The sequence below is a fragment of the Quercus lobata genome, chromosome 6 (genome assembly GCF_001633185.2).
Source record: "Quercus lobata isolate SW786 chromosome 6, ValleyOak3.0 Primary Assembly, whole genome shotgun sequence".
Taxonomy (NCBI): Eukaryota; Viridiplantae; Streptophyta; class Magnoliopsida; order Fagales; family Fagaceae; genus Quercus; species Quercus lobata.
The window spans coordinates 51,387,366-51,531,544 of NC_044909.1; the positions used below are offsets into that span (position 1 = coordinate 51,387,366).

The following is a 144,179-nucleotide window of genomic DNA, read 5'->3' on the forward strand; positions in this document are numbered from 1 at the left end:
TCATGAGCAAATCTTTTAATGAGTCCAGTAAAAGATTATGCAGTTTGTTTCAATAGAAGTATTTATTTCAAATCTTCAAAGCTCCAATTCAGGGTTGGCTCTTCCATTTAGGCACTTCGGCAATTGCCTATAAAGATCCTCAAGTGGAAGAGAGGACCCGATAACTTTTGTCCTAAAGTAAAATATTATATTTATATAACAATCTCAAACAAACTGTTTGAGATTGTTATATAAAACAAAGGAAGACATCCATATACCTTTTTTTTGCTAATTTTGACTTTGAAATATCAACTTCTGTTATCCTAAGTTTTAAAATTCATTTTTATTCTAGTCATGGAAATTCCAACTAATAAAAACCATAATGAACCTAAAAAAAGGATAAAGGCCCAGTAAACTTAATCCTTGTTCATACATGGGCTGTTCTAGTACAATACAAGCCACTTTAAATAGGTTCATTGCTCTGGCAATTAAAGGGAGGGAATTTCCCTTTTTTATCTGTACCAAGAAACAATTACCTTTCCAATTATAGCCCCTCTGTAATTTTATGTTTTAGATAGCGCTTCTTTTATTTGTAAATATTTTTAATTATAAATGTTTAGTTGAACATATGATTGTGGATATGAAAAACATAAAAAGAGAGAGAGAGAGAGAGAGAGAGAGAGAGAGAGAGAGAGAGAGAACAGAAAAATTAGGTGAATCTCAAAAAATGATAAATTTGTTGTTGTTGTTGTTTTCCATTAGACAATGCAATTAATTAAAACATTTACACCCAGAGAAAAAAAATATACTCCTAAAAGAAAGCACCCAACTGCTATGCAAATAACAAGAATAAAAAATAGTGGTAGGGATTCTCCATAAAATACAAAAAGAGGACAAATAGCATGCATGACATTTTTACACCAAAACAACCTTTATTAGAATCATACACAATTCTATAACTATTCCCATATTGTTGCACAAGTGGCTCATCTTCATGCCAAGCAAAAATGCTCTCCCCATTCCCCACAATTAGCTTCAATCCTCTCATAAGGAGAATTTTCTTCCATCCCCATAAGCTCTCACAAGGAACAGAAGCCTCCCACAAGATATACCTCAAAGGAAATACACTTTGACCAACATTAGTGAAGAGATTTATTCCAATCATGGATTTTAAACAAACCCAAACCTCCTTCATACTTTGTCCACACAACCCCCCCCCCCTTTCCCCCCGGCCCTCTACTTTAGCCCATGCACTGCCAGTAGCAGGACCATTCCACAAATAGGAATTAAGCTTCTGTTCTACAAGCTTAACAGTGTTTAGGTAGGATGAATAGATTGGCCAAATAAACTTGAATGGTGTATAGCACATGTTTAATCAATTGGAGCATCCCAGCAAAGGTGAACTGCTTGGTGCACCAAGAATTTATCCTACTAGTAATTTGCTTTCCACTGCTGGCTTACAACCCAATATAGACAATTTACCTGAAACCAAAGGAACTCCAAATATTTATAGGCGGACTCTATTCCTTGAACTTAAATATATCAATAATTTGCTGCTTGAGCTTATACAATCGTACTCCACCCTAGAGAATAAAATCTTCACTCTTACTATCATTTGCTACAAGGTCTGACAAGATCTTAAATTCATCAAGAACCTCAAGCAATAGATCCTGCATTCCTTAGGCCTGCCAAAAAGATCAAAAATTGTCTACAAAACATTAACGAGAATGCTAGAGCTTAGCGCATGTTTAGGGTAAAACTCTCAATGGGTCTTTGCATCAATAATAGAAAAAAGATTCCATCACAATAACAAAGAGAGAGGGAGAAGTGGAGTCCCATTGCCTTAACCCCTTCTTGCTGTCAAAGTAACCCACTAATTCACTATTCATAAAAGGTCGTACCTAGTGCACAAAACCACCACTTTTGCAGGGCCTAAGAGACGTCATAGTATGAAATTTTACCCCCAATTTATTGGAGAGGCTGATTCCCTGAACTTTAACTCATGAACTGCTTTTGGTGGAAGGCACTTGCCATAGCACCAAACTGTAACCTAGGTCACAAACTTAGGAGAGGTCTTGCAAGCTCTATCCTAGGCCACAAACTTAGGAGGACAACCAATTTCAACCAGCACACCAAGCATGAATTCCCATCTAAAGAATTATTAAGCCTTCATGATGTCCACCTTGATAGTGCCCCTAGCTGGCTTGTTATCCCTATGATATTTCTTCACAAGCTCCTAAGCAAGGAAAACCATGTCAGCAATCTTCATGCTGGGATGAAGCTTGTTTGACAAAAGCTGACAAAGCCACTTGAGCAACCCTTCATGTTAGTCAATATCTTGAAAACACATTTGAACAAAGTGTTAGTCAATGTTAAAGCTTATTTGATTATGTACAGCTTTTTAAAACCCAATTTTTCTAGGTACAAATGTACATTTGGCCAGCTTCTTTTTTAATTAAAATAAGCTACATCAAACCAATTTATAGCCATCTGGACCAAGAACTTTATCTTTATTTAAAAAAAAAAAAGCACATCCTTAATCTCATCATTTGTAACTTCCTGTTGCAATAACAGCATTTGCACTTCAAGAATTTGAAGACAACTTCCCTACCAAGCCATCAGCAAGAGACTTATCAGAATGGCCAGCAGCTTCTGATAAAACCCCAAAACTAGATTCTTAATCTGATCCATTTCTTCCAACTTGATCCCCTCACTATCATAGAACCATTTCATTTGATTCCTTGTTGTCCTCACTTTCAATTATTTGTTAAAATAAGAACTATTCTGATCACCTAAATTGATCCAACACACCCTAGATTTTTGTCTCAACAAAGCTTCCTCAGGCTTCCCTAAAGACACATAATAATGGAATTTCTCCTTTCCCTTTTGAATGTACTCAATTTGACCTGCATGAGAGTAAATCTCTTTGAACTGCATCGAGATCCTTCTTAACCTTCTAGACCTTACTGACATTATTCTCAACTTATCTAATGAAGCACTTCAAGTCCATCTTAAGAAGCGTCAACTTCTTGCACACTCTAAACATAGGCACACCTGAAATATGTTTATTCCACTTTGATTGCACCAATTAAAAATAACCAGGCTGATCCACCTGGAGGTTAAAGCACTTAAAAGGTTTAGGAACTGAGTTTCATAGGATAATAACCAGAAATACCCAGGTTCATAAACTCAACAAGAGGCTGATAGAATTTCCCTAGGCAGCTATCATTGACCAACACCTTATTTAATTTTCTATCCACCAACCATGCTTTTGCCCTTAATTTGATGGCTCTAACATAATTTCCTCCTTGTCACCCTATAATTTGCACCATATACACAGGACAAAAATGAATCTACTTTCCCAGCCACAGAGCAAATATATCAATTCATCAATTGATCGGTTTCTGATAATGCATTCACATCCAAAACATTATCTTTCTAACACAACTAAGAATCTTGATAAATTTGTTACTAGCAATAAACAAAATATAATATAAAAAAACGTAATTAGTAATTTTACTTCTCAAAAAGCGAGAAGAGAATTTTAAATAAAAACTTTTATAATACGAAAAAAATAGATAAATTTTATTTATTGCTATTTAAATATAAGAAAAGACCTCACTTAAAGTTGTTGTCTTAGCCCTAAAATTACATCGAGCCTGCCCTGCTCAAATTATCATAAATTTAAACACAACCATTTCACCTGTCTTGTACCCTCGGAGAGATAGGGTTTCCGATCAGTGATTGGCAGAAGAAGATGCTTGAAATTAGTAAAGGCATCAGCAGCTAAATTGACCTCAGATTCTTGCGGCTTACTCTTAGCTGATAACAGTTAAACATTGTGTCAGCAGCAATTAACATGATAAAACTGACTGCAATTTCTGTAAGGAGCAACAAGATTACACAAGCACGGAATTCTTCATTTATATACTGTTTCTAATAACAATACAAAAGCAGAAAGTCGCAAGCAACGATGTAACATTGGGTTTCATTTTATGATGATGTGAAACTCATTCAAAGTGTTCACAGAATGGCAAGTTTTGCAGGTGCTCACTGTCTAATCTAAATTCTAATGTTTGTGAATGCTAGAAAGCCTTTAACAGATAGAGAAAAATAGTGGCATCATTTTTGGGACTACAATATCCAAATTTCATTTGATTTTAAACAAAATATTTAACCATAATGTATCCGGAAAATTCAAATCAAGGCTGACCAGTCCTGATGTTTTTCTACTCGCAAAAGCGAATTTCGTCAAACAATTCGTTGATATGACACTAGTATGAAGCACCCTAAATAAAGTGTCTGTGCTTTCTATAACTATAAATGAACAACGAATACATACATTAAATTTTATAATTTATACTATAATATACTCCATTAGACAATTAATAATAATAATTTTGGCCATAAGGCATTTGAATTTAAGCTCAATTCTGATTATCAGTCCTAATAATTTTGTAGCACGTAAAAAATGGGCAAAAAATTGAGGAGAGTAAACTACAGGCAGCAGAAATGAGAGATGAGGAAATTACCTTTATGTCCGATTTTACGAAAGGTGGGGAGGATGGAAAGGTAAGGAGATTTGGATCGGTGCGAAGAAGAAGCAAAACAGAGGGAGTGAGAGTGAGAAAAAGATGAGTTCAGCACAGAGATTTTGGGGTGGTTTGAGGACTCTACTGGAACGGCTAGCATATAGTGAGCGAAGGCCATGGTCTCAATTCTCAAAGCTTCAAAGTTTTAGCTCTCTCAGACCGTCTCTCTAGGTGAGGATTGAATTTGAGAAAATGGGTGGGTTTCGAGTTTCGAGAAAGCGCAAGAGAGAAATATTCAAAACAAGAAGCGGATAATGATTGCATGGGGGGTGCGACGTGTAAAGGTGCGTTTGCTATTTGTTTTTGGTTTGCACAAATGGCCCCACCCACCACCATTTACGGTGCATTGATTGATTAATTGTTGTAGTCCGTTTGATCTCATCTAATCTGGTAGAATCCTCTAGGCTCTATCCCATCTCAAGTCTTCCCGGTTCATGTTCATCACAAGTAACCAAGTTGTTGGCTTAAAAAAATAATTGTTTATGTTTAAATCTTAAGTTTAGGCTCGATTTGAGTCAAGTTTAAATGAATAAGCTCGTGAACATGAAGGCTCGATTTAACTATAAATAATATAATATAATATTTTTATATGTATATTTGTCTAAAAATATAATTATATGGATTTGAAATTAGATCGTAAAAGTTTATTCATGATATTAAGTGTTTGTTTGAGAACAATTTATTTAGCTGAAAGTACTGTAAATAAATATAGGGATAATTACACTTTACCCACTTGTGGTTTGCCTCTAATTTGACTTACTTACCTGTAGTTTCATTTTTGACACTTTGTCTTTACTTACCAGTGATTTGCTCTGTTACTACTTTATTACCCACCTCCAGTGTAGACGTTACTCTAACACATAAATTCATCAAAAACAAAACCTAAAACAGATCAAACACACTCTCACTCCAAAAACACACTCTCATCCAACGTGCTCCTCCTTCCTCGGTGCAATTTGATTTTTGATCGATGCACTTAATAGCTTAAGAATTAGTTGTTGATTTTATATTGCTGCCATTGTTATATGTTTGTTTATGTTGTGTGTGTGGGTGTTTTTTTATTTTTATTTTTTGGGTTTAGTCATTCATATTTTGCGTTGTAGGGGGCCTAGGGCCTGATGGGGTTGATTTGGAGATGAACATAAGTGAAAAAAATATGTACCTCTTTCTCGTTCTCCCTTACTTCTAACCCTTCACCTGCTCTACACTCCATCACCTGTGCCACACCTTTGCTTCCTCTCCCTGGAACACAATTTTCCCCTAAGCCAAAATCTTATCTTTAACTTACAACCGAACCTGCATATGTCACCTCAAGACAATGAACTCCAATGAAATCCACAATCAAATCCGCATGTCCTAACACAATCTAATGTTCCCCTTCCCTCAATCAAATTCGCAGCACTCCCATTTTACAACTCTAATCCCAATTTCTAATTACCATTAATGGAACCCTGAACTAATTATTGACCCACATTTAGAACCTTAAAAAGTTCTCCAATTTATTTCAGGCTCTCACTCTGTCACCACCCTACCTCCATCCCTTTGTTCCAATGTAAGCGTTGCATTTAAAGTGTAGATTTGGGCAGAACGGTCTCTAGCAAGGGCAAAGGGCTCTTTCCAACCTGCTCCTACAACAACTGAACAGATGGACATTGTGTCTCCTTCTTCCTCGGTTTGCTTGCACGATCAAAACTCAGGTGGTTCTCAGTCCATTATCTCAAGCACACTGCATTGTGATCTTAGTTGGATGAGAGTGTGTTTTTGGAGTGAGAGTGTGTTTGATTTGTTTTAGGTTCTGTTTTTGATGAGTTTATGTGTTAGAGTAATGTTTGCACTGGAGGTAGGTAACAGAGTAGCAATGGTAGGGAAACACAGATAGGTAAAGTATCAAAAATGAAATCATGGGTAGGTAAGTTAAATTAGAGGCAAACCACAGGTGGGTAAAGTGTAATTATCCCATAAATATAAAAGTTAGTTGAAATAGTATAATGAGACTTATCAGTAGTATCAAAAAATGCAGTAGTACCCATGAATAATAGCAAAAATAAATTGAATAATAACATAAGTTGGCAAAAATAATTAATTTCAAATGCACACTAAATTATTATTTGTAACCTATTGATGATATAATCATTTTCATAGTAAAAATACCTAGAATTTTGAAGAGCTAATATATTTTAGTTATAGTTTCACATAATATTAAAAAATAATAAATTATTCAAGTAGTTCGTGTACAGCCTGTTCTATATATATATATATATATGGATTTTACTAATGTGTGCCCTTAGGGCACACATTAAACCATCTAATTTTGGAAACATTTTCTCGAGAATTGAAAAAGTTGTCAATACTTTTTCAATTCTCAAAAAAATATTTCCAAATATAGGTGGTTTAGGGCACACATTAGTAAAATCCATATATATATATATATATATATAAAGAAAAAAAAGAAAAAGAAAAGAAAAGCCACGCTTGATCACAAAATAGTGAAGAGCGGGCTGTTTTGGAAACTAATGGGCCTGGGCCGAGCAAAACCACAAAAAATAATGGGCCACAGGCCTCGTGTAACGGTCTTGAGAGTAGAAACTGCAGTCCAAGAGAGCTGCTAGCTGTCCCTACCGGTCTGGCGAGTTCTGTTCTGGATATCGCCGTGTATCGGAGACGATATGGCGGGCAGTGACTCGGAAGAACCGGCCATTCCCAACATGACGACGACATCTCGGCATAATTTCGGTGATGATACTGCCGAACCGGTCTTCTCCATCTCCATCATCGAGGTTCCTCCATCTCTCTTTCTAATTCTTTAATAGCAATTTAGAAAGAAAAAACAACAAATCGAGTACTAGATGTGAAAATCGAAACCCTTATTTTATTTTATTATTTTTTGTTTCTCGAGTCAGAATATGAAAGAAGAGTACGGCCTATTTGTGTGGCCTTGCAGTATCGTTCTCGCCGAGTATGTTTGGCAACAGAGATTGCGCTTTTCCGGGTCTAGCGTCGTTGAGGTAAAAAAAATTTCATTAATCAATTTCATTAAATACTTACTGTGAGATCGAGTTACACTTTTTATTCGTTTTGTGGTTTATTATGTTAATCGGTAATTGTAAATTTTGGGTGTTTTAGCTTGGCGCCGGAACTTGCTTGCCTGGTTTGGTTGCTGCGAAAGTGGGTGCTGACGTCACTCTCACAGATGACGCCAATAGTACAGAGGTTATTGATTTTCAATGCAATCATCGGCACTATTCACGTTCAATTTTCAGTTTTCAGTTTTCACTCATCACACCCAACACCGACATTTGGGTCAAAATTTTTGTGGAAAAATGACATTCAAATGATGATAGAATTGAATTCTAATGTAATTGCCAATATGCATCAAGTTCATTGACTTAGTCTAATTCGAATCATTTTAGTAACAATGGGTGACAGTACTCTGCCTAAATAGTACACATAGGTAATAGATAAGAGAATACTAAAGAATTCAAGCCATAGAATTTCTTAATTCTGACACAAGGTACTTATTAGAATGTGACCAATCAACCAACCAACAGAACTACTTGTTACAAATAATATCTTGTTGTTGTTGTGTTAAGATTTGGAGAAGTCAGTTTAGGCCATAAGGGAGAGATTCCCATGATTTGGAAACAATTTGCGTTAATATGTACAAGAAAAACTTTCTACTTAAATAATGATTGCAATGCAGATGTGGATACGGGGAGCCAGTCAGTAAGGAACTTTCGAGATATGGGGTGTGCTACATGAATTTTCTTAGCGAGATGTTCTTTGATGCCCTGGCTAAGAAATAATTTTTTTCTTAATACATTCTGTTAATAATCTCTTATAGTCCTATTGTTTTTGATCCACAGGTGATAAACAACATGAGAAGAGTGTGTGACCTGAATAAACTCAAGTGTAATGTAATACTATCGCTGCTATTTTACATATTTATGTCAGCTCTCATAGTTCCTCTGTGTGAAAGGGAGAAATTTCCTCCAGTTGAAATGACAGACATTGTTTATGTTTTACTTTATTTTCTTGATCCCATGCTTAATCGCTCATCATCTACATGCATGATATTGACGTATATCTTACTTTAAAAAACATATTTGGCCTTTTGAGTCACTTTTCAGGAGATTGAGTACTACTTTGTAGGTACTCGGAATGACTTGGGGAGTTTGGGATGCATCTATATTCAGTTTACAACCTAAGATTATTCTTGGGGCAGATGTATTGTATGACTCAAGCGGTAGGATATTTGCTTTGCGTTATGTTTTAATCTGTTTTCTCTTGAACTGTGAACTGAAATATGGTTTCCATCTGTGTCGGTAAGCCTTTGATGACCTCTTTGCCACTGTGAAATTCCTGCTCCAAAATTCTCCTGGGTCAGTCTTCATAACATCATATCATAATCGAAGGTATTTTTGTATCTGCTTTGGGTTTGATTTAATTTCATTATGGATAACGTGCACGTGTGTGTATATTTAACTATTCATTTTCTTTTCATTTTTTTTTTTCCTTGTTATGTGCAGTGGGCATCATCTTATAGAATTCTTGATGGTGAAATGGGGGTTGAAGTGCATAAAGCTTCTTGATGGCTTTTCATTGATGCCATCTGACAAGGCTTCTGGTCTGAGTGGCAACATTCAATTGGCAGAGATTGTTCTGAACAATTTACAGCCTTAGGTACCCAATGGCATTAGCATAGGGAATTTTCTGATATGGTCATTTGGATTAAAATTCATGCTTCCCAGTGCAATACAAAACTTCCACCTTTGTGGCTTGATGATTATGGTTCATCTCACCCTTGGAATCTATTTTTATGGCTTTTGCTTCCACATTATGGTTGATGAGATTAACTGTGATTTCTGACACAAATGTTTGTTGGAGGAGTTGCAATCTGGCCATTTTGTTGTAGCCTAATGGAAGGGATAAATATTATTTCAAGTTCATTATTGCTTTTCACTGACTTGAGTGGAACATATGGGGGAATACCTGCCTGCAGAGGAAATCAATACATGAGTTGTAGCTTTGGTATTATTATTATTATTTTTTGGTTAAGTGTAGCTTTGGTATTAATTTGTCAATACTATGTCTTAATATACTGAGTGGAAAGCTTAAATTTTCTTGGAGTTTGATTTGAATCATTTGATTTACCTTTTAAAACAGCTGTTAGAAACATGAGCTCATCTGACAAGGAAATGTTTCTGATTTTATTATGGACCTCTTTTATGGATAGGGCGGTTCCCCTGCATATTAAGTTATTAACTAAGTTCAGAGTGCAAAGATGTAGGTGAGATCACTCCTCTTTACCCATGAATGGAAGATTTGTCTTTACTTCGCTTGAAAAAGACAGACAACAACAACAACAACAAAATCAGTGGCAGCTATTGATGAAAATGCTAATTGACAGATGTGCTCAATTTTGGATACGTTCATGTATGATACTAATATTCTTGAAATTTATTATTGCAAATTGCTACATAGTTGTGGTTTTCTCCGATTTGGAACATACAAAACAGAAAATAAGAGGGGGGGGGGGGGGGGTACTATTACTAAGCTATCATAGTTTAAAATAGACTAGGCTAAGAAACTATTAATTTACTACCCTACAATTCTTCCTAATCTCCTGTCCACCAGTGAGACTGCTCATCTTGATCATAGAATTCACAAAGGCCTTGCTAAAAGCTTCCCTTGAAGTGGCAAATTTTTTAACCAGGTTCTTCGTTTTCGGATTACTGAGCAGGGCTTGGTCCGAAGAGAACAGGGCCTTCTTTTGGAGGATCAACTTGAAGTACGTGTTATCAAAGGTTGTTGAAGAGGGATCCATGGTGGTACCGGCATTCTTTGACTTACCGTTTTTGGGACAAACACCCTTTAACTTTGCAGCAAAGGATGGATTTATCAAGGGGTCGACGTCATGCGTGGCATTGAAGTTGCGGATTCTGTTTTGGAAGGATGAACAGTGGGAAAATCCTAGAGTATGCCCTCCTACATATGGACCATGGTAGCTAGGCACTGTTACTTTCTGTTGAGGTTAGAGTAATATGTAATGAATATGATAATGCAGTGAGGGACGTTTATTTAAATTACCTGAAAGAGCAACTAGATCATCCAAGGACAAACCTCTTTGAGAGAAGCTTTGCTGCAGTTGAGATATGGTGAAGGTTGGAGCTGGCAATTTGATTGTTTCACTAGCCTTTGATGTTCTTCCATCTTTCCTTCCTTTTGGCACATCCCAACTTGGACCTCCAGACTATAAGTCAAATTCCAATATATCATCAGAACCCAAAAAAAAAAAAAAAAAGGTTTTATGAGTTATTCATAGTTAATTAATTAAAAATTCCTTACATTTACGTACTTGTATTAATCCATGTACAAGTTATTTAATAATGACGGTGTTTATTATATACATCTTATCACACAAAATTTTATACACCCATAAAATACACTGAAATCGTAATTTCAAGTCAAGACTTCAAAGTTTATTACACACATCCATAAAATACATGAAAATTATACATTTTATGGGTGTGTAAAAAGATGTGTATAGTAGTATTTAGGCTTTAATAATTTGCGTTATGTATCTTACTAGGGCAACAGCATCCCTGGCAGCAAGAGCCACAATATCAGCGCATGAGACCACGCCAGGGCACCAAGTCTCTAAGTCTTTTTTTGCACTGTCAATGACATAAAGTGCATGCAAGGAAAGATTAGGTGGCCCATCTTTTTCTGCTTTGTTGCTCCCATGTGAGTTTAGCAACACAGAAGCATCACAGCCCTATTGAAAAAGAAAAAAAAAAAAAAAACGATGAGTGAAAACATATAATCCAAAAACAAAATAAACAAGTTATAATATGTGGGTACGTAATTAAAAGCTTGTAATATTGAATATTGATACCCTGATAAAACAGTCATGGAAATGCAACCGGAGTAGTGCTGCTGGAACTGTTTTGTCTTTCGACGTTGCAGTCTTGACAGCATAAGCAATCATTGATTCAGCATGAGGGCATGTTTTTTGGTAGTAATTATAGCTAAGTGAATTCACTGGAGAAAACACTGAAAATATAAGAACTGAGCTCAAGAATAATGCAACAATGGGAGCCATGGTAGTATCAAGTATATATCTACTCTCTTAACTCTCTTTTATCTTCAAGAAGCATGGACATTTATAGCAAGGGAGAGAGAGAGATAGATACAGTAGTAAGAAGAAGGTTGTTATTGATAAACCAAAAAACAAAAAGTTGTGGCCCCAGACCAGACAATCAACAAGGCTTATCATGATGGTGTAGTAATAATAAAGCATCATGACTAGTCATGACTGCTAAGCCTAAAAGACAATTTGCTTCACGTGATCTCCTATGCTATAGTGTTGGTTGTTATTAATTAGTGCGTTGTATTTTACCGGTTGATGCGAGTCAAAGAAAACAATTGGCAAGGCCTTAATTAAGTCATAGTAATTCGTGGGAGGCATGTGAAAGTTGATGGTTACTTCGCAACCCCTTCTTTTAATTTTTTTTTTCTTTTTATTTATTTATTTATTTAAATTTGAAAATTTAGGGGTGTGTATGGATTGGGTTGAAGATTTTTTTCAACTCAACCCACCATAATGGGTTAAAAAAAATAATAAAAAAATCCAACCCAATCCATTACAGAGGTCCAATTCAATCCAATCCAACCCACGTAGATCAGGACCATCGGGTTAGACCCATGGATTGGACAATTTTTTTAATTATTATTATTAAATTGAGCATTAAAACGACAACACCACAAAAAATAAGAGCAAATTTTTAACTAAATAATTTTGAATATAACACCGAACCAACATAAACTATACGAGTAAAACTTAGAATTTTGATTTTATTTAGGAAAATGGCAAACAAGTAAATAAAAACAATTGTATAATATATTTTAAAATATATATTTTTAAAATTTTAAATATATATTAAATATAAGTGAGTTGGGTTGGGTTAGGCGGATTTGTGAATCTTATGACTGGAAACCAACTCGACCCATTGAAAAAAATTCACAATCCAACCCAACTCACCAACTCCTAAAAACCGACTCAACCTAGCGGGTTGGGGTTACATTGGAACGGTTTGGGTGGATTAGCTACACACCCCTATCTAAGATAAAATTTTACTATAACATAATCTAAATGTATGTGTGTGAAACCCTTTCTTGAAAACTTAAATTACAATAGCCCCCAAAAGAGCCACACCCTACAAACACTTATCTATCAAATATTGAGCAAATTTTGTGGAATTAGAGCAATTATAGTGTGACACATGTCAAAGAAATAAGAATTATTGCTAATATCCATGTATAAATAAGAAAAACACTCTCTCACACAAGACATGCACACTTATCTATCAAATAAGGAAAAAAAAAAAAAAAAAAAAAAAACCAGAAACATTGATTCTCTCATTCTCGGAATCCAGATGTTATTACTTCATGCTTATAAGTATGTCATTGCCTCGCATGAATTTTCTGCCTCGAGTAGTAGTGTTTAATTACTTCGAGCGGACATAAAATTGGTTTGTAAAATTGTACTCAAAAGCAACTGTGCAAAGGTAATTTTACCAAGAGCTTTTATCATGGGTACAAGGATCAGTCATGGTGGATCCCAATTGATCATGGGAATAGTTACTTGTCTATTGTGACAAATGAAGAGATCATCCCTCTACAAATGCATGAACTTCACATGATGGATCAAATAAAATTTTTTATTGCTACAAATGTGTCAAAACTAAATTATCCTCGTCACTTCAACTAAAGGGGCCGACAATACTCAATAGTAAGAAGGGAATGTATATGGTGGTTAGAATTGAGCCATCAAAGTCGTTATTCGCATGCAATATTATTGAAGATTGTTTTTCAAGTCTCTACTTTCTTAGTTGTTATGAGGGACCTATATATGCGACATAGATTTGGATAATTCTCTCAATCAAGAGCGGAACTCGTGGAAAATTGTCTCTGATTAACGACTGACAACTACTGTAATTTGTAACCGCTCTGTTGTTGCGTGCATTAGTTATTACTACTAGAGCATATCATTTCAGTCATGGTTACTGGATTCACATCCAAGTAATTACCAAACTACTAACGCTTCATTGAAAAGAATAGAAAAGATTAATGTAGTGTAAAACATGGTATAGAAGATCATTTAGGTAGAATGGTTCAACCAAATGTTTAAATTATTAGAAGGAATTTCAGTTAGGTTTGATTCGAAACGTACGTAAGCAAAACCTTTAACATTTACGGCAATTTTTCTGATAGTTTTCCGTCTTTTACAAAAGTGACACTTATTATTACCATTTTCCTTCTTGTGAACTTGAGATACATTAGGGTCATTAGGCTTATTAGACCTATGTGGTCCATTCTTTATGCCCTTTTTAGACTCCCTAATTCCTTTATGCTCCTTGACTTACTAGATGAACTGAATGATGTTCAAGTTGCTTAAGCCTTGCATTTTCTTGATTAAGCACACTGGTCAATTGATTAATATTTCATTTATAATGGCTCATACTAAAGAGGCAAGAATTCAATATAAAATGAACAAGAAAAAACTCATCCACATTCATCCTTAGAGTCTTTAATTGAGCGGTCAAATTTATCATTTCAAGGACATGCTCATGCATCTTGGCCACACTTACCATTAAATTTCATGGTGGTAAGTTTAGTCATTAGTGTCCCCACAAGGAACTTGTTAGCAGTTTTGAAATAATCTTTGGCATTAGTAAGGGTGAGTTTGGTTTATCTTTTTTGAAATTGGACTTTTTGAAAAAGTGAAGGTTTTAAAAAGTGTAGTATAAAATTGAGCTTTTTAAAAAAGTTGAGTATTTGGTAAAATTTGTTAAAAAGTACTTTTTGAAAAAAATTAAGTGTTTGGCTAGCATTAATAAAAGTGGCGGTTTGAGTTATAAATTATCAAAAAGGACAATGCATATATAAGAGACTTTATTTCATACTTAAATCAACTACTTAATAAGACTTACTCAAAAAAAAAAAACTTATTAATAATAGTAATAATAACAATAATAATTTATTGTTAACTAAAATTTGTTGTAAAAATATTGTTAACTAAAATTTGTTGTAAAAATATTTTTACAACAAATCATATGTGATAAGTTATTACTGATTTTAATTTGATCCCACCACTTAAATTATTTTTTTCACTAGTATTAGCTAGTAACAACGCACCACTTAAGATTTATTGTGAAAATATTATGAAATATTATATTAACATTTCTTATTTTTAATTTTTTATTCTTTATTTTATTTCTCTCTTTATATCTTTTTCTTTCATCCACACGTTTATTTATATTTTTTTTTCTCTTTTTTTTTTCCTCCACACACCTATTCTTTACCTTTTCCTTATCTTCACTTTTGACTTTTCCTTATGCTTTTCATCTTCACCATACTACCATTTCGTCCACTCCAAGATTCCAGAACATAAGAAAAGCTAAAAGCTCTCACTCTTTCTTTCTCTCATTCTCTCACACACAGCCACACACACACAAAGATCGCTGATGGATGACAAAGGCAAGAGAGACAACCTTTTAAATCGGGGTTCACGCATGCCTGTCGTAGTCATTGACTGAAGATTGGATAAGAGCAGAGCAAACTGTTAAGACATATGTGATTTAATGTTAGGAACATATGTCAAATTAGAATTGGCTAATCCACGAATGACAAAGGCAAGAGAGACAACCTTTTAAATCGGGGTTCACGCATGCCTGTTGCAGTCATTGACTGAAGATTGGATTAGAGCAAAGCAAATTGTTAGGACATATGTAATTTAATGTTAGGAACATATGTCAAATTAGAATTGGCTAATTCTTTGACAAAACGCACTGTACTTGTAATTGGGTAGATTTAGGATGTGTTTGATACTTCAAGAAACAAGGTTTCAAGATCAAGTGTTAAAATCATGTAAATCTGTCCAAGAAACAAGTAAAGAAGTGCTAGATTTTAAAACTCAAAAGCTAACTCGACAGCTAGTATCTATCGAGGTTTAAAGGTTGTTGAAACCCGATGCTTGACAACTAGTTCGACAGATAAGCTATCTATCGAGGTTTATGAAAAACAAATTTTCAGTTCTGATTTTCATTCAATCCGTGTGTATATGTTTGGGCTTTCTTTTCTCACAACCCTAAACATATATAAAGATTATTTTAAGGGTCGTCAAAGGATGCGCAAGTGTGAAGCAAAGTTATGTTCATGCAAATTGTGACTGGAAATAGAATTCGCCCTAATTCATCTTTCTCTTGAAGAAGTTACTGTGTTTGTACATCGTAGGGGTTTTGTAATCAACGAGTTTCGTGATCTTCATCATGTGATGAATTGAAGAACTTTGCAGCCAATATCTTTTTCAAGTTGGTGAGTAAGCCGCGTATTGGGATCCGCGCATCGAATTGGTTAGTCACGTACTGGGAGCCGTGCATTGAAAAGGAAAGATTGTCACTACAGAACAAGTCCAATTGGGTATTAGGATAAGGGTTTAGTTGTAAGTTGGTATAAGGTACTGAGATTCCTTTACTTGTAACCGCTTGTTGTGATAATAGTGAATTCTCGGGAGTAGTGACTTTAAAATCACCCAGTAAGGTTTTTGCTGTGTAGGTTTTCCTTATTCGTAAACAAATCACCGTGTTAATTTAATTTTCCCTGCATTTAATTAATTGGTAATTTCCACTGCATGTTGCATGCTAATTGAATTAAATAATTAACTTGGCTAATTAATTTGTTAATTCATCACAAGTGATCAATACATTCTTGGCCTATCACAAACGAAAGGGAGATATTGCATAAGGGAAGATTTCGCTATATTCTGATTTTTTTTGTTTTGCATTTTGAGGAATCCTGATTTGCAAGGGATTTTTTTTTCCTTAACTGATTTGGGAATTTGTTATGGGTTTTTTTATGTTTGGATTTGGAAATTTGTTATTGAATTGAACCTGGGCTAAACGCTATTTTTTTGTGGTCTTTGTAGCAATTAATTTATCAAAGGGTAAAATTGGGTTTTGAATAAAACATGTGGGCAATTTAGTACTTGATCTTCATATCCAATAGTAATATTGACAAAAGCACTTTTGCATTTGCAAAAGCTCCTCAAACTTGTCCGCACGTTTTGGCTCAATTCTTTACATTTCGAAACGAAGATTTTCGAAAAAGCATGTTTTGAAACATTACCAAATGCCTAATTTATTTTTTTGGTTTCAAAAAGCGCTTTTTGCAGTCTAAAAGTGCAAACAAACGGGCACTAAGTGATTCTTTAACAGTGTCAATCTTAGGAAGTGTAAACAATAATTTATGCTCACTACATTAGTGCTAAGAGTTATCATTCAAGGAACAATAAACCAAAATGAAACACATGTTTAAACAATGAATAGTATTATTGTGATCCACCTTTGGGTTATCCTTATGGTGAACTATTCAAAAATTATGGTCACTTAAAAGAACTAATCAATAAAATATTTATAATTAAGTTGGTCGTTACTTTTGAGCATCCATTCCAATCTCAACCATGAATACCCATAAATTATTCTATTCAATTAATTAATCACTTAGAAGTTGTGCACCTTTCGGCCAATTTAATATTCTCGTGATCATAGAATTGCAATTTGCAAAGTCAATAATTATTAACATTAGGGAATAGGTGTTAATCTCACTTATTTGACTTGTTATCTATATGTCATTCCAGTTATGTCACTTTGGTGACCAAGTGCCCGTTTGTTTAAGCTTTTAGGGGCTGAAATGCACGTTTTGAAGAAAGCTGGACATAAACGCACGTTTAGTTTAGCATAAACACAACTTTTGGGTAAAAGTTGCATTTTGGGCCAAGGCATAAAACGCGCAAGCCAATTATGGAGCTCTGGAGGTTCATAAACAAAAAGTCCATGCGCGTTCTGAAGCTATCCATTAGGCTCTTCCGGCAATTACCAAATTACCCTTGATTAAATCATCAGTTCTCACGCTGTCCCTCATTCCTCTTATCTCATCTCTCTGCTCTGCCGTCTCAATAACAAATTTCCAAATCCAAACACAAAAAAATCTATAACAAATTCCCAAATTAGCTAAGGAAAAAAAAAATCAATCAATCCCTTGCATGGGTGTTATAGACGATGTGCTAAGAGAAAAGGAAAAAAAAAAAAAAAAAAAGAGGAAGAAGGACTGAAGGAGAGCTCTGTGAGTCTGTGGAACGTTCTGGGAAAAACAAAGAGCAGAAAAAGAGTAAAGGAAAAAAAAGAAAAGAGTAAGGGTATATTTTTAGTAAAGGAAGAAAGGAAAAAAAAAAAAAAAGGAAGAGGAAGAAGGTATATTTTTAGTAAAGGAAGAAAGGAAAAAAAAAAAAAAAGGAAGAGGAAGAAGGAGAGCTGGAACGTTTTGGAGTTTGGAGGAAGTGGTAGGTTACAAAAGAGGAAAGAAGTAAAAAAGGAAAAGTGTAAGGGTACGTGTGTGGAGGAGAAAAAAAGGAAAAAAAGAAATGCGGTACGTGTGTGGAGGATAAAAAAAGAGGGAAAATAGGGAAAAAAAAAGGAAAAAAGAGGAAATTGTATCACAATATTTTCACAATACTTTCACAATAAATTTTAAGTGGTAGGTTATTATTAGCTAATATTGATGAGAAAAAAAAAAATTTTTTTAGAAAGAAAAAAAATAATTTTAATAGCACGTTAAAATTAAAATCAGTATCAATTTTTATCACAATATTTTAACAATACTTTCACAATAAGTGGTAGGTTATTATTAGCCAATATTGGTGAAAAAAAAAAATTTAGAAAGAGAAAAACATAATTTTAATAGCACGTTAAAATTAAAATCAGTATCAATTTTTATCACAATATTTTTACAATACTTTCACAACAAATCTTAAGTGGTAGGTTATTATTAGCTAATATTAGTGAGAAAAAAATAATTTTTTTAGAAAGAGAAAAATTGATTTAAGTATAATGAAGTAGTTGATTTAAGTATGAACCAAACTCACATAAAAAAAAAAAAAAAAAAAAAAATATGAAAAAAACTCCCTTATATATACATTGTCTTTTTTGGTAATTTATATCTAAAACTGCTACTTTTATAACTGTTAGCCAAACACTTAGCTTTTAAAAAAAACACTTTTTAACAGCTTTTATCAAACACTCAACTTTTTGAAAATGCACTTTTTCTTTATGCACTTTTTGAAAACTCTACTTTTTCATTATGCACTTTTAAAAAAAAACTGAACCAAACTCACCCTAACAAAAGTATCATAATATAGATTCGAAATTAAGATTAATGACCTGCACGTACATTTTATTTTTATTTTTTTTTAGATGAGAAATACGTGAGTTTTATTAATAATGAGAAAATAACAAAACATTCTGAATCACTGCAGATTCAATAAAAGATAAGAGTTTCTCCTATCCAAGTTACAAAGTTATCGAGTCCTTTGTCATGGCGTACCAAGTTGTGAGCTGGTGTGTTTCCTTGTCGCTTGACATGCAGCATTTGGTGTTGCCTGAAGTGTTGTAGCTTGTTATGGATACCTGTGACAATATTTTCAGTACTGATGGGTACTTTTAATGTGTCTGAGAGAGCTCCAATGAGAACTGAACAATCTGACTCGAACGTGACTTCCTGTAAGCCGATGTCCTTCGCGAAAGAGATGGCCACGTCCATTGCTTTGCCTTCAGCTTCAAGTGGACCCAGTGGCAGCCGAAGTTGTGTGCTCAAAGCAGCGAGCACGGCACCCGCATGGTCACTTACAATGACACCAATACCAACGGACTTGAAGACCGCAGAATCCATATTGACCTTATACCATGGCTTCTTCTGCTGCGCTGGGTTGGCAGTACCGAAAGTGTGCAAGGTGGAAGTCTTCTGCTAGCATGGATCGGGCTTTCATTATGATGTCATGACTGGATTGTCGAGGAGAGCCAAGTCTGGTTTTGTTTCTATTATAGAACATGCACCAGGAAATCGTAATAACCAGCTCAAGCATGTCCTTGCCTACGAGTTGAATGAAGATAAGGTGCCAGAGAAGGTCCACAAATTCCCTGAATCGCACGCCTCTGGTGTCTAGTGGTAAACCTCGCACGTACATTAGTCAACATAGTATATTCATAATAATATAGACAATTATAGGCATGCCATTCAAATGTTTTAAGAGTTATAAATGCTAAGGGATTTAAATAATATAAAACAATTTAACTGATAGTTGAAACTTGAAACCAATTTCATGTCAAACGCAGTAATTTGACCAAGCATGTCTTTATGCCTCTTAAACAACTATCAAAAGATTTAAGAGATGAAAGAAATCGACTGTACCTCATATATGCCAAAATAAAATACCTTTTGACTATTTAATCACAATCATTGATCATACGGATTTTATCACAACACATGTTTATACATCCTTGGATGGAAAAACATGATAATTCTAAAACTCAAGAGCATTCTATCACAAGATTCACAACACATGTTTATACATTTTTTAATGGAAAAATATGATAATTCTAAAACACAGGCTCTAATAACACGTGTAAATATTCTTGAAGTAACAATTACAATTACATTAGTTTTAAGATCTACAACTACCATGAATTTTATGCAATTCTCTAAGGATCAAGTGAGTAAATAGTAATTCTATGTAGGATTGGTTTCTCTCTCTTGAACCTTATGTTTAGTTCAGTTAGATTCAGTCTATGTGATGGAATAAACACTTTATATGTAGAGAGATGACCAATTTTCAAATTCACTTTAATCTCTACTTGCCCATCAAAACATGACTCATGTTAGGAAACCACTTCTCTAATTGACTAATCAGATCAAACACTAAAGAATATGCAATCATAGATCCATATCCCAATTAAACCTGTATAACTTATCAAATATGCCTCGGGCCACCAATTTGATTATCAAAAAAAAAAAAAAAAAAAAAAAAATTTGTCTTACATAAATTGCCTCATATAATGCTTTCAATTTCTTCAAAGGGCCAAGACGATGCCATTTTGGGTTTAATGATACACATCAATAAATGGATTGGCAACAGATAAGAGTACCATCTTCGGCCAACCATATCGACCTATTCTTGGAGCCGATGTTACGAAACAGATAGCAGAAGCGATATTGTCTTTGTCTTGAGACAATCTTCAGCCCATTTACCTGATTCCGAAGTGTCAAAATGCAGTTTTGGGCCAACCTTTTAGTCACTAAATTGGTCCTAAATATTTCTCTTCTTGTCGTATCATCTTGGTCCAATTGCTTCCGCTAATGGGTCAAAGATTGTTCTTATTGAGGGCCAACCATATTGTCATTAACCCACGTTGTACTCAATATGTCCTCTTCAGGCCATAGTTTTAAGCTTGATATTTTTTTTGGGGCAAGTTTTACCTCGATACCTGCTTGGTCCAATTCTTGACGTTGATGTTATGTTTCAAGATTAAAAGGCCTCTCCTATCAAATAATAATAATAATAATAATGATAATAAAAGATTAAAAGGCCTCATATATTGCTCCCACTTTCTTCAAAGGGCCAACATGGTGCTATTTTGGGTCAATGCTTACCAAAATGGGCCGAAAATGGAGCTGATTGAGGGCCAACCAATGTTGTCACCAATCCATGATGTACTAAACATGTCCTTTTTCAAGCAATCGCTTTGCCACGATACTTGTTTTAGTCCAAATTCGTAGGTCGACCTTTGTGGAATAAAAAATGGGTAGGGGACAATTTAAGTTAGCGTTTTTCATTTAGGTATGATCATAATTACATCTTATTCATTGGGTTCAGACTGATGAGAGTAAGAGGACACTAGTGAGTATGAGTCAAGAGTATAGAGTTTTAATCTTAAGCGCTTCCCATTATGGAATTAACACAAGTCATTTATTTGACCATGAAGAACTTCATCAATTGTAGTAATTGGATTATCTCTATTTGGTAAAATAAAACTTAGAGAGCAAAACGGTAAACTACAAACGGCAGTGTTTGGGCTAACTGTTAATTTTTGCCCAATGAAATGAAGGCCAAGCCCAATGAATTTGAACCCAATCTTGTCCTAACCCGAGCTTTAAACATGGGTCAGGTCACATCGCCACACTGCTCATAAATCATAAAAAATAGGGTAAATTCCACAAACCACCCCTGAGGTTTGTGATAATATCCAACTACATTTTAAAACCTAAAAACATTTTAAAACCTACATTTTAAAACATTTTAAAGTCTAAAACATTTTAAAACCTACCAATTTCATCCTAAAAATACAATTTTGTCCCTAAAGACATTTTAATCCCTAACCCCGTTAGCATTTGTTAGTCATTTGAAATAGGTTTGCTCTCTCTCTACCTCTTTTGTTCTTCTTTCCTAGGGTGGATTTGCAGTGAGGTGGTTGTGGGTTATGAAGTGGTGATTGGAATTTTTGGATTTGGGTTTTATTGATGTGGGTTTGGTTGGGTTTTGTTGCCGGTGGTGGTCACTGGGTTTTGTGGCCAGAGATGGTTGCTGGGTTTAGTGGCTGGTGATGGTGGTGGTGGGTTCCAATATGGAATGAATTTACAATGGGGTGGTTTTGGGTTTTGATGTGGTGGTGAGTTTTCTATGTGTTGGAGAATTTGGATATTGTTGGAGCAAATTTGATTGGGTTTTGGTATGGGTAGTAAAATTGTGTTGTGGCTCTTGTCGTAGTTAATCTGAGTGGTTGTGGCTAATCTGAGGATTGGTTATGGCTGATCTGAGGAGAGAGAGTGAGGGAGGAAGGAAGAGTAATAGAGAGGGACAGAGAGAAGAGAGAGAAACTAACGGAGGTTAACATTGTTTAGGGACAAAATAGTCTTTACGAACTAAATTGGTCAATTTTGGAATATCTTAGACCTAATTGGTAGTAACTCAAACATCGGGTTGGTTTGTGGAATTTACCCTAAAATATAAGAGAATGCAAATCTGTTAAACCCTAAAGCTTAACCCCACAACACCAACGCAACTGGATCCTCGCTCTCACGCTAAATTGAAAAATGACCTCCAAAAAGAAGAACAACAAGAACAAGCTGAAGCCGAACAAGGACTCGGACCCTTCACCGACGGCGCAAGATAGCAACAATGGAGGCGACAAGAAGATCATCACGGACGCTCGATTCGCGTCCGTGCACTCCGACCCTCGCTTCCAGAACGTTCCGAGGCACAAATCGAAGGTCGCCATCGACTCGCGATTCGACCGCATGTTCAAGGACAAGAGCTTCGCGTCTTCCTCGGCTCCGCTAGATAAGCGTGGAAAGCGTAAGAAGCCAAACCAGGAAAGTCATCTGCGCCATTACTACAAAATCGAAGAAGAAGAAAAGGAAAAGGAGGAGGAGGAGGAGGAAAAGAAAGAGATTAGTAGCAGCAGCGACGAAGAAGAAGAAGAAGAAGAAGATGAGAAAGTTGTGGAAGATGGCAGATTTGGGAAACTCGAGTCGGAGACTGACTCGGAGGAATCTGAATCGGAGGAAGACTCGGAGAATGGTGAATTGGAGGAGTCTACTACCGATACAGATGATACAGACGAAGACGACGAGGCGGTTTATGAGGAGGAAGCGGAAGAAGATCTTTTGATGCAGGTATAGTTTGAGCTGGAATTAGAATGAGAATTGAGAATTTGAGAACCTTAATTCTTTGATTGGTTGCTGAGAAAATGAAAGAAAAAAGAATATATAGTAATGCTCAAAGCTTGAATTTTGAGTTTGGACATTTTTAATGCCGGTTGATAACTTGTTTTAGTTAAATGTAAAGAGATAGAGTTTTGAATTTTGAACAAACTTTCTGTTAGTAACATTGTTTTGGTTGCCAAATAGTGCCCAGCTTTATGATTTCTTCTATGTTTGATTGGGTTCTTATGTTTGCTTTATATGGACAGGAAAATATACCAGAAATTGAAAAAGAAACTCACAGGCTCGCTGTTGTTAATATGGACTGGAAGTATGTTAAGGTAATGTTACTCTGGTTTGGAACTGAGTTCAATTAAATTTGGGTTTTAAGTGAACGGAACTGCTGTGTCAAATCAGATAGCGCTTTTCAATTATTGAATAGAATTGGATTATGTTTGAAGTTTGAAGTTTGAACTTGCATAGTACTAAAGGTCAATGCTGTTATTTTTACTACTGCCTCCGTTCGGTTGATACTGTTGAGTTGGTGGCATGCTGGAGAAGTAAAGTTTGATTTGATCTCTTTAAAATTGGCAACGATGTGTTTTGTGCATTTTGTGATTATATGCTATCATTTTGAGATCCTAGGTGCATGTTATTGCACAAAAGTTAACACCCATATAAAATTTTTAATTCGTCTATCTTACTGTTTTACTTGTCAAATTATGTCTACGTGAAATTCTATATCATCTTTTATGAGAATCATATTATAAGCCAATAAAAATGGCAAGAAGAGTGCTCTGATTCGTGAAATTCTATATAATCTTTTATGAGAATCATGTTATAAGCCAATAAAAATGGCAAGAAGAGTGCTTCTGATTCATTAGTCAATGCTGAATCCAAAGCCCAGAATTAATAAATGATGGAGGTTAAATAATAAAATAAAAAAGGATAATATAGGTCTTATTTAATTTAATTATGATATAATTTTGTTAAGTTACTTCTTTTTGTCTTTTCTTTGTCTTCTGCACTTTCCAAGGATACATTCATTACCAAAAGTTTTTCATTTTATGTAGGCCGTTGACTTGTATGTTGTTTTGAGTTCATTTCTCCCAAAAGGTGGACAGATTTTGTCAGTGGCTGTCTATCCATCGGAGTTTGGACTTCAGCGTATGAAAGAGGAAGCAGTTCGTGGTCCTCTTGGCTTCCTTAAAGATGAAAATGAGAAAAATGAAGATCAAGACGACGATAAGTTAGACTCTGAGGACGATGATGAGATAGACTATGAGAAATTGCGTGCTTATGAGATAAGCAGGCTAAGGTAATTGACTGCAATGCGGTTTGTGCATTTCTTCTTGTCAGAATCTTTAATTTTGCCTTCTGATGCTACTATGGTATCTGCATTATTTTTGGTCATTATGTTTATAATATGCTCAAAATTATGAGTGAAAACTTACCTTTAATGTCTATACATTTAATTTCATTTGAAACAATGCTTGTAGGAGTGAAACATTTACGCACACACAAGATTAGGAGTTCCCCTAGATTACTTAATACATGGTTCTGGCGGGTGAGGTTGTGTATCCATGGTTTAGGTGGGTCCAAAGGGCCTTTCCTTGGTGAGGTTCAACATTATCAAATATATATATATATACACACACATATACATATACATATTGTGGCAAAACTTAGGTAAAATTTCTACCTATCAAAAAAATAAAAAACTTAGGCACAATTTCTATTGTGTTGTTGTACCTTAAGTTTCCCAATTAAATTCAATCATGTGGTTGGAATGACTAATGAATCAGGTTGAATTTATTGTCCTGGACAATGATAAAATGGATCATGTTGCTTTGGTCCATACAACCACGTGGTTGAATATAATTGAAGAACCTAAAGCACAATTCCTAAAGAATTGTATCTAAGTTTTACCCATATGGATATGTTGGAGTGTTGTTTTGGAGTTCCTGTCCTTCATTGTTAATCATATCCAAAAATTTATTAATTAGTGTGATACTGTAAGTGATCCAGATAATGGTGGATTTATCTTAGCTACTCAGTTCATTACATAGTTTTGAACCTATAGGAGCACGTTACTCACAATTATGTGATTTTGAAATATTATCTGGGTTGAATTTCATCTTCTCAATATCTAGATGCCAAATAAAATTTGAATAGACTGCCTTGAATGTGTATTGTTTAAATGTATAGTTACTTCTTAAAGCTTGTTTTCTAGACTATTTTTCCCCTGTAATAAGCCTTTATTTTGGGTCAATTATCACTCAAGAAATCAACTTATATATATTCACACACATGCACATACACGTACACATGTGTGCATGCACATGCATATGTATTATTTTACATATCTTTTGGGTGTGCTTATCTTCCTTCCACAGGTACTACTATGCTGTGGTAGAATGTGATTCGAGTGCCACAGCAGATTACCTTTACAAATCTTGTGATGGAACTGAATTTGAAAGGTCTTCCAATAAGCTTGATCTGAGATTTATTCCTGACTCTATGGAATTTAAACACCCACCTAGAGACGTTGCTAATGAGGTATGATTTTTAACCTTACAATGGTACTATGGGGTTTTGGTGCTTCATTTATTGAAAGTTTACACAACAGTCTTATGTGAGGGTTTTATATATATATATATATCAAATGTTCTATTTTAGTGAATAATCCTGTCAAAAATTTTCCAGGGAAAATGACTTGTAGACTAATGGAATTTATTGGTTTTTCGATGGAAACATCCAAGGTTCAAATCCCACTCCCCTAATTAAAATGTATAAAAAAAAATCCTGGTCTCTCAAGTAGCAAACACACAGCACCATATTAGGAGAAGATAACCCTGATCCAAGAAGTAATGGTCTCTATTTGCTGCCTGTGTGCCAGAAGTTGTGATAACTTGTTGATGTAATTTAAAAAATGAATCTATCTGAGATTCTTAGAAAATGAAGTTCTCAATGCTACCCTTTGTAAAATGGAAGTTGCATTCAGAGTGAAAGTTATGCAAGTTCACCTAATACATGGCAAGCTGTGTGGCCATTATCCATCTCTCCTACATGATATAAAAATTCAGCTTCACATGGATGATTAAATTTATAACTAGGATAGCTTTGGGCCTTGGTTGACTAGGGTTTGAAATCCAACTCAGCACCGCATAAATCCTTGCTTGAGCCAATACCTAGCCCATTCTGCATCAAACTTTGGATTAAATTAACAGATAAGGGTAGCATGGAAGGATGCAACTTTATGATATTGTTTTTATTTTTTGTAATGGATTTACTCTACCCATCTTAATTGAGGGAAAAAAAAAAAAACAGATTTACTCTACCCATACTACACAGCAATGTTCACTTATGTAAATGTGTGCAAATTTTGTTGTCATTACCCCACCTAATACACCTAATTCGGAAATATTTTCAATTTTTTTCTCAGGTGCCTGCAGACTATGAAGGTTTAGATTTTCAAACTAAAGCCCTGCAGCAGAGTAGGGTTCAGCTTTCTTGGGATGAGGATGAACCGGATCGTGTAAAGACCTTGAAACGTAAATTTAATGCTGATCAGGTTGGTGTGCTTGATCTGAATCTGAAACATAGTACTTTATGCCTTTTTATTTATATTTTAAAAATTTTAAAAAATCTGATCCATATTAAATTCTTTCTACTTCAAAGCTCATATCTTTAATTGCATTTTGGCTAAGAGTCTTGTAGTTCAATTGGCACCTCCTAGTGTCTCCAAATGAGACATCTAGGGTTCAAATATCCTGTCCCCCAACTATCGAATTCAAAAATTGCGTTCTTATTGACAATATTAAATAAACATTCAGTTGTCTTCTTTTTCTTCTTCTTCTTCTTCCTTTTTACCCCTTTGATGTATCGATTATTGAGCATGAATTGATTGTATTAATTCTATTTGTTGTCATAAATAAGATGGCTAATTCTTGCTTCAGCTTCATTTCTGCTGGGGCACCATTTTTCTTCTTCTTTTTTTTTTTTTTTTTTTTTTTTTTTTTTTTTTGTGGTGGGCACCCGCGCCGGGGGGGGGAGGGATTCATTATTTTGTGAAATGATCCAATAGTTAGTTTACTGTGGCCTATAAATTCTCTGAATCTGAAGTGAATGAGGCCATTTTCCAAATACACAGAAAGAAATGTTTGCTAATTAAGAGGGGCACCATTTTGCTGTCATCTTTTTTTGAGCGGCTGCCAGGTGGGGTTTGGATCATTATTTTGTGAATTAATCTAATAGTTTGCTGTGGCCCGTACATTCCCCAAATCTGAAGTTAATGAGCCACGAGGGCCTTTTTTTGTGCCTCATGAATATGGATTTACTTCAATTTAATTGAAAGTTCTGGCCACATAGCAATAGGAACATATCACTATACAGTTTTTACTTTTTATTTTAAAATTTACTTATATATGAATGCATCCATTCATGCCAAGATTAACATGCTTATGTTTTTTTGTTTTGTTTTGTTTTTTTTTTTTTTAAAAAGAAAAAAATCTAAATGCACATCATAATAGTACTTATCAAAACAAATCCACATATACACACATTAGAGGCTTGACAGCTTTCTGCAGCTATGGTTGTTTCACTATATTTTCAAAAGAAAGTAGACAGTAAAAGCAGAGAGAACAATCAAGGAGCATAAAATACTACTCCTAGTTCAATCAGTATTAGCTTCAAATTTGTACAAAATTGTTACTGACTTTGTTTCTTCTAGCTAGCTCAATTGGAGTTGAAGGAGTTCTTGGCTTCTGATGAGGGAGAAAGCGATGATGGTGATGGTGAAAACGATGATGATGATAAGAAGGATAAAAAACGAGATATGTACCGTGCTTTAGTCCAGTCTGGTGATGGTTCAGATGGAGATGGAGATGGAGAGGATGATGGCCAGGATATGGAGGTCACTTTCAATACTGGCTTGGAGGATATTAGCAAGCGTATTTTGGAGAAGAAAGATAAGAATTCAGAAACCGTGTGGGAGGCCTATCTTAGAAAAAGAAGAGAGAAAAAGCAGGCTAGGAAAAATAAGTCTAAGTATTCATCAGATGATGACAGTAGTGATAGTGATACTGATCAAAATGCGCCTGAACAACCAGATGACTTCTTTGTTGAAGAGCCTTCAGTTAAAAGAAGTAAAAAAGAGGCTGGAGGTAAAAGTGATAAAGAAAGGCTGAATCAAAATATGGATAAGGAAGCAGAAGCAAGCCAAGCAGAGCTTGAGTTATTACTTGCTGATGATAAGGGGACAGAAACTGGTCTTAAGGGATATAGTTTGAAACCTAAGAAGGCCAAGGGGAAAAAGGGAAAAGAAGTTCCAGATGAGGATAAATTACCATCTGTTAATTATGATGATCCACGGTTTTCAGCGCTCTTCACTTCACCTCTATATGCTCTGGATCCAACAGATCCTCACTTCAAAAGGTATTTTCTGTGCAGTACATATTTTTCTTGTGATTATTGTTTCCATTTTTTTTTAATAGGAAGATTATTGTTTCCATTATTATCTGAAAGAAGCAGAAAATTAGAGGAGCACTTAGTTAGTATATGGCCTAATATGCGTATGGTAACTTGTACGTACCTTGAATATATGTGACATGCAGGATGATTAACCTGTGTGACATGATATAATTGTACCTGAGTATTCTAAAGGCCTAATTTGATGATCTTGATATTCCAAATTATGAACTAATTTAAGAATCTATTTGGCATTGTTTGTTCCATTCTTCCAAAATATTGCAAATTCTTTCTCTATATGCTGCTTGCTTTATAACTAAGTTGGCTTTAGTTTGGTGCTAAAAGTTATAAAAAAAAAAAAGAAAGAAAGAAAGAAAGAAAGAAAGAAAGAAAGAAGCTAAAATTTGGAGTTTTGGTGTTGCAGGAGTGTAGCTTATGCTAGGCAGGTGGCGCAGAGGCAGCAGAACAAGCAAGAATTGGTGGAAAATGAGCATTTGAAGTTACCTACAACATCACACTTGCCATCTGATGAGCCACCAAAGAAAGAGAAACATGAGTTATCATCATTAGTCAAATCAATTAAGATGAAGTCCAAGCCATTTCAATTGCCCTCTGATGGTAAGATGTCAAAAAAAAGTGGAAAATTGCAATCTGCAGTTATGGTAGAAAAGGAGTTACAACATGATCTCTCAACGTTAGTTCGATCAGTTAAAAAGAAGTCAAAAAATCTCAAAAAATGAATCCCAAGATGAGATAAAAAAAACCGCTTTCTGTTTCCAGAACATCATGCAGAAGAATAGATTGTGGTGGTTGTAAGCTGCAATTAAGCAAGTCAGATTGGGACAAGTCGCAAAGACTGAAGGTTTTTGGTAGATTATACTTTGACATACAATTTATTTATTTATTTGGATGGTAGTGGTTTGATTGGGATTTTTGTGATCCTCTAGTGTATGACAGTTTGGGATTTCATTGTGGTCACAGGGTTTAGTTCGCATTTGGGATCTTTGGATGATATTTATAGCCACTGCCAAAGGCCCATGGCAAATTTTGATATTAGGGAACATTCTGCAAGTGGAATATCAGAATAAAGAGATAACATTGCAGTAATTGTAAAAGGTTCGTACAGTTGATATGCCATATTGTATGGCAGTAAGTAATTTTTTTAGCTGTTTTATCGTATGGCAGTAAGTACTTTTTATTTTTTACTCTTGTGCCAGTAGCGTATATTCAATACTAAAAGAATGATTATATATATTGATTAAGTTATTTCTTTTATTATATTCCAATTTGGTAGCATATTTATGTTATCTTCTTAATATAATTTATTATAAAATATTATAATCAACTAATTAATCATTTAAAATATTTAGAATATATTTACCCCAAGTGACATCTGAAAAAAAATTCCCAAGTGACATCTGAAGTGGTATAATTTTTTCCCCTTTCGACATTTTCTACCCATAAATCAATGGCATAAACTATTTTAACATAATATCAAAATGTTAGAGACTAAATTAACATATTTGAAACATTCGACATCAAAAAGATAATTTACCCTATATTCTTTCATTTACTTAACCCAAAAAAAAAAGCAGCAAAATAATAACAGTATTTATTGTCTCATATAACTGTTTAAAATGATTTTACATTTTTTAATCCCCGCTACTCCCCTCTCCCTCCAAACTTCAGAATATATCATGCGTGTGTGTGTTGGGAGCACATATTTTTTAGTATTCTACTAGCTATTTCTCTGCCTAATGACCATCGTTTAACAAAGAATGGCCCTGCACCGCTGAAATTTCTGATTGTTTTGGCCCAAACAAATGGAATAAATTGCATTGCTGAAAATTCTCAAAATTTAAACATGAAATATAGAAACTCTATACCAATGGTTTCTGCTTATAAATAAATAAAAATTATTTACAAACCTCATGTTCAAACTAATGCTACTAACACCAACAAAAATAGGAAGCCAATAAGTTTCCAATCTGTTCTGTAATGACCAGAAATACAATGCATATCCGTATAAAAGATTCAAAGACCAAGAAAGGCTCAGCACTTAAAAAAGAATAATCAAACAATGGCAAGAAATGAAAGAAGAAGCATCGCAAGTGTGTAATGAAAAGGCTTCAACTTGGGTGAATAACTGGATGGTGGTGACACAGTTGGATCAGAATTGGTTCCACTATTTTCTGTGGCTTCTGGATTGACAGCAGCAGGGGAGTGAGCTGGAGAGTGTGATGGGCTGATAGGTAGAGTGCTCAAATTCTCTTCATCATAACCTGGTGACACCAAGTTTTTATTATAGCCACTTAATGAATTCACCAAGAGAAGAAAAGATTGTACATTGAAATTCAATCTAAAGAAAAAGATCAAACTATACTCACAGTTAGATGCCTTCCAACCCAATACATTCTTCTCGCGATCAAAAACTATGTTATAACCAGTCATGAAGTTCTCTGGATGAAAATAAAGAAATTCATATTGTAAGTTGCAATTCCTCAGTTCAAACATGTTTGGATGCATAATTGCTTTGATTGATATGAGGAGACAAAAAACTCAAGGTGATGATTTTCCCAAAATCTCACTAGGCAAGACTGGCTTGTTCGATGACGCAGTGATTAAATGGAGGCTGTGTATGTTGTTTCTCATGCAAATTTTAATATCTGATTTAAAAGGTAAAGTGCAGCCAACCATGACCAGCTTCCTATTATTTGAACTCCTCCTTGATAATTTGATACAGTACAAACTTTATAATCTCCAAATTAGAGATTACTGAACTGGCTTCTAGCATAACGAGTTTTAGGTAAAAACATAGGCACAATGCAATAGGTTCCCGATTAAAAATCAAATACATAGTTGCATTAAATTTGTCCTTGGAAAAGAAAACATCGTTTATGCTTCATTGGTCAATACAACCATGTGTTTGAATTTATTTGGGGAACCTAATGTACAACAACTACGCAAGTGTACCTAAATTTTGAATAAAATTCTAGTTTGTTAAGTTATAATTGTACACACATTGACTGAAAATTGAATATCTGATCTATTCACCCCAAAAGCTGCAATTACCCCTTCCTCTTCCCCCATCCCAAGAGACCACTTCCATCAATCCAGACATTATGTAATCTTTTTCTCCAAAAGAGGCAAATAAATATTTAAGCAAAACTGCATAGTTTTTTTTTTTTTTTGATAGTCTCCTTAGAAAGGAATGAACACACAAAGTGAAAATTTGAAAGCGGCAAACATGAAAATGCTACTTCATCAATATGAACAGGTTTTAAAATAAGGATAGTTAATTATAAATAAATACTCACGTCCTATGATGTTTATATCTTCACTTTTGAGAAGAGCCAGACAATACATGTATCCACCCTGCAGACCGCATCATCAAATTATTTAGTTTACTCAAGCAGGAATAGGATAGTAAAGAAGTATAGAGTTAGACCATACCTGAGTAGTTTGTATCACTGCTGTTGGATCAGTGAGAGAATATTGGTCTCCACCCTTCATTGTCAGATTTATATCAGGGATTACATAACTGGTTTGATTTACACTGCATATAAAGTGGAAGTCAGTACTTCATAGTTGAAAGGAGAAAACTAATACAAAACAGGAATGGGTTTTTCTCCAGATGTAGATGACCTGAAGTCATAACAGTATTCAAAAGGAATCTGGGAATCAGATGGATGCCGCCTTTCTGGGACCTGGGAGTTCAACTGCAAAATAACATAAATCATATAAACTTGTAAATTATAAAATGGAATCCCAGTAGTATCAGGAAACACAACATTTAAATTACTTACACTCTCTGAAATAAATGTATAAGCTGGGTCTTTTAGGCTTGTAAATGATGTTCCTGAGTCAAAGATTGCACTGAACTCCAGTGCAGAAACATTTTTTCCCACAGTTGTTTTAGTAATGCTGATGTTGTAAGTTGGACTGGTAACAAGTTCCAAGGCAGAATCAGTGTAAGTAGCATGAGATTCAGGTCAAAGATAGTTTCTTGCTAAACTAAATTACTTTGCCATCAGCTTTTGCAATATTGAGAAGTGACAACTTACTGTGTTGACCTAATATTGAATGGCGTTTTTCTTTGGTCTGATCTGCCATTATCTCCGAACTTTATTCTCCCAATCCCATCAGGTCCAAAACACATGGAAAAAGAATTTGAAGCTAGCCCTAATCTTGCTAAGGTGCTAGGAACAGATATATTGTCCATACCGAGCCCAAAAAGACCATTTGGTGCTGCACCCTCCAAAAAAGTACCAGTTTGAAGTTGACCACAACTGCAACAAAATTACAAGCTTAGTTCGGAAGTCACACAAATAAACAAAAATTTGCTGAATGGATCTGACCAACAAGCAAAAACACCAAGAAGCAACTTTAATGAATAAGAGAGTATGTTAGCTCATCAGTGACACAGAAAATTACTTACTCCTCTAATAGTTTCTGATATCATGATACCTCATAAATAATTAATCCTACTTGAGGAGGAAAAAGCCATACCAAACAGCAGATTCATTACCAAGTGATGTACATTTGCCAAAATATCAGCAATTCCAAAATTTTCACTTTAACAAACAATTTTTAATTTTCATCCAGGTCTATAGAAATTGATATCACTTGAAACTTAACATAAATATAATGTTCGCTAGAAAATATTATTTCTACCAAAGTTTTTGGTAGCAAAGCAATAAAAAATAACCTACCCAAAAGTAATCTTAGCATCAACAGCTTGTGATTGATCATCATCTCTAATTAAGTGCAAAAGATCCTCCACAAAGATCCCAGTAGATGAAGTGTTATTAGAAAGATACGCGACTTTATAACCACAATTTGCACTTGCTGAAGAGCATTGACTTTGTTTGCAGAAGGTGCTGTTGCAAGGAATTACTCCACTTGTCGATGAATTATTAGGACTGTAGATGTTAAGGTTTACTACCTGCTTGATAAAAAGGATTAAGTAAGTAATTGTCAAGGAATTCAGGACTTGAACAAAGCTTCTTTCACCACCGCTCAACAAACAATCATATACACGGACAACATAAGTCCAATCTAAAATTCCGATCCTGTAAATCAGATTATAATTTCAGCCAATAAATATACCTTTCCTTATCTCATATAGCCCTGACAACGGTAAAATATTTTCTGGGTGTGGTAAATAAAATGATGGGCGCTACCACCAGGAGCCCATGCCACATTTTTAGTTACTAATCAATTGGACATTTAATTTCATTTCCCCTTTATCTAAAAACTCTCATTTTAGTTGTATATCACTTGGAAAATTTAGATGAAAGTTGTAAGGGTGGAAGCGCTGATACCAAATTGTTCTAATTGAGGAAGTTCTATTACCAATTTTGTTGTAGGAAAGGGCCTTTAGATAGTATTCACACACAAGATTGATTGTGGAGTATGGATTTAGAAAGATCTTCAAAGCAAATTATTGGAAACAGAGAGAACTAGAAAGAAAAATAGACCCAAACACACAAGAGAGAACACTAAGGGGACATGGTTTGGCTTTTGGCCTATGTCCATGGACAGTGACAAGAAGAAATTTCACTAATAAATTTAGAGAATACAAAATAGTGTAAAAGAACTATCACAAAACCAAAACCCCAATACACCCAAATTACTTTCTCATACAAATACAAAGTTTTCTCTCTCAAATACAAAGCTAGGGGCTGCACCTAAAACAAAGAGAAATTTTCTCTTCTCTGGAATTGCTGCACAACCTTCCCCACACAGCCCCCTTCAAAGAGGTCTCTTACTATCACATTTTGCTGCTCTACTCCTCACATAACGAACTGCATTTAATATATATACTATATCAAGAGGAAAACAAAGTTGGCAATATTGAGAAACTGTATACACCACGTAGAGAAGACAGGCATGATATTCAAAGAACTAAAGTCACGCTTGCTTGACAATGTATGCAAAAAGACATGCATTTGATGCAAGCGTGAATAACCAAGTCAACATGTCAACCATCAAATACCTTCCTTGCTTATAGTACTTTTTCAAGTAGAAATCCTTAGTCAAAATAAGAAGGCTACAATCCAAGTCGACTGAGAAAGGTTTCCTTGCCGTATAAGACAAAGTGATCTCTAATTTGGATTATATCCCTGTGTTATGCCAATATATGCGCACTTGCAAGCCATTTTCTAGCAAATCTCCATCCTGACTTGAGTTGTATCAAGCTTCACAAATGAAACTCCTCCATCACCTCCATCAAAATCCTAAGGGGCTATCTCAAATTGCAAACCCAAATCAAGTCAAAACAAATCCCCACCTTAATATGAATCAACATCTAACAAATCCCCACTTTAACTTAAATTCCACCTACTCTTTGAAACCATGTCAAAATTAGGAATTTCTCCTAAATCCAAATAAGAATAATCACAAATTGCATCAAGCTCTACATCAATTCTCCACGTTGGAGAGATTTGCAAACCACCAAATTTAATCAAATTCCTCTTCACCTTGCAGAGACTTCTCTTAAGTCACAAATGCCTAAGCCCAACCAAAATACCAAAGTGTAAATCACCTCAAACCACTTCCAAATATGCCAACAGGCTCCAAATCCACCCAAAGATGGTGACAAACATTAGCATCCGGGATTGTAAAACTTTGGAAATGCTATTTTACCCAAACGACAAAAAACATGCTACATCCGGGTTGCTATACATAAAACGATTTACAATCTTGCTAAAATCTTATGTGGGGCCAGAGAACTTACGACCCGGCCCACTTTCCACTAGGGCCCAGGGCCCGTGCCGAGGAGGGTAGTTGCCGAGGACGAGTAGGGAAAGACCGAATGGTCTAAAGACACAGCTGAGGATGACCCTATCCTCGGCATCCCAAGACTTCAAAGGGAAGAGCGACATGTCATCAAAGGCAGCCTCCAAAAGGCCCCAAAAAAAGAAACGAGTAGAATGGGCCCCACATGGGGGTACAGAATGGAGGTGGTTCAAGGTAAATACGTCTCTTCTGCATTGAATGCGCCCACAAACGTCTTAGCCATATTAATGAGAAAAGACGCCTGAACAGTGTGGTTTTGGTTAGCGCAACTAACAAAAAGCAGGGGGAGGCGGCTGATGGGACATGTAGTTGAATAGGGACCTGCCGGATCAACAAGTGGAAGGTCAAGATCAACCGAGAGGGGCTATATAACGTGAAGACCTATGCACCAAAAAAAGCGGGGCTCCTAGACGATGGAGTCCTAAACAGGAGAGAATAATAAGAACAAAAAGCTCCTTGGATGAGGTCTAAGGACCGGAGCCACTCATGACATACCGGAATAGATTCTTATTAAACACGTCAGGTTCATCCTTGTGCAAATCACTATGGAAACCATGACCAACTACCGTTCGGTGACCAAGGCCTAGCCTTTCAAACCCACGCTCTACAAATTATATTGTTTGAGTCTTTTTACGTGCGAACCCAATACCATTTTGGGGTTGCTACAAATCGAGTCCTTACATCTTACTTGTAGAGTTTACTGTAGCAACATCTATTTATTTATTTATTTTTTTAATTTCTAATTTTTTTTTTATTGGTCTCTCTCTTGGATTTGGCTTGGAGATCTGCGTTTGTGGTGTAAATATTTTTAGTTCATGCACAATTTTGGTTTGTCAAACTTAAAAATCACCCAAATTTGACTGTGTAAAGTTATGTATCTATGCTTCGTTTTTCACTTTAACTAAAGTAATCATATAAATTTACATAGTTATTGTAGCTGTGTATTTTCATTTTTCATTCATTCTTTGTGTTTCTTGAAAATGAATGAAGAGAATGGATAGTAGTTGTGATGTGTGAAGAGAGAAACATAATTAAAAAATCAAAAAATTGAAATTTTAGGAATAGAAAATTTGATGCAGCATATATATATATATATATATAAAAGTAGGTTCTTAGGCTAAATTACACACAAAAATTTGCATGGGAATTCACTTATCTTAGAGAGCTAAAGTAACGCTTTCTTGACAATATTCGCAAAAAGGACATGCATATTTAATGCTAGAGTAAATAACAATTCAACCAGTCAAACATCAAATATCAGACTTGTTTTCATAAAAAAAAAAAAAAAAAAAAAAAAAAAAAAAAAAAGTTATACCTGCCTTGCCTTACTCATTCATATGAGTACAATTCTATTTGCCTATACTTTTTCAAGTTGAATTCCATAGTTAAAAAAGAAAAAGAAAAAAAAAAAGGCTACAATCCAAGTTGACTTCCTAGCCATATAAGACAGATTCATCTTTTAATAAGTTGGGTTATATTCCTATTTGATGCCAAATCTATGTGCAATTGATGCACTCGATTCAAGCCAATTTTCTAACTAGTTTTTAAGCATATATGACTGCAATAGCAAAGGAAGAAAAAGGAACCCATATAGCCGTATCAAATGGAAGTAATAAAACTAATAACAAAGAAACCAAAAATTCAAAGTAAAAGAAAGTAACATACCACTCCAGATGATGACTGTAAGGCCTTTACGCAACCATTTTTCTGACAATCACATGGTATCCAGAACAAATCACTGCCTGTGTCTAACGCCACCAAGAATGATAAACTTGGATTCCCCAAAGAAACATTAGCATAATGCAAACTGAAACATCAACAAACATAGAAAAAAAAAAAAAAACCAAATAAAATAATAAAGTCAGTACACCTAACCTAATTGATACCAAACAGTTTGGCACCAAGAAAAGTTTAAAATAATAATAATAAATATTTCTCATTTGGGGGGGGTCTCTTTGGATAGGCTGGGAGACCAGTCTTTTCCAGCCTAATGATGAATAAGAAAGAATTGCCAGAGTTTAGCTGTAAAACATAGGATTATATATATATAAATATAATCACAAAAAAAGTTTATAACTTTTACTACAGTTGGCCACTAAAATACAGAAACCAAATAATATCTCCCATCAGAAAATAAAAAGAAACCAAAAAATATCCAATCATTATCAAAGCTCACAAAAAAAAAACACCAAAGATATATACAGTAAAAACATTTATAAAAAAAAAATCATATATATATATATATATATATATAGACACGCATTAAAAACATATATTTGAATGATTATTTGAGGAGTAGAATATGGATCATACAATCCCAAGGAATTAATGAGGACAGTGTCGTTTCCACCGGAGAAAGCGAGAGGCGACTGGTCGTTGATGGAGGCGAGGTGGCGGCCACGGATGATGCGATCTCTGTGGGCCATAGCGACATAGTAATCTGCGCTACCTTTCTCTGGAAGCTCATCAACACCCAGAATTCCCTTCACTGGATCCGAAAACCTGTGGTGGAGTCCGTACCCGAATGTTCCCAACCCGTCACAGCTCCTCCACGAGCTCAACAAAACCATTAGTAGTATTATGATACAATAATAATATGTACAACAAGTCATAGTTGTCGTGGTAGTCCAAGCCCGAGCCATGGTTAGTGGGGACTTAGGAGCTTTTGCAGAGAGAAAATAAACTTGACTTGTGTACAAAGGTTTACGCATCAAAATGAACGAATGAGAGGATTATTGTCAAAGAGTTTCAGTTGATTAAGCAAAACAGAGAGAGAGAGAGAGAGAGAGAGAGAGAGAGATTGGACTTAGGAGGTCGGTTGAACCTCTTAGACGAAAGTCAAATACGCTGCCCATCATTGCGAAAAGTCAAATACGCTGCCCATCTTGGTGAGTGTGAATCCCTTTCATTTTTGCACAAAGTTTAGATAGCTACAAAGACTACGAACTTTTTTTTTTTTTTTTTTTTGATACGAAGACTACGAACTTAATCAATAGAAAAAACATTGTTATATATTTTAATTAGATTAAATTTTGAAAGTCAAATTTTAGATCAATAAAATATTATTTACCGCATGATTTATAAGATTATATTTTATACATAATTTTAAACTACAAAAATTTACAATTTAAAAATTATATTTTATACATAATTTTAAATTACAAAAATTTACAATTTAAGTAATTTATTAATAATATAGTTATTGATTTTTAAATTTCTAAAAATTTAAAAAGTATAAAGAATATAAGAAGAAAATGTATTCTAATGATGAATTTATCAAAATTCACTTCTAGTAAAAAGATATTGAGTAAAATTGTAATCTAGACTATGACAAATTTTTTAACTAAATTTTGTCCTTACTTTTTTTACTTTCATATATATTCAGCATCTAGGGTTGTCTTGACAATTTATAGGTCTAAAATGTCCCACAATTTCTTTTTGAGAATATATGAATTATGTTTTCATTTAATGAATTATATAAAAAAAAAAAAAAATCTCAATCAGGTTGTTTAAAGCACTAATTACTACCATCTTTAATTTTTTTTGTTTTTATTTTTTTACTTTATTTTAAAAAATCAATGATAAGGTCTACATCATTTTTGAAACCAATGCCTTCTAGTTAAATGTGTGGGGACCGGCCCAGAACAATAGGTTGGCTGGGCCCTAGGCCTGTCCTAGGACCAGTCCATCCGAGGAGACATCGTGGCCTAGAATCCTTACTTAGGCCCACTGGGGTAAAGAGAACATGTCCGAAGAGTAATTCCTCTTCGGACATTCCAAAATCCGGGTCAAAGGTACATCCCAGCTACTGTAGTCCTCCCTCCAAGTACGTAAAAAGAAAGGAAATCCAAAATATCTCAGCAAAGGCTGTCACCACTACATTAAATGCACCACAACTATTCTCCTGGCCGCATTAATAAAGAGAAGACCCTTGAACAGTGCTACCTTGACCACTGCAACTCACAAAGAACTGATAAGGGTGTCTGATGGGACAGGTGCTCAAGTAGGGGTTTGGATGATCAACAAGTGTAAAGCCCAGATGATAGGAGAGGGTCTATATAATATGTAAAAGTCCCCCAAGAGAAGGGGACGAAAAAAGGGAAAAAAGGGGAGGAGAGAACACGGTAGAGAAATTTTATTTGCATGAATCTGTGCCCATTAATCAAGTTTGAGACCTTATCATTTGAGAAGGATCTCTCTTCACTGCTATCTCCTTTTGTTCTTGTTTCTATATCCTCTGGGCCCATGCAACAAACCGTTTAAGCTAATTGAAACCAAGTTCTTTAGTCCATACTTTACAAAAATTCATTGTGTGGGACCTTTTGGACCAAGACTTGACCAACGAGGATTGGGCCACTAAAATCGTGTCCCTACATTAAACATCCAAGAAGTCCTACCAATCCCTTAGAAAGTTTGGACTGTTTTAAACACATTCCTTAATTTCCTGTAAGGTATATATTTAAATTCTGCTGCTTTTAAATACCGCTATTACAAACCGTGTCTAAGTCATATATATAAATATATATATATATATATATATATATATATGGCTATGTTGTCAATGTTAGATATTTGATTGATTGACATTAATATATCCTTTTTGTCACAAGTAGTGGAAGTAATGATGAAAGAGGGAAGTTCCATACATTGTATAATCTAAAAATGATGAATAAAAAAAAATTCAAATTATAAAAAGCAAAATAAATCAAGCTTGAGAACCCAAACTTGATTTATATCGCATGTGAAATTGGGACATGGTTATAGAAGGCATATTTGGCAGTTTAGACCAAACTGAAATTATATGAAAAAACAAGAGCATAAAGAAGAGAATCAAGAAGAAAAAAAGAAGTAAAGGGCATGAAAAACGTTTAAGACAAAGTCATATATATCCATAGCAACAAAAACAACGGACATATGAATGCAAAAAATTTCAAATCGATGACCAAAGAGTCGTTGGATGCACCAAAAAAAAAAGCCGTTGAAATAAGAATAATTTTAGGTACCAATCGCTGTAACAAAATCAGATAGGGTCAGAAATCGAGCCACGTGTGATGTGTCAAGACGTTAGAAGCTTCTGATGAGAAAAACGATCTTAACTACGACAATACTTTCATTGAATGAGTTCATTAAAATTTTGATCTTCAATGTCAATCTCGGTGTCATTAATTTTCGAGGGGCCAAGGCAATCTTATCTGAGAGCTAATCCTGGAGATAGCTACTACTAATAATGACTGCTCACATTAATGGCGTGTATGGTTCACACTTTTTTTGCGTGTGAAATGGGACATTTTCTTTTGCTTAAAGTTTTATTAGTATTTGCCTGAAGTTTTAACTTGGACTTCGAAGTTTGAACGCTTGATAACGAAAGTTGTTGCTGGAAATTAAACTACCGGATTGACTTAAATTTACAAGCACTCGATCAAGCACTCCTCTCAGGGTCTCTGTGACTCTTCTTTGTTAGGTAGAATTCAATAATTGTGTACACAAATTCTTTTTTCTAATAACTCTTTATGTTTTATATTCGCTTTACGCGTGTAAAGGTGACTTATATTTATATACATGAAAAGCATGATCTTGATATTCCAAATTACGAACTAATTTAAGAATCTATTTGGCATTATTTGTTCCAATATTCTTCCAAAATATTGCAAATTTTTTTCCCTATATGCTGCTTGTTTCATAACTAGGTTGGCTTTAGTTTGGCGCTAAAGTTATAAAAATAAAGAAAGAAGCTAAAATTTGGAGTTTTGGTGTTGCAGGAGTGTAGCTTATGCTCGGCAGGTGAAACAGAGGCAGCAGAACAAGCAATAGATTGTGGGGGTTGGAAGCTGCAATTAAGGAAGTCAGATTGGGACAAGTCGCAAAGACTGAAGGTTTTTGGTAGATTATACTTTGACATACAATTTATATTTATTTATTTATTTGGATGGTGGTGGTGTGATTGGGATTTTTGTGATCCTCTAGTGTATGACAGTTATGGGATTTAATTGTGGTCGTAGGGTTTAGTTCGCATTTGGGACCTTTGGATGATATTTATAGCCAATGCCACAGGCCCATGGCAAATTTTGATATTAGTGAGTATTTTGCGAGTGGAATATCAGAGAATAAAGAGAGAACAATGCAGTAATTGTAAAAGGTTCGTACGGTTGATATGCCATATTGGTAATTTGGTATTGCCTTGTTTTTAGCTGTTTTATTGTATGGCAGTAAGTACTTTTTACTCTTGTGCTAGTAGCGTATATTCAATACTAAAAGAATGGTTATATATATTAAGTTACTTCTTTTATTATATTCCAATTTGGTAGCATATTTATGTTATCTTCTTAATACAATTTATAAAATATTATAATAAACTAATTGTAGGAACAAAGACCCAAAATTACACAATAGGCCTTGGCCCCATATAGAGAGATCAACCATGTCCGAGGAGAGGACATGGGTGCCAAAAGGGCTCCCAACCCAGTTCTCGTGGGCCAGAAGACGTCTAAAGGGCAGTCCGAGGAGAAATGTCTCCTCAGAAGTGACAAGTATAACTCAAACATGCACTTCGCCTACCAAAAGGACCCCCCCAATGGACATTAGCAACAAGGATGAGCTCTACAAACCCGTGGCAAAGAAGGAAACGTAAGATGTCCAAAGAGAGGCAGCAGCTGCCACATTAAATGCATTACAGTTACTTTTCTGGCCGCATTAATGTGGAGAAGACCTGTGAACACTGCCACCTTGGCTACCACAACTCACAGAAAGATGGATGTGGTGTCCGATGGGACAAGCACTCAAGTAAGGGTCTAGATAATTGACAAGTGTAAGGCCAAGATGGCTTCAAGGAGACTATATAAGAAAGGGAGCCCTCATAAGGAAGGGGGACGAAAAAAAGGAAGAAAAACAGAAAAAGAACTAAAGACTAAGAGTAAGAACAAGTAAATATCCATCTCATTTCCTCGGACTGAGAATACATGGACATTAACAGAAGTTACTTGTGTCTAGCTATTGCGTAGCCCAACCTTAACAACTGTCCATTTTGCTAAGTCCCAGTTCTGTAACCCACTCTCTACAAATTCATTGTTTTTGGGCCTCTTTGGACCAAGACCTCATACTTCTTGGGTTTGGGCCCCAAATCGTGACCCTACACTAATTAAGCATTTAAAATATTTAGTATATATTTACCCCAATTTTAGCCATGTTTGTTGGGTAAATTACTTTTTGGTCCATGATGTTTATTTTATGTGTCAATTTGATTTAAACATTTTAAATGTGTTAGTTTAGTCTTAAACTTTTTTTTTTTTTTGATGTGAAAGTCTTAAACATTTTGGTATTGTGTCAAAATAGTTTGTGAGCGTTTGGGAACTGAGTTTGCGTCTAGCGTTTCTGCATTTCACGTTTTCCATTTTTTTTTTTCCTTGCGCGTGAACAGTAACCTCACATGGGTTCACTGTGCAGGGGACAAAAATCACTGTTTACGCACTGTTTATTACTGTTCACAGCACTGTTCACGTACTAAAAAATATTAAAAATGGGTCTCACGGTACTATTCACACATTCAAAAATTATTTTGCTACAGTGTTTTCAGTTTTCAGTTTTCAGTTTCAGCAACAATAAGTTCAATCCAAACGGACCATTTATGTCGATAAGTGATGAATGAAAAATGTTAATATGACAAACGGTTAAAATAAAAAATGATTTTAATGCCACTTAGGATGTATGTAGTGCTACATGGATTAATGAAAAAAAAAAACGATCTGCATTAACCAACACATTTGGGATCTCAAAATCCCTAAAATCATCTTGTTTTTCTCAATAACAGAGTCTACTACCTAGTACCTACCAATATGTTGTCCGAAGAACCATGGTAATATATGAGATGAAATATAGAATATTTATGCGTTTTACTCGGTTCAATTTTTTATATTTTTTTAGAATTTTTTTTAAACGTGACATAAAAATGGAATGAAAAAAGAGAGAAAGAAATACGGTTATATACGTTAAGTTATTTATTTTTTATTATATTTCAATTTATTAGCATATTTATGTTATCTTAATATAATTTTTTAAAATATTATAAATAATAAACTAATTATGCATTTAAAATAATAATAATAATAATTGTAGGGACTGGGTTTAAGCACTTCTTTTGTTAGATGAGTGGACTCAGGCCCAACTTGCCCAGTACAATAAATTTATAGAGAATGAGTTTAAGAACTAGGCCTTAATGAGGGTTACAACAACTAGACATGGTTATGAGTGGGTTGAATTACAAGGACGTAGGCTAAAGTATGCAATTCTGTCCTCCGGCATTTCTTCTGAGGAAATTATTGTTCTTATTCTTTTTTCAGTGCTTGGTTACAAAGGTTTCCAAGATCATGCAAATTGCTACTGTGTTCTCCTTCTAATTCCCGATCCCTTTTTCTGGAGGAATTCTCACATTATATATCCCCTTCCAGTCAATCTTGGCCCTCCATCTGTTGATCATGCAGGTCACTACTCGAGTGCTTGTCTCTTCAGCCACCTTCCCAAACCTTCTATGAGTTGTAGCAACCAAGATCGTACTGTTCATTGGGTTATTTTCTCATTAATGCGGTTAGAACGTTAGTTGTGTGCATTTAATGAAGATGTGACATCTTCTCCTTGAACTATTCCTACACCATGCTCCTATGGTACTTGTCCTTTTTCTTAGGACGCTCTAAGAGGCTGCCGTTGATGGCGTGCCGTTCTTCCCTTCTAGGATCTGGGTTAGCTGAGAACAGGATTGTCCTCGGCGATGTTTCTGGGCCATTTAGGCTTTCTTCATTCGTCCTCGGCCATTTCTTCCTCCTCGATGTGGGCCTTGGGCTTAGTATAAAGTGCGCTAGGGTTGTCAAATTCTTTGACCCCATAATAATAATAATAATAATAAGCAAAAAACAAAAATGCTTTAGGTAAATTACCTTTTTATGTTTACATTGTTAATTTGATTATAACGATTCAAATGTGTATGTTTAGTCTTTTAACTTTTTAGTATTGAATCAAAATAGTCTATGTCATTAAAGTGATAAATGAAAAATGTTAATATGGCTAAGGATCAAAATAAAAAATAATTTTTATGCCACATAATTAAATTTAAAAAAAAAAAAAAAACCAATCCACGTTAACCAACACTTTCGGTATCTCAAAATCCCTAAAATCACAAATTGTCCTGTTTTAGATTTCTGGTGGAGAATAGAGAGGCTTTTTTTTTTTTTTTTTAATTATTAAATTTATAATTTTTAGTTTTCTTGTTTTCCTACTGGGAGATGTAGAGAGTATTATAGACTCAGCTTTTATGGATTTACTCCTCTATAAAAAGGCAAAAATATCATTATGGTTTCTACATTTTGGAGTTCCTATCAATTTAATGGCAGTCAATTTAGTCCATGTTATGTTCAACTTGTAGTAATTTGGTTCCTATCATCAACTTATTAAAGAAAATTGACAGTAAGTTAAAAATAACATAAACCAAATTAACAATAATCTAGAAACGTAAAGACCCAAATGATATTTTTGCCTGCATAAAACAACTGAAAGCCAAACATTACAGGCTCGATAATTCACCCCCCAAAAAAAAAACCAAGTACAAGACTTGTGGCTTTCTGAGGGTCGGGATCACTGTTAAGTGTTAACCTTTAAGCAATTTATCTGGCATTGGATCAATTGATACATAGAGCGAGAGCTGCGGTCTTAAGCTCAAACTGGGACTCTTTGAGTTTGGGTGCATTGGCATCAATGTAATTTACAAAACTCTAATAAAGCCCAAACTTGTTGCTCACTTCCATAGTACCCCTCTAGCTTTGCTTAAATGAAAAAAACTGATAGGTTGGAAAAAAAAAGATTCCCAAGTGATATCTAAAGTGGTAGAATTTTTTTCCCCTTTCAACATTTTCTATCAATTAATTAACAGCATAAACTATTTTAACGCAATATCAAAATGTTAGAGACTAAATTAATATATTTGAAACATTCGACACCAAATGAATAATTTACCCTATATTCTTTCATTTACTTAAACCAAAAGAGAGCAACAAAATAATAACTGTATTTATTGTCTCATATAACTACTATTTAAAGTGATTTTATTTTATTTTTTACCTTTTTTATGGGGATTTTATTTTTGTTTTATTTAAAATCTAATTTACTGTAAAGTGTGTAGATTCTACACAAATTTTATTTAAAATAGTTATAATATGCTGTTAACCCCGTAACTTGAATCATTTCCCCCCTACACACATACATATTATATATGAATTTAAAATCTAATCATTTAAATTAGATAACAATCTTAATTGATAAAAAAATTTAAGATATAAAAAAATGAAAATTTTAATGTTTAATATAAATAATAAATATGAAACAAAAAATTATTTTTTGTATAACTTTGTGTGTGTGTGTGTATGTGTGTGTTGGAGTACATATTTTTTAGTATTTTACCGGTTATTTCTCTGCCTAACGACCATCGTTTTATCAAAGAATGACCTTGCATTGCTGAGAATTTCCGATTGCTTTGGCCCAAAAAAATGGAATGAATTGCTTTGCTGAAAATTCTCAAAATTTAAACATAAAATATAGAAACTCTATACCAATGGTTTCTGCTTATAAATTTAAAAAATATATATTATTTACAAACCTCATGTTCAAACTAATGCTACTAACACCTACAAAAATAGGAAGCCAATAAGCTTCCAATCTGTTCTGTAATGACCAGAAATACAATGCATATCCGTATAAATGATTCAAAGACCAAGAAAGGCTCAGCACTTAAAAAAGAATAATCAAACAATGGCAAGAAATGAAAGAAGAAGCATCGCAAGTGTGTAATGAAAGGGCTTCAACTTGGGTGAATAACTGGATGGTGGTGACACAGGTGGATCAGAATTGGTTCCACTATTTGATGTGGCTTCTGGATTGACAGCAGCAGGGGAGACAGCAGGGGAGTGAGCAGGAGAGTGAGCAGGGGAGTGAGCAGGAGAGTGTGATGGGCTGATAGGTAGAGTGCTGAAATTCTCATCATCAGAACCTGGTGACAAAGTTTTTATTATAGTCACTTAATGAATTCACCAATAGAAGGAAAGATTGTACATTGAAATTCAATCTAAAGAAAAAGTTTAAACTATACTCACAGTTAGATGTCTTCCAACCCAATACAACCTTCTCGCGATCAAAAACTATGTTATAACCAGTCATGAAGTTCTCTGGATGAAAATAAAGAAATTCATATTGTAAGTTGCAATTTCTCAGTTCAAACATGTTTGGATGCATAATTGCTTTGATTGATATGAGGAGACAAAAAACTCAAGGTGATGATTTTCCCAAAATCTCACTAGGCAAGACTGGATTGTTCAATGACGCAGTGATTAAATGGAGGTTGTGTATGTTGTTTCTCATGCAAATTTTAATATCTGATTTAAAAGGTAGAGTGCAGCCAACCATGACCAGCTTCCTATTATTTGAACTCCTCCTTGATAATGTCATACAGTACAAACTTTATAATCTCCAAATTAGAGACTACTGAACAGGCTTCTTGGCAAAATGAGTTTTGGGTAAAAACATAGGTACAATGCAATAGGTTCCCAATTAAAAATCAAATACATAGTTGCATTAAATTTGTCCTTGGAAAAGAAAATATTGTTTATGCTTCATTGGTCAATTCAACCATGTGTTTGAATTTATTTGGAGAACCTAATGTACAACAACTACGCAATTGTACCTAAGTTTTGATTAAAATTCTAGTTTGTTAAGTTATAATTGTACAAACATTGACTGAAAATTGAATATCTGATCTATTCACCCCAAAAGCTGCAATTACCCCTTCCTCTTCCCCCATCCCAAGAAACCACTTCCATCAATCCAGACATTATGTAATCTTTTTCTCCAAAAGAGGCAAATAAATATTTAAACAAAACTGCATAGTTTTTTCTGATAGTCTCCTTAGAAAGGAATGAGTGCACAAAGTGAAAATTTGAAAGCAAAAAACATGAAATTGCAACTTCATCAATATGAACAGGTTTTAAAATAAGGGTAGTTAATTATATATAAATACTCACGTCCTATGATGTTTATATCTTCACTTTTGAGAAGAGCCAGACAATACATGTATCCACCCTGAAGACCACATCATCAAATTATTTAGTTTAACTCAAGCAGGAATAGGATAGTAAGGAAGTATAGAGTTAGACCACACCTGAGCAGTTTGTATCACTGCGGTTGGATCAGTGAGAGAATATTGGTCTCCACCCTTCATTGTCAGATTTATATCAGGGATTACATAACTGGTTTGATTTACACTGCATATAAAGTGGAAGTCAGTACTTCATAGTTGAAAGGAGAAAACTAATACAAAACAGGAATGGGTTTTTCTCCAGATATAGATGACCTTAAGTCATAACAGTATTCAAAAGGAATCTGGGAATCAGATGGATGCCGCCTTTCTGGGACCTGGGAGTTCAACTGCAAAATAACATAAATCATATAAACTTGTACATTATAAAATGGAATCCCAATAGTATCAGGAAACACAACATTTAAATCACTTACACTCTCAGAAATAAATGTATAAGCTGGGTCTTTTAGGCTTGTAAATGATGTTCCTGAGTCAAAGATTGCACTGAACTCCAGTGCAGAAACATTTTTTCCCACAGTTGTTTGAGTGATGCTGATGTTGTAAGTTGGACTGGTAACAAGTTCCAAGGGCAAAATCAGTGTAAGTAGCATGAGATTCAGGTCAAAGATAGTTTCTTGCCAAACTAAATTACTTTGCCATCAGCTTTTGCAATATTGAGAAGTGACAACTTACTGTGTTGACATAATATTGAATGGCGTTTTTCTTTGGTCTGAGCTGCCATTATCTCCAAACTTTATTCTCCCAATCCCACCAGGTCCAAAACACATGGAAAAAGAATTTGAAGCTAGCCCTAATCTTGCTAAGGTGCTAGGAACAGATATATTATTCATACCGAGCCCAAAAAGACCATTTGGTGCTGCACCCTCCAAAAAAGTACCAGTCTGAAGTTGACCACAACTGCAACAAAATTACAAGCTTAGTTCAGAAGTCACATCAATAAACAAAAATTTGCTGAATGGGTCTGACCAAAAAGCAACTTCAATGAATAAGAAAGTATGTTATAGCCCATCAGTGACACAAAATTACTTACTCCTCTAATAGTTTCTGATATCAGATACCTCATAAATAATTAATCCTACTTGAGGAGGAAAAAGCCATACCAAACTGCAGATTCATTACCAAGTGATGTACATTTGCCAAAATATCAGCAATTCCAAAATTTTCACTTTAACAAACAATTTTTAATTTTCATCCAGGTCTATAGAAATTGATATCCCTTGAAACTTAACATAAGTTTAATGGTCACTAGAAAATATTATTTCTCCCAAAGTTTTTGGTAGCAAAGCAATAAAAAATAACCTACCCAAAAGTAATATTAGCATCAACAGCTTTTGATTGATCATCATCTCGAATTAAGTGCAAAAGATCCTCCACTAAGATCCCAGTAGACGAAGTGTTACTAGAAAGATACTCGACTTTGTAAGGACAATTAGGACTTGCTGAAGAGCAGTGACTTTTTTTGCAGGAAGTGCTGTTGCAAGGAATTATTCCACTTGTCGATGATTTATTAGGACTGTAGATGTTAAGGTTTATTACCTGCTTGATAAAAAGGATTAAGTAAGTAATTGTCAACGAATTCAGGACTTGAACAAAGCTTCTTTCAACACCTCTCAACAAACAACCAAATACACAGACAACATAAGTCCAATCTAAAATTATGATCCTGTAAATCAGATTATAATTTCAGTCAATATATATACATTTCCTTATCTCATATAGCCCTTACAACGGTAAAATATTTTCTGGGTGTGGTAAATAAAATGATGGGCACTACCACCAGGAGGCCATGCCACAACTTGAGACATTTTTGGTTACTAATTAATTGGACATTTCAATTCATTTCCCCTTTACCTACAAACTCTCATTTTAGTTGTAAATCATTTGGAAAATCTAGATGAAAGTTGTAAGGGCGGAAGTGCTGATACCAAATTGTTCCAATTGAGGAAGTTCTATTACCAATTTTGTTGTACGAAAGGGCCTTTAGATAGTATTCACGCACAAGATTGATTGTGGAGTATGGATTTAGAAAGATCTTCAAACCAAATTATAGGAAACAAAGAGAACTAGAAAGAAAAATTAACCCCAACACACGAGATAACACTAAGGAGACGTGGTTTGGCTTTTGGCCTATGTCCATGGACAGTGACAAGAAGAAATTTCACTAATAAAATTAGAGAATACAAAATAGTGTAAAAAAACTATCACAAAACCAAAACCCCAATACACCCAAATTACTTTCTCATAACGAAGCTAGGGGCTGCACCTAAAACAAAGAGAAATTTTCTCTTCTCTGGAATTGCTGCACAACCTTCCTCACACAGCCCCCTTCAAAGAGGTCTCTTACTATCACATTTTGCTGCTCTACACCTCACATAACAAACTGCATTTAATATATATACTATATCAAGAGGAAACCAAAGTTGGCAATATTGAGAAACTGTATACACCACGTAGAGAAGACAGGCATGATATTCAAAGAACTAAAGTCACGCTTACTTGACAATGCATGCAAAAAGACATGCATTTGATGCAAGCGTGTATAACCAAGTCAACATGTCAACCATCAAATACCTGCCTTGCTTACTCTTCCCTGCCTATAGAATTCATATATAAGTACTATTTGGCTTATAGTACTTTTTCAAGTAGAAATCCACAGTCAAAATAAGTAGGCTACAATCCAAGTTGGCTGAGAAAGGTTTCTTTGCCGTATAAGACAAAGTCATCTCTAATTTGGATTATATCCCTCTGTTATGCCAATCTATGCGCACTTGCAAGCCATATTCTAGCAAATCTCCATGCTGACAATTGTATCAAGCTTCACAAACGAAACTCCTCCATCACCTCCATCAAAGTCCTAAGGGGCTATCTCAAATTGCAACCCCAAATCAAGTCAAAATAGGAATATGAGTCAACATCTAACAAATCCCCACCTTAACTTAAATTCCACCAAACAATCTTCCAAACCAAGTCAAAATTAGGAATTTCTCCTAAATCCAAATAAGAATAATCACAAATTGAGTCAAGCTCTACAAAAATTCTCCACGTTGAAGAGATTTATAAACCACCAAATTTAATCAAATTCCTCTTCATCTTGGAGAGACTATCTTAAGCCACAAATGCTTCAAGGGCCAACTCAAACACTAAGCCCAACCAAAATGCCAAAGTGTAAATCACCTCAAACTACTTCCAAGTACGCCAATGGGCTCCAAATCCACCCAAAGATAGTGACAAATTGAATTATAGCCCAACCAAATGTACAAAATGCATATAACTCCAATCAAACTCCAAATACGCCAACAAGAGCTAAATGCACCCAAAAACGCTCAAACACAATGCATTATGCATATTAATCAAGTCCAATCAATATTAAAACTTGATCAAACACAAACGGATGGTGCTACGAGCTTGTCTATTTATCTTTACCCAATCCTTCTTTGACATCTTCTCCCTAGTACTTAGATCCACAAACCAATCAACAAAATCTCCAAGAGAAAAAATTCAAATGCCTAGGTAGTGAACCTTGACTTTGAAGAACAAATCCAAATACCTAGGCAATGAACTTTGACTCTGAAGAACAAATATATATGCATAGGTAGTGAACCTTGGATTTGAAGAAAAAATTCAACTGCCTAGGTAATGAAGCTTGGGTCTGATATCAATTTGTTGTAAAAGTAGAAGCGTTGTTACCAATTTGTTGTAGCAGTGGAATCTCTATTACCAATTTGTTGTAAGAAAGGATTTTTAGATAACATTCCCACACAAGGTTGATAGTGGAATGTAGGCTTTAGAAATATATCCAAGACAAATAATAGGAAACAAAGAGGACTAGAAAGAAAACTAGACACAAACACAAAACAAGAAAAAACACTTGGGATTTACATGGTTTGACTTTTGTCCTACATCCATAGACGGCAACAAGAAAAAATTTTATTAACAAATTTAGAGAATTCAAAATGGTGTAGAGGCATTATCACAAAACTCAAACCATAATACACCCAAATTACTCTCACACAAATACAAAGTTCTCTCTCTTAAATACAAAGTTTGGGGCTGCACCTAAAACAAAGAGAAGTTTTCTCTTCTCTTGAATTGCTGCACAGCCTCCTCCACATAGCCCGTATCAAGTAATTTTCTCACTCTCACATTTTGCCACTCTACACCTCACATAACAAAGCTGCTTCTAATATATATACTAGATTAAGAGGAAACCAAAGTTGGCAATATTGAGAAACTGTTTACGCCATGTAGAGAAAATAGGTGTGTTATTAGAGCATTAGCATCCAGGTTTGTAAAACTCCAGAAATTCTATTTTACCCAAACAACAAAAAAATGCTATATCCGGTTTGCTATACCTAAAACAATTTACAATCTTGCTAAACTCTTACCGGTAGAGGTTATTGTAGCAACTTCTACTTCTTTGTTTATTGGTCTCTCTCTCTCTCTCTCTCTCTGTGGATTGGCTTGGAGATCGGTATTTGTGGTGTAAATTTTCTTAGTTCATGCAAAATTTTGGCTTGTCAACCTTAAAAATCACCTAGATCTGTCTGTGTAAAGCTATGCATCTGTGCTCCATTTTCCATTTTAACTAAAATAACTGTGTAAATTTACACTGTTGCGTTGTATTTGTATTTTTCTTTCATTCTTTGCATTTCTTGAGAAGGAAGGAAGAGAATGGATGATGGATATATGAAGAGAGAAACATAATTAAATTTTTTTTTAAAAAAAATTAATATTTTAAGAATAAAAAATTTGATGCGGTATTTTTTGAAAAATGATTATATATATATATATATATATATAAAAAGTAGGTTCTTAGGTTAAATTACACAAAATTTGAGGACGAGCTAAAGACACGCTTTCTTGACAATGTTAGCAAAGAGGACATGCATATTTAATGCTAGCGTGGATAGCAGTTCAACTTGTCAAACATCAAATACCTCCCATGCTTTACTCATTCATATGAGTACTATTCTATTTGCCTATAGTACCTTTCAAGTAGAATTCCATAGTTAGAAAAAGAAAAGAAAAAAAAGTCTACAATCCAAGTTGACTGAGACTTTCCTAGCCATATAAGACAGATTCATCTTTTAATAAGTTGGGTTATATTCCTATATGATGCCAAATTTATGTGCAATTGATGCACTCGATTCAAGCCAATTTTCTAACTAGTTTTTAAGCATATATGACTGCAATAGCAAAGGAAGAAAAAGGAACCCATATGCCAAATTTATTTTTACTTTTTTTTTTTATATATTTTTTTTGTCCTCTTTTGTAACTTTTTGCAGGTTTATACTATTTTTTACACATTTTCATTTTTATAACTTTTTGCAGCTTTTTAAATAAAAAGTACATCCTTAACCAGCACCACACCCCCACCCCCACCCCCACCCGTGCTGGTTAACATTTGCTTAAAAAGAATAACAAAGAAACCAAAAATTCAAAGTAAAAAAAGTAACTTACCGTTCTATTTGATGTCTGTAAAGCCTTTACGCAACCATTTTCTTGACAATCACATGGTAACCAGAACAAATCACTGCCTGTGTCTAACGCCACCAAGAATGATAAACTCGGATTCCCCAAAGAAACATTAGCATAATGCAAACTGAAACATCAACAAACATAGAAAAAAAAAATTAAACCAAATAAAATAATAAATTCAGTACACCTGACCTAATTGAAACGAAACAGATTGGTCACCAAGAAAATTTTAAAATAATAATAAAAAATATATATTTCTCATTTGGGGTCTCTTTGGATAGGCCGGGAGACCTATTTTTTCCAGTCTAATGATTAAGAAAGAAATGCCAGAAAATACACGTTTAGCTGTAAAACATGGGATTATAATGTTTGATGATCTTTTTTTATCATATCATTGATATCAAAGCTAAAAAAAAGAAAAAAAGAAAAGAAGAGAGAGAGAGAGAGAAAGAAGACCACAAAAAAGTTATAACTTTTACTTACAATAATACAATTGGCCACTAAAAAACAACTCTCTCTCTTTATCAGAAACCAAAAAATATCTCCCATAAAAAAATAAAATAGAAACCAAAAAATATCATATCAAAAGCTCACTAAATATCAAAAGCTCACTAAAACACACACAAAAAAAAATTTATATATATATATTAACTAAAAACATATATTTGAATGATTATTTGAGGAATGGAATAAGGATCATACAATCCCAAAAGATCAAGGCGGTAAGTGTCGTTTCCACCGGAGAAAGCGAGAGGCGACTGGTCGTTGATGGAGGCGAGGTGGCGGCCACGGATGATGCGATCTCTGTGGGCCATAGCGACATAGTAATCTACGCTACCTTTCTCTGGAAGCCCATCAACACCCAGAATTCCCTTCACTGGATCCGAAAACCTGTGGTGGAGTCCGTACCCGAATGTTCCCAACCCGTCACAACAACTCCACGAACTCAACAAAACCATTAGTAGTACTATGCTATAACAATATGTACAACAAGTCATTGTTGTTGTGGGAGTCCAAGCCCCAGCCATGGTTAGTGGGGGGCTTAGAAGAAGCTTTTGCAGATAAGAGAAATAAACTGAATTGTGTACAAAGGTTTACGCATAGAAATGAGCGACTGAGGATTATTGTGAAAGAGTTTCAGCTGATAAAGCAAAACACAGAGAGAGAGAGAGAGAGAGAGGACTTTGGAGGTCGGTTGAACTGTTAGGCGAAAGTCAAATAAGGTGCCCATCATGGTGAGTGCCAGATTGAAACGCGGGTGTAGTTGGGTCCCATTTTTTACTTTTCTCGTTGCAGAAAAATATTTTTTTTATATTTCAAGTTTTAAAGACTAATAATAATAAGTAAGACATTTTAGTGTGAAACCCTTTACTTTTTTTTTTACGTTCATATGTATATTCAACAGCTGTGGTGGTCCCGAAGATTTTATGGGTCTATAGCTAAAATGTCCCACAATTTCTTTTCGAGAATATGATCATTATGTTTTCATTTAATGAATTATAAAATAATAAAAAAAAAAATATCTCGATCGTTGTTTAAAGCGCCATCCACTACCACCTTTAATTTTTTTTTTTTTTTGTTTTTGTTTTTGTTTTTGTTTTTATTTTTAAAAATCAATGATAAGCTATACGTCATTTTTGAAACCAATCCTTTCTAGTTAGACGTCCAAGAAGTCCTATCAATGCCGTAGAAACTAGAAAGTTGAGACTCGTTCAACAAATTAAATTGTATTTGGACTGTTTTAACTTTTAACTCACGGTATATATTTATAGGAAAATGCTAAGGGCACTCGTTAATAATCTATTTAAAAAATATTTTTATGAAAAATGAAAAAAAAGTAATTAATACTTTGACAGTTTTTTTCATTTTCTATAAAAGTGGTATCAAAACTTTTTTAAAATGAATTATTAATGAGTGCCCTAAGGACACTCGTTAGCATGATCCATATTTATATTCTGTCGCTTTTATATACAGCTAATACAAACAATTTCAAAGTCATATATATTAATATACGTAATTAGGTTGTCAATTTTAGATATTTGATTGACATTAATGTATCCTTTTTGTCACAAGTGGTAGTAACGATGAAAGAGGAAAATTCCCTACATTGTATAATCTAAAAATGATGAATAAAAAAAAGAAATTCAAATTATAAAAAGCAAAATAAATCAAGCTTAAGAGCCCAAACTTGATTTATATTGCATATGAAATTGCAATATGATTAGAAACTATATTTGATAATTAGGTTTGACTTACTATAAATATTTTTAAAATTGAATATCTCTTTTGTTTTAAATATACAATGATAAGTGGTAGCGAGTTTAATCTTTACATTTTATTTAGTTAGTGGGTGATGTGACAATTTTTCATTAAAATAAAATGAGATTCTAGTTAAAAAAGTATTGGATGTAAGCTAAATCTTTGATAATTTAGGCCAAATTCTAAAATTATATGAAAAAAAGAACATAGAGAAAAGTATCAAGAAGAAAAAAAGAAAAGAAAAAGTAAAGGGCATGAAAAACGTTTAAAACAAAGACATATATCCATAGCTACAAAAACAGCGGACATATGAATGCAAAAAATTGCAAATTGATGACCAAAAAGTCGTTGGATGCACCCAAAAAAAAGCCGTTGAAATAAGAACAATTTTAGGTTCCAACTTCCAATCGCTGTAAAAAATCAGATAGAGTCAGAAATCGAGCCACGTGTGATGTTTCAAGACGTTAGAAACTTCTGAGAAAAACGGTCTTACTTAACTAACACAACCTTCATTGAATGAGTTCACTAAAATTTTGATCTTCAACGTCAATCCCGGTGTTTTTATCTGAGAGCTATTCATGGAGATAGCTGCTACTAATAATGACTGCCGAGATTAACGGCGTCTATGGTTCACACTTTTTTTGCGTGTGAAATGGGAGTGTGTGTTTAGATAAAGTTTATTTTATTAAGAACTGAAAACCGAAAATTGAAAGCACCATAATAAAATATTTTTTAAATGTGTGAATAATACTGTGTGACCTATTTTTAATATTTTTTTTGAATAAAGTAGTTGTTAGCTCTCGTCAACAGTGCGTAAATAGTACGCTTTGTCTCCTAAAAGTTGAAATGCGTGCATCAAAAAAAAAAAAAAATACAAAACACCATATGCAGGAAAATAATTCCTATCCAAACGTATACTTAAGGTCTGTTTAGATACTAATTATTATTGAAAATTAAAAACTGAAAACACAGTAGCAAAATAATTTTTAAATGTTTAAATAGTGCCATAAGACCTAATTTTAACTTAAAATTTAAAATTTGCTAAGTTCCGTGGATCTTGTGAATAGTGCACAAAATTCCCAAAAAAAGGCCAAATGCTAGTCATGGAAAAACGCAAACTCTAAAGGTTCGTTTGGATAGAACTTATTTTGCTGAAACTGAAAACTGAAGATACTGTAATAAAATAATTTTTAAATATGTGAATAATACCATAAGATCCATTTTTAATAAAAAAATTGATAAAAAGTGAAGTTTGTTAGACCATGTACTGTTTATTGTTGAAAAGTCAAAACATGCTGTTTAAAAAAGAGACGCAAACGTGTATCCGCAAATGGATACTAAAAAGTTTTAACTTGGACTTTGAAAACGCATACTCTAAAGTTTTAACTTGGACTTTGAAAGTTTGAATGCTTACAACGCAAGTCGCTGGAAACTACTGGATTGACTAATATTTACAAGCACTCGATCGAGCACTACTCTCAAAGTCTCTGTGACTCATCTCTTTGTTAGGTAGAGTTCAATTAGTGTGTACACAAATTCTTTTTTCTAATAACTCTTTATGTTTTATATTCGCTTTACGTGTCTGTAAGGTGACTTATTATATACATGAAAAGCATGACCAATTTGACTTGAAATTTAGGTTTCTACAATTTATACTATCATGTGAATGCGATACGAACTATATTTTATGCCACTTGGTGCTAAAACCAGCAAATCGTAGTCCAAGCTTCTAGAACTGCATTGGAGCTGCACGCGAAGGTCCCCAATTGCGGTACTTACTTCTACCATGTAATGATTGTACTTTACCTGGAAAAACGTTAAGATTAGAAGAAACTGGTGCCTATATTTTGGAGATTTCAATTTTTGTCTAATAAGTTTGATGACAATCTCAGGCAGATAGCCATGAATTAGGGAGCAAATCGTTCTCTCTCTCTCTCTCTCTCTTCCACCGGGTCCTAAAGTAATGATGAAATGAGAGACAAAATTGGAAAAACCAAAAAGAAAAAAAGGAAAAAACAAGAAGAAGAGAAGAATGGTTAAACTTCTCGGAACATCCAAATGAACCTAATAGGAACCAGACAATGAGATAAAAGTCAGCAACCGGAAAAATGATGCTTTAGACCGAAAATAGAAGGCCACTGAAAAATATGCAGCTGCGTCTATTCTATGAGAATTTCATACACAACAATGAAGTAGACATGTCCTGTATTAGATGATTAAAGCCAAAAAACTAATAATATAATGAGGAGAATACTACAAATGGTCTATCACATTGTGTTAGTGCATAATATTTACACTCCACAGTCAGGATGGAGATATTGTAGCATTCCGTGAGACAAAAATTGTAACGCGAACTCGAAACCAAAAGTGGAGTTAAATGGGACTGCAGGACTGGTAAAGGCATATTTATATCTACACATGATACAAGGATTTGACCTAATACTAATGTGTGGAAATCAAAATTGGCCTGAAAAACAATTGACTCGAGAAATGCTACAATAATAGAAACAATATGATGAGGAATCTGAAGCAAGCCAAAGGAAAAGGATGATTATAGAAAGCTGGCCATGCAACTGAACTTTGGGAACTATTCCCGGTCTCTTTTGTTGATTTTGGAGTAGAGTAGTTACCTATTCCGACAGCAACAGCAGGAGGCACAGTGGTAGCATGTGGTTTTACTGTGAAAGTATTTTGATCCTCAATGTCATAACCTGCATGGGCGAAAGGCTGGTTAAAAAGATTATAGATGAAAACATGGAAGAACAGTATGTGCATAAATGAGAGCAAAACTTACAATCAAACTTCTTCCAGCCCAAGACAAGCTTTTCTCGGTCAAATACAACACGGTAGCCAGTCATAAAGTTTTCTGTATAAAGAGCAATTGCTGAGTTATAAGCAAGCAGAGTTCATGGAGAAATAGCTAAACAAAAGCATGGACATTGATGTATCATCTTGAACAAAAGGAAGCACACTACTGATCTAAGATTGAGGTCAAGGAAACAATTGTAGCTAGTTTCATTGAGCATGCCTAATTGGCCTATCATCATTTTATCTTGACCATGGAGTAATAGGAATTAAAGAAGCCTGGTATATGAGTGTCATTTGGTCAGTTGAATTTTGAGTAATGTAAGGACTGCTAGATATAATTTTGCCTGGGTTTGAACTTGATTACATCACAGATACTAAACACAGCATATGCATCCATGAAATTGTGACTATTTATTAAATGCAATGTACAAGACTTACGTCCAATTATATTCAGTTCTGTGCCCTTGACAATAGCCAGGCAATAAACAAGTTCACTCTGCATATCATTAGGCAGAAAGGTATTTAGTATAGCTTGCTACTAAACAACAAAAATAGTACTGAACAGGAACCAGGAACTAAACATTACCGGCGTAGAGATGACAATTATGGGATCATAGACAGTGAACTGGCTTTCACCTTTCATAGTTAAACTCATGCTAGGTATCAGACTAGCATTAGCATTAGGACTGCAAATCATAAAGATCATGTTTTAGATATGGAGCATAAAAACTAAGGTCTCGTTTGGGAGGAAAGAATTGAATGAAATGGAAAGGAATGAAAAAAATAATTTTAGAGTATTCTTCCCTTTCCTTGTTTGGGAGTTTTAATGGAGGGAATGAAATGCTCATTCCCTTGTTTGAGAGTTTAAGTGGGAAGGAATGGAATGGCTAAGAGAGAACACTCATTCCTCTCTATTCCCTTATTAAAACCTTAAATTTTCATTCCTCCCGAAATTGGGAAGAATGGGAGGGAATGAAATTAATTTTAATGATTTTTTTACTAATACTCCCAAAATACCCCTATATATTCAACCCTTTATTTTAAAATAGGGGTCTAATAGTAATATTGTCATAAAATAATTCCATTCTATTCCATTCCCTCCAGGTTGCTCCCAAACAAGATTACTTACATTACATTCCTTTCTATTCATTTATTTTAAAACATCCAATCAAGGTTACTTAATTCCATTCCATTCTTTTCGTTTCCATTCATTTCTCTTACTTAAATACATTCCATTCCCTTATGATCATTCCATTCCATTCCCTTATGAACTCCCAAACGGAACCTAAAACTTAAATATGGATAAGACTAAGTATGCAACCTCATATCATAACAATATTCAAAAGGGATCTTTGGATCAGATTGTCGCCGCCTATCTTGAGTCTGTTCATGGAACTGAAAAGAACATGAAATTGCTAAAATCCAACACTCCATATATATATATATATATATATATATATAATAAAAAGAACCAAGTAAAATTATTTCATCATTTTATGTGCTCACACTCTCTACAAGTCTGGTGTAGGTTGGCTCAACCAAGTATGTAAAAGAGGTCCCAGAATCAAAAAGTGCACTGAAATCCACATCAATTAGAGTTGTGCCAACTTGAATTTGAGTAACAGTGATGTTATAAGTTGGGCTGCAGGAAATGTTAAGACATAAGAGACAAAAGTAACTAGATTAATCCTTCCATTAGAGAAAAATTTATCAACATAGATTCACAAAAGCAACCATATTTAGGGCTAAGGCTTTGTTGTTGTATAGATTCACAAGCAATTGGCATCAATAAACAGAAATTACCACTTACTGCGATGGGTTCAAATTAAGAGGTGTCTCTTCTTGATCAGAACTACCCTTGTCTCCAAAACTGATCCTTCCAACCCCATCATGTCCAAAGCACATGGAGAATGAATCTGCTGTAAAACCCTTGCTGGATAAAATGCTAGGAACTGATAACTTCTCCATACCTAGCCCAAGCAAACCATTGGGAGCTGCAACGTCCAGAAATGAACCACTTTGAACCTGTCCACAGCTGTACAATTCATACTGCATCTTAATCTCTAGACATGATTAAATGTAACGGGGGAACAGAGTTAAAAAAAAAAAAAAAAACCAATAAACCAAAAACACTCTCATCAAAAGAATGGTCCTGGAGTCAGGCACAATGTTCAAATAAGTTAAAGCTAATCATATAACTTACCCAAATGTGATATATGCCTCAACAAGTTCCTGATGACTATCTTCTGTTGTTAAGTGGAGAACATCCTCTACCAATATCCCAGAAGTAGATGTTTCAGCAGAGACATAAGAGACCATGTAAGGGCAATCACTGAATGCTCCAAAGCATTGATTACGGTGTGCACAAAGACTGCTGTTGCAAGTTACCTTTTTGCTTGTTGATGACCCTTTAGGGTTGTATATATTAAGCTCAAAATCCTGCAGAATTATTAATTTCATTGAATGCAATGGAAGGGAAGAAAAAAGCAGTTGAAGGAAAAAAAAAACCAGATGAAATTTTATAAACAAACAACCAATTTATTTATTTAATTTTTTTTTTTATAAGTAAGAATTTTATTAGAAAAGGAAACAGGAAAGACACAAAGGATGTGTACTAGACCTTTTCAAAGAATCCAACTTGAAAGGAAATGATATCAATAAAATAAACAAAAAGTCATATAGGGGATGCTGCCAAGAGCATGCATCCAATCAAACAACATTTGCAAAATACACTCTTTGATGACATAAGCAGGATGTTCTAAGACATCAAAGACCCATCTATATATTTCTTTCCAAGGAAAGATTCCAAATGACGCACAAGGGCATGGCTTGCCACACCTTGGTTCCTCTATTTTGCTGAAACCAACCTTGCCAACATTCTAACAGTTCAATCACAGATTTGGGTGTCACCCAAGCTAACGGCTAATCCAACCAAGTAAAGATAAAGGACCATATATCAATAGATTCCCCAGTACATTAACACATACAGCACCAATAAAATATTAAAATTTGACACTTGCGAAGGTTATCAATTGCTAGAGATCTCCCAAGGGACGGCTCCAAATGCTCTTCTAAGGGAGGAAGATTATCATAGAACAAGGACCCCAAGAAAAGTATCAACAGTGCTTGATGAACTGATGACTCCAATGCTGGCCTCACCCTCTGATGGGCCAGCCAGATATGAAGACACTAAGGCTTCCTTGTTCACTGCTAAGTGAAACAAATCCTTGAGGGGGCTGTCACCACACCAAATATTGGTCCAAAACCTCACCTTGGACTCTTCTCGAGGATCAAACCGTAAGAAATTAGAAAAAGAATCCCATCCAGTGTGTATGCCCTTCCACAAGCTAATCCCATGTGTATCCTAAATTTACTCTGCTGTCCAACCTCCCCACCTTTCCCCATATTTGGCATAAATTACTCTCCTCCACAAATGGTCCCTTTCCATTATGAATCTCCAGAGCCACTTCCCTATGAGGGCTTGGTTAAAAGAATTGAGTTTTCTGATACCCAAACCGTCCTCTTTAATAGGGGGGCAAACCACTCTCCAATCCACCAAATGGAATTTGTTAGTGTCATCAATGCCTCTCCATAGGAATTCTCTTTGAAGTTTCTCCAATTATTGGCCACACGAGTAGGCAATGTAAAGTGTGACATAAATTGGTAGGGATAGAGGACAACGTACTCTTGATCAAGGTCATCATTCATGCAAACTTTTCATGTTTAACTCAAGCTCAACGTGGTATCATACTTGGTTTGCTAAACTTAATTCAATGTGTCTCAGCAGTCTTTTGATGCCAAAAAGGTAGAAGATGCCTGATCTAGTAAAACCCCTCAATCTCTTTTCCCCAACACAAACACAAACCGAGGGTAAATATTTATTACATCAAAAACCCCCATTAACAGAATGGCAATCAACAAAAAGAAATAATTTTTAAGCGTCCACAATCAAAGGAACAGATCTCAACTATATCCATTACATGGTAAAAAAAAAAACTATTGACACACCCATTTTCACACCTAACTTGCTTGTGTGACTCTGAGTAATCAACCAAAAGTGGTGGATCCATATAAACAAGAGTGAGCAGAAAGTGTCTACTACAATCTCACATATCAACATGTTGTGAAATTGGGCATATACCTAGAATTATTTTTTTTTTTTTTAAAAAAACGCTTTAAGTTTAGAAAACAAAAATGAGTTGAGTGCTACCATAAATAAACACACCAAATACCATAAATCTCTCTGACTTGATTTCAGCCAAACAAATCCCCCAAATCACACACGTGTATACTTAAATTAGACTAGAGTAAAATTCTTATATTGTATAAAAATTATTTAAAAAAAAGAAAAAAAGAAGCCCACCCCAATTCAGTTTAGCATCTACTTTCTCGCAAAACACACACACACACACATAATAAGCTAATTTTTTTTTTTTAAAAAAAAGAATTGATATTGAGAGGACATAGAATTAGAAATGAGAAGAGAGCATACAGAAGTATAAACAGTGCCCTCAGTAGAAGCACATTTACTGCATTCACATGGCACCCAAAACAGGTCACTCCCAGTGTCCAGTGCTACCATAAACTTCACTCCTGGCGTCCCTAATTGCACCGTCGTGTAATGCAAACTGTACCAAATCTCCAAAACAAGAAAACATTTCAGTTGTGACCCAAATTTGGAAACTTTAATCATATATACATATAAATATATATATAAAGAAACGTACAATCCGAGGGAGCTAATGCGGAAGGTGGAGTTGCCGTTGGCGAAAGCGAGGGATGCGTCGGAATCGGAGAGCTTGCGGCCGCGGAGGAGGAGGAGGCGATCGCGGTCGGCGAGGTCGGAGTAGTACTCTACGGTGCCCTTTTCCGGTGCCGGAGAGAGCATTCCGGTGGAGTTGGACCATTTCTTGACGGGGTCGGAGAAGCGGTGGTGCATCTTGAAGGTGAAGATGCTGCGTGCATTGCAGGTGCGCAGCGAGAGGAAGATGAGAAAGAAGAAGAAGAAGAAGAAGAAGAAGAGTTTAGAGGAATGGAAAGAAGGCATGTTAGCTTGTTGTTGAAGGAAGGAGTGGATATTCTGGAAAGAAAGATTTGCATTTAGATGAGAAATCTTCTTCTTCTTTCTTCTTCTATCAAAAGCATTTGGGTTTTTGGGTTTGGTGATTTCTCAGAGAGAGAGAGAGAGAGAGAGAGTTGTTATGTGATCTTGAACTGTTTGTGTCTGTGAGTGTAAAGTGTTAAATTTTAGGCATGTGTTGCGGATCCCACCTTTTTGCTTTTTGCTTTTTGTTTTGACAGTTGAGGAGGTTGTTAGGAGAAAGGGTGCATTCACAATTTTTTTTTTTGACTATAGAGAGCGGGAAATTGGGAAATCATTGTTTCTTTTCTTTCCTTATTGATTTCTTTCGGTTGTAACAACACCTCAAGATCCCTCTTTATTTCTTATTTCAAAATGGTTGGTTTTTGATTTGACAAAAGGCAAGATGGTCATAGTTTCATTCTATTTGTTATAAACCATTCATTGGAGAAGGATACTCTAAATGAAAGAATAGGTACCCGTTTGGATTGCACTTAATTTGACGTTTTGCGTTTACGTTTTCAGTTCCTTTTTTTTTTTTTTTTTTTTTTTTTTTTGAACAGTAAAATCACATGAATTTATTGTGTAGGAAACAAAAAAACACTGTTCATGCACTTTTCAAGGGTCTTATAATACTATTCACACATTTAAAAATTATTTTACTACAATATTTTCAGTTTTTAGTTTTCAGTTTCAGTAAAAATAAGTTCAATCCAAACGGACTCTAGATATAGAAATGCACACTATTTCATAGCTTTTTACTACAACTTTGATGTGATAGGTTATAAGTGGTTGTCTATTAGTTCTATATGAACCTACCATTTTTTTCCCATTACTCCTACTTTTCCAAATCACAATTATGGCAAAGAAGTTGTGGTACTAGATCCTCTCTAAAAGGAAAGAAAATTGGAGCGGGAGATACTACATGAGTGGAAAACTAATATTTAAGGTACAAAGTGTAATTAAGAGTATAATTTAAGGTGGTAAAATGTATTTTTTTCATTTGTTTTTAAGAGATATAGAAGAGGGGTAATTATGTCTTTTTATGTTATGCCATCCAAGATAATGGTAGAATTGATGGCATGGTGCAAACTGTAACATGAGTTATAGTTTAGGTGCTAATCATGTATTTTGAAAGTTTAGAATGCAAACTATAATTTTGGATATAGTGTAGGGTGAAAATATGTAATTTTTCCTAATTTAAATTGAGGAATCATATTAACCAAGAATTCCAAACCATGCAGGGCAGCAAACAAGTTGAAATTCAGCAAGGTAAAACTTGCATGGATTGAACAACATACTTTTAGACTTCAAACAAACCGGTGGAGTTGATCAGAGGCATTTCAAAGGTTAAGTTAATGGAAAGAAAAATATTAGAATAATGGAATTTAGAGTGCATTCCTTCATTTATGATTTAGATGGATATTTATAGGATTCTTTGAGTTATAGATTGTGATCAATGCCTTGTTTCTTTTAAAGGAACTTTGTTTAAGGTTAGGGATTCTCTACTACTAAGTTCAACACATTGCTGACCAAGGTCAGGGACCTTGCCCTTTGGGTGTTTGACAACATCGGTTTAAACTTTAAACTTTAAACAGATTGAGATATCGTGCAACACTAGTTTTCAATGGCTGAGATTAAGAGTTGAAAAAAAAAATTTCATTCTCAACAATTAAATAAAAAATGTTTAAAAAGTTAAAAGTGAAAATTTTTGTGAGAGGAATGAGAATAATTGCATTGAATCCTAATCCTGATTTGATCGTTCTTGTTCGGATACTAATCAGTGCTCTTAGTGTGTTTCCTGGTAGGGTGAAGTCGGGTCACCACATGGACCTGGTTTTGGGCCAAACCTACCAGGGCTGGATCTGGAAATGCTTATCTAACAACTCTCAATTAACAAAACCAAAAAAAAAAAAAAACTTATACGGACACACTCAAAATTTTGTACATGTACATAAAAATTATTATTGAAAATTATAGTTTTTTCAAACATTTAGTCCAAATGGATTCAAGTGGCAAGAAAATTAGCAAGCTATCAATGCTTCCAATTTCTTTTAAATTAACTTTAAATTAAGTACAAATAATGATACAAGGGTCAAGAAAGTCTAGCCAAATAAGAAGAAAATTAAACAATGGCAAAGAATGAAACTAGAAGCATCACGAGTGCGTAAGTCAAAGCCTTCAACTTGGGTGAATGACTAGATGGTGCTGTGGTTTTTGGATTGACAGCAAGAGCAGGAGATTGTGATTGGTTGGTAGGTGAAGTTTGCGAATTCGAATCATTGTAACCTGCGGGCACCAGGTCTCTTTATTGTCACATTAAGAATTCACTAGGAGAAGGAAAAATTGAATTGTATATTAAAATTCAATATAAAGAAAAAGATGAACTAACTCACAGTTAGATGCCTTCCAACCCAAAACCATCTTATCATGGTTGAAAACTATGCGATAACCAGTCATGAAGTTTTCTGGATGAAAATAAATTGATTCAAATTAGAAATGAAAAATTTTCAACTCAAACATGTTAAGATGCATAATGACTAAAAAAATAAATGGCACCAAGAAAGTCCAAGTAACGATTTTCTCAAAATGAAATTTGGTAATTCTAGCTTCTTCAATAAGGCCATGATTAAATGGAAACCATGTTTGTTATTTATTTTGCACTGCACATATATATCAATATATGATTTGAAATAACACAACCAACCATGACTAGCCTCCTGCTAAATAGGTTTTTTGGCATACTGTGTTTTAACCATACTGTGAAAAAATTGGTTTAGCTAGGAAGTGATCACTAAATTCTAAGGGTGAATATAGTAATGAATTTAAAATTTTAATTTCCCACATTTAACATACTTGTACACAAGATGATCCAAATTTGTAGATCTAACCTATATATATTCACCCAAAAGCTGCAATCACTCAAAATTTTGAAATGATTGAAAAACAGAAAGTTGAAACTTCCATCAATAGTATAAACTGGTTTTAAAATAAGGATAGTCATTGACTATATATATATACACACACTTACGTCCTATGATGTTTATGCCTTCACTTTTGAGAAGACCCAAGCAATAAAAATATCCAGCCTGCAGACCATAACATCAATTTCAGCATAACTCAACTACAAACAATTAATATGTTAAAGCACTAATAAGTGATACCACACCTGAGTAGAGAACAATACTGTTGGATCAGTGACAAAATATTGGTCTCCACCTTTCATTGTAAGATTCACTGTAGGTGTCGTATTTGCACTAAAAATAAAGTGGATCTAATTAGTGCTTTAGAGTTGTAAGGAGAAAACTAATACACAATAAGAATAAATTTTCTTCAAATACCTTAAATAATAACAGTATTCAAAGGGGATTTGGGAATTTGATGGATATCGTTTTTCTGTGACTTGAGAATTGAACTGCAAAGAAAAATAGATCATATACATTCATTTTTCATAAGATGAAGTTTCAGTGATGTATAAAACCTATCATTAAAATCACTTACACTCTCAGAAATAAATGTATAAGTTGGGTCGCTTAGATATGTATACGATGTACCAGAGTCAAATATTGCATTGAACTCCATCTGAGAAACATTCCCTCCTCCGATATTTATTTGAGTGATAGTTATGTTATAAGTAGGACTGGTAACAAGTTTCAAAGTGCAATTATGAGGTTCTGGTCAAAGATAATCTTATTGATAAACTAAATATTAAATAACCTTGTCATCAACATTTAAAATACTGAGAAGTTACAACTTACAATGATGGTTCAACAGTGAATGGTGTTGCTTTTTGGTCTGAGGTGCCATTATCTCCAAAATTTATTCTCCCAATTACATCAGATCCAAAACACATGGAAAAAGAATTTGGACCTAGCCCATTTCTTGCTAAGGTGCTCGGAACAGAAATGTTATTAAGACCAAGCCCAATTAGACCGTTTGGTGCTGCTCCCTCTAGAAAAATACCAGTCTCATTTGTACCACAACTGAAGCAAAATAAAAGGGTTGGATTACATGGGGTTAGCAAGAAGCAAATTCAATGAACTAGAAAAGATCTTACCAAGAGGCATTAACAAGAAGCAATTTTAACGAATTAGAAAGTAATGCTTGCCCACCAATGATGAGTTAAAAAAATTGATGACCATATTAAAGACATTAATTTTTTCTAGTGATCTCTCTGAACCCTCAAAAGTTGTTGATAGCATGAAAATTCCAAGCATAACTTGCCTTCATTATGGGAATTTTTAAAATTTTTTACATTAATTAATTCTATTTTCGCACAAAAGAGACTTTTATTGAATTAGTCAGCTCAAGGCCATAAAACACCTTTTTTTTTTTTTTTTTTTTTTTTTTTTTTTATATATATATATATATTTATATATATGTGAGTACACAACTCGCCATTAAGCAGTTTTTGTCCGCTTTGGGGAGCCAGTCCCTCACGGTTTTGTCCTCGGCCCCGAGTGTGGTCTTTTGGGATTTTCACCTTCTTTGAGGCTTGACACCCTTAGTCCCACATCGGTTGGAGAACCCTCCCACTCATGGTTTATAAGCTTCTGGAGCAACCATGAGTGTACCACTACTACACTACCACTACTACACTTTTTTTTTTTTTTTTTAAAGAAACAGGCCATAAAACACCTTGATAACCCTTACAAATCATTATACTTACTTGAGGGATTCTAAAAAAAAAAATACTTACTTGAGGAGGAAAAGAGCCTATACCAAACTCCAAATTTATCATCCAAATGATCTAATATATTTACCGAAATATCAACTGTACCATAAATTTTTGTCATTTTTAACTAACAATTATTTAATATCCAGTTTTTAAAAAAATTGATATTGGATATGATATAAAATCAATATGATTTTCACTTGAAAGAATATTTCTTCCAAAGATTTTGGTAGGAAAGCAATGAAAAATGACCTACCCAAGAGTAACTTGAGCATCAACAGCTTTTGATTGATCATCATCTGTAATTAAGTGCAAAAAATCCTCTACCAAAATTCCAGAAGTTGAAGTGTCATTTGAAACATAGGGATAACTATAAGCACAATCACTACTATTAGCTGAGAGACACTGATTTGGACTGCACAAGTAATTGCTACCACAAGGAACCTTTTTGCTTGTTGATGATGCATTAGGACTGTAGATGTTAAGGTTTAGTACCTGCTTGATAAGAGGATAAGTAAGTGTTGTTACATTTTGATATTAAAATGAGTAAATGGAATTTTGATTTTGATTGATTGAATTAGAAAAAAGTGTGACTTTCATGTGTTAATAAAGTTTGATTGGGGAGTTATTGTTTCGGTAAATTTTTTTTCCCCACATTAATAAAGAAAGAATTTGAATTAATTTATAATTGATGATGTTATAGGACTTTAAATAAGCGTTTGATGCAAGGAATGTGTCAATTCCACATATGTGCGCCTAAAGAGGTGGTGGGCGCCGTCTAAGTTTACCGCTCTAATGGACTATGAAGGGGGAGCAATAGCTTAATACGCCAAGTTAGGGAAATACCCCTTGGGGTTGGACTCCTCTTTTAGTACAAGAAAGGGCAATCTATTTATATCCTAGCAACCCTACCCCCAACGGGTGAAATACGATTTTTGGGGGGTGGCTAATTTAAACCCTTCAAGTAAAATAAGAATAACCCCTACTTTCAAAGTCCCTTTTTTACCATTAGCAAAAACTTGTTTCAATTGCATATCATAAGGAATTCAAATAGGGGGAGGTCGAGGTATTAGGTCATTATATCTTGGAGGAGAGAAGTTAATATATATAATTTTTTGTATGCAAATTGCATTTTTTATTTATTATTTTTTTACATTGATAGTTTGAGATTAGGGGATTTGAATCTAGAGTCTAGAATGTCTCTATTAAAAATATTAGAAAGTGTTAGGTAATTAAGCTACAAGATTTTTGACTAATTGCATATGGTTTAAATCTTCTAAGAGAGTGTAGGATTTCCATGCCTCATTAGAGACTATTTTGTCTCAATTACATTTACTCTTCTAATATAAAACTAATGTTTTATACTTTTACCAACAATTTTGAGGAGATTCAATAAAGCTAATTACTTAGAAGCCTAATCACAATATTGGAGATCCCAACAAACTCTTCTATTTAAAGCTAGTTCATTTTAATAAATGCAAAGGGACATGTGCTAACTATTTAAGAGCATTCACATCAGTATTTATAAAATATAAAAAAAACTCCACAATTTTGCTTAACCAACTCCTAAAATCTTCCACATCAATTTATATATATGATTGTGTAAAATCCATCCATGGCTACAATAATTATGTAAATTTACATTGGTATTATTTATTTTACATTTAATTTTTTTATTTTGTTCTTACGTATTCTGAAGATGAAGAAAAATAGTAAATGATAATTATTGTATGTGAAGAAAGAGAAATAATTAAAAAAAATTAAGAAAAATTGATATTTTAATGAAATAATGTTTAGAACAGATAATCTAATGTGGGTATTTTTGAAAAGTGGTTATGTGAAAAAAAAGAAAAAAAGAAAAAAAAAAAAGTAGATTCTTATGTTGCTCTACATGCAATATGATAGAACAATTGTTGGTATTATCTCTTGAATTGTGGATCATGTTGTTGTTGTTGTTGTTGTTGTTGTTGTTCCATTGTAAAGAAAATTGGGAAATTTTTATTGAGGAAATATGACATTGTAAGAGGCAAGTACAAGAAGTATATATGTAACTAATAATTTGTATCGCTTTCAAATGTTGGATGGCAAATCCATTTTTGTACCAAACTCAAGAGTTCTAAATGATTGTGGCAGGTATTAAGATTGGGGACAACATCACTATGGCCGATAATATTTACAAACTACCATTATTATAGAGAGAGTTCCGAATTCATCATAAACAAATAAGATATTTTTAAAGATATTGATCACTCGCATTTGCGTAGAGGGCAAAGTTCGAGGTCAATATAGACTTTAATGATATAATAGCGATATGGACATCTATCTAACCACTAAGTTGAAAATTATAACTTGCCTAAAGGTAATTTTCCTACACATGCTTAATTGAAACCAAAACAAAATTAAATTTTTTTCCTACTAATCAAATAAGAATCTCCTCCAATCAAGTATATAATTGGTTAAATTCTGTTATATATGATGCCTTTAATTTTAACCTATATAAACAAATTTGATTTTGGATTGTAGATCCATTTTGGTGCAATCATGGAAGGTAACATTTAGACATATTTTTCAAGAAGCTATCAATGTGTGAATGGTTTGGCACGTACATAGGTCAACTCAAATATGAAATTGTTTATGACATCTCTCTCTCTCTAAATTGAAAGAATTATAGTTAGTTTTCATGGTGGACCATATTATTTGTCCATAATTTCACTAAAAAACTCATATGTTTAAAATTGTTGAGTCAGTTTAACACATTTATTTAATTTTTTTTATCATAAACTGAATTAGCAATTTTAATCAGGTAAGATTTTTTTAGTGAAATAATAGATAAATGACGTAGTTCATTATGAAGACGGTATAATTTCCCGTTTATATTGGGCCATATTGGACTTTTCTAATTCTAGTGTTTGTATTTAAGTCTTTTTGAATTCTTTACCAAAGTACGTTTTATCTTCTTTACTTGTCATTCCCTTTCGTGCAAATTAAAATCAAAATAAAAAAACATAATTTATAGAAGAAAAAGAGATCACTATCACGCAATAAACAATTCTAGATAGGAGTTGAAGTGAATATTAAATTAAAAGATGAAAGTTCCACTACGATACCAAATTAAGCAAATAAAGTAAAAAAAAAAAATTATTACGTACCTGTCCAGATGGTGTCTCTAAGCCGGTTACGCAAGAATTGCTATTCGAACAATCGCAGGGTAGCCAGAACAAATCACTGCCTGTGTCCAATGCTACCAAATATGATAAACTCGGTGTCCCCACAGAAACATTAGCGTAATACAAACTGAAATACCAAACACCATTTTTAAAAAAAGTCAGTTTCCAGAAAATTAAGGAACATGAAGAACTCAAAAAAATTATTAAAATAAAAATAAAAATTATCATATATATATACCTTCCGAAATTGTTGAGGAAGATGGTCTCGTTTCCATCGGCGAAAGTGAGAGGCGCCGGTGGAGACTGGTTGTTACTGGCCGCGAGGTGGCGGCCCCGGATTATGTGGTCTCGTTGAGCCATAGCAACATAGTACTCTACGCTTCCTTTCTCTGGAAGCCCATCAAAACCCAGAATTTGCTTAACCGGATCGGAGAACCGGTGGTGGATGTCGAACCCAAATGATCCCAACCCATAACAGCTCCAGGAACTCAATCCCAGTAGCAACAATACCAGTAGTAGTATGTGTGATCCGGAAGTCAATGAATATGAACAAGTAGTAGAGGTGTAAGCACAAGCCATTGCTTAGTTAGCTTTTTTTTTAAGACTTGGGGTCTCGTAAACTTGAAGCATGAAATGAAGATTTTTGGTTTTATGTAGGGAGAGGAGGTTGTAACGTTCTCATCAGAAGATGGGGGGATATAGATAGTCGTTGTGAAAGAGAGAGAGAGAGAGAGAGAGAGAGAGAGATATCTATCGACGCCACGCCAGTAGGTGAAAGTCAAATGATCGTTGCGAGAGTGAGGTTTAAACCGCGGGTGTTTTATTTATATATTCAGCGGTCAAAGTGTGTGTGTTCTATTGGTGGGATGAAGTGTGAGTACCACGCGGATTTGGTTTTTGGGCCAAACCTGCTTGGGTTGGATTTGGAAATATTGCTCATCCAACAAATACTCAATTAATAAAACCGAACAATATCCCCATCATTAAAAAAGAAAAAAAAAGAACCAAAAAATACTTATATTGACACACTCAAAAAATTGTACATATAGCTCCCCCCTCCCAAAAAAAAATAAAAATAAAAATAAAAATTGTACATAATTATGATTGTTGAAACTATAGATTTTTCAAACATCTAGTCCAAATGAACCCAAATGCCAAGAAAATTTGCAAACTATTGATGGTTATAATTTCTTTTAAGTTTACTTTAAATTCAAAACAAATAATGATATAAGGGGTCCAAAAAGTCAAGCCAAATAAGAATAGTATCAAACAATGGTAAAGAATGTAGAGTTGTAAAAGAGTCGAACTTTGTTGAATAGTGCATGTTCAAGCTTGGCTTATCGGGAAAAGTCAAAAGCTTAAGTTTGGTTCGAGTTCATGACCGGTCTAAAAATAGTATTTGAGCTCAAACTCGTGGGAAAGCCAAAATGCTTGAGCTTGGCTTGGCTTGATTTGATTAATTAGTCAAGCCAAACTCAAACTTAATATCAAGCTTAAACTTGAGCTCAAGTCAAACTTTTGAACTTGTTATCTAAAAAAACTAGTCGCTAGCCCGTGCGGTGCATGAGAAAACTATTGTGTATAAAGATGTAAACAATTCTTTTTTTCTTCCTCTTTGATTGTACATTAGGATTCTAGTCTTTTAATTTTTTTTTATCCTTGATATGAAATATATGAAACATTAATTTACAAAATGAAAAATAAATCAATTTAGTTTAGATAAAGATAAATAAATAAATAAATCTTTCTATTTAAATATAGATTTGCAACACATGCAATAACTCTAAAATTGAAACCTAATTATTCAATTTGAAATTCAAATTCATCATGAACTATAAAATTCGTATCTTGAATATTCAACCATATATGAACATGACTTTTAATGCATCTACAATTTGAACGAAGTATCACTTTGTCTTACCAACGAAGATGATTCACTCCTTTAAGTCTTGCTTTATCAACCGGCCTGAACTAAAATAAAATAAAAATTATATAAATATATATATATATATACACACACACATATATATAAAAGACCATCAAACAAAAAAAGTTACATACTTACAGCTCTACACACAACCACCTTGAAGATTCAAGACAAAGTGACATTAACAAAACCTTACTAGTTGGAGTGAATGCTTCAAATCCTAAAAAGAATATTACTCTTGGTTCCTAAAATATATATGTATTAACCATCAACGTATTCATTATATTTTCAATAAGATATGTGTGTGTGTGTGTGTGTTAAGTTGTTAACCATCAAAATAACCAAAAATTGTTTACCAAATATCGGAGAAGCCATAATCTTGGTATCATCATTAGAGAGTGTATTAGTGTAGACTGTAGAACTTTCCATTTTCAATAAAAAAGAGTGTAACTCTAAACCCAATTTCGACTGACTATTTTGATAGAATCATAGAACACACTAATCAATATATACTGGCTTAGGTTAAAAGAGTTCTATCATACTACTACTACTACTACTACTTTTTTTTTTTTTTTTTGAGTCTATTAGGATTTAGGAATTCGACTTAGTCTTAGATTTTTTATTTTTATATTTTTATATTTAAATAATGCTGATGTATAAAAATGTGGGAGCTCTAAAAAAAGTCAAAGGTTAAGTCAAAGACTTCTGTTTATATATATATATATATAGAGAGAGAGAGAGAGAGAGAGAGAGAGAGAGAGAGAGAGAGAGAGAGAGAGAGAGAGAGATTATTAAGTACTGAGTATATGAGTTCAATTCCACTTGAAATTGTTTACCTAAGCATGATTTTAAGTAAAAGACTAAAAATTTCACCATTACATGTAAACACAAAATAATCAAAGTTATTACCAAACTGGGTCATGTCAAAGCATGTTTCGACGAAAGCCATTAATATAAAAAGAAAGATAATAAAAAAAGAAATGAGTAGACAAACATTTTAACTACCCTGAGGTTTGACTATAAATACATTCTTATATTCTAATTAATCAAGTTTACATACCTAATAGTTTCTTTAAAAAAATAAAATAAAATAAAAAAGAGTGTAAACTCTAATCATAGAACACACTAATCAATTCATATTGGCTTAGGTTAAAAGAGTCCTATTATACTATTACTACTTTTTTTTAATTCAAGTCTATCAGGGTCTGGGAATTCAAGTCCTATACTGACTTAGTCTCAGAATTTTTGTTATTTATTTATTTAAATAATGCTGATGTGTAAAAATGTGGAAGCTCTAAAAAAAGTCAAAGACTTCGGTTATATATATATATATATATTATTTTATCAAATGCTTAAATCTCTAAAATTAAGAAAAAAGAAAAAGAAAATAGTATACTCATTTTATCATGCATCTAGTTCTACTTATGATTAACCATTATTCAAATTACAAAATTAACATAATTAAATTTATTCATTCATCGTTCCTTGTCTATAGCTTCAAGAAATGTTCAAAATACAATTTTTACATTCACGTTAGATGGTGAAGAACTAGAAAAATACTTATTTGTAACTATTATAAATAAGAAAATACTAATATGTTTCATAACTTTATTTTAGATGATTGATAGTGAATGATCATATGTGGTCCACTTAATTAATTAATTAATTTTTAAATATAACTATAATCTAAAGTGGTAATTGGTCAATTTAGAGGGAAGGAAAAAATTAAGGTAATGGGTAGTGGTCCCATGTTAGCCATGTCATTATTAAGATATGCGTAATGAGTAGATTTAGCTAACACATATAAGTTTATAAATGAATCTACGCTTGAATTGTTTTGTATCAAGCCTAATAGCTCATGAGCTTGTTCGTGAACAAATTTTTTTGCTTGGACTTGCTTGTTTATTAAATGAGCTTAAAGGTCCGTTTGAGATTTGCCTATTTTGTTGAAACTGAAATTTTTTTGTTGAAAGTATTGTAGATAAAGGTAAAAGTTAGCTAAAATAGTACAGTGGGACCCATGAATAGTACCAAAAAGTGCAGTGGGACCCATAAATAGTAGCAAAAATATGCTGAACAGTAAAATAAGTTTAGCTAAAGTAATATTTAGTTTGAAGTCTTTTTGAAAGAGAACTAAACTTGCACTATTAAAAAACTAAAGCATGAATTGCAAATCATGTTTCGTTACAAGTTGTTAGTGTTATATAACTTACATTGACAAATTCCATGTGCCTATATAAGTTTCAACGAGGGCTGTTTCTGTGCAAGTAATTTAGGTAAAAGAAGATGTAATGAGCTACTTGAAGATGTTGAAGATCTAGAATCTTGCTCAAGCAATTATCAAAGTCAGAAACTTAATTCGCTAGATAGATTATGGGAACCAACAATCCTAGTTTACTCGAAGACTAATTGAATCTCAACTTTTACCTACTTTTGAATACGCAATGAGGCAAGAATTCACCGAGTGAAATGGTCCAATCTCAACTTGCATAAGAATTTTTTTTCTCACTCGCCCTCTAAAGTCTAAACCTTTTAGGAGGTTGTGATAAATTAAGTTAGAAAGAGGGGTGAAAAAGTCTCTACAAATTACGTAGTTGATTTGGCAAGCAATAAGAAATTTTTAATGATAATATGGGCAGGTTTATGTGTATGCAAAATTTTGGAAGGAGCTGTGGCATTGAGTTAGATTATTTATGTATAAATTGCACTTCGGCCAACGTACGTCAAAGACCAGCTCAGATCCCTCCTTGCGTATTGAAATGTAGGTTTGTTGGAACGCTAGAGTAAGTCACAAATGACGTGTGGAATAAAAACAGAGAACGTTGAATACAATTTTCACAAAATGACGTTATCAATAAGAGTTAGCGGACAAAGATCATTCTCTTGAAATGATGTATAGTTGTATACCCTTTTTGGATTTTCTAGAGCTGTAAATGAAAATCAAGTGTTTATTTTTGTGTCGTCTTGTGATGTACCCTTATGAATCTAAATCACTTGTAAGAAGTATTGGGTTATGTAGAGTCTAGTTTGTGTTTGATTTAGATTATGACCCAATTATCTGGCCTAAATAAAATTGTTACGGTTTTTTGTCCATTTTTTTTAGCCCATTGTGGATCTTCTGTGCAGGATATAAAGACTACTAATAAATATTAGGGTTTGTTGAGTTGATGAGAGAGAAATATTGTAATATTGCATCTTGTATTTTTTTTTTTCCTTGGAGATAGTAAATTACTGCAATTCCGTGGATATAGTCGAATTGCTGATCCACATGATTTCTTGGGAAAAAATTGGCTTTTTCCCTTTTTAAAAAAACAATCCAGCATTTTGCCCTCTTTCCCAAACTAATTAGGGAAATGCCCCTATTTTGAAACTCGATTTTCTCATAATCGAGTTAAGCCCTATAGTGACGTTTTTAAGGAGCCTATAGTGACGTTTTAAGCACCTATAGTGGTGTTTTGTAACTTGATCTCCATGAAGTCGAGTTATAGGTAAAAAAAAGAAAAAAATTTGCATGTAACTCGACTTTATGGAGATCGAGTTAAAAAACGCCGCTATAGGTTCTTAAAACGTCACTATAGACTCCTTAAAATGTCATTATAGACTCCTTAAAACGCCACTATAGGGCTCCAGAATTTTTTTTTTATAACTCAATTTTGAGAAAATTGAGTTTCAAAAGAAGGGCATTTCCCTAATTAGTTTGGGAAATTGGGCAAAATGTTAGATATTTTTTTTGAAAGGGGCATTTGCCCATTTTCTCCTGATTTCTTGTGTTGTGTGATTATCATATATGTGTGTTATTTTTCTATCTGTTTTTCGTCTCTCACAGATCTAGGAATTCTTGTATATTCCCAACAAGTTCTTCAAAAGAGTAGATTCCTTGCCAAAAAATACCATGGCGCACAAAATAAGTGATAGAATAAATTCGGGATGCGTGTGTGTGTGTGGAGAGAGAGAGGTTGAAGTTAAATTTAGTATTAATTTGTAACAATGTTATGTCATGATTTTTTATTAACTAAGTATTTTAATCAACTATTGGATTACATTGCTTTATTATATTCTTCTTACTTGCAAAATATCAAAATGATTGGAGATTAATAACTATCTCATTATAAAATATTTAAATTTGAAGAATTTTTAACTTTAAAATTTTATGCAAAACACAAGTTAGTGGATCAAGTAGTAAATATCATTTGCTTAACATGGCATTTGGCATACATGTGAAGAACAAAGAGAATATATAATCTAAGGCTGTGTTTGGTAACATGTAAAATATTTTCCGAGTGTAAAATATTCTCAGTTGAAAATATTTTACTAAAAGGAAAATATTTTTAGATGTTTGTTTGGATTCCAGAAAATACACTGGAAAAGTATTTTAGTTTTTGGTCGTGCATGTAAAAGCGTTTTTCCAGAAAATATTTTCCTATGTTTGGCCCCCAATGTAAAACATTTTATAGGAAAAATGTCAAAAAAATATACTTATAATACAATTGAGCATCTCAAAATACCTATACACATCGTATATGCACATCCATTAATTCCAATCACAAAAAATATTAACATATACACATCCAAGTTTTACATAAAAATTATAGAGGCACCCACATACAAAAATCAGAGATCAACACAACTTTCATGGTCATTCACCCAAGTTTAGATGTGCCATTTTATTAAGCTCATCATCGGGCAAGACTTGAGATGCCACTGCGTTTAGCATTCTTGCATTCAATTTTGCAGTCTTTATTGCATGGTTTCGCTGCTCAATTGCGATTTCCAATTGATATTTCAATAAATCGTATTTAACATCTCCTGTGTAGTAGGGGCTCTCTTCAGTTGAAGGAGTATTGGAACTTGAGTTGGAATGAGTAGAATATGTATTGGATGAAGAACCTTGTTGCACATTCCCACCATCAATTTGCCAAAACTTCATAAAAGCAACTTCTGTATCCATTTTATGCTTAAACGCCTTGTGATCTGCTCAAGAATATTGATGAACTTGGGCATGGGTTTTTTCCCATGTGTCCTACACACCAGGCACATGACCAACAAAAACAACATATGTCTTACCCTTTAGGTGGTCAATAGGATAAACAGTTTAAAAACCAAAATTGGCCTTATGACATACATATTTAGCATAGAAAATTATTTGACATACCATTCAATCAAATGTGTAAGCAAGAAGATGATATTTTCCAAAGCTAAAACCTCTTGCAATAGAAGACAGTGTAGACCCATTCAACATCATCTCAGCAAAGTCTCCACAATAATTGTTGTTAAACCATCCCAATTCATATAAATATTGTAACAAGCCCAATTCAAGAACAATGCTAAATTCAATTTACCAAAATATTCACAAGCTGCCATATACCTTCACAAACACTATTGTAGAAAACATTATGCACATATATTTTATATACAAATAAATATATAAATAAGTATAAACATATTTATATATCAATATATATATATATATATATATATAGTAGAGAGGGTATACCTTCGGGTTTGAGGGATGGGTTTCAGGTCATGGTGTTGGAATAACTTCGGGTTTGAGTGGTGGGTTTGAGGTCACAGTGTCAAGAGAGGGACAGATCGTGGGTTGGGATGCTGAAATCAAGGAGGGTTTAGCTGGGTGCATCGGTTACATGCAGTGCTTGATTTGGGCATGCTAATTGGAGATGGGTTTGAGCAAGACAAGGGAGCTAAGGTTGGTCAGGGAGAGAAGAAAATCCAAGGAAAAAAAGAGAAAAGAGAGGAAGAAAAGGAAATAGAGTACTTACTAGCGCGTGGAGGGGAATGAGGCGGCGCAATCTGACCAGATTTGGGTTTGGGTGGATCTCCGATTGTGACTTTCTCAAGCTTCTCTCTCTCTCTTTTCTGGTTTTCAGTCCATAAAACTTGGCTTGAAGGTAAATGGAATGTGTAAATGATTTTACAGTTGAAGGGGCTAAATTTAATGGTCAAAGGAAATGATTTTCAATTTGACTGAGTTTTACATGTGCTCTCAAACACAAATCAGGGTGTAAAATATTTTCCAAATTTCATTCTCACCCGAAACAAACACAACCTAAAGGTTGAATTCTCAAACTATTAAAATAATATAAAATTTTTTGTAGTGATAAAGAGTTACCTTTGACTTGAATCAAGTTACACTTGATGCAACCCATTCCAATGTTATACTAATCCATAACTTTTAATTTAAAGGATTAACATTTTTAAAATTTGAGCCACACCAAATTTCTAGTAAATAAGATAATTATATATGTAAGCGACTAAATTTCTAGTTTGAAATAAATCAAACAAGTAAAATAGTTTCACAAATGCGAATTTATATTGATGATTGTGTGGTACAATTCTCTGGAATTACAAAAGAGTGATCCTCTGATTCGATCTCCTTGCAAAACTTATTGATTAGATTTATGGTAATGTGGATTTGACTTGAACACAAAATATCCTTCAATTTGGTTGATGGATGGATCGAAGATTACTGAAACGGAATTACAATGAATCTCTGACTATGAGCTTGTTTAGAAATCCTTTGTTCTTCGCGTTCTTCGTGTTCTTCGTGCGTTCTTCGTCTTCGAAGGTTTGTGGTGGAAGTTCTTCGGAGCTTTAGAGGCTTGAATCCGTTGAGCTTCAATGATTTGTGAGTTGTTGATGTTTTCGGACACTTTTGGCTTGATTCCCGTGAACTTTAGGATCTAGGCAGATGATCTGGATGATTCTGCTTCGAATGTTCTTCGATTTTGGGGTTGAAGTTCTTGAAGTTCTTGAAGGCTTTGAGGCTTGATCTTCACAGAGCTTTTTCACTTCTGAATTCTGGTCCCCTAAATGTCTCAGGAAGGCTTCTATTTATAGGAGTTTTGGGGTGGGTGAGCGACACGTGGCGGAGCTTGATTGGTGACACATGTCACAGCTTGATTGGTCCGCTTAAGTTATCGCTTACACGTGCGAGGTTGCTTGAGTCATCGCTTACACGTGCGAGGCTGCTTGAGTCATCGCTTACATGTGCACTGATGCGTGATTGGCTCTTGCATGACACTTGGCAAATTTCTGTTGGCTTTTGAATAGTGATAGCAAAACCTAGCAGCAATACATGGTGTTCTGTAATTGGCTGTATTTTGTGGACTTGGTAATGTGACGTGTCAGCTTGTGATAGGTCGGGAATTTTCCCTCTCTACAATATATTTATTATCTCATATACAAACTTATGTTTTATATATGATTTCTAAAGTTGAAAAACTTGAAATTTAAATATTTTATGATTAGGTAGTAACTAATCTTTGGTCACCTTGATCTTTTGCAAATATGGAAAGTATAAGAAGATAATGTATTCTAATAGTTGAATCATCAAAATATTATTTTTGATGAAAAAAAAGTGGTATAAACATATGTTAGGTTCTAAAGAATTAGGATCTTATGTATTTAGAACTCTAATGTGTATTGTTGGCAAACCATGATCAAAACAAGATGTTTAGTCTTGTTTAGACTTGCTCAAAGTTGGTTCATTTATGTAAAGTTGGATTTAAATTGATGCAGATTTAATAAAGCATTTCGGCTTGGTTCGATCGATCGAAGTTTAGGCTCAATCAATCGAAATTCGAGCAGAATGCGTTTTCTGTAGAATTCCAACTCAGCCTTAGTTTATTTAAAACGTTTAGGGTTTTGTATTTTTGCCTTAGGTATATAAGGTAAATCCTAACCACATTTTAGTGTTGCTCATATTGCTGTTTGTGTAAATCTCTTGTGAGATCTGTGAGGAGCTTTCCTTTACACAAGTTTAGGATTATCAAGAAGGAAATTCGTTCAAGAACTTGATGATCATTCAGTTGCTGCCATAAGAACTCAAAGAAATACACGCAAGTGTGCTTGTACTTGCTAGAGAATCCAAGAAAGAAAGAGTTCGTGGTTTTGGAGCTTGTACGTGGTCGTGTCAGTAAAGTTTCTACTGGTGGGTAGCAATAGGATGTTAGTGATCTAAGTCCTGTTGAACAACTTCGATTCTTTGATAGTGGATTCAGGTTTACCTTGAAGATAGCTAGATTAAATTCTCCCCAGGTTTGTACCGGTTTGGTTTCCTGGGTGATTATATCATTGTATTATTTATCTTTCCGCTGCTTTGCATGATATGATTGTTTGATTGTGATAACCTAGATTTGGAATTTGGACTAAGTAACAACTTGGTTAATTACCTAGGTTAATCCAATTGTATTTTTAAGGGGTTTAAAAACTATCAGTATATCTTCTCATAGAGTTATGTGGAGTATAATTGGAATATATATATATAAAACCGAAGTATTTGAAGTTGTCACAATTTTCCATGTTAGCACAATATTTAAATAATTTTTTTTTTATTTAATCCAAACTTAATAAGGAGTGAAACTCTATCTCTCTAACAAGTTTAACTTAAATTCACACTCAAACTCAATTTCAAACCCAAAAAAACCCGATACTTAGAAAAAAAACCAAAAACACAATAAAAAAAAATAAAAAATCTCTCTTTCTCATATCTCTCACACTACCATCTCCTTCCCCCAAAACCCAAAACTCAAATAATCTCTCTTTTCATATCTCTCAAATGCTATCAACTACTTCCCCCAAATCTTCGTCAAACTTTTGGATCCGGCTTTGATCTTCGAAATCGGGATTAACATGCTAAACTAGACTTTTCAAGTTTAGTAGTTTACTACTTTTGACTTGATAGGCCAAAAATGTATTGACCCATTTGGCAAATTAATTAATTAATTAACCAAGTGAATTAATTAAGTTAATTTAACATGCAATAAGTGTGGTAACACAAATAAATCACCAACTAAGTTAAATGCAGCAGAAAATAAGTTTGACACGAGTGATTTATTTACAAATGGGGAAAACCATCGAGGCAAAACCCTACTGGGTGAATTTAAGGTTACTACTCTCGAGAATTCTCTATTATCAAAACAAGTGGTTACAAGTAAAAAGAATCCCAGTACCTAATACTAACTTACAGTTGAACCCTTATCCAATACCTAATTGGACTTGTATTATAGCGGCATTCTCTTCGTTCAATGCACGAATCCCAGTACGCTAATTAATGATGTACGGATCCTAGTACGTGACTAACACACCAATTTGAAAAGAATTGTTGGTTGCAAAGTTCTTCAGTTCATAAATAATGAAGATCACAAAGCTTTTTGGTCACAAAACCCTTGGTGTAAAGACGCAGTAGCTTCTATAGAGAGAAAGATGAACTAGGGCAATTACTTTCTCTGGTCACAACATGCATGAATAATCATTTTGCATCCCGTTGCATTAAGTGTGGCGGCCCTTAAAATAATCCTTATATATGTTTAGGGTTGTGAGAAAAGAAACCCTACACAAATACTCAAGGATATGCGTGTACTCAGATCTGGAATTTTTGATTTCATAATTCTCAATAGATATAGCTTGTGCCAAGCTTTTGTCGAGTTTCAACATTAAATCTTGATAGAAGTCTTTCTATTGAGATTGTTATCGAGTTTTAATGAACAACACTTTTTTCACTTGTTTCTTGGTTAGACTTCCATGGTTTCAATACTAAACATGAACACTTGTTTTTTGAAGTACTAAACTCATCCTAGATTTACCAAATTACAAGTAAAATGCGTTTTGTCAAAGGATTAGCCAATTACATAAATATGTCCCTAACATGACTGATTTTCATTTGTAGTTGTCTACCAATGTCATTAAAAAAAAAAAAAAATAGTAAATAACTTTGTGGTTGTCAATTTCTTTACGTTTATAGGTTTATAATATTATAAGTTTATATTATTATATTACCGTGTAGTTGATTTCTTTTTTTCTTTTTTTTCTTTTTTTAATGGAGATTTCCTATTGCCATGTTATTAAGTCATGAGAGAATGTTATAAATATCAAATATACATGATAGTGTTGCTTATTGTAAATTAATGTATTTGTCTTTGGTTTTGAGATTTGTTTAATTGTTTTATTTTTTTTTTATCTCATCGTATTTGCTTAGTTGTTTAAACTTATTGTTCATGCTTTTTTTTTTCTTTTCTTTCTAAGTTGACTAAATAATTAGTTTATAAAAATCAAAAGAAGGCAGACTTTGTTAAGTTAAAGTTATTCATTAAAAAAAAGTTAAAGTTAATTTACGAAATAAAGATTTTTTTCTAATCTAACCTAACTCATTATGTTTTCTATTCCAACTTATTGCAACTTTTTATTGCTCTCTTAATTTATTTGGGTTGGTTGAAAATTTAGTTCATATGCATGTTGATGTTGTTTAATTTGGTTGTGTGGAACTTTGTGGACCTTAAAACCCTATATCAAGACCAGTTTTGGTGCGTGCTATATCCATAAAGGCATAAACGTGTATAGTCAATAGGTCATTACTTGAGATGCTATGGGTGTAAACATGTCTAAAAAAGTTGTTTACAATTTTACAATATCAGAATAAGCAATAAGATTATATATGCACAGTTTAATTCCCAGTTTATACTCTATTTGTATTAATTTGAAACCATTTATTAGAATTCTCAGTTTATGCTTTGTTTGTATTAATATGAGACATTTTTTTTTTTCATTTGTTTGTGTTTGGATTTAATTTAAGTTTATGGGTTGTGTTTTTGTTAATTTTAATTTAAGTTTGATTAATATTTTTCATTTAATAATTTAATGTTTCATATCAAAGATATGAATTTTTGAGACTGGAATCTTAATGTACAAGAGGAAGAAACAAACAATTGTTCAAATTTTTGTACAATATAACTTTCTCGTACATCGTACAGGTTAGCGACTAGTTACTATTAAAGTAAAGAATTGAAGCCGGAACCTACACTAGAGTAGTTGAAAAATTAGAGAGATGAAGTGGGTTCACCATGCTAGTGTGGTTTTGGGCCAAACCTGTTTAGGTTGGATTTGGAAATGTTTGCCTTCATTTTATTTGTTTATTTTTTGGCTTCTATGTACAATTTTTTAAAGTCTATTTTTTTTTTTTCAATTTTTTTCATAGTACAAATATGATTTAGCATACTTTCAACAAAAAGTAATTAGTAAAAAGATAAATAAGCAGATGTAAACTACACATTCAATTAACAGAATCGAACAATATTATATATTTGACACACTCCAAAATTTATACGTAAAAAATATTGTTGAAACTATAAAATTTTCAAACATTTAGTCCAAACAGACTCAAATGCCAAGAAAATTAGCAAGCTGTCGATGGTTCCAATTTCTTTTGAGTTAACTATTAAATTCAATACAAATAATGATACAAGGGTCGAGAAAGTCTCGCCAAATAAAAAGATAATCAAACAATAGCCAAGAATGAAACAAAAATCATCATGATTGTGCAGGTAAAAGCCTTCAACTTGGGTGAATGACTAGATGGAGCTTTGGCTTTTGGATTGACGACAAGAGCAGGAGAGGCTGCAGGAGAGAGTGATGGACTGCTAGGTGAAGTAGTAGAAGAGTGTGATGAGCTGATAGGTGAAGTGTTTGAATTTGAATCATTGTAACCTGTGGGCACCATGTCTCTTTATGGTCATAAAGAATTCAATAGGAGAAGAAAAACTTGACTCGCATATTGAAATTAAATATAAAGAAAAAGTTGAATTAACTCACAGTTAGATGGCTTCCAACCTAAGATCATCTTATCACGATTGAAAACTATCCGATAACCAGTCATGAAGTTTTCTGGATGAAATAAATAAAACCATATTGTAAGTAGAAATTTCTCAATATATTAGTGTCTGTTTGGGAAGAACTTATTTAGTTAAAATTGAAATTTTTTTGCTGAAAGTACTATAGATAAAGGTAAAAGTTAATTAAATAGTATAGTGAGACCTATGAATAGTACCAAAAAGTACAGTGAGGCTTATGAATAGTAGCAAAAATAAGCTAAAATTGCAAATAAGCTGAAATTTTGAGCTTGTTCCAAACGGACACTTAAACACAAGAGCACTTGTAGTTGTGGTGTTAAAAAGCTAAAAAGATATTTTTAGCACCACTAAAAAGCTATTTGGAGCTGCAACAATGGAGCTATAGCCAAAAAATTTGGCTTCTCAGCTACAGTGCACAGCTATTTTTAGCTGTGCACTGTAGCTCAAAGGTTAAAACAAAAAATTTGTGTTCACATTGCTGGTTTGAATATTTGTGGTTTTTTTTTTTTAGTGGGATGTATTATTTTATTGTAGTAGATATATTATTTTATTATGATATTTATATTATTTTATTGTGTTGAAAACTAAAATAGATCCATTGCTACAGCATGTGAGTAGGTAAAATAGACAAAATAACTTTTTTGTGGTGCCAAATAACTAAAAATATAGCTCTACTGCTGTGGATGCTCTTAGGACACACAACTAAATGACATGAGGGACCATGAAAGTCCAGGTGTTGGTTTTCCCAAAATAGAAGTTGATAATATTGGCTTGTTCTATGATGCAATGATTATATGAAAACCATGTTTGCGGTTTCTTTTGCACATGCTAAACTCTGATTTAAAACATAGAGTGGAGCCAACCATGATTAGCTTCCTGTTGTTTAAACCTCCCATTGATAATGTCTTACTATATAAACCTTATAATTTTTAAGTTAGAGACAGCTGATAGGATTCTTGGCATAATGTTTTTTAGCCATATTGTGGGAATGTTGGTTTAACAAGGATGAGATCACTTAATTAAAAGGGTTAATATAGTAATGATTTAGAAATTTTAATATTAATTGGACACAAGATGATTGAAATATGTAGATCTGACATGTTCACCAAAAAGTTGCAATTTACCCACCCCAAGAAATCACATTCATCAATCTAGAAATTATGTAATATTGTTCTCCCAAAAAAGAAAAAGAAAATTCAAATACTTTATTGCTTTTTATCAACTTCATAATTCATAATAAATAAAGTTGCAAATAAAGTAAGGTTATGTAGAGCATCCAAACTTTAATTGTTTTCACAGTGTCTGATAGTCTCCTTAAGAAGGAATGAATGCACAAAGACAAAATTTCAAAATGACAAAAAACATGAAAATGAAACTTTTATCGAGACCAACTGGTTACTAATAAGGATAGCTATTGATAAATACTTACGTCCTATGATGTTTATATCTGTACTTTTGAGAAGAGCTAGGCAATAGACATATCCACCCTGGAGACCATAACATCAATTTTCAGCATAACATAGACAAGAATAAGATCTTAAAGCACTAATAAGTGCGACAACACACCTTTGTAGAGAACACTTCTATTGGATTAGTGAGATAATACTGTTCTCCACCTTTCATTGTCAGATTCATTGTAGGGAACATATACGAGGTTTGATTTGCACTACAATTAAAGTGGAGCTAATTAGTGGTACAGAGTTGAAAAGGGAAAGCCAGTACAAAATAAGAATAGGTTTTCCCCAAATACCTCAATTCATAACAATATTCAAAAGGAATTTGGGAATTGGATGAATGTCGCTTTTCTGTGATCTGGGAATTGAACTGCAAAGTAACATAAATCACATAAATTAATTTGCCATAAGATGAAGTTCCAATGATATATAAAACTAAAAGCTATCATTGAAATTACTTACAGTTTTAGAAATAAATGTATAAACTGGGTCCTTTAGTTGTGTAAATGATGTACCAGAGTCAAAGATTGCAGTGAGCTCCATCTTAGAAACATTCACTCCAACATTTATTTGAGTGATGCTAATGTTATAAGTTGGACTGGTAACAAGTTTACAAGGAAAAAAATTAGTGCAAGCAGCATGAGGTTCTAGTCAAAGATAGTCTTCTTATTAAACTAAATAATTTTGCCATTGACATTTACAATGTTAAGATATGACAACTTACAGTGAGGGTTCAACAGTGAATGATGTTTCTTTTTGTTCCGAGGTGCCATTATCTCCAAAATTTATTCTCCCAATCCCATCAGATCCAAAACACATGGAAAAAGAATTTGGACCTAGCCCTTTTCTTGCTATGGTGCTAGGAACAGATATATTACCAAGATCAAGCCCAAGTAGACCGTTTGGTACAAGTCCATTCAGAAAAATACCAGTCTCATTTTTACCACAACTGAAACAAAATGAAAGGGTTAGATCACAAGGGTTACACACAAGAAGCAATTTCAATGACCAGATCCCCTCACCCCTAATTATCAAAGAAAAAGTAATGCTGGATGATTTTTTTTAGTGTCCATACTAAAGACATTAATTTTTTTTTTTCTAGTAATATCACCAGCCCTCTAAAAGTGTTTGATATCATGATAATCCTGAGCATAACCTACCTCCCTTAAGGTGTTTCAGTAAGCCTGAGGCAATAAAACACTTTGATAACCCTCACCAAAGATTACACTTATTTGAAGAGGAAAAGCGGCATACCAAACTCTAAATTTATCATCCAAATGATTGATATTTACAAAAATATCAGCTATTCCATAATTTTATCATTTTAACTAACAATTTTTTAATATATTGTGGTAGTTTCCTAAAGTGCTATAGTACAGTACCTATAGCGGTGGTTTGGAAAATGCCTGCGTTAAACTACCTATTGTGGCAATTCCTAAAAGTGCTGTATTTGGTCTTCTATAGTGGCGGTTTTTAAAATCCCTGGGAAAAAAACACTACTATAGAACCAGTTTTTTTTTTTTTGGTAGTGAAATGATATTGCTTATGATATATAATTAGTATGATGTTCACTTGAAACAATATTTCTTCCAAAGATTTTGGTAGCTAGGAAAGCAATGAAAAATAACCTACCCTAAAGTGATTGGAGCATCTACAACTTTTGATTGATCATCATCTGTAATTAAGTGCAAAACATCCTCTACCAAGATCCCAGATGTTGACGTGTTGTTTGAAAGATACACAGCGCTATATGCACAATCGCTATTAGTTGAAGGACATTGATTTGGATCGCAATATATACTGCTGTTGCAAGAAACTTTATTGCTTGTTGATGATGCATTAGGACTGTAGATGTTGAAGTTTACTACCTGCTTGGCAAAAAGATTAATTGTTGGTGCATTTTGATATTAAAATGAATAAATGAAATTTTGATTTTGGTAAAAAATTGGTTGACTGAATTAAAAAAGGTATGAGTTTCACGGGTTAATTAAGTTCTAGTGGGAAGTTATTGTTTCAGTAAGTAACCTATTCACATATTAATAAGGAAATAATCTAATTTAATTTATAATTGATGGTTTTATAGGGCTTTTAGTGTTGGATGCAAGAAATGGGTCAATTCCACGAACATGGAAGAGGTAGAGGTATGATGATTAGGCTTTGTCAAACAATTAGGTTGTTATATCTTGGTGGAGAGAAGTTGAAGAGAAAGGTTTGTGTTATTGGTTTTTGATTTTGAGCACTGCATATGGCTTAAATCTTCTCAAAGAGTACATGATCTCCATGCCTCAATTAGAACCTCTTCTGACTAAATAATTGACTTTTGTAATTATAAAACGACTAATGTCTTATATTTTTACCAACAATTTTAACTAGATTTAATAAAGCTAAAACCTTAGAACTTAGAAGCCTAATCACACAATATTGAAAATCTCAACAAACCGTTCCATTTAAAGCCAATACCTTAGACCTTTTTTTAAAAAAAAATTCATAGTACAATGGGGAAGTGGAGATTTGATTCTCCTATTTAAAGAGAGCAAGTTATGCCACTAAACTACTATTTCTTGACATCTTAGACTTTGTATATTAAGAAATATTGGATTTTTCTAATTGTCCTCTATGTAATTTATTTATTTTTTAACTTCTTTGGTTGTCATATCCTTTGTAATGCAATATATATATATATATATAAAGTTTTTGGAAGAAAAAGATATCACAATTACACAATAAATGATTCCAGATAGGAGTACTTGAAGTAAAAATATAATTCAAAGATTAGAAATCCATGAGTCCAAGCAAATAAGTTATATATAGATAATAAATAACATACCTGTCCAGATGATGTTGGTAAGCTGGTTACGCAAGTGCTGTTGTTACAATCGCATGGTAGCCAGAACAAATCACTGCCTGTGTCTAATGCTACCAAAAATGATACACTTGGTGTCCCCACAGAAACATTGGCATAATACAAACTGAAAATATCAACACCATTTTGAAGAAACAAAGTTAGAAGAAAAGGAACAAGAACTCCAAGGAAGAAAAAAAAGGAAAGAAAAAGGAGTGACTCTTAAGGATCATACTATCCCAAACTGTTGATGAGGAGGGTGCCGTTTCCATTGGCGAAAGTGAGCGGCGCCGGCGACTGGTTGTTACTGGCAGCGAGGTGGCGGCCCCGGATTATGCTGTCTCGGTGAGCCATAGCAACATAGTACTCCACGCTCCCTTTCTCTGGAAGCCCATCAAAGCCCAGAATTTGCTTAACTGGATCCGAGAACCGGTGGTGAATGTCGAATCCAAATGATCCCAACCCGTAACAGCTCCTGGAATTCAATCCCAGTAGTAACAATACCAGCAGTATGTATGATCCGGAAGTCAATGAATATGAACAAGTTGTACTGGTCCAAGCCAAAGCCATTGCTTTAGTTTGAAGTCTTTTCAAGGAGAAAACCAGACTTGCTCTACTAAAAAGCTAAAGCATGAATGATTGAGTACTATGAAGAGTTTTAGTTTATGTAGGGATAGAAAGTTGACACTTTCTCATCAGAACAAAACCAAGAAGTGGCATAGAAATAGTCGTTGAGTGAGAGAGAAGAGAGAGAGATATCGAGAGCTGGGGGTAGTGTTTGGTTTGGTCGTCGCTTAAGTTGGTGAGTGTGAGGTCGAAACCGCGGGTGTTTTATTAAATATTCATTTATTCTTTTCTTCGCCAAATAAAATACTCAGTTATTCACCGCCAAGAAAAACATTCAAGTTGTTAAAGAGCAATGATTCTATTAAAAAAAAAAAAAAACAAAAGAAGTTGTAACGAGCAAGAAATATTTTCTGGGGATTATTTATTATTACAACTGCTAACAGATTGTTTATTTTTTGGGATTGTTTTGTCAAAGAATTAGCCAATTACATAAAATATGTCTTTAACAACTATAAACAAGGATTGATGAATGAATGAATTTAATTATGTAAAATTTTAATTTGAATATTGGCTAATCATAAGTAGGACTAGATGTATGATAAAGTGAGTATACAATTTTTTTGTTCTTCTTAATTTTAGACATTTAAGCATTTAATAATGTAATTTTTTTAGATCTCAGGCTCAAAGCTCGACTTGAGCTCAAGTTTGAAGTTGATATTAAGCTTGAGCTTGGCTTGACTAATTAATCAAGCCAAACTCAAACTTTTTGGCTTTCCCACAAGCTTAAGTTCAAACACTATTTTTAAGCTTGTCACAAACTCTAGCCAAGTTTGAGCTTTTGAATTTTCATAACAAGCCAAGTTTGAACATGCACTACTTGATAAAGCTCAGCTTGTTTACAGCCCTATTCGCAAGCTAGATTATGGGAACCAACAATCCTAGTTTACTCAAAGACTAATTGAATCTCAACTTTCACCTAGGAAAAATCTCTAACTTGCATAATTATTATGATAAATTAAGTTAGAAAGAGGGGTGAAAATGTCTCTACAGATTATTTAATTTTATTTTTTAAGAGATAATTCCAATATTCGGGCGTAAACTTATTTATGTATTATTTGCACTTTCACGTATACGTAAGTGCAAAGACCAGCTCATATCCCTTCTTGCGTTGAAATGTAGGTTTCTTGGAACGCTAGAGTACGTCACAAAATGACGTGTGGAATAAAAACTGAGAATGTTGAATACAATTATCACAAAATGATGTTATCAATAAGAGTTAGTGGAATTTGGACGTACAAAGATCATTCTCATGAAATGATGTATACCCTTTTTTTTGGATTTTCTAATGCTCTAAAAATGAAGATCAAGTGTTTTACCCTTACAAATCTAAATCACTTGTAAGAAGTTCTTCAAAAGAGTAGAGTCTTTGCCAAAAAATACTGTGGCACGAAATAAATGTTAGTATGGGTATAAAAAATAAAATCAGGATATATAATCACAATTCAGTTCAATGTTATGCCATGATTTTTTATTGAATAAGTATTTAATCAACTGTTGAATTACATCGATGCAACCCATTCCAGGTTGAAATTATATATTAAAATAATATAAAAATTTATGTAGGTAAAGAGTTATAATAGCTTTGACTTGAATTAAATTACAATTGATGCAACCCATTCCAATATTATTCTAATCCATAACTTTCAATCTATACGATTAACATTTTAAAATTTTGGCCACTCCAAATTTCGTGTTAATCAGGTATTATATATTTACTATATATCTTATTCACAAACTTAAGTTTTATATATAATTTTTAAAGTTGAAAAAACTTGAAATTTAAATATTTTACAATTAAGTAGTTATCGATCTTCGATCCCCTTGATCTTTTGCAAATATAGAAGGTATAAGAAGATAATATATTATTATGGTTGATTAGTCAAAATATTATTTTTGATGAAAAAAATAGAGTGGCATAAGTATAACATCACATAGAATTATCTGGAGTATAATTGAAATATATATACACATTATTAAACCAAAGAATCGAACTGGCCAGAATGCTAGAACTTACGAAAGAGTAAGGTTTTGAAACCCGGACCGGACGATCCGACCGAAAAAACTGGAAACTGGATTAAAATCCGGTTTTTTAAGCATAAAAAATCGGGAATACATAAGATCTGAGAGAACCGGACGAACCGAGGTTCAACCAGAAAAACCGGACGACCTGTAGGCCGGTTCAACCAGTCATAGAATAGGGAAAAATTAAAGAAAAATGCGGTTGTCAAGATCCGAACCTGAGCTCTCACACCTTGTAACAGGGAAGTTTATATCGTACTGTACCAGTCGTACCGTCGGTATTTACCGTACCGGCACCTAAACCGATACCCAAACATGGTTGTTTCTTACCGCTCCAAATACCAGGGCATACCGGATTGTATCGGCCATAACGGGAAATATATTAGATTCTGGCCAAAAAATAAAAATTGGCTGGTATTAAAAAAAAAAAAAAACCAAAATAAATGATGTCAGTGGATAAGAATAAAAAACCAGATAGCTCAGATCCTCACTGTCGACATGATGTTCTAGTAGTGACTCTATTTTTCCGTTCAACCTCTCAGCTAGTCCTCCTAATCTTCTTCTTCTTCGCGCAGAGTCCCAAAAGCCAAACTTCTTCCCTCTTTTCTATTTCTTACTTTATCTTATGGTTATGGACGATAGACTCAAGTAAGAGCTTTTTAAATTTTATTTTGTCGGAGGACATGTGTAACTTTTATGGCCTTTAAACTTGAAGTTTGGGTAGTGTGCCTCTGATAGGACACTAACCCATGTGAACTTGATAATTCAAATTTGTAAAAACTTTTATTTTTTAATTAAAATCTTTTTAAAACTTTAGAGAAATTACATTAGTTTGTGCATAAGATTCCGTTTATTTTACATTAAAACCTACTTTTTTCTATTTTACACTATCATTTTTACAAAACATTCACATCAGTTTATCTATTTTACAAGATATTTCAATAAAATATTCTTTCTTCTCAATTTTTTTTATTATTTTTCTCATCTGCCTTTACATACAATACGCGTGCTCTCTCTCTCTCTCTGTCCATTTTTTTCTGATTTGCTTCTCTCTCTCTCTTTTCTACCTTCTCTCATTCTTTCTCAAAAACAACCAACCCAACCGGCCGATCCACGAACCATGCTGACTGGACTTCTTCACTGGCCGATCCACGAACCAAGCTCCACAACCCTCTTACCGATCCAACCTCTCGGGTCTTTTTCTCAACCCATCGACCCAGATCACTCGCCATCAATGGCCTTTTCTCCCGCTCCGTTAAGCCTCACACTTTTCAACACTCCTCTCCAATATCACCACTCTCACCCACAAGCACCGATCGTTCCAGTCAAGTTTCAATCTATCTCTCTATTGGTTTGTTTGTGTGGGTTTGTTTGTGTGTGGGTGTGTTTGTGTGTTGATTTGTCTGTGTGGATGTGTTTGTGTGTGGGTGTGGGTGTGTTTGTGTGCATCTGAGGAAAAAGAAGATGAGGAGAGGAAAGTCACTAAGTTCGTTGTGCATGGAGAAGAGAGAGAAAAAAAAAGTGCGAACAGAATAAACGCACAATTATGCACAAGCTAGTGTGGGTGTTTTTTTGTTCAAATTGTGTAAAATTAGTCACTTTTTCCATTTTGCACAATTATGTCCAAGCTGATGTAATTGCTCTTAGAAATTTCCAATGGCAAGTAGAAAAAGACATTAATTATTATTATTATTATTATTATTATTATTATTATTATCATCAACTAAATAGTAAATACATCAATGGCCTAATATTACTAATTAGCTCACACTTTAACTTAAGCTTAACATATTAAGTGAAATTTTTATTTCTAAATTTAAATTTCTTTTACAAATCATAGGGATTTAACTTAACATATATAAACATATCAAATTAGCGGTAATCCCAAAACGGTACACCAGTATTAACTGGTACCGAAATATTTCGTTTTTATGACTAAAACGAAACACCCCCCGGAATGGTATTGACTTCCTTGCCTTGTAAGCAAGACTGAAGCCATGACCAATGGACCAAGTGCTCTTCTTGGGAGCTAATATGCAATATTATTAAATTTATAATAAATTTACATGATTTATAGTTTCTAAACTTCTATGTCATCTTTCTCAACATATTAATTATTACTAAATTAAATTTTTATTTAAGAATAATACCTATGCAATTTATGAATTTATTTTAAAAGTCGTTTTTAGTTAATTGAAATGATTTCTTAAAGGATTATTATAAAAATTTCTTTTTATGCTTATTTATGTTGTACCATTTTTTATTAACCTTATAATGTACTATTTTATGTATATTGTTTCAATTTTTAAGATATTTTTAGTAAATTTTGCTAATATTTACAAATTTAATATATTTATTTATATTTAAATAATTATTAAATTAATTATGACGTCATCACGGTCGACCCCAGTTCAACCTCGGTTCGACTTTAAAAACCTTGAACCTCTTCCTTTTATGGTTCAATAAACGGTCCGGATTTCAAAACCTAGCGTAGTAGAAAATTTAGATAGATAATGCTAAAGTACGTAGTTGACTTCTATATTTGCTTATTTATTGGTTTCCCGTATGCATGCATGTATAGGTTAGGTAGGAGAGAGGTCGTCTTATATAATTGTGCACACAAACCAAATCAAATTCGAATGAATGTAGCTAGTCATTACAATGCCAAAATTTAGTTTACAATGTTTTTACATAGAAAGTCAGTATTATGTTCATCATTTATGATCTTTTAAAACTATGAAATTGATATCTATCAATGGTCCATCAATGAATTTTTTTTCCCCTAAATTTTTTTACTTTGAATGTTAGAAAACTTTGTTAATAAAATAGGGGTATACAATTGTATCATGACACTCTTGGCAGCACATCTTAAATTGCATGTGTGCCAGATAAACAACATATACAATTAAACTTAATCCAAAGATAAAAAAAAGCATAATCTTCAACCCTAGTTGTTTACTGGGTTCCTTGCACTGCAAGTTGTGCCAAAAGTCTAACCTTGAAGACTTCCTAATAGCTATTAAGAATAGTTCAAGCCGCGCAACTTGGATTTGAGACTGATGCAACTGGAATCCTTCATGATACAACTTATTAATTTCTTGCCGTCTAAATGAACCATGATACCATTATTGCCCGTTCCATTATTTCGCTGCAAGTCAAAGACTCCATTTCTCCTACTATTAGAGACTGGAAAAAAAAAGATCTTCTTTCATTTGTGTTAGATATATTATGGCCCTAATGGCCCAAACTATTAGGAATTTTAAGGTTCCAGATTCTTTTCTACACTGCCCGATTTATCTATGTATAATTGGAATTTCCTTCTCCAGCTGCACAATTATCTCCTTTAGCACATAATTTGTAAGCAGACTTCACTTTGAATCATGCCGATCTGGTCTTGTCCATAAAACCTGGTCCTTGGAGCTGAGCTGGTCCAGTGGAATTTTTTTTTTAATCTCAGTGAGGTCAAGCTCATAAAATCAAGGATTTGGATTGGGTGTAATATCCTATGGATTGCACCTGGTGCAATTTCCCTCATCCCCCTCACAATTGTTAATTTTTTTTTTCAAATTTACTGCCTGTGTCTAGCGCTACCAAAAATATAAACTTGGCGTCCCCACAGAAACGTTAGCATAATACAAACTGAAATATCAAAACCATTTTAAAAAAAGTTAGTAGAAAAGGAACACGAAGAACTCCTAGAACGAAGTTGTTTGGTCACCAAGAAAATAAAATAGTACTAATTGTTATCTATCCAGTAAGAGCATATTTCCTGCTCTATTAATACTAAATAAGAAGTATGCTAGAGAACACGTTCGGCTGTAAAATTTTAGGTAAGTATAAATCTAACCTAAGATGCATGGACATCTTTACGACCGGTACGACACTCCAAAAAAAGTGTCCATACTTCCTAGACTCTAACAAAGAGACCATTTAAAAAAGGTTAGTAGAAAAGGAATAGAAAGATCTCTTGAAACGAAGCTATTTGGTCACCTAGAAAATAAAATAGTACTAATTAGTATTTATCCAATGAGAGCATATTTCCCACTCTATTAATACTAAATAAGAATCACGCCAGAGAACACGTTCAGTTGTAAAATTTTAGATAATTATAGCTCTAACCTAAGATGCATGGACACTCCAAAAAAAGTGTCCATACTTCCTAGATTCTAACAAAGAGACTCCACAACATATATAGTAACTAATATAAAATATGTAAAAATATAAATTATATCCACTAATGTTACTCAAAAATCATTATAGTAATTTAAGTACGAAGTTTGTCATTTTAATTCGGTAACTTTGCCCAAAAATCTTTTTACTTCTTTAAGTTTAAAGTCAATCATTTTAGTCTTTTAAAGATTCATTTTAGTCCAAAAATTCTACCCAAAATATCCAACTTAAAGGATTAATTAATCATATAAAAAAAAAGTTACAGATTAAAGTTACATATTAAAATGACTATTTTCAAATTTAAAGTTACTTGACTGAATTGACAAACTTCAAACTCAAATAACTAAAATAGTTTTTGGGCAAAATTATATAGTAAATTACATTTTTACTTATAAAATACTAGTAAAAAAAAAAAAAACTTTAATACCTTCTCAAATTGACGAGGAAGAATTTGTCATTTCCATTAGCGAAAGTGAGCGGCAGCCGCAACTGGTTGTTACTGGCGGCAAGGTGAGCCATAGCAGCATAGTACTCTGCTTCTTTTCTCTGGAAGCCCATCAAAACCCAGAATTTGCTTAACCGGATCCGAGAACCAGTGGTGAATGTCGAACCCAAATGAACCCAACCCGTAACAGCTCCCAGAACTCATTCCCAACAGTAAAAAAAACAGTAGTATCTATGCACCGCACGTCAATTAATATGAACAAGTTGTACTGTTCATAGCCCAAGACATTGCTTAGCTTGATTTTTTTTTTTCTTTTTTTTGGCAGAGAAAAAAGCTGACTTGGTCTCCGAAAGTTTAGGCATGAAATGACCAAGTAATTTGGAAATATTAAGTCTGTTTGGTACACCTATTCAAATATATGTTTTCAATTTTTAAATAAATTACATGTATTTCTATTCACTTTTTTACCCATAACGTATTTTTATATATATTTTCAAATACATATTTTCAATTTTTAAGTGTATATACCAAATACTCTCTTAATTCATAAATAGGGAGAGGAATGTGTATTTTCAGTTTTTAAGTATATATACCAAACACTCTATTAATTCATAAATAGGGAGAGGAAGGTGACATGTTCTCACTCGAGGAAGACCAAGAAAATAGGGGATAGTATAGTCGTTGAGGGAAACAGAGAGCTATCGAGTGTTGGGTGTGACAGGTTGACGCTTGTAGATGAGAGTGAGGTCAAGACCGCGGGTGTTCGAATTCTTCAGTGGTGTAAGTGTGTTTCTTGGGCCAAACCTGTTTGGATTGGATCTGGAAATGTTTGCCACCAGTTTATTTGTTTATTTTTTTCAATTTTTTTCGAAGTACAAATATGTTTTAGTTCAACAAAAAGTAATTAGTAAAAAGCTAAATAGGTTGATTTCAAAAACACACTCAATTAACAAAACTGAACAATACTATATATTGACATATTCAAAAATTTATACAAAAAAATGATTGTAGATATTATAAACATTTAGTCCAAATGGACTCATATGGCAAGAAAATTAGCAAGCTATTGATGGTTCCAATTTTTTTTGGGTTAACTTTTAAATTCAATACAAATAATGATACTAGGGTCGAGAAAGTCTCGCCAAATAAAAAGATATCAAACAATTGCTAAGAATGAAACAAAAATCATCATGATTGTGCAAGTAAAAGCCTTCAACTTGGGTGAATGACTAGATGGAACTTTGGCTTGTGGATTGGGAGCAAGAGCAGGAGAGACTGATGGACTGCTAGGTGAAGCAGTAGGAGAGTGTGATGGGCTGATAGGTAAAGTGTTCGAATTTGAATCATTGTAACCTGCGGGCACCATGTCTCTTTATGGTCATAAAGAATTTAATAGGAGAAAGAAAAAATTGACTCGCATATTGAAATTCAATATAAAGAAAAAGTTGAATTAACTCACAGTTAGATGGCTTCCAACCTATGATCATCTTATCTCGATTGAAAACTATGCGATAACCAGTCATGAAGTTTTCTGGATAAAATAAATAAAACCATATTGTAAGTAGAAATTTCTAAATTTAAACATTTTAGGACACATAATAGCTAAATGATATAAGGGACCATCAAAGTCCGGGTGTTGGTTTTCCCAAAATAGAAGTTGACAATATTGGCTTGTTCTATGTGCAATGATTATATGAAAATCATGTTTGCGGTTTCTTCTGCACATGCGAAAGTCTTATTTAAAACATAGACTGGAGCCAACCATGACTAGCTTCTTGCTGTTTAAACCTCCCATCGATAACGTCTTACTGTATAAACTTTATAATTTTCAAGTTAGAGACAGCCAATAGGATTCTTGGCACAATGTTTTTTAGCCATATTTTGGAAATGTTGGTTTAACAAGGACGAGATCACTTAATTAGAAGGGTTAATATAGTAATGATTTAGAAATTTTAATAAAAATAGGACACAAGATGATTGAAATATATATGTAGTTCTGACCTATTCACTAAAAAGTTGCAATTTACCCACCCCAAGAAATCACATTCATCAATCTAGAAATTATGTAATATTGTTCTCCCAAAAAAGAAAATTCCAATACTTTATTGCTTTTCATCAACTTCATAATTCATAATCAATAAAGTTGCAAATAAAGTAAAGCATCCAAACTTTAACTGTTTTCTCAGCGTCTGATCTCCTTATAAAGGAATGAATGCACTTTTATCAAGACAAACTGGTTTATAATAAGGATAGTCATTGATAAATATATACTTACGTCCTATGATGTTTATATTTGTACTTTTGCGAAGAGCTAGACAATAGACATATCCACCCTGGAGATCACAACATCAATTTTCAGCATAACATAGGCAAGAATAAGATCTTAAATTCAGCACTAATAAGTACGACAACACACCTTTGTAAAGAACACTTCTGTTGGATTAGTGAGATAATATTGTTCTCCACCTTTCATTGTCAGATTCATTATAGGGATCATATATGAGGTTTGATTTGCACTACAATTAAAGTGGAGCTAATTAGTGGTTCAGAGTTGAAAAGAGAAAACCAATACAAAATAAGAATAGGTTTTCCCCAAATACCTCAAGTCATAACAATATTCAAAAGGAATTGTGGAATTGGATGAATGTCGCTTTTCTGTGACGTGGGAATTGAACTGCAAAGTAACATAAATCACATTCATTCATTTGCCATAAGATGAAGTTCCAATGATATATAAAACTAAAAGCTATCGTTGAAATTACTTACAGTTTTAGAAATAAATGTATAAATTGGGTCCCTTAGTTGTGTAAACGATGTACCAGAATCAAAAATTGCACTGAACTCCATTTTAGAAACATTCACTCCAACATTTGTTTGAGTGATGCTAATGTTGTAGGATGGACTGGTAACGAGTTTACAAGGGAAAAATTAGTGCGAGCAGCATGAGGTTCAAGTCAAAGATGGTCTTCTTGTTAAACTAAATAATTTTGCCATTGACATTTACAATGTTAAGAAGTGACAACTTACGATGAGGGCTCAACGGTGAATGATGTTTCTTTTTGGTCTGAGGTGCCATTATCTCCAAAATTTATTCTCCCAATCCCATCAGATCCAAAACACATGGAAAAAGAATTTGGACCTTGCGCCTTTCTTGCTATGGTGCTTGGAACAGATATATTATCAAGACCAAGCCCGAGTAGACCATTTGGTGCAAATCCCTGTAGCAAAATACCAGTCTCATTTTTACCACACCTGAAACAAAATGAAAGGTATAGATCTCAATGTTAAGACACAGATGAATGAATTTTTTTTTTTTTTTTTTTTGCTGGATACAAATTAATGAAAATTTGCTGAAATTATTTGACCATGGGGTATTAATAAGAAGCAACTTCAATGAATCAAATCCCTCCACCTTCAATTATCAAATTATCAATGAAAAAGTAATGCTAGCCCACAAATTATGGTAATTTTTTAAAAAGATTTGTATGACCATACTTAAGACATTATTATTATTATTTTTTTTTTCTAGTAATAAAACTAGTCCCCTATAAGTGTTTGATATCATGATAATCCCAAGCATAATCTACTATTAGGAACTCATAGGTAAAACTCACCCATAAAAACTAGCATGCAATGGGAGGATACTCAAGAACTTATAAACACATGATTAAACTTATATTTAAACCACGTGAGACATTAGGATTATAACACCTACCTTCCTTCGGGTGTTTCAATATGCTTGAGGCAATAAAACACACCATCACAAATGATTGCACCTATTTGAAGAGGAAAAGATCCATACTGAACTCCAAATTTATCATCCAAACGATCGATATTTTCCAAAGTATCAACCATGCCTATTTACATAATTTTTTCATTTTAACTAACAATTATTTAATATTTTTTTTATTATTATAATGATATTGCTTATGATATACAGTTAGTATGATGTTCACTTGAAACAATATTTCTTCCAAAGATTTTGGTAGCTAGGAAAGCAACGAAAAATAACCTACCCAAGGGTGATTGGAATGTCAACAGCTTTTAATTGATCATCATCTGTAATTAAGTGCAACACATCCTCTACCAAGATCCCAGAAGTTGACGTGTTGTTTGAAAGATACTCAACACTATATGCACAATCACTATTAGTTGAAGGACACTGATTTGGATCGCATAAGTTACTGCTGTTGCAGGAAACCTTTTTGCTTGTTGATGATGCATTAGGACTGTAGATGTTCAACTTTACGTCCTGCTTGACAAAAAGATTAATTGTTGCTGCATTTTGTTATTAAAATGAATAAATGAAAATTTGATTTTGGTAAAAATTTGGTTGACTGAATTCGAAAAGGTGTGAGTTTCACGGGTTAGAAAAGTTCTAGTGGGACGTTATTATTTCAGTAAAAAACTTACGCCTATAATAATAAGGAAATAAACTTAGGTTGTTATATGTTGGAGAGAAGTTGATCTCCATGCCTCAATTAATTAGAACCTCTTCTGACTCAATCATCGGCTTTTCTAATTATAAAACGACAATGTCTTAAAATTTTACCAACAATATTAACCAGATTTAATAAAGCCAATACCTTAGAACTTAGAAGCCTAATCACAATATTGAAAATCTCAACAAACCGTTCCATTTAAAGCCAATACCTTAGACTTTTTTTTTTTCTTTTTTAAATTTAATTTTTTAATTTTAATTTTAATTTTTAAATTTCATAGTACAATAGGGAAGTGAAGATTTTTAAACTTAATTTGATTCTCCTATTTAAAGAGAACAAGTTATGCCACTAAACTTCTATTTCTTGACATCTTAGACATTTATATGAAGAAATATTGGATTTTTCTATTTGTCCTGTATGTATGTTATTTATTTTTAACTTTACATTTGTTTTATATGTTTTAACTTCATTGCTTGTCATTCTTTCTAATGCAAATATAAATACATATATAATTTGTTTAAGGAAAAAAATATCATAATAACACAATAATAATTCCAGATATATAGGAGCACTTGAAGTAAAAATATAATTCTAAGTTTAGAAATCCATGAGTCCAAGCAAATGAGTTATATATAATAAATAACATACCTGTCCAGATGTTGTCTTTAAGCTGGGCACGCAAGTTGTGTTGTTACAATCGCATGGTAGCCAGAACAAATCACTGCCTGTGTCTAATGCTACCAAATATGATATACTTGGTGTCCCCACAGAAACATTAGCGTAATACAAACTGAAATATCAACAGTACCATTTAGAAGAAAAAAAAAAGTTAGTATATATAAAAGGAACAGGAAGAACTCCAATTAAGGAAAAAGGAGTGACTTTTAAGGATCATACCTTCCCAAATTGTTGATGAGGAGGGTGTCGTTTCCATTGGCGAAAGTGAGCGGCGCCGGTGACTGGTTGTTACTGGCGGCGAGGTGACGGCCCCGGATTATGCTGTCTCGGTGAGCCATAGCAACATAGTACTCCACGCTCCCTTTCTTTGGAAGCCCCTCAAAGCCCAGAATTTGCTTAACCGGATCGGAGAACCGGTGGTGAATGTCGAATTCAAATGACCCCAACCCGTGACAGATCCCGGAATTCAATCCCAGGAGTAACAATAACAGTAGTATGTATGATCCGGAAGTCAATGAATATGAAGAAGCTGTACTGGTCCAAGCCAAAGCCATTGCTTAGCTTGAAGTCTTTTCAGAGAGAAAACCAGACTTGGTCTATTAATAAAGCTAAAGCATGAATGATCTAGCACTGTGAAGAGTTTTTTAGTTTATGTAGGGAAAGAAGGTTGACACGTTCTCATCAGAACAAAACCAAGAAGATGGCATAGAAATAGTCTTTGAGGGAGAGAGAAAAGAGAGCTATCGAGAGCTGGGGGCCGGTGTTTGGTTTGGTCTACGCTTACGTTGGTGAAAGTCAAGTCGTGCGAAAGTGGGGTCGAAACCGCGGGCGTTTTATTGAATATTCAGTTATTCATTTCTTCGCCAAATAAAATACTCAGTTATTCACGTTCTCACAATTTTTTCTTCCCCCCAAGAAAAATATTCAAGTTGTTAAAGAGCAATCAATGACTCTAAAAATAAAAATAAAAATGTAATGAGCAAGAAATATTATCTGGGGACTGTTTATTATTACAACTAACAGCTTTTATTTTATGGGATAATGCCTATTTTCTTGATTGTGGAATATGTTCTCTAGAGTATTTTTTTTTTTTTTTTTTTTTTATATAATTATTATCTGAATGTCCTGTAATTTTTCTGGAAAAGTTGGCATCAAGTTTTCATTTATCAATTATCATGGCCTCAATCAAAACACAAATTAAAATATAGTTTTTCAAATGTCTTGCCAATGTTCTCACTTGTGTGATGTGATATATTCAACTTATCATTCTTATTTTCCACTATCACATATAAAATGTCAATGTTAGATTCTTGATCCTTAATCTAAACGTTTTGTTACAAGTTGTTACAGAGTTATATAACTTATATTGACAAATTCCATGATATAAGTGTCAACGAGGGTTGTCACGGTTGTGTTTAATTTGTTACAAGTTGTTAATTAGTGTTATATAACTTATATTGATAAATTCCAAGTGCCTACATAAGTGTCAACGAGGGTTGTTGTCCATGTAATTTAGGTAAAAGCACGTGCAACGAGCTGCTTGAAGATGTATTGAAGATCTAGAAACTTGCTCAAGCAATTATTAAAGTCAGTCAGAACTTAATTCGCAAGCTAGATTATGGGAACCAACAATCCGAGCTTACTCGAAGACTAATTGAATCTCAACTTTCACCTAGGAAAAATCTCTAACTTGCATAATTATTATGATAAATTAAGTTAGAAAGAGGGGTGAAAATGTCTCTACAAATTGCTTATTTTTATTTTTTAAGAGATAATTACGATATTTTGCTAGAGCTTAAACTTATTTATGTATTAATTGCACTTTCACGTATGTAAGTGTAAAGACCAGCTCATATCCCTTCTTGCGTTGAAATGTAGGTTTCTTGGAACGCTAGAGTACGTCACAAAATGACGTGTGGAATAAAAACAGAGAATGTTGAATACAATTTTCACAAAATGATGTTATCAATAAGAGTTAGTGGAATTTGGACGTACAAAGATCATTCTCTTGAAATGATCTATACCCTTTTTTTGGATTTTCTAGTGCGCTAAAAATGAAGATCAAGTGTTTTACCCTTACAAATCTAAATCACTTGTAGTAAGTTCCTCAAAAGAGTAGATACTTTGCCAAAAAATACTATGGCACGAAATAAATGATAGTACGGGTATGAAAAATAAAATCAGGATATATAATCATAATTCAGTGGAATGTTATGTCATGATTTTTTATTGAATAAGTATTTTAATCAACTGTTGAATTACATCGATGCAATCCATTCCAGGTGGAATTCTCAAAATATTAAAATAATATAAAAATTTATGTAGGTAAAGAGTTATAATAGCTTTGACTTGAATAGAATAACAATTTTTTTTTTTTTTGGTTGACTAATCAACCATAATAATATATTATTTTCTTATACCTTCTATATTTGCTAAAGATTAAGATGATTGAAGATTAGTAACTACCTAATCGTAAAATATTTAAATTTCAAGTTTTTTCAACTTTAAAAATTATATATAAAACTTAAGTTTGTAAATAAGATAGTAAATATATAATACTTGATTAGCACGAAATTTGGAGTGGTCGAATTTTTAAAATGTTAATCCTATAAATTGAAAGTTATGGATTAGAATAATATTGGAATGGGTTGCATCAATTGTAATTTTATTCCTTTCTAGAGTGGCATAAGTATAACATCACATAGAATTATGTGGAGTATAATTGAAATATATACACATATTATTAAACCAAAGAATTGAACTGGCCGGAACCTACGCTAGAATAGTTGAAAATTTAGATAGATAATGCTAAAGTACGTAGTTGACTTCTCTATTTGCTTATTGGTTTCTCGTATGCATGCATGTATAGGTTAGGTAGGAGAGAGGTCGTCTTATTTAATTGTCCACACAAACCAAATCAAATTCAAATGAATGTAGACAGTCATTACAATGTGTTGACACCCTATTTTGCAACCCGTATTTAACCTCACATGGAAGGTAAAAAGGTAATTTCACATTGAAAATATGCATCTTGATTCTGGTCATTAGATCCTTAGTCTCATTTTACCAAAATGATCTTGATGTTGTAACGATCAAATCGACTGGTCATGAGCCCTAATCGGACCATTAGAATGAAAGTTATCATCAAATCAAGTTTTAATGGCTAAGATGCACTATCACAAATTGAGTCCGACTATATGTGATTATGAACAATTGATTTCAATTGGTTATAAGTATAATTAGTTTGAGATCGATGATGTGTCATAATTTGATTGGTTAGGATTACATTTTATGGTAGGGTTGCACACACCTAATTAACTAGATAGTTAAACATTAATTATTCAATGAATAATTTGTGCAATTATCTTTTAATTAGAGTAAATTTGGAACCAATTAAGTCTGAAATGGGAGTGATTGGAGCCATTTAATGTTAATTGAGAGTTAATTTGGGACCTATTAATGTTAATTGTGCTGAAACCATTTTCTAACAAATGACTTCTGCTCACCATTTCATCGATATCTCTCAGCATATTTTGAATCTGTGAATGAGGTTAATTTTCCCAGAAACTAGACATCCGGGGCTTCAATTTGAGTACAAGAATGAGACAATTCCGATCAGAATTGAGGCAGATATGATTTTTCAAAATTGGTTTTACAGGCTGTTATAACAGTTACGGGAAAACCAAATTTTGCTTGCTTTTCACTCTCATCAATCTCCACATTTAATGCACCAGATTTCCCCAAAGGCTAAAATGAGGTCTAGGTTCATGATTCTTTGTCAACCCTCATTAAATTGCCTTCTATTCATATTTTCTCCACCACTACTATATAAACCCCCCCCTCCTTCATTTCAAAGGACACAAAAAAAATCCCCCTCTCTTCTCTTCTCTTGAGTTCTAGTGAAGTTGAGTAGTCTTATCATATCTTGGTCTTCCTAAGACTCAAGGTATTAAGTGAGACTCACTCTCCCTCTCCTAGCTCTTCTTTTCCTCCACCCTTAGGACCTCCATCAAGAGTCCCCTCCTCCATTATATGGATCTTACATGAAGGTATAATCCCCTTCCCTAACTGTTTGTTTATATTGTCATGATAAGAATTTAAGATTAAAGCATGATAATTCCCTTGAATATGTTTGAATGTTCTTAATTGTTCTTATGTGTTCTTTACATTTTCTTAGTTGTTCATCACATGTTCATGCATATCACTAGATTTAATCTTAAATCCAAATAAAAAATATGAAAAACATGTTTGTTTAGTAATTCTTTCAAATCCTTGAATCTAGGTTATCACTATCTACACACATTCACTAGAGTTTATTTTTCAATCCAAATGTCATGCTTAATAAATTGAATTAGGGTTTATCACCTGCACACACATTAAATTTAACATGCAAATTGATTGACATATTGGATGATATGATATGAATGTTGGCCACCATAGTCTAGAAGACCGGTTTTACCGGGCAAGGTGGGTGTCTAACACCTTCCCACCTTGTAACATAGTCTCCGAACTTAGATCAAGGGTTAGTAGATCAAATGCTTATCCATGTAATTTTCAATTTCTAGATTGTAACTAGGAAACAAAGTCATGTACTTTATTTTAGATTGTATTTAGGACCAAAGCCATGTAATTTTCCTATGATCAATGTAAATTCAATTTCATATTAATAAAATGAAGAATTTTTCAATTATGATTTTCTTATTTTTCCAATAACTAAATAAGTGGCGACTCCATTGTAAAACCCTTAATCTAAAGGGAGAAATATAACTAGTTGAATCTCCATTTTGAGAGGCAATAACACGACTCCACCCATTCACGTGGGTTTGGCCTAACATTCCTATAAAAACGGGCCGGGGGCGCGGTCTCTCACACAATGCCAAAATTTAGTGTACAATGTTTTTACATAGAAAGTCAGTATTATGTTCATCATTTATGATCTTTTAAATTAAACTATGAAATTGATATTTATCAATGGTCCATCAATGAATTTTTTTTCCCCTAAATTTTTTTACTTTGAATGTTAGAAAACTTTGTTAATAAAATAGGGGTATACAATTGTATAATGACACTCTTGGCAGCACATCTTAAATTGCATGTGTGCCAGATAAACAACATATATATATATATATATATAATTAAACTTAATCCGAAGATAAAAAAAGCATAATCTTCAACCCTAGTTGTTTACTGGGTTCCTTTGACTGCAAGTTGTGCCAAAAGTCTAACCTTGAAGACTTCCTGATAGCTATTAAGAATAGTTAGAGCCGCGCAGCTTGGATCTGAGACTGATGCAACTGGAATCCTTCATGATACAACTTATTAATTTCTTGCCGTCTAAATGAACCATGACACCATTATTGCCCATTCCATTATTTCGCTGCAAGTCAAAGACTCCATTTCTCCTACTGTTAGAGACTGAAAAAAAATCTTCTTTCATTTGTGTTAGATACATTATGGCCAAATGGCCCAAACTATTAGGAATTTTAAGGTTCCAGATTCTTTTCCACACTGCCTGATTCTATCTATATATAATTGGAATTTCCTTCTCCAGCTGCACAGTTATCTCCTCTAGCACATAATTTGTAAGTAGACATCACTTTGAATCATGCGGATCTGGTCTGTGTCCATAAAACCCGGTCCTTGGAGCTGAGCTAGTCCAGTGGAATTTTTTTTTTCTCAGTGAGGTCATGCTCATAAAATCAAGGATTTGGATTGGGTGTAGTGGCGCCTCTAGAAATTCTTTTCAGGGTGGTCATTTAAAAAAAATTTAATAATAATAAAACTTGAATATATTAACATAACAAAATAAAAACATACGCAAATACATTAAGTTTTAAAATTTCATTTCACAAGTTTTCATTTTTTGAAATCATTGTGTGATATGATAGTTTCACTATCAATGTTATTAGCTATATTTTTTTTCAATGTACACAATTAAGCAATTATTAAGTTACTGACCTCTCATTCAATTACTAACATATTGCCTAAACAAGTACTAACATAAACAAATGCATTATCTTTTTGAAAAAATATATCATATAAATCCAACAAATTCAGCTAAAGACTAAAGCAAGTACTAACAGACTAGCTATTTAAAAATTGTGCATTTTTTATATATTAAAAAAATAGCGATTTTAAAATATGTCATTTAAAAAAACAATTTAAAAAATCACAATTAAAAATTTGATTTGAAATTTTAGGCTAATTTGTTTGTTTGGGTAATTTTTGAGAAGTGCTATGTTCACAATATTTTTGCAACATTTTCACAATAAAGCTTAGGTGGTAAATTTTTACTGGTTCTAATTTGAACTTACCATTAAAATTATTTTTTTGCTTACCAGTAACAACTTGCTATTTAGAATGTGTTACGAAAATATTGTGAACATTGCATTTCTTGCAATTTTTTGTTCAACATTCAATGGACCAAAATTTTGGTGAGGTTGAATTTTATTTTTAATGGGCTCAATTGTTATGAAGGGTGTTCAAGTTTTTTTTTTTATTTTTTTTTATTTTAGGGTGGTCAAAAGACCCATATTAATTTAAAACTCAAAATTTTTTAAGGTATATTAAATTAAAAAAAAAAAAAAAAAATTCAGGGTGGTCCTGTGACCACCCTCATTTGTACTTGGTGTCGCCCCTGATTGAGTGTAATATCCTATGGATTGCACCCGGTGCAATTTCCCTCATCCCCCTCACAATTTTTAATTTTTTTTAAAAATTTACTGCATGTGTCTAGCGCTACCAAAAATATAAACTTGGCGTCCCCACAGAAACGTTAGCATAATACAAACTGAAATATCAAAACCATTTAAAAAAAAGTTAGTAGAAAAGGAACAGGAAGAACTCCTAGAACAAAGCTGGTTGGTTACCAAGAAAATAAAATAGTACTAATTGGTATCTATCCAATGAGAGCATATTTCCCGCTTTATTAATACTAAATAAGAAGCATGGGACCCTTGGGATGTGAGAAGTCAAAGAACTATCCTGGGTTGGTGGAAGTTACTACAAGCCATGCAACGTTGGGCAATTTGCAATCTCCACTACGTGAGTGCACTAATAGGGGATGTCCACCACCTCAACAAAATTCCCTTAAAACTTTTAAGAAGTTAGCCCGCAACATCAACCAAAGCAGTGAGGTGGTATCCTTGCAAAGTTTGGCTGCCAAACGTCCTGTGGTGGATTTAGAAGATCAACATGAGTTCAAAAAATCCCGCAAGTTGGAAGACAACAGTTTTGATAAGGAAAATGTTCAGGTGGCAACTGGTTACCAGTCCCACCTAGCCCAATGAGTTGCCTTAGTTGGAATTGTCGTGGGCTTGGGAACCCACAGATAGAAGATGAACTCGTTGCTTTGGAGAGCAACAAAGATCCCAAAATGGTCTTCTTGATGGAAACAAAAGTTGAGAAGGCTACCATTGAAAGAATTGGAAGAAAGATGCAGCTTACGAATATTTTTGTAGTTCCATGGATTAATATTGGTGGAGGTTTAGCTTTACTGTGGAAAACTGATTTTGATGTGGATGTTTAGTCTTATTCTGAGCATCATATTGATGCTATTGTGGACCATGGAGTTGATGACGCTTGGCGGTTTACGGGTTTCTATGGAGATCCTGACACTATTGACAGTTTTTAGACCCCTTAAACAATTGATTAAACCTAGGTAATTAGCCAAGTTGTTACTTAGTCCAATTAAACAAGTCTAGGTTATCACAATAATAAAGATCAAATCATGCAAAGCAGAGGAAAATAAATAACACAAGATATGATCACCCAGGAAACCAAACCGGTAAAAACCTGGGGAGGATTTGACCTAGCTATTCTCAAGGTAAACTTGAATCCACTATCTTGAAAGAATCGAAGTTCATACAAAAGGACTTACAAGCACCTCCGCTTGACTTCCTAATGCTACCAACCAGTAGAACTTACTGACACGACCACGTGCAAGCTCCGAATCCACGGACTCCTTCTTTTTTGGATTCCCACCAGCTATAAGCACCCCCGCTTGTGTATTCTTTAAGCTTTAATGGCAGCAACTGAATTGATCACCAAGGTATAAAAAATATCTCCTCCTTGAAAACCCTAAGTTTGTATAAAGGAAAGCTCCTCTAGATCTCACAAGAGATTTACACAAACCGCAATATGAGCAACACTAAAACGTGGCTAGGGTTTGCATTTTATACTTAGGACAAATAAGAAACCCTAAAAACGTTTTAAAACAACTAGGGCTGAGTTGGACGAATCTGCAGAAAAGCATTCTGCCCGAGCTTCGATCGGTCGAGCCTAAGCTTCGATCGATCGAGCCAGGCCGAAAGCCACAGTGCATCCTGCTTTAAACTCGATTTCAACTTTACATTGACATACAACTTTGAGCTAACTTTAAACACTTCTAAACACATTGTTTTGATCATGGTTTGCCAACAATACAAATTAGAGTTCTAAATACATAAAATCCTAAACTTTAGAACCTAACAAACTCCCCCTTTGGCAATCCGTGACAAAACACAACTTAGAAGCTCAAAGTTTACAAAATGAAAAGCCCTTTACAAAATAATGCTCATAAACCAAATTCAATCCTAACTACTATCCATCAGTTGCAAGTGTAGACAGCAGTTCAATTGAATCAACTTGTATATTTCCTGAAACACTAAATAAAATGCATAACCGCATGTGTGGAAATAATACAAGTAAACAAAATAACTTCTTGATTTCAAACAACACACAAATAAAGACATATATCAATGAATAACTCATAAATATAAATCAATAAGCAGTTTGAAACAAGAAACAAATAAAGTACCAACAAAAACATAAAACTCGCCCTAACATGAATATCCCATCAAAAACAAGGTAAGAGCTAAAAAAGTTAAGTACACAGTAAAGCACCTAGATACAATCTAAAACTCCACAAGCTCCAACCAAAAACAAATAATCTCCCCCTGAAAACAAAAAACCTACAAGTACTCCCCCTTTTTGTGACGGAATGCCAAAGGGCAAACAAGATATCCATCATCAAAAGGGAGGTGGTCTAAACTGCGCCAACTCCGCATGCAAGGCACGGATCTCATCAAGTACGTCCACCAAAATCTGTCCTTGAGCCGCCTGAACGGTCAAGACATGATCCAACGTGCGACGAATGTCTGAATCATCCGAAGCAGTCGGTGGAGGAACAGCAGCATCAGCAGCAGCACCTGAATTCTCAGCAGCAGCTGTACCTGTAAAAGAGGGAGGAGGGGGAACACTACTAGATGACGCACCTCTAGGACGAGGAGAAGCAACTCTCAATTGAGCAGCCCTCTGACGAAGAAAGGTGGCATCTATGGGAGCTATCACATGAACAGGCTCACCCGACGGAAAACCATCTAGACCTAAGTAGAGTAGAATCCTATGAATGAAAATAGGATGAATCAGCACATGCCCTACGGTAGAACTCCTATGAACCTCGTTCCAAGAACGAAGGAACAAGTGAGGAAAACTGATGAACGCTCCAGAAGCAAAGGCGAACAAAAACACACATCGCTCTAAAGGGATGGTGTGGAAGTGAGAAATAGGCCACAAGGAATGACACGCAATCCTAAAGAAGAGATAGGCCGTCTCGGTAAGCTCAGCGGACGTGATCCGAGAATCAGTACCCCACTGGATAGATGACCCACTGATGTAAGACATGACAACGTCTAAAGAGGGCAACTCATTATAGGGATAGTCAGCATCCCGAACAACCGGCACCCTAAGAGCCTCAGTCACTACCTAAGGGGTAATGGTGAACTCTACACCTCGTATCCAACTCCTAACAAGGGTGTTGGAATCATAGACGTGACAAGAGAGGTTCGAGTAGAACTCTCTAATCAGGGCGGTCGGGGGAGGATGATCTATCTCTAAGAGAGGCAACCAACCTCGAGACTCAAAATTAGCCCTAATGGCCGGATCAAGCTGATCTAAAACAACTGCTCGCTCAGACCAGATCTTACGCTTACAGTTCAAAGAGTCATAAGCTTCTCTACACTTATCATTCTTAAACAGCTTAACCCTAGGTGGAGACTTAGAGGAAGTGGAAATGGTCCTATGAGCTCTAGTTTTCCTAGGCATGGTGCTAAGATAAGGATCAAAACACAGAGCGAAAGAACAAAAACCATAAACCAAAACCAAGGGCAGACTGCAAGTTAGCACAAAAACAAAATATAGAAACAAAATCTATATGATGCATGAACAAATTTAAATGTCATGATGCATGTTCTAATGCAGTGAATTAAGTTAAAAAGGTTCAAATTACAAAATTGGCTTGCACATTAAGGTTTTTAACACAAAAACCCCAAAATATAGAAACCACTTGATCAATTTTAAAAAAAATATTGACGAATTGATCATTACACATGATATAATAACAAACATAATGACCAAATACATCAATTGAATAAGCCAATTTCATCAATTTAAGCCAATTTGACAAAATCCCCAATTCGGATCAAATTTAAAACCCTAGAATTTTCAATTTTTCAAAAACCACAAAATTGATCAAATTAAACTATAGGGAACATCAATATAACATCATGGCACAAAAACCCATTGATCAATTACACAAGAATAGGCTTGAATCATCAAAAACCCCCCAAAAAGCTTGAAGATGCCAAAAATACCCATGAGAATGCATGAAAAATGCATGAAAACAAAAAATAAACTTGAAAAAGAAGGGCAAAAGGGGCTTACCGGCTTCTAAGGATAGAAACCTTGCAAAAAATTTGAAGGAAAACGACAAAAACTTGAATGGTGGAGCCTTGAGCCAACGCGGAGAGAGAGAAAAGCAAGAAAAAGTTTGAATAGTGACTTTGAAAAAGTCCAATTCAGCTTTTTAAAAAACCTGATATACGAGTTTCGATCGGTCGAAAATCAGTCTCGACCGGTCGAAACAGATAGAGACTCCCTCTCTCAAATTTTAAAAATTTTAAAAATTTCGATCGATCGAAAAACAAAATGGACCGATCGAATCAGGCAGAGGCTCACCATATTTTTGAGGAAAAACACAATTTTTGAAAAACAAGTTGATTTGACTCAAAGCATTTAATTTTAAGAACAAAAATGCATGAGTATGAGATGGTATGTTTTTCAAATCAAGAATTTTAAGCCCAAAATTCCCAAAACAAAATTTTGCATTCTCCACAAATTTTCAAGCAACAAATTTAGTTTGCACATAATTGAAGGTAATTGCAAAAACTTGGTTGGTTAGACCATAAACACACACAATAACATGTACAATGTTTAGCAAAGAGTAACTCGTGTAGTGTGTGCGACTAGCAAAGACTTGAGATACATGTAAGGTGATATGTGAATAGCAATCAATCACAAAGTTTACAAAATTCATCACAAAGAATTTAAAAGAGACTATCACCTAAAGAGTTACATCATATAACTCCCACATCTCCTAGATCATAAGCTTGCAATCATGTAAGTTTCTTGTATTTATGCCTCATAATATACATTCCAATTTTAAGTTATGTGAGTTTGGCATCAAGCCTAATAGTACACACCAATTAGATTTTAAGAATTGAGCACTTTTACCGAGGCTTCACCTTATATTCTTTTTGTGCATGTGCTACACTTTCTCGAGCACAAAATCTTATGATATGTACTAAGGTGTTCATGATTGGCTAGTGAACAGTGGTGAGATGATTATTTATGCCTTTCTCTAAAAGTTCAAGTCCAACATTTAAAAGCATGTGATTTCAAGATTAAGACATAGTAATCAAAAACCATACACATCTTTCCTACACAACATGCACTACAAATCTTCAACTAATAGAGTGCAATAAATAAGCTCATCAAAGTTAAACAAGGTACAAAAGATATGTTATGTGAAAAATAAATTGACCAACCTTGTTCTCAAAAACTAAGAAGAATAGTGCAAAAACAAAATGCGCTTCCTTTTCCTTTTTTTATTTTTTTATTTTAATAAAAAAAACACCTAGAATGAAATTCATGAATGTTATGCTATGCAAATCCTAGAGACACAAAAAAAACAAAAACCAAAGAACAATGGCCACAAAGGATAGAGCAATGAAGCACAAGGACCATGTCAGAAAGACTCAATTAGGTCGAGTCTTTTGCATCCAAAACTTTTTAGATGCACCACGAGCATTGGAGTTCTTATTCACTTGAGAATGATTACCAACTCCAGGATTGGAATAAAGGTTTAAAGCCTTTACCAAATCACCAATAAGTACCATAGGATCAAGTGCTTGAGGCACAGGTATTTTTGGTTTGTTTGCTCTCTTTGCAGCTTGCAGCTTGTAGCAATTTGGACGTATGTGTTCAGTCTTTCCACAAAAGTGACAAACCCATGCAAGTTTATCATGTGTCTTGTCCTTAGATAGGGTAGGCTTCTTAGGCTTAGATTCTTTCAGATCAACCCTAATCTTCCTAGATGATGAACCTTCTAAGGGGTTAACAACCTCACTCACAGAGGGTTTGACAGTCTCACTCACTATCTCACTCACTGAAGGTTCAGAAGAAGAAGATGAAGGAACAAACTTAGTGGAATGGGGAGCGGACACACAGATGCTATCAACATAACCTAAACCAGTTTTGTTAGAAAATGACTTTTGAACACTCAGCATTTGATCAAGTTTAGAACTAGCAGATCTAGCAACAGATAAATCAAGTTCCAAAGATTTAACTTTATCAAGCAAAAGCATGTTTTCAGTTTTCACATTGTTCAAAAGATCATTAGCATCAAACAATTTAACAAGCAAATTTTTCTTTTCAAACTCAAGAGATTCAATTTTCTTTAGGCCAAGTTCAACATTCATAGCATCCTTTGCAGCAACTTTGCAAAGTTTGTTATAGGCCTCTTGAAGATCTGCATCTTCAGAGAGTTCCCCATCAGAAGGGTTCTCTTCAACAAATATGCTCTCATTAACTACAACAGTAGCAATAAAAGTAATGAAGTTTCCGTCCTCATCACAATCGGACTCATGATCAGAAACTTCACCATCACTAAGGGTTATAGCCATAGCCTTACCCATAGACTTCAAATAGGTTGGACATTCAGATTTCATGTGTCCATACCCTTGACATCCAAAACATTGAGAGCCCAAAGAATTATTGGAAGATTGACCTACTCTTTCTCTAGGTTTATCATTGTTATTTACCTTAGTGGGATCATGCTTCCTAAAATTTCTAGGTTCAGCTGTGTTTGTGCCTCTTGCCTTTCTATTGTTATTCCTGAAAAAGTTTCTAAAGTTCTTGGCAAGATAGGCAATCTCTGTAGTAAAGAGCTCATCATCAAATCCACCACTATCAACATCATCAACTGACTTAAGAGTCATTGATTTGGATTTGGTAGTTTTGGGTAGATCCAACTTATAGGATTGAAGAGATCCTACAAGCTCATCAACAGGGATGGAGTCCACATCCTTGCTTTCAATAATGGCAGTCACCTTGGGTCTAAAATCTTCAGTCAAAGATCTAAGAATCTTCCTAACAATTTTAGGTTGATCATAGATTTCACCCAAGTTAAAAGCAGAATTAACAATATCATTCAATTTAGCATAGAATTCATCAAAAGATTCATCATCAGACATCCTAATGCTTTCAAATTTAGAAGTCAATTGCTGCAATTTATTTATTTTGACAGCCTTTGTGCCTTCATGCATAGTCTGGAGGATATTCCAAGCAATATGAGCGATCTCAACATTCGAGATTCTCTTAAATTCCTCCATAGAAACAACGTTAAAAATCGCATTCATAGCCTTGCTATTAAACGAAACTGCTTCTTTCTGAGAAGTTTCCCACTCACTAACAGGATTAGTAGGCTTCTCCCATCCGCATTCAATGGATTTCAGGAAAGCTTTCATCCTTACTTTCCAGTAAGCATAATTATTCCCATCAAAGTGAGGAGGAATAACTAGAAAGTGTCCGTGTTCCATGACAACAGGGGTCAAGGATCAGCTTAGTGATCAAAAGATCAACAACAAAAGAGCTAGCCGCTCTGATACCACTTGACATTTTTTAGACCCCTTAAACAATTGATTAAACCTAGGTAATTAGCCAAGTTGTTACTTAGTCCAATTAAACAAGTCTAGATTATCACAATAATAAAAATCAAATCATGCAAAACAGCGGAAAATAAATAACACAAGATATGATCACCTAGGAAACCAAACCGGTAAAAACCTGGGGAGGATTTGACCTAGCTATCCTCAAGGTAAACTTGAATCCACTATCTTAAAAGAATCGAAATTCATACAAAAGGACTTACAAGCACCCCCGCTTGACTTCCTAATGCTACCAACCAGTAGAACTTACTGACACGACCACGTGCAAACTCCGAATCTACGGACTCCTTCTTTCTTGGATTCCCACCAGCTACAAGCACCCCCGCTTGTATATTCTTTAAACTTTAATGGCAGTAACTGAATTGATCATCAAGGTGTAGAAAATATCTCCTCCTTGAAAACCCTAAGTTTGTATAAAGGAAAGCTCCTATAGATCTCACAAGAGATTTACACAAACCGCAATATGAGCAACACTAAAATGTGGCTAGGGTTTGCCTTTTATACTTAGGACAAATAAGAAACCCTAAAAACGTTTTAAAACAACTAGGGCTAAGTTGGATGAATCTGCAGAAAAGCATTCTGCCCGAGCTTCGATCGATCGAGCTTATGCTTCGATCGATCGAGCCAGGCCGAAAGCCACAGTGCTTCCTACTTTAAACTTGATTCCAACTTTACATTGACATACAACTTTGAGCTAGATTTAAACACTTCTAAACACATTGTTTTGATCATGGTTTGCCAACAATACAAATTAGAGTTCTAAATACATAAAATCCTAAACTTTAAAACCTAACAACTACCAACCGGGAAAACTCCTGGTCTTTGATTCGGACTTTGAGTCGTTGTCTGTCTCTTCCTTGGGTTTGCATGGGTGACTTCAATGAAATTTTGTTGGCTGAGGAAAAACAGGGATGGTTGAATAGATCGGAAAGAAAAATGCAGGCGTTTAGAGACGCTCTTGATTTTGGTGGTTTAAAAGACTTGGGGTTTAGTGCTTTTCCTTTTACTTGGTGCAATGGGAGACCCGGGGCACATAATGTGTGGATTCGGTTGGATAGGGGTGTAGCCATTGTCGAATGGATGTTGAAGTTTCCAACTACTTGTATCCACCACCTTGATGCATTCCACTTCGACCATAAGCCTATCCTCCTTTGCTCGGATTCTGAGTTCAAGCGATTTTATAGAAAGGGTCGTCCGTTTCGATTCGAAGCCATGTGGATCAAAGATGATTCTTGTGAAGGTGTGATATGGGAGTCATAGGAAGGGGGCAGAGAGGAAGCATGGGTTGTGGGGTTCAATAAAAAAATCTTGTTGTGTTAAGAGAATTAAAAAGCTTGGAACCATAGCACTTTTGGGCAGGTCCGCACCATTCTAGCTAGAAAACATAAAGAGTTGAAGTTTGAAGAAGAATCAGGTGGATATGTGGCACACCCAAGCCATGTATCTCAACTTAGGAAGGACATTGACCAACTTATGAGGAAGGAGGAAGTTATGTGGAAACAACTGCCACGTACGACTTGGCTAAAGGAGGGTGATCAAAATTCAAGGTACTTCCATTGTAGAGCAAGTCAGAGGAATAAATGAAATTATATCTTGGGTTTGGAAAATGAAGCTGGATCATGGATTGATGATGAGACCGAAATGGGTAAGCTAGTGGAGTCCTATTTCAGTGAGATGTTTTCCACCTTTAACCCAACTGGGTTTGATGAGATTTTAGATGGTATGGAGCCCACAGTTACAGTAGAGATGAATGTTGCACTTGATCAGGATTTTAAGGCAGCTGAGGTTGAACAAGCCCTCAAACAAATGGCTCCTCTCACTACTCCTGGCTCCGATGGTATGTCCCCTATTTTTTTTAAAACTTATTGGCATATTGTTGGTGAGGATGTGACTACTACTGTGCTTAATGCTTTAAATTCGGGTGTTGTCCATGATTCGCTTAACCCCACTTTTATCTCCCTTATCCCAAAAATTAAGAACCCAAAAAAGGTCTCAGACTTCAGACCTATTAGCCTATGCAATGTCATTTACAAATAGATTGCTAAGGTTTTAGTTAATCGGCTGAAACGGGTTTTATCCCATGTGGTCTTTGAATCACAAAGTGCTTTTTTGTCTGGTAGACTAATTACTGATAATGTATTGGTGGCGTTTGAAACATTGCACTACCTTAAAAGAAAAACTAAAGGTAAACTGGGGTTTATGGCTTTAAAACTTGACATGAGTAAGGCCTATGATCGTGTGGAATGGATTTTTCTAGAGAAAGTTATGAGAAAGCTGGGTTTCTCTAAAAAACTGGTGAATTTGATAATGTCCTGTTTGACTTCAGTGTCTTATGCAGTGTTGCTGAATGGTGTACCGGTGGGTAATATAAAACCATCAAGAGGACTTAGACAAGGTGACCCACTGTCGCCTTATTTATTTCTTCTATGTGCCATGGGATTACAGGGCTTACTGAAAAAGGCTGAATCAAATGGGGATATTCGAGGGGTGTCTATTTGTAGAAATGGCCCAAGAGTTTCCCACTTATTCTTTGCTGATGATAGTGTGCTCTTCTGTCGAGCAAAGGAGGAGGAATGTCTAAAAATTCTTGATTTACTTTCGGTTTATGAGAGAGGTTCAGGCCAGAAAATAAACAGGGATAAGACCAACATTTCTTCAGTACCAATACCCAGCAACAATTGCAAACCCGAATTCAACATATTCTAGGAGTGCCAGCTATCCGCTAGTATGAAAAGTATTTGGGCTTACTAGCTTTAGTGGGGCATGCGAAAAAACAAAGTTTTGTCTATATAAAGGAAAGAGTGTGGAGGAAATTACAAGGTTGGAAAGAGAAGCTCCTCTCACAGGCAGGTAGGGAAGTCTTAATAAAATCTGTTATTCAGGCTATTCCTACATATACAATGAGTTGTTTCAAACTTCCTAAAGGGTTGGTGAAGGAGTTGGAATCCCTTATCCGGAAGTTTTGGTGGGGTTACAAGGGAGACACAAGAAGGGTACATTGGGTGAGATGGGAAAAATTGTGTGAGGGGAAGGAGAAAGGAGGCATGGGTTTCAAAGATATTGAGAAGTTCAATGATTCATTGTTGGCTAAACAAGTTTGGCGCATGATTCACAATCCAGATTCCCTTTGTAACAGAGTATTCAAAGCTCGATTTTTTCCCAATTGTTCGATTCTTGAAGCCAAAGATTCTACTAGTGGGTAGTATGCATGGAAGAGCATTTTAGGTGCAAGAGATATTATTAGAAAAGGGATGGTATGAAGGATAGGTAATGGCTCCTCAGTGAGAATTAAGGAGGATAGGTGGCTGCCGGTGTCTGCAAATAGGACAGTTATTTCTCCTATCCCTACCTTGGAACCTGACACTAGGGTGAATACCCTCATTAATACCGAAACTGGGGAGTGGAAGTTGTCTGAAGTGCAACAGCTATTTCTGCCACATGAAGCAGCCATCATATGCGGCATCCCTCTGAGTATTAGTATAAATACAAATATGTTTTAGTATAATTTCAACAAAACGTAATTGGTAAAAAGCTAAATAGGTTGACTTCAAAAACACACTCAATTAACAAAACTGAACAATACTATATATTGTCACACTCAAAAATTTATACAAAAAAATGATTGTAGATATTACAAACATTTAGTCCAAACGGAATTATATAGCAAGAAAATTAGCAAGCTATTGATGGTTCCAATTTCTTTTGAGTTAACTTTTAAATTCAATACAAATAATGATATTAGGGTCGAGAAAGTCTCGCCAAATAAAAAGATATCAAACAATAGCTAAGAATGAAACAAAAATCATCATGATTGTGCAAGTAAAAGCCTTCAACTTGGGTGAATGACTAGATGGAGCTTTGGCTTGTGGACTGACGGCAAGAGCAGGAGAGGTAGCAGGAGAGACTGATGGACTGCTAGGTGAAGCAGTAGGAGAGTGTGATGGGCTGATAGGGAAAGTGTTCGAATTTGAATCATTGTAACCTGTGGGCACCATGTCTCTTTATGGTCATAAAGAATTCAATAGAAGAAGAAAAAATTGACTCGCATATTGAAATTCAAAAAAAGAAAAAGTTGGATTAACTCACAGTTAGATGGCTTCCAACCTATGATCATCTTATCGCGGTTGAAAACTATGCGATAACCCGTCATAAAGTTTTCTGGATAAAATAAATAAAACCATAAAGTTGAAATTCTCAATTTAAACATGTTAACTAGGACACATAATAGCTAAATGACATAAGAGACCATGAAAGTCCAGGTGTTAGTTTTCCCAAAATTGAAGTTGACAATATTGGCTTGTTTTATGTGCAATGATTATATGAAAACCATGTTTGCGGTTTCTTCTGCACATGCTAAAGTCTTATTTAAAACATAGAGTGGAGCCAACCATGAATAGCTTCCTGTTGTTTAAACCTCCCATTGATAATGTCTTACTATATAAACTTAAAAAAATTTAAGTTAGAGACAGCTAATAGGATTCTTGGCATAATGTTTTTTAGCCATATTGTGGAAATGTTGGTTTAACAAGGATGAGATCACTAAATTAAAAGGGTTAATATAGTAATGATTTAGAAATTTTAATATTAATTGGACACAAGATAATTGAAATATGTAGATCTGACCTATTTACCAAAAAGTTGCAATTTACCCACCCCAAGAAACCACATTCATCAATCTAGAAATTATGTAATATTGTTCTCCCAAAAAAGAAAAAAAAAATTCAAATACTTTATTGCTTTTTATCAACTTCATAATTCATAATCAATAAAGTTGCAAATAAAGTAAGGTTAAGTAAAGCATCCAAACTTTAATTGTTTTCTCTGTCTGATAGTCTCCTTATAAAAGGAATGAATGCACAAATGTAAAATTTCAAAATAAAACATGAAAATGAAATTTTATCAAGACAAACTGGTTTATAATCAGGATAGTCATTGATAAATATATACTTACGTCCTATGAAGTTTATAGCTGTACTTTTGAGAATAGCTAGACAATAGACATGTCCACCCTGGAGACCACAACATCAATTTTCAGCATAACATAGACAAGAATAAGATCTTAAAGCACTAATAAGTGCGACAACACACCTTTGTAGAGAACACTTCTGTTGGATTAGTGAGATCATATTGTTCTCCACCTTTCATTGTCAGATTCATTGTAGGGATCATATATGAGGTTTGATTTGCACTACAATTAAAGTGGAGCTAATTAGTGGCTCAGAGTTGAAAAGAGAAAACCAGTACAAAATAAGAATACGTTTTCCCCAAATACCTCAAGTCATAACAATATTCAAAAGGAATTTGGGAACTGGATGAATGTCGCTTTTCTGTGACCTGAGAATTGAACTGCAAAGTAACACAAATCACATGCATTCATTTGCCATAAGATGAAGTTCCAATGAAATATAAAACTAAAAGTTGTCATTTATATTACTTACAGTTTTAGAAATAAATGTATAAGCTGGGTCCGTTAGGTGTGTAAACGATGTACCAGAGTCAAAGATTGCACTGAACTCCATCTTAGAAACATTCACTTCAACATTTATTTGAGTGATGCTAATGTTATAAGTTGGACTGGTAACAAGTTTACAAGGGAAAATTAGTGCAAGCAGCATGAGGTTCTAGTCAAAGACAGTCTTCTTGTTAAACTAAATAATTTTACAATGTTAAGAAGAGACAACTTACATTGAGGACCCAACAGTGAATGATGTTTCTTTTTGCTCCGAGGTGCCATTATCTCCAAAATTTATTCTCCCTGTCCCATCAGATCCAAAACACATGGAAAAAGAATTTGGACCTAGCCCTTTTCTTGCTATGGTGCTAGGAACAGATATATCATCTAGACCAAGCCCAAGTAGACCGTTGGGTGCAAATCCATTCAGAAAAATACCAGTCTCATTTTTACCACAACTGAAACAAAATGAAAGGGTTAGATCACAAGGGTTGCACACAAATTAATGAAAATTTGCCGAAATGATCTGACCAGGAGGTATTAACAAGAAGCAACTTCAATGATTAGATCCCCTCACCCCTAATTATCAAATTATCAAAGAAAAAGTAATGCTAGCCCACCAATGATGATTTTTTTTAATGACCATACTAAAGACATTAATTTTTTTTTTTTTTTCTAGTAATATCACCAACCCTCTAAAAGTGTTTGATATCATGATAATTCCAAGCATAACGTACCTCCCTTAAGGTGTTTTGGTAAGCCTGAGGCAATAAAACACTTTGATAACTCTCACCAATGATTACACTTATTTGAAGAGGAAAAGCACCATATCAAACTCTAAATTTATCATCCAAATGATAGATATTTACTGAAATATCAGCTATTCCATAATTTAACTAACAATTTTTTAATATATTGTGGCAGTTTCTTAAAGTGCTACAGTAGAGTACCTATAGCAGCGGTTTGGAAAACTACCTATTGTGGCAATTCCTAAAACTGCCATATTAGGTCTCCTATAGTGGCGGTCTTCAAAACTGCCGCTGGGAAAAAACAATGCTATAGAACGAGTTTTTTGTAGTGAAATGATATTGCTTATGATATATAATTGGTACGATGTTCACTTGAAACAATATTTCTTCCAAAGATTTTGGTAGCTAGGAAAGCAATGAAAAATAACTTACCCTAAAGTGATTGGAGCATCTACAACTTTTGATTGATCATCATCTGTAATTAAGTGCAAAACATCCTCTACCAAGATTCCAGATGATGACATGTTTGAATAATACACAGCACTATATGCACAATCGCCATTAGTTGAAGGACATTGATTTGGATCGCAATAGATACTGCTGTTGCAATAAGAAACTTTATTGCTTGTTGATGATGTATTAGGACTGTAAATGTTGAAGTTTACTACCTGCTTGGCAAAAAGATTAATTGTTGTTGCATTTTGATATTAAAATGAATAAATGAAAATTTTGATTTTGGTAAAAAATTGGTTGACTGAATTAAAAATAAGGTATGAGTTTCAGGGGTTAATTGAGTTCTAGTGGGAAGTTATTGTTTCAGTAAATAACCTATTCCCATATTAATAAGGAAAGAATCTAATTTAATTTATAATTGATGGTGTTATAGGACTCTTAGTGTTGGATGCAATAAATGGGTCAATTCCACGAACATGGCAGTGGTAGAGTTATGATGATTAGGCTTTTGTCAAACAATTAGGTTGTTATATCTTGGAGGAGAGAAGTTGAACAGAAAGGTTTGTGTTATTGGTTTTTGATTTTGACTACTGCATAAGGCTTAAATCTTCTCAAAGAGTACATGATCTCAACAAACCGTTCCATTTAAAGCCAATACTATACCTTAGACCTTCTTTTTTTAGAATTTTTTTTTTTTTTTTTTAATTTCGTAGTACAATGAGAAGTGGAGATTTTTAAACTTAATTTGATTCTTCTAGTTAAAGAGAGCAAGTTATGCCACTAAACCACTATTTCTTGACATCTTAAAGAATCCGCATTAGTGGATCGATGTAAAAATTTTGTTCATTTAGATGGAAAAAAAAAAACTTTTTCCATTCACTTTTATCAACTCTCCCTTTTTAACCCATCTGAAACTGTCTCTCCATTCACACTGCCACCTTGATCTATGATGAAACTCGACTCTCCCTCTCCCCTTCTTGGTTGAAATTGCCTCTCCCTCTCTCCCTCACGGTCACAAGCAACGATCCACAAGCACCACAATCATCGATCCACAATCCAAAATCAATGATCCAAAATCAACAATCCATGATCCACAAGCACCTTTCCAGTAGACCCAAGCACCAACCCATAGCCACAAGTTCACAAAAATGCTTTCTCTGTCTCTATTGGTGTGTGAGTGTGTTTGATTTTTGGTTGATTTTGTGGTGTGTCCGTGTGTGGGTTTGTTTGATTTTGTGGTGTGTCCATGTTGTGGTGGTGGTGGTGGTTGGCGGTGCTGGGTTGTGATGGTGGGTTTGTGTGTGGTTGGCAGTGTTGAGTTGTGGTAGTCGGTCTGTTTGCAGTGGTCAATTTGTGTGTGGTTGGCGGTGCTGGGTTGCGGTGATGTGGGTAGTGATGCTGAGAAAAATGATATTGGCGGCGTTGGGTTATCAGTTGCAGAGATTATGGGTTGAAGAGAAAGAATGTGAGGGGAGAGAAAAAAATATTAAAATAATATATACAAAGTTACAGTAACCGTGTATATATGTATGATTATTGTAGCACTTTTGTATATATGCACAATTTTGCACGCACTGATGTAGATGTTTTTTTGGTTAAAATTTGTAAAATTAACCACTTTTTGTATTTTGTACAATTTTACAACCTCTAATGCAGTTGCTCTTAGACTTTTTATATTAAGAAATATTGGATTTTTCTATTTGTCCTGTATGTAATTTATTTTTTAACTTCTTTGGTTGTCATCCTTTTTAATGCAATATATATATATATATATATATATAAAGTTTTTAGAAGGAAAAGATATCACAATGACACAATAAATGATTCCAGATAGGAGTACTTGAAGTAAAAATATAATTCAAAGAGTAAAAGTCCATGAGTCCAACCAAATATGTTATAGATAATAGATAACATACCTGTCCAGATGATGTTGGTAAGCTGGTTACGCAAGTACTGTTGTTACAATCGCATGGTAGCCAGAACAAATCACTGCCTGTGTCTAGTGCTACCAAAAATGATACACTTGGTGTCCCCACAGAAACACTGGCATAATACAAACTGAAAATATCACACCATTTTGAAGAAACAAAGTTAGAAGAAAAGGAACAGGAACTCCAAGGAAGAAAAATGGAAAGAAAAAGGAGTGACTCTTAAGGATCATACAATCCGAAACTGTTGATGAGGAGGGTGTCGTTTCCATTGGCGAAAGTGAGCGGCGCCGGAGACTGGTTGTTACTGGCGGCGAGGTGACGGCCCCGGATTATGCTGTCTCGGTGAGTGATAGCAACATAGTACTCCACGCTCCCTTTCTCTGGAAGCCCATCAAAGCCCAGAATTTGCTTAACTGGATCCGAGAACCGGTGGTGAATGTCGAATCCAAATGATCCCAACCCGTAACAGCTCCCAGAAGTCAATCCCAGTAGTAACAATACCAGCAGTATGTATGATCCGGAAGTCAATGAATATGAACAAGTTGTACTAGTCCAAGCCAAAGCCATTGCTTAGCTTGAAGTCTTTTTAGAGAGAAAACCAGACTTGGTCTATTAATAAAGCTAAAGCATGAATGAACTACCACTATGAAGAGTTTTAGTTTATGTAGGGAAAGAAAGTTGACACGTTCTCATCAGAACAAAACCAAGAAGATGGCATAGAAATAGTCTTTGAGTGAGAGAGAAAAGAGTCATCGAGAGCTGGGGCCCGGTGTTTGGTTTGGTCGACGCTTACGTTCGTGAAAGTCAAGTCGTGCGAAAGTGGGGTCGAAACCGCGGGTGTTTTATTAAATATTCAGTTATTCTTTTCTTCGCCAAATAAAACACTCAGTTATTCACGTTCGCAAAATTTTTTTTTTTTTTTTTTTTTTTATATAAGGTAAAATTTTTACTCTAACATAATCTAAGTATATATGTGTGTAAAATTTCCTCTTGAAAACTTGAACTCCGGTCCTTACCCCCCACACCCCACAAATACTTATACTTGTGGAGTGACTACCTCATCAAGAAATATTGTCTGGGGATTGTTTATTATTACAACTAATAACTTTTTTATTTTATTTTATGGGATAATGTCCTATAATTTTTCTGGAAAAGTTGGCATCGAGTCTTCATTTATCATGGCCTCAATCAAAGCACAACATCGATCAAAAATTTAATAATCATTGTCAAAGCTCTACACACCTCAAGAATATTCAACAAATTAAAATTTAGTTTTTCAATCTCTTGCCAATATTGTTCTCACCTGTTTGATGTATTCAAATTGTCATTCTTATTATCCACTATCACATAAAAAATGTCAACGTTAGATTCTTGCGGTCATTAGTCTAAACGTTTTGTTACAAATTGTTAGTGTTATATGGTAACTTATATTGACAAATTCCATGATATAAGTGTCAACGAGGGTTGTGTTTAATTTGTTACAAGTTGTTAGTGTAACTTATAGTGATAAATTCCATGCGCCTTTATAAGTATCAACGAGGGTTGATGTGCATGTAATTTAGGTAAAAGTACATGTAATGAGCTGCTTGAAGATGTTGAAGATCTAGAATTAAACATGCTCAAGCAGTTATTAAAGTCCGTCAGAATCTTAATTCGCAAGCTAGATTTTTTACTCGAAGACTAATTGAATATCAATTTTCACCTACTTTTAAATATCCAATTGAGGCACCAATTCACTGTGAAATGGGAAATTCTCAACTTGCCTAATTATTATGACAAATTAAGTTAGAAATAGGGGTGAAAATGTCTCCACAAATTACTTAGTTGATTTTGTGACGGGGAAAAATAAGTCAAATTTGCTTTTTACCTCACACAAGAAATTTACAGAGATGGGATATCAAATAACCTTTGTTACCCATGTTTAAATGAGTGAGCTTGAAATGAAAGGACAAGTACTTGGGAATAAGTATGAAATAGGGAAATTCATCAATTTTAATCTCGGATTGCTTTGTATTATATTCCTCAGAATTGGTTCCAGATACAGATCACACTTGTTTTAAGGTTACAATAGTGGTTCTCTATTTCTCTCTTTCTTTAGATGTTTCATCCATTCTTCACAGAGGCCTCTCTACCTTATATAGTCACCCAGGTTGTATCTGGTCTTCCATTTGGGGGGTTAGGGTTCATTTCCCTTGATACTTGTCCCATCAGAGCCTCATTAGAAAGTTTCTACATCAAGCTATGAGCTGTGATAATACTGTTCAAGGGTCATTTCCTCATTAATGTGGCTTGCTAAGTGGGTTTAGAGTATTAAATACGGAGGTGATGGGTGTTTTATCTACATTCTTCCCTTTCTTGCTTGACGACAAATGTTCATGCTCTTCTTCAGTTTGTGCCCGATAGTCTTCAAAATTGGTCATCGGCCCTTCTGAGGACACGTCAGTGTCCTCGGGGTTGTCGGGTATTATAGTCTCCTTGTACTTGTGGTGAGTTGTTTATATTTTCTAGAGAACTTGCTATCAGTGCTTTCCAAGGTCCGTTCTTCCAACATTGGCCTTCTCCCATTTGTCCATGTTCTTGGATTGTTATCCTCCCACAAATTTGGCTAGCAATAATAAATTTTTAATGATAATATGCGCAGGTGTACATAAAATGTTGAAGGATGTGTAGCATTGCTATTGAGTAAGATTATGTATGTAATATTTATGTCAAAGAGCAACTCAGATCACTCCTTGCGTTGAAATGTAGGTTTATTGGAACGCTAGAGTACTTCACAAAATGACGTGTGGAATAAAAACAGAGAATGTTGAATACAATTTTCACAAAATGACGTTATCAATAAGAGTTGGTAGAATTTGGACGTACAAAGATCATTCTTTTTTTTTTTTTTTTTTTTTGGACAAGATAGAATTTTTACTCTAACCTAATCTAAGTGTATATGCGTGTAAAGCTCACTCCTGGAGACTTGAACTCCAGCCCTTGCCCCCCACAAGTGACCACCGCACCCAGGCACGCGGTGGTAAAGATCATTCTCTTGAAATGATGAATACCCTTTTTATTGGATTTTCTAGTGCTGTAAATGAAGATCAAGTATTTTGCCCTTACAAATCTAAATCACTGGTACGTAGGAAGTTCTTCAAAACAGTAGATTCCTTGCCAAAAAAAAATAATTTGGCTCGAAATAAATGATACTATAGATATGAAAAAAAAATCGGGATATATAATCATAATTATTGCAATGTTATGTCATTATTTTTTTTATATATAATCGGGATGCAACCCATTCCAGGGTGAATTCTCAAAATATTAAAATAATATAAATTTTTTTTTTTTTTTTGGTAAGCAAATAATATAAAAATTTATGCAGGCAAAAAGTTATACTAGCTTTGACTTGAATTAAATTACAATTGATGCAACCCATTCCAATATCATATTAATTCATAACTTTTAATTTATAGAATTAACATTTTAAAAATTTGACAACTTCAAATTTCGTGTTAATTAGGTATTATATATTTACTATTTTATACACAAACTTAAGTTTTATATATAATTTTTAAAGTTGAAAAAACTTGAAATTTAAATATTTAATGATTAGGTAATTACTAATCTTCGGTCACCTTAATCTTTTGTAAATATAAAAGGTATAAGAAAATAATATATTCTTATAATTGATTATTCAAAATATTATTTTTGATAAAAAAATAAGTATGACATCACATAGAATTAAGTGGAGTATAGTTGAAATATATATATATATATATATATATATATAAAAGGTTCCGGCTTCGATTCTTTGGTTTAATAATGCGTCTATATAGACTTTGTATGTAAAATATATGTACACAAAATTTTGGCATTGTAAATGACTGGCTATATTCATTCGAATTTGATTTGTGTGGTCAATTGATAGATGACCTCCTACCTAATTTGATTTAAAAAATTCATTGGTGGGTCATCAGATTAGATAGGAGGTCATCTATCAATGGCCCACCAACGAATTTTTTCCCCCCTTAATTTTTGACTTTGAGAATGTTAGAATACTTCTTCAATAAAAGGGTTTCATTTATTTTTAGTACTTTTTTAATTGGATGTCTTATTTTGTTTTAAATATATAATAACAAATAGTAGTGAGTTTTAATCTTCATATTTTATTTAATTAATGGGTGATGTGATAATTTTTCATTAAAATAAAAAAAAAAAAATTCTACTTAAAAAAATACTTAAAGTAAGCCAAGCTCTTAATTAAATAGGGGTATACAATTGCATCATGACAAACTTGCCAGCACATCTTAAATTACATGTGTGCCAAATAAACAACATATATAATTTAAAAGTATTGAAAGTAAGCAAAACCCTTAATTAAATAGGGGTATAAAATTGTATCATGACAAACTCGCCAGCACATCTTAAATTGCATGTATGCCAAATAAACAACATATATAATTAAACTAAATTCAAAGATAAACAAAGCATAATCTTCAACCCTAGTTGTTTACTGGGTTCCTTGTACTACAAGTTGTGCCAAAAGTCTAACCTTGTAGACTTCCTGATAACTATTAAGAATAGTAGTTAGAGCCGCGCAGCTTGGATCTAAGGAGTAATTCTTAGTTACTCTTGAAATACGGAGAATGGTGCTCCTTCCTCTCACATTCATGATGGGGTCCACTTATTAAATTCATAATGTGCTCCATCATGAATGTGAAAGGAGGGAGCATCATTTCTTTGTATTCCGGGAGTACCTAAAAATTTTTTGGATCTGAGACTGATGCAATTAGAATCCTTCATAATACAACTTATTAATTTCTTGCTGTCTAAATGAACCATGACACCATTATTGCCCATTCCATTATTTTGCTGCAAGTCAAAGACTCCATTTCTCCTATTGTTAGAGACAGGAAAAAAATCTTCTTTCATTTGTGTTAGATATATTAGGAATTTTTAGGTTCTAGATTCTTTTCAACACTGCCCGATTCTATCTATATAAAATTGGAAATTCCTTCTCCAGCTGCAAAGTTATCTCCTCTAGCACATATTTGTAAGAAGACTTCACTGTGAATCATGCCGATTTGGTCTCGGTCCATAAAACCTGGTCTTTGGAGCTAAGCTAGTCCAGTGGAATGTTTTTAATCTTAGTGAGGTCACGCTCGAAAAATAAAGGATTTGGATTGGGTGCACCCTATGGATTGCACCCGGTGCAATTTTTCCAATCCCTCTGACGATTCTTTTTTTTTTTTTTTTTTTTACCATTCTCACTTTTTAATTTGAACTTTTTATTTTTTTAAAACTTTTTTTATTCAATGGTTAAGATTTAAAGTTGAGAGACTTTAAATCTCTGTTATTTATAACTATTGCATTAGGTGCTCAATCCTAAAATAAATGCTCTACCAACAATTCATTTTGTGCACCCCAAGTGTTCCACATTAATCAACTCATAGACCAATCGAATTGATGGTGAATCTATCATCTATCATGCTAAACATCTACCAACATATATCCTTATATCCCAGTTAGGGATGGCAATGGGGCGGGACGGGTTTGAAGGATGGGGTCTTCACCTCCGCCCTACATGGTTTTGTCCTACCCCATCCCATCCCCGCCCTGCATGATGAGGAAAATTTTCATGCCCCATCCCCGCCCTAACCTATAAAACTCCACTTTTTGTTAATTTTCCCACAACTATTATAATTGTTTTTAATAAAACCTATTTCGTTAATAAAAATATACTTGAAATTACAAATAAATTTATCCCATCAAATCTGTAAAGTTGTGATTTACAACTATATTTTATGTTGGCTTTATTCCATGACAAAAAGTGTTGTAATTGCATTAATTTTGTTCCTTGTATTTTGTGAGATTTTATTGTATTGGGTTTAGTATTAAGTTGGTGAAGAATCGAGTATAAAATAAAGATCAATGTAGTTTCACAACTAGCTCGCAAGAAGTTCGTTAGAAAGGTTCTCATGAAAAAGCTACATGAGGAGCACATGCTGGAATCTGAAGAGTCAAGTGTCAGGCTGTATTTTGTGAGTACTTCGCAAAATAGGCCATCTCGCGAGTTACCCGCGAAACTCTTTACCTAGAGGATTTTATGTGTGTCTTTCTTACTCTTCACTCATATTATATATATATCCTTATTACCCACAAAAGTATAAAAGGCTATTATTCAAAGAGAAAAACCTAGATAGGTTTCTACAACACAACTCACCCATCTTTTAGAGAGAGAGCTACTCATCCTTTAGTAAGAAATTATTGTAGTCTCTTCTCATTCCCTCTCCCATTGTCATACCTTTAGAGGAGATTTGTATCCAAATACAACCCACACCTATTTAGAGTGTAGAGAGTGTTTTGGAGCGTGGGAAGTTTTGGGGATTTGTCAAAAGAAGCTGGTGAGGCTTGACGGATGCAATTAGACAGTATTGGAAGATCTAGAAAGTTAGTGAACACAAGACTCCGAGAAGTCCGTTGGCAGCAGGAGCTTGGAGGGCTCAAGTACATTGGGTAGATTAGGTTTGGAGGGTCTTTTGTTATTCGTGTACTCCAACTTATTCACTAGTGGATCGATTTCGACTTGGAGGGTCACGGAGAGGTTTTTGTCGAGCTCTTCGGTTTCCTTTTTGATAACACGTCTTGGTGTTATCTTGTATTTGTATCTCTTTTCTCTTACACTTTAAGCTTTACATTTATTGTTGCTTGCTTGCTTGCTTATGGCTTAGAGAGTAGTTTCAGTAATTGCGCTTCATTTACTCTTGTTTCGCACTTAAATAAGTTAGAGTAAAAGTAACTAAGCCGTAATTTTTTTATTGGGGTCAAAACAAGCTTGTGTGTTATGCACAAATCCGAGCTTTCAAAGTAACTGGCATTTTTCGGACATCTTTTTCATTTTGCATGGTTCATTCTCCATAGTATCGAATCCTTCTAGTCTCTTCTATGGGTATGGAAAATTAATTAGGGATATAGTTATATATATATATATATATATGTATGTATATGTATATGTATGGAGAGAGAGAGAGGTTGAAGTTAAATTTAGTATAATTCATTGCAATGTTATGTCATGATACTTTATTGAATAAGTATTTTAATCAAATTTTGGAATATTACATTGCCTTACTTCATAGTTCATACTTGTAAAATATCAAAATGTAAGGAGATTAATACTATCTCATCATAAAATATTTAAATTTGAAGTCTTTCTAACTTTAAATTTTATGCAAACCGTGAGTCAATAGATCAAATAGTAAATATCGTTTGCTTAACACAACATTTGGCATGTATATTAAGAACATAGATAATATATAATCTAAAGGTTGAATTCTCAAAATATTAATATAATATAAAAATTTATGCAATGGCAAAGAGTTATACTAGATTTGACTTGAACCAAGCTACACTTGATGCAACCCATTTTAATGTTATACTAATCCATAACTTTTAATTTATAGGATCAAAATTTTGAAAATTTGACCACGCCAAATTACGTGTTAATTGGATATATATATTTACTATCTCATACACAAACTTATGTTTTATATATAATTTTTAAAGTTGAAAAAACCTGAAATTTAAATATTTTACTACTAGGTAGTTACTAATCTTTGGTCGCCTTGATTTTTAACAAGTATGGAAGGTATAAAAAGATAATGTATTATGATATTTGATTCACCAAAATATTATATTTGGCGAAAAAAATAGAGTGGTATAAGTATAACTTTATATAGAATTGTGGGGAGTATATATTATAATATAAAAGCAAAACGTTTGACTTTTTGTTAACCATTCTTATTGCGCCATATGATTATATAAATTTATGTCACGTATTCATTTAAAAACACTGGCAGTTGTGTCCTTTCATTTTGCCCTTTAAATTTCAATATTTACTCACTGCTTCGCATAAGATGTATATATATATATATTTAAAATGTCATTGAGAACAAAAATGTTCAAAAAACATGGAAACAAAAACTACAAATTATTCATTAGCAAATAAATTAGGACAACAGCAATAAAAAAGAAAGAAGGTAGTGAAGATTGAGGATTTTGGTGATCTTACCAAGGAGATCTGATATGTAGTCTGATCTTACCAAGGATTCAAGGTGTATAAACTTACTAATAAAACAAAATTAGACCTATTGTAAAGTATTTAATTTGATCATCTGTACCTAAAATATGTCCCATGATGTAGACACTGATGTGAGGTTAGCAAGATTGGAGGAAAGATCAAGGCATGTCCAGATCAATGATGAGGGCCTTTGTGATTTCTAACGTGCAGGCCTAGGAACTAAACTGATGCAGCCCATTTTAATGTTATATTAGTCCATAAGTTTTAATTTATAGGATTAACATTTTGAAAATTTGACCCCCCCAAATTTCGTGCTAATCAAAAAATATATATATATATATATATATATTATCTCATACACAAACTTACATTTTATATATAATTTTTGAAGTCAAAAAAACTTGAATTTTAAATATTTTACGATTAGGTAGTTACTATTCTTTGGTCACCTTGATTTTTTGCAAACATGGAAGGGATCAAGTTAATAATAAATATATAAGTTGTTGATATTGTTTTTGATGCTGTTATTTAGTTCATGGTATTAATGAAAAAAATAAATTACATGGTAGTTATGTCATTTTGGGAATTTGCTATTGAAACAAATAGCAGCCAAATTAAACACAATTTATTAATCGCAGTTACTGACCACTCCAACCATCATATTATCGATTATTGAAACCATGTATTTTCCTTGAAACAACACTTAATCAAATAGTTATCCAGTCCCCAACACCAAGAAAGAAAGAAAAAAGCCACCAATGCGTCCAGTTTGGGTGAATGATTGGAATGATCAGAAAACCTCACCAAATATGCGCTGCCGAACAAGTTTCGGTGGCCAACACCAATTCCAATGTGCCAACTCCCATTCCCAACGAAGCATAATCCTTGTTAGGAATAACTAACTTGGGCCTCACCCACACAAGTGGAATCAGAAAGTAATCATAGCTCCACCGCTAACCTCAAGCTATAAATAGTAGAGATACAATGAAAGGGAGGGTTAGACAATTGAGAGAAAAAGTGATAGTATTACCGAGCACACAACAAAGTTTTGAGAGGGAAGAGGAGAAGTAGGTTTCTGAGGTAGTCCTTTCTTAGAACCCGCCCAGGAGCCACCCTAAGTAGGATACCCAACCCCTACTGTATAAGTAAATTGTAAGCCCATATACTAAATTCAGTTTGTTGTGGGATATCAGGTACACACAGTAGGTAAAAAAGTAATATCAGTAGTGGGTTCAAATAAAAACTGGTAGAAGCTTTTTAACTTCATAGGTGTGAATAGGTTTATCAATTTAATGTATGTGCATTACTCTTTCCCCATGTTCGAAATTGCATTGTCTATTTTCTTTTAGGTAGGGTTCAAACTTCAAACGTTTAGAAGTCAACTAATACCTATATGATTTATATTCGTTTCTTGTTTTGAAAGACTAATGAGAAAGAAAAATCACCTAAAATATGCAATTGCAAATGACTATCCAGGTTACATTATAAAAAACATATGACCAGTTTAATTTAATTTATATTTCAGGTTACTACGATTTTGCCGTGTAATACAAAGTAGCATATTTTATAGGGAAAAGTCTTATACCACATAAAGCCGCACAAAAAAAGCCACAACTCGCCACATGGGTGAGTTGTGCCTTTTTCTGTGCTACTTTATGTGGCACTAGAAGGACTCATTTTATAGGCACATGCACATGTATTGAGTTGGTCAAATCCATCTTTGCATTGAAAAACAAGGTTTGTTGGAATTTGGAACACTAAAAGTATCGGTTTGGCAAAAATTATTTTTGCCAGCATATTTTACTATTCAGCTTTTTTTTACTATTATTCATGGCTCCACTACCCCTTCACCAACCATAACTCGCCACATGGGTGAGTTGTGCCTTTTTCTATGCTACTTTATGTGGCACTAGAAGGACTCATTTTATAGGCGCATGCACATGTACTGAGTTGGTCAAATCCATCTTTGCATTGAAAAACAAGGTTTGTTGGAATTTGGAACACTAAAAGTATCGGTTTGGCAAAAATTATTTTTACCAGCATATTTTGCTATTCAGCTTATTTTTACTATTATTCATGGCTCCACTACACTTTTTGGTACTATTTATAAGTCTCACTATATTATTTCAGCTAATTATTACTCTTATCTATGGTACTTTCAGTAAAAAGTTTTCAATTTCAGCAAAATAAGCGGATCCCAAACAGACTCTAAATTAAGGTTTTTGCACCTCCCATATCAAAGAATGTAATCTAAATGATGTATACTGTTAGAAACTGAAAAGAATATGGATGGACATCCAAAGTGGGCATGTCCTTCTGTATACCTCAGATTGTAACATCTAGGAGTTATAAAGTAATGGTTTAGACCGTTACTCTACCCCACTAAGTCCACTATTCCACTCAATATTAATGGAGTGATGTGTATATAAACACCAAGAGTGGAACCTATTGTACAAAAAATGAATTTCACATTTCTTATAGTGTTTACAGAGTGTTGTGAGGCTCTTAGGTTGTGGGTTATATTTGCATCACTCTAGTAGTGTGCAACACCGTCGGAGAAATGTTTTTGGTTCGTGGGTTGCACAAACTGGAATTCAAAACGTGTTTGGATACCTGGTCTACGTGAAGGCTGGCTCTAGACAACGTTGAACAATCTCAAAACTCCTGTGTGATCGTCGGTTTAGGCCGAGAGAGGTATGCCAAAAAACCAATTATTTATATTTCGCGGCAAGTCTCTATTTCTAACATTGGTATCAGAACTTTTATAGGTTGTTCTCAATGTCATAGGCATATATGATTAGTTCTTAATGCGTTTTATGCTTCTGTGATATGCTATGAATTTCTATGCACCTCACATGGCCTTCAATGGCAAGTTTTGATTCTGAGCATTTCGTGCCTTGAAATTAATATATGTTGTTTATATTACATGTATTAATATATACCTTAAGTTTCGTAGCAAATCTCTAAGTGTGCCATGAGATATAGTATAATAAAACTTAGAACACCGAAAATTTAAGGACAAAACTGCTCTAATATGTTTTTTTATTTGCAAAATATGATTTTATATTATGAATCTATATGTTATAAGCTTTAAATCGGTATATGGTATGTTAAAAACGGACTTGAAATGAAAAAGATATAAAACTTTGAATTTAATGTCTGAAACTCGTGTTTTTGGCCGAAAGAAATTGAATGGACGAAGGTTGAAGACAACCTCCACTGCTGCCCATCACGTGTCTTTCTCTTGCCGAAAGAACTAGAGAGGTAGCAAATTAAATAAAGGCAAAACTACACTATTAGTCCCTGAAATTTACCTTGCGTGCGCAATTAGTCTCTCAAGTTTGAAGCGAGCATAATTAGTCCCTTAAGTTTTAAAATTGAGTTGTATTGGTCTTTTTACTAACTGCTGTTAACGGTGTTACTTACGTGGCTAACGGAATAATGACTTGACTTTTTTTAAATAATATGGCATGTTTTTAATTAAAAATTTTATACGAAATTGAAAAATCATATTGACTGGATCAAAAACAAATTTGATATTTGTTTAACAAAGGCACGATGGGGGAAGCGAGAGATTGACAGCCACGAAAGAACTAAAATGGAATTTCCATCACGAGCTCTTTTTTTTTAATTAAAAAAAAATCAAATCTGGAAAACCATTCCACTAACTAATTGTCCATCTCCCCCACCACAAATTCGTTGGCCTTGTGTGTTATCATTTTAGCCAAGACTTACTCTTAAGTGATTTTACTTGTTTGTTTTCGCAACTTTCATTACAAGAAGGAGAATCCTAAGTTCCTAAAGTTGAATCACAGAGCTACACCATCAAAATCCAAAGAGATTTTTAAGAAAAAGAAAACAAAGATTTGTTTTCTCGTTCTATCTCAATCCTTCTCCTTGTCTCTGTTGCTCTCAGATCCTTCTCTTCAATCTCAGATCCTTTTCTTCAATTTGATATTCCAGCTAGCCAAAATGATGCCGTCGGAGCAAATCCTTCACCTACAATGCTCAAAAACTCAGCGGAACCGCCGGAGCAACATCCTTCGACCCCTGCGCTGGAGCAACATCCTTCGCCATCGCCCTCATCCCCTGCACCGCCTTCCTCCTCGACCTCGGCAGAACTGCTATGCTCACCACCCTAATCGTCAGCCTCATGGTCTCCTACATCCTCGATTCCCTCAACTTCAAACCCGCCGCCTTCTTTGATGATTTTTGGGGTTTTGATGGTTTTTATTCTTTGTTTGATTAGCGGGTTAAGGGAGAGTTTGATGATGGTGCTTGATGATTTGGGTTTTGATTTGAGGCTGATGATGGTGCATGGTCTACAGTGGCTATGCTTGATGATGGTGGATTGATCGTTGAGAGGAATTTAAAATATCAGATTTGTTTTTAATCTGGTCAATATCATCTAACGTGGAAGCTTTTCTTTTTTTTTTTTTTAATTTTTAATTAAAAACATGCCACATCATTTAAAAAAATGTTAAGTCATTGTTCTGTTAGCCACGTAAGTAACACCGTTAACAGCAGTTAATAAAAGAACCAATGTAACTCAGTTTTAAAACTTAAGGGACTAATTGTACTCGCTTTAAACTTGAGAGACTAATTGCGCACACAGGGTAAATTTCAGGGACCAATAATATAGTTTCGCCTTAAATAAAAACAAAAAGGGTCCCACAATGGTTTATTACTTAAATAATGTTTGTATTTGCTCAGTTACTTTTATCATACACTGTACAATGGGCCACGTTTGTTTCCTGTGAATTTTTTTTTTATGTTTTATGCCTATTAAAGCCTATTGCATCAATTGGGCAATTTGCTTCAGCCCCTGATGCAGTCCGCCTCATTGTTGCTAAGGAGGGTTTTAGAGGCCTTTATGTGGGCTTTTGCCATATTTGTTGGTGTGTATGAACCTATAAAGCCTATTGCATTTGTTTCACCGTTATTTAAAAAATAAATAAATAAACGTAAGTACATGACCAAACACTATGTCATGGTCAATGATATATTTGCAATAATTTATTCCAATTATTTCATTGAAACGTATACCATATAAGCCTAGCATTTATTTCTCATGAAACATAAAAGGTATATGCGTAAATGATATGGAATTTATTTAATTTTGTAAATTATTTAATTTCATTATTATTTATTAGTGAAAAATGGTATATTTACACAACGTTAAATATTATACGTGACAAAGAAATAATTATTTCTTAGTGAAATAATGAGATACTTATATGAATTGTTCTCATGAGTTTAAATTGTGATAGTATGTTTGGCTTAATAGTTAATTGATAAAATTGGTGAATTGTTTTCAATACATATATTTTGAATTGAAATATGGAATAATGGGAGTATGGTTGAGTTACGTTATCTCCCATATATAATTTTGCACGAATAGATTAAAATTAAGCTTAGTAATAAACACTAGTGGCGCAAGAGATGATTAAGAAGCTTAGTGAATTTTTGATCTTGTGATGTGTGTTGATTATCTAAGTTTATTTTAGATCGAACGTCAAAATTTTTGAAATGTGTGTGTAATGTCCTATTTGTGAAATTTTGTAGTGAAATGGCTTCCAAAGGTATAGTTGCTGATCTCAATAAAGGAGAGAAACTGGATGGTGAAAATTACAATATTTGGCACCGCAAAATCCAGTATATGCTGAATGAGCAAGAAGTCCTAGAGACTCTAACTCATTCATTGAGTAAACCCAATGAGAGAAGCACTGAGCAACACCAACATGATATTGCTGCCTATGAAAGTTGGCGCAAGAAGGACTTGTGTGCATGCTTTACAATGTTAAGCAGCATGCATAATGACTTGATTGGTGAATTTGAGCAGTATACAACTGCACAAGACATGTGGAAAGCTCTAAAGCTAAGATATGGAGAGACATCAACCACTAGACTGCGTGGCTTAACAATGAAATTTGATTCATATAAGATGCGCTTTGAACATATGATGAAGCAGCATCTTAGGGCGATGTCCTCCATAATTCGAGAGCTCAAATCAACTGGAAACAATCTTACTGACGAACAACAAGTCCAGGCAGTGATTCGTTCATTACCAAGTTCATAGGAGACGATGTGTCAAAAGTTGACACATAATGAGAACATCAAAACATTTAATGATGTGGCTCGTCACTTGGAACTTGAAGTTGAGTGCCTTGAAGCAACCAAGCCGATTAGTTCTGTGCACATGGCTGAGACTAGCTCGCGTAAGGCATCTAGGCCTAAACGCAAGCAACCTGATTACGCTCTTGGACAAGAGAGACCTAATGGGCCACCGCCTAAGAAGGCTAAGTTTGTCAAGCTCAATACTAGAGGAAAGCGCGCAAAGAAGGACAAGTCTAAGTTGACTTGTTATAATTGCGGAAAGAAAGGACATTTTGCTCGTGAATGCACTGAGCCAAAAAAGGTAACACCTAATCCTACATCTCATCATGTTTTTGTAACTAGTCATGTCCTTGTTGCTAATTCCGCTCCTATGTGGACTGTAGACTCAGCGGCAACAGAACATGTAGCAAGAGATAGAGTGGGATTTGTGGAGTATCGCCGGATTCCTGTTGGCAGTAGAGACATCAAGGTGGGAAACGGAGCTAGTGTGGAGGTACTTGGAATTGGTACCTACAAGCTAGAATTGCGAGGTGGTCGCACTCTGTTACTCCATGACGTATTGTATGCTCCAGAGATCCGGAGGAACTTACTTTCCGTAGTTACTTTGTTAAGACTTGGTTTCTAGTTTATTTTTGAGAATAATTATGTTTTCTTGCATTTGGGAATAGTTTATTATGGATGTGGTTTTATTTCAAATGATTTTTAAATTTTGGATATTGAATATTATAATAATGATAGTTCAGTTTTTTTGACTTCATCTGAAAATGCTTCTGATAATTCAAGTATATGGCAAGCTAGGCTTGGTCATATAGGGCAAGAGAGGATGACTAGGTTAGCTAGAGAAGGCCTTATGGGCAATCTCGCTAAGGTCACTTTGTCCACATGTGAACATTGTCTTGTGGGAAAGTCAAAAAGAAAACCATTTGGAAAAGCCACAAGGGCATCTTTTCCATTGCAACTAATCCACTCTGATATATGTGGTCCAATGAATGTGAGGGCAAGACATGGTGGTTTCTACTTCATCACATTTATAGATGACTATACACGTTACGGTCATGTCTATTTGATTTCTCATAAGTCCGAGGCTTTAGATTGTTTTAGACGATATATGAGATTGGTTGAGAATCAATTAGACAAGAGCATTAAGGCTCTCAGAACTGATCGTGGGCGTGAGTATCTATCTGAGCAATTTAAGGAACTCTGTGATGAAAAGGGAATTGCAAGGCAGTTAACGATGCCTTATACACCACAACAAAATGGTGTGGCGGAAAGGAGAAATCGAACACTACTAGAGATGGTTAGGTCAATGATGGCACAAACAAACTTATCGATTTCGTATTGGAGGGATGCACTTTTGACTGCAGCTTATATACTTAACCAAGTGCCCTCTAAATCAATATCTTCCACACCTTATGAACTATGGACTGGCACAGGTTATATTCACAATACTTCTCATAGATATGGGAAGTTAGGGCCTAGAGCAAAGAAGTGTATCTTTATAAGATATTCTGAGCATTCCAAAGGCTATGTGTTGATAGGTGAACAACTTGATGGAAGTGTGACTGAATTGGAGTACGTGATGTTGTTTTCATTGAAAGTGAATTCCCTAACATAGGTTGAAAAGAACTTGACTCTTTATGAAATGATGGATTAAGAGATAAGTGCCCCAAGTAAACTAGTAGAGGACAATGAAGAAATTCCTAAAACTCCTAGAGACAGTGGGAGCGACTCACAACCTAGTGGGAGCACACCACTAGAAGTTGATCCACAACAACCTTAGCCACGTAGAAGCAACCGAGGAAATATTCCTCGTCGTCGTTTTGAGATTGAGGGGGAAGCTTTCATGATTGCTTCACAGGATGATGATGAGCCAAAAACTATGCAAGAGGCTCTCTCATCTTCTGTTAGTGACGAGTGGATGAAAGCAATGAATGATGAAATGGAGTCTATGAGGACTAATCAGGTCTAGGATCTGGTAGACCTACTGTCAGGGCGTAAAGCAATTGGGAACAAAAGGGTTCTTAAAATCAAACGCAAGGCGAATGGGTCAATAGAAAGGTATAAAGCTTGATTAGTGGCAAAAGGATACACTCAAAAGGAGGGTGTTGACTATGAGGAAACCTTTTCTCCGGTTGTGAGGTTTGCCTCTGTTCGACTCATTCTGGCCATTGATGTAAACTTGAATTTGGAATTATACCAAATGGACGTTAAGACAGCTTTTCTCAATGGAGAACTAGATGAAGAAATCTATATGGATCAATTTATTAGCTTTGTGACCAAAGGTCAAGAGCACAAAATGTGCAAACTTAAGCGATCCATATATGGTTTAAAGCAGTCATCTAGACAGTGGTATCTGAGATTTCATCGAGCCGTTTTATCGAATGGGTTTACGATGATCGAAGAAGATCATTGTGTCTACGTAAAACAATCCAAGGGAAGTTTCTTTATTTTGTCATTGTATGTCGATGACATATTATTGGCTGGTAATGACATGGAGATGATTATCACCACAAAAGGGTGGTTGTCCTCTAACTTCGAGATGAAGGACATGGGTGAGGCAAATTATATTCTAGGGGTTAAAATCCTTAGGAATCGCTCAAAAAAACTTTTAGGTTTATCACAACAAACCTACATTAAGAAAGTTCTTGAGCGTTTCCAAATGCATAATTACAAACCCATAGATACTCTAGTTGCCAAAAAATGAGAGCTTAAGCATGGATATGTGTCCTAAGACCAAAGATGAAAAAGAAAAGATGGCTCGTGTTCCTTATGCTAATGCAGTTGGAAGCTTGATGTATGCAATGATGTGTACTCGGCCTAATATATGTTATGTTATTGGATTAGTCAGCAGATTTCTGTCTAATCCAGGACTTGCTCATTGCGTATGATTGGCTATAGTGATGCTGATTAGGGTAGTGACCTAGATGAATGCAAATCTACATCTGGATATGCTTTCTTGCTAAATAATGACGCCATCACTTGGAGTAGCAAGAAACAACCCTGTATAGCATTATCAACTATGGAAGCAGAGTATGTAGCATGTTCAATAGCTGTTCAGGAAGCAGTTTGGTTGAGGAGGTTCTTTCAGAATCTTGAGGTTGTCAAGGATGCCTTGGATCCCGTTACGATATATTATGATAGCATGGCAGCACTTACCTATGCTAAAGATTCTAAGTATCATGGTAAAACCAAACACATTGATATACGATATCACTACATTCGAGACATGGTTGCTCACAATGAAGTGGTTCTAAAACACATTTCTACAAGCCTCATGATTGTTGATCCTTTTACAAAGCCTATAGGAAGGGATGTCTTTCAGACTCATGTTAGGAGTTTAGGGCTACGTAGAATATAATGATATGTTGTTTTTAGTTACCATTTATTGTACTTTTTTGGGATATTTTGTTTTAAATACATATGATGTTATTCAGTTAATAATATGTATGTTTACACACACATATACCATATGATGAGTTATGTGCTATGAAAGGTATGTTGGCAGGCTTAGGTCAGCTCACTCACACGAGCGATCGCTTCTAGCACTTGAGTAGTGAGCAGAGATGAGACATTGTGTCATTCAATGCTTATGTAGAGTTGACACAAACAGATGTCGCCTTAGTTGGGACTATGATGAGGTCTATAATATATTCATCTTGATTAGACCGTTAGCCCATGATCCATGTAGCCTATGGTTAGCCAGATGCGAGAACTTATTTGATGCCTGAGGTGGCAAGCGAATAAAGGACTTGAGTTAAGTGCTTGAGTAACGACTAGACTAAGATTTGTACGGTGTATTGAGTTACGACATACGCTCTTGCTTAAGAGAACTCCACCATAGCATGTATTTCATACTACATGTGCTTGCTTGACCAAAAGCGGAGGTGAGAGAATAAATCCCTGCTTCTTCACCGTGTGAGTCCCATGGATCTTTCATTAAGATCCTATTTATGCCCTTGTTACTTTTGACTATGTCATGAAGTTGAGGTTTTGATGTCTGCTACTTTGGCATGTTACCTATGGCCATGTTAGATTCGGTCTAAAGGGACATTGCTGGGAAAGCGATTGGACCAAAGTTGAAGGACATGAGTGTAAAGGGAAGACTATTCTTTTTTAACACATCCTTATATTTGTACTCACTGTTGACAGGTTATAGCGCTTAAGGTAGCGAAATAATCATAAGTACATCTAGATAATTATGATGGATCAAGCATAAGTCTGAGTATTAAACTCAAGAGGGGTTAGAGATGCTTGATTCGATGTGTTAATATATGTCTAGGGCATAACGAGACACTTTAGCGATGTTGCTATGCTGGTCTTGGTATAAGATTTAGTATAGTGCTCCCAAATTTGTTTTTTTCAGATGTGCTTGGCGGTCGCACATCCTATTTGCCAGTATGAACACACTGAGAAACACATTGAGAGATGGATAATAGGGCCATGCCCACAGTAGATGAGTGGGAGATGTTAGAAACTGAAAAGAATATGGTTGGACATCCAAAGTGGGCATGTCCTTCTATATACCTCAGATTGTAACATCTAGGAGTTATAGAGTAATGATTTAGACCGTTACTCTATCCCACTAAGTCCACTATTCCACTTAATATTAATGAAGTGGTGTGTATATAAACACCAAGAGTGGTACCTATTGTACAAAAAACGAATTCCACATTTCTCATAGTGTTTATAGAGTGTTGTGAGGCTCTTAGGTTGTGGGTTATGTTTGCATCATTCTAGTAGTGTGCAACACCGTTGAAGAAACATTTTTGGTTCGTGTGTTGCACAAACTGGAATTCAAAACGTGTTTAGATACCTGGTCTACGTAGAGGCTGGCTCTAGACAATGTAGAACAATCTCAAAACTCTTGTGTAATCGTCGGTTTAGGCCGAGAGAGGTATGCCGAAAAACCAATTATTTATATTCCGCTACAAGTCTCTGTTTCTAACATATACTGTGACACCGAGTAAGGTGACTTGTCTCTGTCAAAAGCATCTGACCAAGGGTTATTTGATGTAGTTTTAGACTCGCAAGTTGCAACCCCCAAGAAAAAACTGATATCCTAGTTTGATTTTATATATATATATATATATATATATATCGTTATTGGTGAATTTATTTAATGTATTTTTTGTTGAAAATTTTTCTATATTTATCAATTCGTTAAAAAGCTATAATTTAACCAAAGGAATAAAAACACTATTGTTTTTTTTTTTTTTAACAAAAAACAAATAGGATTTTAAATTCTTAATGTAATATTGTCACTCGAGAGAGATTTCAAATGTTTGAGTGCATTGTTGCCTTATTTCTCTATGGCAAAACAATTGGTTGCCTTATAACTCTATGCCAAAACTATTGGTGCATGAATGTGATGACTGACTGACATTCATATTCCAAGAAGCAAGAATGATCAAGGCAATTTGGTGGCTCGAGTTGTTTCTGGGTATAAATTGATTAAATTCTCACAGCGTATGATGAATGTGTTCTTTTATCAATAAAGAAACGTGAAAGTTTGTGAGATCGATTAAAACCCTTTAAGAAATGAATCACGTGACGAAAGTACATCGTACAATGTAAATACTTATATTGAATCATATTGAAGTACTATAATATGTTATATGTAATTTTTATTATATATTATTTGATGCTGTATAACATAGATTTTCCTTAATGTCTTTGGAGAAATAAATAAGTGATGTATAATATCAAATGCTAACTGGCACAAAAAAGAAATTCTTAGAAAAAAATACAAAAATAAATAAATAAATAATTGAATATCACTAAAAGAAAAATATAATTTGGTAAAATCATTCTTTGTGTATATGATGATGCAAGGTATCACTCATATATAGGTAAACTTTGCTTGCTTAGCCAATATAACAGAAACTAAAATTTGCTTTCATGCATATACCGTGAATTTAACCTCTTACCCTCTTCCTTTTGTGTGTGTATGTGTTTGTATCTAAAAAAACAAAACATGGGATCGATCAATTGCAAGTATGTTACTTTAAAATTACATACTGTATATACAAGCTATGTCCAAAGGTGTAGTCAGAAATTTTCACTTAAGGGCCGTGTTATAATATTGATATGATAAT

At 34.2% G+C, this 144,179-nt stretch overlaps 11 protein-coding genes across 13 annotated transcripts in view; 2 read left to right on the forward strand and 9 right to left on the reverse strand.

The window, feature by feature from the left end:
- The window catches only part of LOC115995173, a 6,642-nt gene extending 1,791 nt beyond the window's left edge, over nt 1-4,851 (reverse strand). The window contains exons 1-2 of the mRNA XM_031119630.1: nt 4,512-4,851; nt 3,683-3,801 (exon numbers count right to left, since the gene is read on the reverse strand). Coding sequence (XP_030975490.1) covers nt 3,683-3,801; nt 4,512-4,689 — 297 coding nt within the window. The 5' untranslated portion in view covers nt 4,690-4,851. The remainder of the gene's footprint in view (nt 1-3,682; nt 3,802-4,511) is intronic.
- Nucleotides 4,852-7,143: 2,292 nt separating this feature from the next.
- Nucleotides 7,144-9,819, forward strand: LOC115995332 (methyltransferase-like protein 23). Its single transcript, XM_031119849.1, has 7 exons — nt 7,144-7,348; nt 7,472-7,576; nt 7,695-7,781; nt 8,435-8,485; nt 8,721-8,814; nt 8,899-8,983; nt 9,098-9,819. The coding sequence occupies exons 1-7, from the start codon at nt 7,238-7,240 to the stop codon at nt 9,249-9,251; spliced, it is 687 nt and encodes a 228-aa protein (XP_030975709.1). The 5' UTR covers nt 7,144-7,237; the 3' UTR covers nt 9,252-9,819.
- A 188-nt stretch (nt 9,820-10,007) lies between these two features.
- Nucleotides 10,008-11,781, reverse strand: LOC115995331 (peroxidase 64-like). Its single transcript, XM_031119848.1, has 4 exons — nt 11,467-11,781; nt 11,158-11,346; nt 10,659-10,821; nt 10,008-10,556 (listed from the first exon to the last, which is right to left on the reverse strand). Exons 1-4 carry the CDS (start codon nt 11,671-11,673, stop codon nt 10,162-10,164), a joined length of 954 nt encoding a protein of 317 aa, XP_030975708.1. The 5' UTR covers nt 11,674-11,781; the 3' UTR covers nt 10,008-10,161.
- Nucleotides 11,782-22,439: 10,658 nt separating this feature from the next.
- LOC115995039 (pre-rRNA-processing protein esf1) lies at nt 22,440-29,836 on the forward strand. Its single transcript, XM_031119449.1, has 7 exons — nt 22,440-23,135; nt 23,432-23,503; nt 24,236-24,480; nt 25,559-25,721; nt 26,608-26,736; nt 27,895-28,598; nt 29,056-29,836. Exons 1-7 carry the CDS (start codon nt 22,554-22,556, stop codon nt 29,369-29,371), a joined length of 2,211 nt encoding a protein of 736 aa, XP_030975309.1. The 5' UTR covers nt 22,440-22,553; the 3' UTR covers nt 29,372-29,836.
- A 681-nt stretch (nt 29,837-30,517) lies between these two features.
- On the reverse strand, nt 30,518-38,235 carry LOC115995040 (aspartyl protease family protein 1-like). Its single transcript, XM_031119450.1, has 10 exons — nt 37,746-38,235; nt 37,098-37,239; nt 33,344-33,576; nt 32,696-32,920; nt 32,438-32,573; nt 32,277-32,350; nt 32,085-32,187; nt 31,949-32,006; nt 31,019-31,090; nt 30,518-30,913 (listed from the first exon to the last, which is right to left on the reverse strand). Exons 1-10 carry the CDS (start codon nt 38,141-38,143, stop codon nt 30,705-30,707), a joined length of 1,650 nt encoding a protein of 549 aa, XP_030975310.1. The 5' UTR covers nt 38,144-38,235; the 3' UTR covers nt 30,518-30,704.
- A 7,774-nt stretch (nt 38,236-46,009) lies between these two features.
- LOC115995041 (aspartyl protease family protein 1-like) lies at nt 46,010-54,255 on the reverse strand. The gene is made up of 10 exons (XM_031119451.1): nt 53,743-54,255; nt 53,023-53,164; nt 48,866-49,098; nt 48,235-48,459; nt 47,976-48,111; nt 47,815-47,888; nt 47,623-47,725; nt 47,486-47,543; nt 46,562-46,633; nt 46,010-46,458 (listed from the first exon to the last, which is right to left on the reverse strand). Exons 1-10 carry the CDS (start codon nt 54,066-54,068, stop codon nt 46,214-46,216), a joined length of 1,614 nt encoding a protein of 537 aa, XP_030975311.1. The 5' UTR covers nt 54,069-54,255; the 3' UTR covers nt 46,010-46,213.
- A 2,365-nt stretch (nt 54,256-56,620) lies between these two features.
- LOC115993563 (aspartyl protease family protein 1-like) lies at nt 56,621-63,449 on the reverse strand. 3 transcript variants are annotated; one of them, XM_031117503.1, is made up of 11 exons: nt 62,835-63,444; nt 62,600-62,735; nt 60,311-60,546; nt 59,918-60,142; nt 59,614-59,749; nt 59,429-59,502; nt 58,694-58,793; nt 58,546-58,603; nt 58,094-58,165; nt 57,930-58,010; nt 56,621-57,105 (listed from the first exon to the last, which is right to left on the reverse strand). In XM_031117503.1, the coding sequence occupies exons 1-11, from the start codon at nt 63,152-63,154 to the stop codon at nt 57,029-57,031; spliced, it is 1,515 nt and encodes a 504-aa protein (XP_030973363.1). In that variant the 5' UTR covers nt 63,155-63,444; the 3' UTR covers nt 56,621-57,028. The 3 variants fall into 3 exon arrangements, 2 of the variants coding, with proteins under 2 accessions (XP_030973363.1, XP_030973362.1); XM_031117502.1 differs by lacking the exon at nt 56,621-57,105 and adding an exon at nt 57,162-57,363 and having other exon boundaries at nt 62,835-63,449; XR_004093017.1 differs by lacking the exons at nt 56,621-57,105; nt 58,546-58,603 and having other exon boundaries at nt 62,835-63,440.
- A 1,704-nt stretch (nt 63,450-65,153) lies between these two features.
- On the reverse strand, nt 65,154-71,786 carry LOC115995286 (aspartyl protease family protein 1-like). The gene is made up of 10 exons (XM_031119792.1): nt 71,268-71,786; nt 71,012-71,156; nt 68,119-68,357; nt 66,946-67,170; nt 66,689-66,827; nt 66,529-66,602; nt 66,357-66,444; nt 66,219-66,276; nt 65,584-65,655; nt 65,154-65,476 (listed from the first exon to the last, which is right to left on the reverse strand). Exons 1-10 carry the CDS (start codon nt 71,606-71,608, stop codon nt 65,313-65,315), a joined length of 1,545 nt encoding a protein of 514 aa, XP_030975652.1. The 5' UTR covers nt 71,609-71,786; the 3' UTR covers nt 65,154-65,312.
- A 12,433-nt stretch (nt 71,787-84,219) lies between these two features.
- On the reverse strand, nt 84,220-89,495 carry LOC115993550 (aspartyl protease family protein 1-like). Its single transcript, XM_031117491.1, has 10 exons — nt 89,130-89,495; nt 88,880-89,021; nt 87,685-87,920; nt 86,777-87,001; nt 86,515-86,650; nt 86,349-86,422; nt 86,165-86,264; nt 86,028-86,085; nt 84,561-84,632; nt 84,220-84,455 (listed from the first exon to the last, which is right to left on the reverse strand). The coding sequence occupies exons 1-10, from the start codon at nt 89,462-89,464 to the stop codon at nt 84,247-84,249; spliced, it is 1,587 nt and encodes a 528-aa protein (XP_030973351.1). The 5' UTR covers nt 89,465-89,495; the 3' UTR covers nt 84,220-84,246.
- Nucleotides 89,496-97,301: 7,806 nt separating this feature from the next.
- Nucleotides 97,302-101,829, reverse strand: LOC115950459 (aspartyl protease family protein 1-like). The gene is made up of 10 exons (XM_031067652.1): nt 101,495-101,829; nt 101,246-101,387; nt 100,172-100,407; nt 99,183-99,407; nt 98,922-99,057; nt 98,756-98,829; nt 98,572-98,671; nt 98,431-98,488; nt 97,615-97,686; nt 97,302-97,508 (listed from the first exon to the last, which is right to left on the reverse strand). The coding sequence occupies exons 1-10, from the start codon at nt 101,827-101,829 to the stop codon at nt 97,312-97,314; spliced, it is 1,575 nt and encodes a 524-aa protein (XP_030923512.1). The 3' UTR covers nt 97,302-97,311.
- A 17,264-nt stretch (nt 101,830-119,093) lies between these two features.
- On the reverse strand, nt 119,094-124,472 carry LOC115950460 (aspartyl protease family protein 1-like). The gene is made up of 10 exons (XM_031067653.1): nt 124,138-124,472; nt 123,891-124,032; nt 121,954-122,189; nt 121,006-121,230; nt 120,759-120,894; nt 120,593-120,666; nt 120,409-120,508; nt 120,272-120,329; nt 119,407-119,478; nt 119,094-119,302 (listed from the first exon to the last, which is right to left on the reverse strand). Exons 1-10 carry the CDS (start codon nt 124,470-124,472, stop codon nt 119,094-119,096), a joined length of 1,587 nt encoding a protein of 528 aa, XP_030923513.1.
- Nucleotides 124,473-144,179: the final 19,707 nt, after the last annotated feature.

Coding starts and splice junctions, on each gene's coding strand:
- LOC115995039 (XM_031119449.1), top strand. CDS start 22,554: ATGACCTCCAAAAAGAAGAACAACAAGAACAAGCTGAAGCCGAACAAG. Junction 24,481..25,558: donor TATGAGATAAGCAGGCTAAG/GTAATTGACTGC, acceptor TTCCTTCCACAG/GTACTACTATGCTGTGGTAG. Junction 28,599..29,055: donor ACAGATCCTCACTTCAAAAG/GTATTTTCTGTG, acceptor TTGGTGTTGCAG/GAGTGTAGCTTATGCTAGGC.
- LOC115993563 (XM_031117502.1), bottom strand. CDS start 63,154: ATGCCTTCTTTCCATTCCTCTAAACTCTTCTTCTTCTTCTTCTTCTTC. Junction 62,736..62,834: donor CGCATTAGCTCCCTCGGATT/GTACGTTTCTTT, acceptor GATTTGGTACAG/TTTGCATTACACGACGGTGC. Junction 58,166..58,545: donor AGAACTGAATATAATTGGAC/GTAAGTCTTGTA, acceptor CTCTTTATACAG/AAAACTTTATGACTGGCTAC.
- LOC115950460 (XM_031067653.1), bottom strand. CDS start 124,472: ATGGCTTTGGCTTGGACTAGTACAACTTGTTCATATTCATTGACTTCC. Junction 120,667..120,758: donor ATACATTTATTTCTAAAACT/GTAAGTAATATA, acceptor GTTACTTTGCAG/TTCAATTCTCAGGTCACAGA. Junction 120,509..120,592: donor GAATATTGTTATGACTTGAG/GTATTTGGGGAA, acceptor CTTTAATTGTAG/TGCAAATCAAACCTCATATA.
- LOC115995332 (XM_031119849.1), top strand. CDS start 7,238: ATGGCGGGCAGTGACTCGGAAGAACCGGCCATTCCCAACATGACGACG. Junction 7,577..7,694: donor CCGGGTCTAGCGTCGTTGAG/GTAAAAAAAATT, acceptor TGGGTGTTTTAG/CTTGGCGCCGGAACTTGCTT. Junction 7,782..8,434: donor ATGACGCCAATAGTACAGAG/GTTATTGATTTT, acceptor TTTGATCCACAG/GTGATAAACAACATGAGAAG.
- LOC115993550 (XM_031117491.1), bottom strand. CDS start 89,464: ATGGCTTTGGCTTGGACCAGTACAACTTGTTCATATTCATTGACTTCC. Junction 89,022..89,129: donor CTCATCAACAGTTTGGGATA/GTATGATCCTTA, acceptor TGATATTTTCAG/TTTGTATTATGCCAATGTTT. Junction 84,456..84,560: donor AGGTTGGAAGCCATCTAACT/GTGAGTTAATTC, acceptor TGGTGCCCACAG/GTTACAATGATTCAAATTCA.
- LOC115995286 (XM_031119792.1), bottom strand. CDS start 71,608: ATGGCTTGTGCTTACACCTCTACTACTTGTTCATATTCATTGACTTCC. Junction 71,157..71,267: donor TTCCTCAACAATTTCGGAAG/GTATATATATAT, acceptor TTGGTATTTCAG/TTTGTATTACGCTAATGTTT. Junction 68,358..71,011: donor TAGAGACACCATCTGGACAG/GTACGTAATAAT, acceptor CTTATCAAGCAG/GTACTAAACCTTAACATCTA.
- LOC115995331 (XM_031119848.1), bottom strand. CDS start 11,673: ATGGCTCCCATTGTTGCATTATTCTTGAGCTCAGTTCTTATATTTTCA. Junction 11,347..11,466: donor TCCATGACTGTTTTATCAGG/GTATCAATATTC, acceptor CTTTTTCAATAG/GGCTGTGATGCTTCTGTGTT. Junction 10,557..10,658: donor TGATCTAGTTGCTCTTTCAG/GTAATTTAAATA, acceptor GTCCATATGTAG/GAGGGCATACTCTAGGATTT.
- LOC115995041 (XM_031119451.1), bottom strand. CDS start 54,068: ATGGCTGGGGCTTGGACTCCCACAACAACAATGACTTGTTGTACATAT. Junction 47,544..47,622: donor CAGTGATACAAACTGCTCAG/GTGTGGTCTAAC, acceptor TGTGGTCTTCAG/GGTGGATACATGTATTGTCT. Junction 46,634..47,485: donor AGATATAAACATCATAGGAC/GTGAGTATTTAT, acceptor ATTTTCATCCAG/AGAACTTCATGACTGGTTAT.
- LOC115950459 (XM_031067652.1), bottom strand. CDS start 101,829: ATGGCTTTGGCTTGGACCAGTACAGCTTCTTCATATTCATTGACTTCC. Junction 101,388..101,494: donor CTCATCAACAATTTGGGAAG/GTATGATCCTTA, acceptor TTGATATTTCAG/TTTGTATTACGCTAATGTTT. Junction 98,830..98,921: donor ATACATTTATTTCTAAAACT/GTAAGTAATTTC, acceptor GTTACTTTGCAG/TTCAATTCCCACGTCACAGA.
- LOC115995040 (XM_031119450.1), bottom strand. CDS start 38,143: ATGCGTAAACCTTTGTACACAAGTCAAGTTTATTTTCTCTCTGCAAAA. Junction 37,240..37,745: donor CTCATTAATTCCTTGGGATT/GTATGATCCATA, acceptor TTGATGTTTCAG/TTTGCATTATGCTAATGTTT. Junction 32,921..33,343: donor GATGCTAAGATTACTTTTGG/GTAGGTTATTTT, acceptor ATTTTGTTGCAG/TTGTGGTCAACTTCAAACTG.